The 144179-nt window shown below is 39.2% G+C and overlaps 8 protein-coding genes and 1 pseudogene across 15 annotated transcripts; 5 read left to right on the forward strand and 4 right to left on the reverse strand.

The window, feature by feature from the left end:
* Positions 1 to 30523: 30523 nt before the first annotated feature.
* On the reverse strand, positions 30524 to 31301 carry LOC121987619 (heavy metal-associated isoprenylated plant protein 45-like). Its single transcript, XM_042541369.1, has 3 exons — positions 31122 to 31301; positions 30980 to 31055; positions 30524 to 30884 (listed from the first exon to the last, which is right to left on the reverse strand). Exons 1-3 carry the CDS (start codon positions 31173 to 31175, stop codon positions 30559 to 30561), a joined length of 456 nt encoding a protein of 151 aa, XP_042397303.1. The 5' UTR covers positions 31176 to 31301; the 3' UTR covers positions 30524 to 30558.
* Positions 31302 to 33573: 2272 nt separating this feature from the next.
* On the reverse strand, positions 33574 to 34221 carry LOC121987620 (annotated as a pseudogene).
* Positions 34222 to 43962: 9741 nt separating this feature from the next.
* LOC121984971 (mediator of RNA polymerase II transcription subunit 31-like) lies at positions 43963 to 50254 on the forward strand. 3 transcript variants are annotated; one of them, XM_042538174.1, is made up of 8 exons: positions 43963 to 44215; positions 44415 to 44731; positions 44831 to 44928; positions 45512 to 45608; positions 45763 to 45841; positions 47663 to 47991; positions 49520 to 49576; positions 49971 to 50254. In XM_042538174.1, exons 2-7 carry the CDS (start codon positions 44682 to 44684, stop codon positions 49530 to 49532), a joined length of 666 nt encoding a protein of 221 aa, XP_042394108.1. In that variant the 5' UTR covers positions 43963 to 44215; positions 44415 to 44681; the 3' UTR covers positions 49533 to 49576; positions 49971 to 50254. The 3 variants fall into 3 exon arrangements, with proteins under 3 accessions (XP_042394108.1, XP_042394107.1, XP_042394106.1); XM_042538173.1 differs by having other exon boundaries at positions 43964 to 44215; positions 49984 to 50254; XM_042538172.1 differs by having other exon boundaries at positions 43964 to 44211; positions 49984 to 50254.
* A 1609-nt stretch (positions 50255 to 51863) lies between these two features.
* Positions 51864 to 55193, forward strand: LOC121984972 (glutamate dehydrogenase 2, mitochondrial). The gene is made up of 9 exons (XM_042538175.1): positions 51864 to 52132; positions 52258 to 52371; positions 53159 to 53380; positions 53507 to 53581; positions 53674 to 53790; positions 54016 to 54266; positions 54469 to 54544; positions 54623 to 54709; positions 54796 to 55193. The coding sequence occupies exons 1-9, from the start codon at positions 52025 to 52027 to the stop codon at positions 54979 to 54981; spliced, it is 1236 nt and encodes a 411-aa protein (XP_042394109.1). The 5' UTR covers positions 51864 to 52024; the 3' UTR covers positions 54982 to 55193.
* A 12158-nt stretch (positions 55194 to 67351) lies between these two features.
* On the forward strand, positions 67352 to 68264 carry LOC121987621 (uncharacterized protein At1g08160-like). Its single transcript, XM_042541371.1, has one exon. The coding sequence runs from the start codon at positions 67387 to 67389 to the stop codon at positions 67984 to 67986; it is 600 nt and encodes a 199-aa protein (XP_042397305.1). The 5' UTR covers positions 67352 to 67386; the 3' UTR covers positions 67987 to 68264.
* A 20026-nt stretch (positions 68265 to 88290) lies between these two features.
* Positions 88291 to 98838, forward strand: LOC121984974 (E3 ubiquitin-protein ligase RFWD3-like). 5 transcript variants are annotated; one of them, XM_042538176.1, is made up of 14 exons: positions 88291 to 88813; positions 89639 to 89717; positions 89824 to 89913; positions 89988 to 90032; positions 91063 to 91098; positions 91296 to 91331; positions 93456 to 93549; positions 93668 to 93726; positions 96306 to 96416; positions 96529 to 96659; positions 96746 to 96785; positions 97383 to 97445; positions 97542 to 97729; positions 98149 to 98838. In XM_042538176.1, the coding sequence occupies exons 1-14, from the start codon at positions 88410 to 88412 to the stop codon at positions 98636 to 98638; spliced, it is 1866 nt and encodes a 621-aa protein (XP_042394110.1). In that variant the 5' UTR covers positions 88291 to 88409; the 3' UTR covers positions 98639 to 98838. The 5 variants fall into 5 exon arrangements, 4 of the variants coding, with proteins under 4 accessions (XP_042394110.1, XP_042394111.1, XP_042394112.1 ...); XM_042538177.1 differs by having other exon boundaries at positions 97548 to 97729; XR_006113031.1 differs by having other exon boundaries at positions 88292 to 88813; positions 97510 to 97729; positions 98149 to 98286.
* Positions 98839 to 99421: 583 nt separating this feature from the next.
* LOC121984975 (vacuolar protein sorting-associated protein 24 homolog 1-like) lies at positions 99422 to 102541 on the forward strand. Its single transcript, XM_042538181.1, has 6 exons — positions 99422 to 99634; positions 99699 to 99775; positions 100411 to 100513; positions 101410 to 101531; positions 102017 to 102208; positions 102279 to 102541. The coding sequence occupies exons 1-6, from the start codon at positions 99523 to 99525 to the stop codon at positions 102354 to 102356; spliced, it is 684 nt and encodes a 227-aa protein (XP_042394115.1). The 5' UTR covers positions 99422 to 99522; the 3' UTR covers positions 102357 to 102541.
* Positions 102542 to 103176: 635 nt separating this feature from the next.
* LOC121984976 (deSI-like protein At4g17486) lies at positions 103177 to 105542 on the reverse strand. Of its 2 annotated transcripts, none has more exons than XM_042538183.1 (4): positions 105206 to 105542; positions 104289 to 104576; positions 104142 to 104210; positions 103177 to 103497 (listed from the first exon to the last, which is right to left on the reverse strand). In XM_042538183.1, exons 1-4 carry the CDS (start codon positions 105369 to 105371, stop codon positions 103373 to 103375), a joined length of 648 nt encoding a protein of 215 aa, XP_042394117.1. In that variant the 5' UTR covers positions 105372 to 105542; the 3' UTR covers positions 103177 to 103372. The 2 variants fall into 2 exon arrangements, with proteins under 2 accessions (XP_042394117.1, XP_042394116.1); XM_042538182.1 differs by having other exon boundaries at positions 103177 to 103500.
* A 147-nt stretch (positions 105543 to 105689) lies between these two features.
* Positions 105690 to 106694, reverse strand: LOC121984977. The gene is made up of 3 exons (XM_042538184.1): positions 106488 to 106694; positions 106210 to 106415; positions 105690 to 106115 (listed from the first exon to the last, which is right to left on the reverse strand). Exons 1-3 carry the CDS (start codon positions 106575 to 106577, stop codon positions 105854 to 105856), a joined length of 558 nt encoding a protein of 185 aa, XP_042394118.1. The 5' UTR covers positions 106578 to 106694; the 3' UTR covers positions 105690 to 105853.
* Between the last annotated feature and the right edge of the window lie 37485 nt (positions 106695 to 144179).

Below are 144179 nucleotides of genomic sequence, written 5' to 3' on the forward strand. Positions count from 1 at the left end.
TTCATGATTGGTTAATAAAAAGGAAATTTTATAAATTAAAATCTTTCTTTTAAACATGTAGATAATTTCCAAAAAGGAAAGTTATCTCTAAAAATTAAAATCTCTTTTCAATCTACAAATAAGGAAAGATATCAAATCTTTTCTTAATCCATTGTAGAAACTAATAAAAGAGAATTTTTAATTTTTAAACTTTCTTTTAAATCATGAACATGATTAAAAAGGAAAGTTTTTAACAAAATTAAAATCAACCTTTTAATCTACAAATAAGGAAAGAAATTTAGCTCTTCTCTTAATCTTTTGTAGAATCTTATAAAAGGAAATTTTTAAATTTTTAAACTCTCTTTTAAATCATGTTATCCACATAAGAAAAATTTTAAAAAATAAAAAATCCTTTTATTTTAATTTGGGCCGGCCACACCAAGCTTGAACCCAAGCTAGGGCCGGCCACCTTGAAGCACCCATGAACCATACTTTGGCCGGCCCTAGCTTGGTCTCCAAGCTAGCTTGGCTGGCCCCTATGGGATGGGTAAGAAGGTGGGTATAGGTGGGTATAGTACTCTATAATTAAGAGGCTACGATAGGGACCGAGAGGAGGAATTGGTTTTGGTCTCTCGATAAAATTAAGCATCCCGTGTTCGCCCCGAACACACAACTTAATTTTATCAATAATAATTCATTCCACTAGAGAACTATTATTGAACTACCGCACCAATCCCAAATTACATTTTGGGCTCCTTCTTATTATGAGTGTGTTAGTCTCCCTGTGTTTAAGATGTCGAATGTCCACTAATTAAGTAAGTTACTGACAACTCACTTAATTAATATCTAGCTCCAAGAGTAGTATCACTCAACTTCATCATCATGTCGGACTAAGTCCACCTGCAGGGTTTAACATGACAATCCTTATGAGCTCCTCTTGGGGACATTCTCAACCTAGATCACTAGGACAGAGTTTCCTTCTATAATCAACAACACACACTATAAGTGATATCATTTCCCAACTTATCAGGCTTATTGATTTATCGAACTAAATCTCACCCATTGATAAATTAAAGAAATAAATATCAAATATATGTGCTTGTTATTATATTAGGATTAAGAGCACACACTTCCATAATAACTGAGGTCTTTGTTCCTTTATAAAGTCAGTATAAAAGAAACGACCTCAAATGATCCTACTCAATACACTCTAAGTGTACCAGTGTAATTATATAGTTAAGATAAACTAATACCTAATTACACTACGACCTTCCAATGGTTTGTTCCTTTCCATCTTGGTCGTGAGCTACTGTTTATAATTTATAAGGAACCGATAACATGATCTTCTGTGTGTGACACCACACCATGTTATCTACAATATAAATTAATTGAACAATTACATTTATCATAAATGTAGACATTTGACCAATGTGATTCTTATTTCTAGATAAATGTTTATACCAAAAGCTAGGCTTTTAGTATACATCAGAAGGGTTACTACCACACCAAATGCCCCAAAAAGCGGGAGATCAAGAAGCTTGCACATTTGAAGAAGTGGGAAGAGAAGAAGAGAAGCAAAAGTTAAGGGAGAGCTTCAAAGGTAAGGGAGGTATACCCTAACTTGAATTGCAATTATAATTCTTATACTCCCATACATGCTAGAAATAATTTTCATTATTTACGCATGTAAAATTTTAGATTTAAATATCATGATAGAAATAGGGTAAATGTAGATCATAACCTTAGGAGATCTATGCATGATAAACCTAGAAATGGTAGACATAAGGAAAACCAAGACATTAATCCCAAGAAGGGGAGACACATGCCTAGAATGGGTAGGTCTAGGAATGCCCAAGGTGTACATGTTGATTCTAGGGTTAGGAACGTAGAAAGGAAAAAATCAAGCTTTGAAGGCAAAGCTTGATCAATTGGAGAAACCCCTAGATAGATTCAATGTTAGATCTAGAGGGTTAAGTATGATGTTAGGTAGCTAAAAACCCAATAATGATAGATCGGGTTTGGGATACCGATCTAGTGTCTCCAAGGTTAAGGGAAAGTCTTATGCTAGGGTTGCATATGACTATAGCAAGGAGAAGTCAATAAATGACAAGGGAAAGTCATTTAAAGGTAAGGAGAAATTAACCAAGGACAAGGTGTCCAATGCTAAGAAAGTTAGGTTTGTAGGCCAAGTGTCACCAGAGGTGCACCGATATGGCCTAGCAATTGTGGATGAGTCACCTAGGGAGGTGGCTAAAGTTAAGAGCTCTAGGGGGAGCTCTAAGAGTCAATTTGAGACCCATGGCAAATGGATCTCAAGTGAGTTTTACTTGGAGTCTAGATTGGGTCATGAAATGTGCCAAAAGGTTTGGAGACGGATTTGAGTCTCAACCTTAGGGAATTGGCACACATGGTTTGTGGTTTATGCTTAGAAATATGACATTAGGGTCATATAACATAATAATTCGTTTTGGATATATAGATGTCATTTAAACCAATGCTAGGGATGCATTGTGGGTTAGTATGGGCAAATACATCAAGAGAAAGCCAAAACTAGGACTTTAGGTCAAGGTTCAATTGAACCATTTAGCTAATTTTATGTTGTGTCAATCGTGGGATTGGTGATAGATACATTTTGAATGTATTTTCCCAAGTAGACATGGGTAAAACAGACCTCTCCACAAAATTTGAGAATTTTTGGATGTCTGTGGAAGTTTTTATGCATTTTTGAAATTGGATTCAGAATGTTGTTTGGGCTGAAATTAGGGTGTCAGTCGACTGGTACAGTTACCAATCGACTAGTAACAGTGTTTATCGAACACAGATGGTTCTGTGAGTTTGTTTCGATAAGGGCAGTCGACTAGTGATTTTGGCAGTCGACTGATACCAGTCTGAAATTATTTTTAGCACTAGATTTTGACCGGGTCAACTCACTTAGATGTATGAGATTCATGGGGGATAAATAAATGAATTTAGGGTCAATTTGATGATCAAGTTTTCAAAAATTAGGATATTATTGGAGCTTTTTGATATTAGGAAAAGGGGGAGAGGTAGGTTTAGTTGGGAAAACTTTAAATACCTTTGCATGAAATTTCTAGCTCAATGGGGAGCATAGGTGTAGGGGGAGCCTTAGGATATGTTCCAATACATGTTTGTATTTTTGATTCGGCGGTGTAGGTCCAAGTATGTAGCCTTGGCAGCGTAAGTCCATTCGACGGTGTAAGTCCAAGCGAAGAAGGGGTCAAGGTAGAGAAAGATATGAAAGATATATAGTTGGTTGATTGAAGGACAAGCGAGCACCATTTACACTTATATAAGATTTTTAGTATGTTACCGGCCGACCGAAGGCCGAGTGAGCACCCATGTGCTCATATACGCTCGGACGGGCAAAGCCCACCCGAGCGTAAAAGCATTTAGCCTTATATAAGATTCTCAACATGTTACCAGCCGACCGAAGACCGAGTGAGTATCCATGTGCTCATATACACTCGGGCAGGCAAAGCCCGCCCGAGCGTAAATGCATTTAGCCTTATATAAGATTCGTGGTCAAGTGTCAGTCTGCATTGATCCTTTTTTCTCATTATCAGCAAATATACAAATAGTTAAAGTTATCACATACCTAAATTTACATCAAGTAATATGCCAAGAAATCTTAACATAACTGGTGCATTCAGACAATGATAAATGGACGGTTACTATCACAACACTCCTTTAAGTTTCATGGTGGTGGAAATTTAGAAGTAATTCAGTTTTCATTTGTTCTTTTTCCTTTCTTGATTTGATTCTTGTTAATTTTGAATGGCAATTTGGATGTTCATTATCCACTAGTTGAAATGTCTAGCAGATCCAAGCTCAACTGGGTCAAGGTGTCATCCATGTATGTATCTTGAAAATCTCACATCTTTTATGTAGGTATCGCCCACTTGGATTACTTATATCTTGAAGGTATCGTCGATAATGTTTTAACAATTTTACTTTTTTTCTTAATTTGATTATAAATGGTTACTTTTTTCACTGGTTGAACTTTTAATGGTTGGATATGATTATTTAGTTTTTTGGTGAATTGTGATGTTTATTTTAAAAAATACATATGAATAGGTCTTTATACCTATTTACAATGATTCAATCATAATTGCTTATTTGAAAAAATGCATATGAATGGGTTGTTATACCTATTTACAATGGTTCAATCATGCATGGGTGTACATGTTGGGATATAATAAGGTTTTTGTGTGTTTTGAATGACTCTTCCAATGATTCAATATGTAATGCATGAGAATGTATATTCAATTAATTAACGTGTGTTATTATTTTTTGTTTTGTAGGACATCATTATATGTTTTTTTAGTGAGTATGCTCGATGCACGGATAGATGCCTTTTGGGGGATTACTTAATTTAGTCGACCACATGTACATTGCCATTTGTTGGCTTTTTGTAGATGCGTAGTTGCCTTTTTGGGGGATTCATGAAGATATTAATTGATGGATTTTAGTTGATTATATATACTTTTAGAAGCCATTTGTTGGCTTTTTGTAAAATTATTAAGGAGAATACATAGTGTGGTACCATTTTTGAAATACAATGATCATATTTTGGATAATTTATTTTGTACAATTGTATTTGATTGGATTGTAAAATTGCATTATCAATAATAAATATTGGTGAAAAAAAATAAGTGTTACTATTAATGGGGAAAATGTTACCTTTTAAAAAATAAAATACAAATATAAGTGTTGCATATGTGTCAATAAGTGATATATTTAAGAGGTAAAAAATTTAATAAAAAGTGATGCATTTAATAAAAAAAAGTGTTGCATTATTAGATTAAAAAAATATAAAAAGTGTTGCTATTAATAGTAAAAAGTGTTGCAATTGCTCAAGAGTAACAAAAAAAAAAGTGTTGCGGGAAGAAAAAGTGTTGCATATAGAGAAGAGTTGCATTTGTTATATATCGCAACAATTGGAGAAAGTGTTGTGTAAAATGACAAAAGTGTTGCATTACATTTAACACGACAAGACTTTATAAGATAGAGTCAAAAGTGTTACTTTAGGCATAAAGCGATATTTATAGGGCCAACAACAACACTTTTGTGATGGCATCCTTTCCCTTTTTATTTGTAATATATTTAAGATATCTCAATTGGGCAAATTCAAACCAATTTCATTTTCATTTGTTCCTTTCGATGAATACTCCAAAACCTACTTTAAGTAACGAATCAAGTTTCGAGACCAAAAAACTTACATTAATTCTTTCGAAACGAAACCTTTTACTGTATAATCAGAAAAAGGGTATCAATTAGGCTCATTTTGTAGTAGTCAATGTTAGCACTATTCCAATCTAATCCACCAAATCGAGATAAACATAATTAATATTGATTGATTTTAATTGCCCGAGTTAATCCAATTGCATTGACCTATAAACATGAATTAATCAATCTAAATAATCAACCAATTAACCTCAATTTCATTCACAGTCGTTACCTTCCATTTCAAATCTCAATTCTTGAGGTTAACACCCCCAATTAGCTTGTTAATCTAATAAACACTTAATTGATCCAACAATAAACTGAATGAATGTTCAGATTACAGCTGTAGGTAGCCGGCCATGGACTAGTGTGGTAGTCGTACAAACAGGAGAAGGGGCATCTATTCTGCTGGAACAGTGGCGACGACAAAGGCTCGAGTGACTGTGAGCATTGAGATATGCTTGCGGTGGCGACATAGAAGCGAGCACGACAACGTTTCGTGCCTGTGGTGGTTGTTGGAATGTATACTAAAAGCCTAGTTTTTTGTATAAACATTTACTTAGAAATAAGAATCATATTGATCAAATATCTACATTTATAAGTTAAGTGTAGTTGTTCGATTAATTTATATTGTAGATAATATGGTGTGCGATGTCACACACAGAAGATCATGTTATCAATTCCTTATAAATTATAAACAGTAGTTCACGACTAAGATGGAAAGGAACAAACTATTGAAATAGTTATAGTGTAATTAGGTATTAGTTTATCTTGACTGATAAATTATACTAGTACACTCTGAGTGTATTGAGCAGAACCATTTAAGGTAAGTTCTTTTTATACTGACTTAATAAAAGAATAAGACCTTAGTTATTATGGAAGTGTGTGCTCTTAATCCTAATATAATAACAAGCACATATATTTAGTATTTATTTCTTTGACTTATCAAAGGGTGAGATTTAGCTCGATAAATCAATAGGCCCGATAAGTTGAGAAATGATATTAATTATAGTGTGTGTTGTTGATTATAGAAGGAAACTGTGTCCTAATAATCTAGGTTGATAATGTCCCCAAGAGGAGCTCATAAGGATTGTCATGTTAAACCCTATAGGTGGACTTAGTCCGACACGATAATAAGGTTGAGTGGTACTACTCTTGAACTAAGATATTAATTAAAGTGAGTTGTCAGTAACTCAATTAATTAGTGGGTATCCGACATCTTAAACACAGGGAGATTAACACACTCATGAAAAGAAGGAGCCCAAAATGTAATTTGGGATTGGTGTGGTAGTTCAATAATAATTCTTTAGTGAAATGAATTATTATTGATGAAATTAAGTTGGGTGTTCGTGTAACGCCCCGGCTCGGGCGGGCCCCACCCGAACCGAACCGGGAATGCTACCAGAATTGCCCATTGGGTTGACGACTAGCTCCACAGACCACCGGAGGTCCTTTCAGCGTGCTTTGTCCTCACTCGCACGCACCTTGGAAAACTTCCCAAGAGGTCACCCATCCTCAGATTTCTCCAAGCCAAGCACGCTTAACTTTGGAGTTCTTTGAGTTTGGGCTTCCGAAAAGGAAGGTGCACCTTGGTGATATGGATAGTACCATCTAACCTTTTAAGCCATACTTAACCAGAATCTCAGAACCGGGGTATTACAATCACCCCCACTTAAAGACACAACGTCCTCGTTGTGTAACCACAAATCACACCACAGATAAATCCCAAAATCTCCCTCGCTAGGTGGTGCCCTGGGTGCTCCTGCCACAGGCGCACTCACGGTCGCAAGGTCGCTCTGATACCATCATGCTATCGAACGAGGTAAAGAAGTACTCTCTCTCCAAACACCTCAAGGAAATCACTAAGTGATGACCTGATCTCCAAGAACATTCTCTGCTTCTTCCTTCACGTGGCACCGGGTCACGTAAAGGTTAAGCAGCTAACTTCAACTCTCCTACACCAGTACAAATCATATATCCAAATGTACTCTCCAACTCATACACCCTAGTAATGGATGTATCTCATAAGTGTTAAGCAGGTAGCTTTACACTTTTCCACACCGTACGGTATCCTATCTGAATGTACCTTCTAAGTCATCTTACCAGGTACAAACAGTCTAGGGTCAAAGTCCCCATGGAATCGGATACGACAATCCTCTACAGACTGACCAAGCCAAAAATGGTATACGACTAATTCAGTCTTCTCTATAATGGTACAAGTCATGCACTCAAATGTGTATCCCAAAATATCTAACCAAGCACAAGTAACCCCAAAGATCAGAATATCTAAAATAGAGTATGATGGTATCCTAATCGAACGACCAAAATGAATCGATCATCAACTAACTGATCTACTAAGGGTAAATCAGTCCTCTATAAACGAAACCAGAAAGAATCTAAATTAACCCTCTACTGATCGAACCAAAAAGAGCACGAAACCAACTAAGATAAGTCAAACCCCAACTGTCCAAGTCAACAAGGGTAATAAGTCAAACCATAACTGCACAAGTCAACCAAGTAAATCAATCCTCAACAGGAGTAAACCAGTACTCTACTAACTGAGTCAACATGGGTATACAGATATCATCCACTACACAACTAATGATAACCGAGACTGGTATACGACTCTAACTCTCAACCAACTAGTACTAACAGACACTAAAACTACTGGTAGTATGATATGGCAAATCCCTTGAGACTGTAAATCCTTGATCTCCATTAGGTTTATGGACCATGCACTATCTTTTCTATTACCCGCTGAGTTACCTATACTCACCACCGCATGTATACATTTATGTTTTCAGGTAGCCTGTAGATGGTTGGTGTCGCTCAGAGTATCCTGTCTGCCGGGTCCTACGTCACATCCGAAGATCATGATTGTTTTCTTTTGTATATTCTTTTCTTATTTTCGGCATTGTATTTGTGTATAGCCATGTGGCTATCTTATAGTTTTGGTGTTGTATTTGTTGTATAAAGCCTAGCCGGCTAGCAGTGTGTTGATTGTGTTGTATTGGGCTTTCTGTTTTCGTTTTTCCGCTGTGTTGGTTTTTAGTACAGCCGTGTGGGCTGTTTTATATATAACTGCGTGGTTGTGATTGTTTCATTCCAGCCGTGTGGGCTGTTATTATAACTACGTGGTTGTGTATATAAATATTCCAGCCGCATGTGGCTGATGTATATTTTGTTTGTAGTGATGCTTCATATTGTCACCCGTACAGGGGAGATGCTGCCGGATTTTTGTCTGGCAGAGACTCTTTTGGGGCGTGACAATTTAGTGGTATCAGAGCGGGTACGATACCTGTTTTGTTTTGTGTTCTGTTTTTCGAGATTTATCTGATACCAATTTTTGGTATCAGAGCAGGTACGGTGCCTGTTATTCGTGTTTTCGGATTTTGTGTTTCGATTTTCTTGATGTGACTTTTCGAGTTTTGGGACCAGGCAGCAGCAGGACATCTCCAGGCTATAGGAGGTATGTTTGCATATTGTTATCATACATTTCTGTTGGTGTATGTATTGTTGCCCATATAGTTATGATGTGTGTTAGTATTCTCTTGTTAGTACTTGCCTATTTGTTTGTAGTATGCATTGCATGTGTTGGGTCAATCACTGACCATGGTTGACCTAATGGAGATCAAGGATTTTAGAGGTGTTTGATTTATCCACAGTTAGCTAGATTGCAGAGTGGGAGTAGCGGTAGTAGGGTGAGTTCATAGCTCACAGAGTTGTCGCTAGTCACTTGGAGGAGGATTATCATGTTTGGAGATATGTTTATGATACTAGGGTTGGAGATTTGTTTATGATACTTGGATGAGTGGCATATGAGTATGTTGATTGGTAGTTATCTTGGAGGAGGGTCCCTGAGTTGACCAGTAAATTTGGGGACCAAATTTTTATTAGTGGGGGAGAATGTAAAATACCATAAAATTAAATAATAATTATTATTGGATGAAAAATCTTATTGGATTTTTCTGGAATTTTTAGAAATTTTTCGGGATTTAAACGGAGTCCGTATGACCCGTTTTGAGGGGATGGATTTGGGGTACAGTGAAAGCCTGTTTGGAATACTCATTTAAATGGGAATTGATTTGGGAATAAACTTAGACTTTAATTAGTCTAACCTAGGTTTAAATCTAATTTCCCTAATTTCTTTTCCCCGATTCTTATTCTTTCTCCCCGATAACCCCTCTACCCGAGCTTTCCCCTCTCCGGCGATTTCTCCTCTCCGCCTTTTGGTGTCGCCGGCGCAAGCAACGACCGGAGCTTTGAAAGGGAAACGAGTGGCTGGTTTTTCTTCCTCACCTCTCGGTTTCCTCTCTCTCGATTGCTTCCTCTCCCTCTCGATTTCTCTCTCACGGGCGATCCGACGCACTCGACGGCGATGGAGGGCAACTTGTTTCCCCGATAGTCTCGGGCTCACCGCGCCGCCTGACGACCGTCGCCGGAATCTTGAAGGTACTAAAGATGTCCAAGCCATCTCTGGAGGTGTGATCGCTTCCTCGGTTGGTTCTTTTCCCCTTCCAGGAGATCCGATTAGGGTTCAATGAGGGGCATGGATCCGCGTCGTCTCAAGCCAATTGAACTTCTCATTCATCCTCTTCAATTCGTTTGCTGGAGAGTGATCGGTTGCTCTTCATCAACCGGATTGAAGTAGGCGACGCCACCTGGAAGTGACCGAATCAAGGTAAGCTTCATCCGAAATTGTGTGATTTCAAAGACCTTACCTCTTGGTGATGTTCTTCTTGATCTGGACTCTAATAGATTCAAGGGTTTTGCTGTTTTGTGATGTTGTTCCTGTTCTGGATTGGAGGAAGGCATCGGATCAAGGTATTGGTGGATTTCTCTCCTGCCGATCACTGCTTCTCCACTTCTTGAAGTTGTGGAGGTCACGGGTGAGGAGGTAAGGGACTATTGAGGTGAGTTTTGTATTGTGAATTGGGGTTTCAGCAAATCGCTTGCTATATGAATGGATTATGGATTGATTCTTGGAAGGATAGGCGTGTGTGTGCTCTTGTAGCTTATGGACAGGGATCATGGTGTTGTGAGCTACTGGATTGGCTGCTTTATCTCAAGGTAAACATTTTTTCCAGTGTATACTTTTGATTTCTGAGTAGTAAGCTATTTGATTAGCGTTGCTAGCGAGTTGTAGGGTTTTGTTCTTGCTTAGGTTTATCGGTAAGTATTGTTGTATCCCATATTGATATTAGATTAGGGATTTTGGATTGGAAACTATGGATTGATTAGGGTTTGTATTGGGTTGGAATTTGTGGATATGGTGATTGGTTGTTGTGGATTGTTATGTGATCATTCTTAGGATCATTGGATTGATTGATGGATTGACTTATCGGGTGTGATGATTTGGTTAGTAGTCGATGATGATGTTAGATTGTTGTAGACTTATGATGGAGATTTGATTTCATGATAGGTTATTATGGTTTAATATCATTGTGGCGGATTGGTAACGAAGAGATAAATCTATTATTGGATTAAAGGATGTGTTGATTTGGAGGACTAGTCAGGGATCAGATTTGATTAGAGTGATCTACTGGGTTAGAGATTTTATTTAGCTATTTAATTCAATATGAATTTAGCTAAATAAAATATAAACATATTGATTGCTGCAGGACTTGGATTCGGGACGAGCGTCTCGACGTGGGATTACTTGGCACGATCTACATCTTAAGGCGGGTATTTCTTCCTTAACCTCTTTATAGTTTCTTTGAAACTTAGTGCATGATTATTATTGGATGAATTAGGCTACTTTACCTTATATCATGATCGGTTGCTGTTTTTCCTGCATGATACTTATGCTTGACCCTTGTGATGATCTATTTAATTCTGATACAGTCTCCACTCTTTATATCTACTCTGTTGTGATTACACGTGTAGAGTATGTCTTGTAGGGATTGTCGGGTTGTTGGTATTCCCATGCTGATTGGGTATATGACGTGGATCGTATATAGGTGGGTATGTGTTATAGGAGTCATCTTATTGACCGTGCATTTGCATATTTTATGTACACACGTATTTGTCATGTACTTTTGGAGGAGTTGTGTTGATTGTATGTTTGGGGTATACACACATGTCTGTTGTGTTTTTACTGGAGGATACAGGTTGATTGTACTTATATTTTGTGTACATGTGTCTGGTGGGATTATTGGAGATGTTTGGTTGATTATACATGTGTAGTGTGTACATATGTTTGGTGGGATACATGGAGGTATCATGACGATTATACTCATGTTGGAGGTATTTATGAGGTTTGGGGTGTTGCATGGATGATGATTATATATATATATATCATGTTCATCATTCATTGCATCTGATGACTATTGTCTCCCTTGTGGTTGAGAGAGTCATCGGTTTGGTTTAGCGCCGTACACTCGGCCACTCATGCGTAGTGGTGTCTGGAGCAGTTGCCGCTCGTCCTGTCGTGCCACCCGGTCACGAGGTTTAGTGAGATCCGGCGTTGTGAGCAGTCAGGGACCCTGATGCTATGTAGCTATATAGCTACTAGTGGACTGTCCGCCTCGACCACTATATAGTGGGCTGGAGGGTAGTACAGTCGTCACAGACCCAAGCCTCTCGGCCATACAAGGGTCGTGGTGTCTGGAGAGGTGGCGGGGGTGACCATGGAGCATGCATACGCAGTTATTATTCTTGCATTTGATGCGCGGTGCATCTGCATTTGCATACATGCCTAGTAGATACTAGTTGCATGTGATTGTCGTTGTTGCACTTGATTGAGATATGGTTGTTGCATTTGGTTGTCATGCTGCATACATGTCATTTATTTTACATGTATATGCAGTCGTATTTATATTGCACAGGTGTCACGGGTATATCTGTTGCAGATCTAGTGAGTTTACTGATCATTGTACCATGTGTCGATTCCAGATTGGGTATGTATCTGTCATTATGTTAGTTGTGGTTTGTACAGTTTATATGTCAGGTTATTATGTCAGATATGTTTAGGTGCATTGATTATGATAGTATGATCATGTTCTTTATTCCCTACTGAGACTGTAAATCCTTGATCTCCATTAGGTCAACCGTGGTCAGTGATTGACACAACACATGCAATGCATACTACAAACAAATAGGCAAGTACTAACAAGAGAATACTAACACACATCATAACTATATGGGCAACAATACATACACCAACAGAAATGTATGATAACAATATGCAAACATACCTCCTATAGCCTGGAGATGTCCTGCTGCTGCCTGGTCCCAAAACCCGAAAAGTCACATCAAGAAAATCGAAACACAAAATCCGAAAACACGAATAACAGGCACCGTACCTGCTCTGATACCAAAAATTGGTATCAGATAAATCTCGAAAAACAGAACACAAAACAAAACAGGTATCGTACCCGCTCTGATACCATCTGTAACGCCCCGACTCGGGCGGGCCCCACCCGAACCGAACCGGGAATGCTACCAGAATTGCCCATTGGGTTGACGACTAGCTCCACAGACCACCGGAGGTCCTTTCAGCGTGCTTTGTCCTCACTCGCACGCACCTTGGAAAACTTCCCAGGAGGTCACCCATCCTCAGATTTCTCCAAGCCAAGCACGCTTAACTTTGGAGTTCTTTGAGTTTGGGCTTCCGAAAAGGAAGGTGCACCTTGGTGATATGGATAGTACCATCTAACCTTTTAAGCCATACTTAACCAGAATCTCAGAACCGGGGTATTACAGTTCGGGACGAACACGGGAAGCTTAATTTCATCGGGAGACCAAAACCAATTCCTCCTTTCGGTCCCTAACGTAGCCTCTTATTAATAAAGTATTATACCCACTTTATACCCATCCTAAGGTGACCGGCCAAGCAAATAGGATGAGCCAAGTTGTATGGCCGACCCTAGCTTGAATCCAAGCTTAGTGTGGCCGGTCACATTAAATTAAAAAGGATTTTATTTTTTAAATCTTTCTTATGTGGATACCATGGTTTTAAAAGAGAGTTTAAAATTTAAATCTTTCCTTTTATATCTTTCTACAAAAGATTAAGTAAAAGATTTGATATCTTTCCTTATTTGTAGTTAAAAGGAAGATTTTAATTTTTGATAAAACTTTCCTTTTATGAAACCATCCTCATAATTTTAAAAGAGAGTTTTAAAATTAAATCTTTCCTTTTATAGTTTCTATAAAAGATTAAGAAAAGATTTGATATCTTTCCTTATTTGTAGATTAAAAGGAAGATTTTAATTTTTGATAAAACTTTCCTTTTATGAAACCATGTTCATGATTTTAAAAGAGAGTTTTAAAATTAAATTTTTCCTATTATAGTTTCTACAAAAGATTAAGAAAAGATTTGATATCTTTCTTTATTTATAGATTGAGAAGAAGATTTTAATTTTAAAGATAACTTTCCTTTTTGGAAATCATCCACATATTTTAATAGAGAGATTTTAATTTATAAAATGTCCTTTTATAACCAACCATGAAGGGAAAAATTAATAGAGAAATTTTTATTTTAAAATTTTCCGAAAACAAATTAGGAAGTTTTAATTCTTGTGATTAAAACTTTCTTTACTTGGAGAATTAGAGGTGGTCGGCCACTTTAATAAAAGAAAATGAAATTATTTTTTATCAATTAAATTTTCCTTTTCATGGCAAATAAAATAAGGAAGTTTTTATTAAAACTTTCTTTATTTGCCAAGACCAAGGATTATAAAAGAGAGGGAGGGGGTGCCTTCACAAAGTGAACTCTCTTCTATTCCTCTCCTCTCTTCCTTGGTGTGGCCGACCCTCTTATTCTCCCTTTTCTTTTTTCTTTCTTCTCCTTGGCCGAACCTCATCATCTCTTGGAGCTTGGAAGGTGACCGGATCTTGCTAGGAGAAGAAGGAGGAAAAGGAGACTTTGTTTCTAGCATCCCTTGGAGCTTGATGGTGGTGGCCGAGACTTGCTATCTCTTGGAGAAATTTGCTTGGCCGAAACTTGGAAGAAGGAAGAACTTCGGCTTGGGTGGTTCTCGTCTTGGAAGATCATCGCCCACACGACGTCTGAGATAAGAAGAGGAATACGGTAGAAGATCAAGAGGTTGTTGCATACAAAGAAAGGTATAACTAGTAATTATTTTCCGCATCATACTAATTTTTCTTTGTATGAATTTCAAACACAAGAGGCTAGAGATTCTAGATGTTCGGATTTGTTTCGAATTTGTGTTTCTTTTATTTTTTGATCTTGTGATTCGATTGTTCTTTTTGGTTAAACCTAGAGTTATATAAGGAAATTAAATATTGAATTTCGTTAAGAAGCTTTGTCGAGGCAGTGGTGGATGTTCCCATACCCATGAAGGCCAAGTGTCTTGCCATGTTTGACCTGGGAGCCGATTTTCGAAATAAATATTTAATTGAATTTGTAACATAGGTGGATTTGGATCTTCAATGTTAAGTATCGTTTGCGATCCAAGTCTAAACCTCTAAGAACAGATAAGTTAAATTTGGAATCAATAATGTTAAGTTCCATTTGTGATTCCGAATTTAATTTTTAAAGAACACAATAGGTTGTTAGGAAAGGTTCAGGACTTGTACAAAATTTTTGTACAAGGGAACCGATATGATATTCCTAGGACCAACCAACAATTGGTATAAGAGCTAGGGTTTGCCTCTGTGTGTTTGGTTTTCAGTTTAATTATGCACATGTCATACATAATTTAGGCAGGATAATAGTAGGATGTGCTAACTCTGTGGTTGCAGACTCCAACTATTATGACTTATAGATATTGTGTGTGTTTGGACCCTTGGACATGTCAAGGGCATTTTATTATGTGTGCATGATTGTATTTAACTAATACAGCAAGAGCTGTATTAGCCATAGGATTTTACATTTATGTTCGATCTAGAATTGATGTACATTCCCTTATGGAATATAGGATCGATGTATGTAAAATTTTATTTTTTCTGTCGTGGATCGTATCCTTGTGAGGTGTGGTGCTATTAGAGGACCAGAAGCGTAGCGGAAAAGGAAGCTCGATGGACCCGACGGCATGAACCCTAGGGTTGGCAGCACGCGAAGGATAGCGATGGAAGAAGCCATAATAGTTGGAAAATTAATTTCCATATTTATTGCTTTTATTTAGTGTGATGTGGGTGTGCATGTGATGTGTACTTGCTAGGTTAAAATTCCTCACCTTAAATAACTAAGTGGGAGAGGGATTAGTAGATAAATTTCACGGTCTCCATTACTGGTTTGTAAGTGATGCGACAAACTTTTATGTTGACTCTGAGTGCCTCCCTCCCTATCGGATGAGTTTGTTTGCAGATCACTAGATCAAACTTCCTTTATGGATGGTTATAGGAAATTGATTAGGAGCATGTGATCTTCCCCATCGGAAGGGGCACAATCTTATTTAATGGACTAAGTATCAAGTAATGGTATACACTTAGACACATTTAATAGTATCCTCCCCATCGGAGTCACTGCTATTATTTGTTGTGACCGAAGGAAAACCAACTATTAATTTGTCATAAAGAAAGGTTGACAAGATAATAAAATTAAAACCCCCTCTTACAAATGTATGATTTTGTATACGTCCACACTATCGTGACATACAAAATTCACGGTGTTTGAGGTAATTTTATTTGTCAGGTTGACAAGATAATAAAATTAATGGGTAAAACCCCTCTTATAAATGATTGGATTTGTATACGTCCACACTATCGTGGCATACAAAATTCATGGTGTTTGAGATAATTTTAGTTGTCATAAAGAGAGATTGATAAGATAATTAATGGGTAAAACCCTTCTCTAACAAATGTTTGAATTTGTATACGTCCACACTATCGTGGCATGCAAAATTCATGGTATTGGTGAATTTAAATGATATTGTTTTGAGGAATCAATATTATTTTAACTTCAAAGTTTTGACTAAATATTTGATCAGAGAAAGACCGACTATTAATTTTATTTGTCATAAAGTTTGGTTGACAAGATAATAAAATTAATGGATAAATCACTAGGATTTTGAGGTGTTGGTCTTGACCAAATATTTTTGAGATTATTAGGATGTTTGTCAATCCCCTAGCTGTTATACTATAGAATAGACTTAGAAGTCCCAATAATGATTGGAAACAAAACTTGGACACTAAGGTGGACTGTCCTCTCAAAACTGAGAACAATAAAGGTGTTTTTTTTAGTTGTTGAAATATGTTTGGTGGTGTTATCTACCAGTACCTGATGTATAGATACGGGAACCACTGATCATGTCTGCAATTCATTGTAGGGATTCCAGGAAACCCGACAACTATATGAAGAAAAAATCACCGTCTACATGGGCAATACTACAAATATAACAATTGTTGCAGTGGGAGATGTTTATTCTCTGATAGGAATAAAACATGGATTTTGAGAAATTGTCTTTACGTACCAAGTTTAGAAAGAACTAGATTTTAGTCTCTAAACTATTTAAAGAACTTGATATTCTGTCTCTTTTGATAACAAAGTTGTTATCAAGAAAAAGAGGAAAGTTATTTGTTCTGATACGTTGGTTGGCAATTTATATAAATCCAATAAATTCCACGATGCAACAAATGGAAATTAATAACACATCTTATAACTCTAATAAGAGAAAGTAACCTTCGGAAATGAACCAATCATATCTTTGGCATCTAAGGCTAGGTCATATTAACTTGAGTAGGATGAACTTTTGGGTTCATTGGTGGTGGAAAACTTTCCAACCTGTAAGTCTTGCTTGGAAGGAAAAATGACCGAGAGGCCTTTTAAGTCTAAGGGGTATAGAGCCAAAGACGTGTTGGAATTGGTTCATTCTGATTTGTGAGGACCTATGACTATCCAGGCAAGAGGTGGTTTTAAATATTTCATCTCTTTTATATACGACTATTCGAGATACGGGTACATTTACTTGACGCACTGCAAGTCTAAGTACTTTGATAAGTTCAAAGAGTACAGGGTTGATGCGGAGAAACGTGAAGGTAAAAGTATCAAGACACTACGGTGAGATCGTAGTGGCAAGTACCTCTTAGGAGAGTTTAGGAGACACTTATCAGAAGTCGGGATTAAATCCCAACTGACTGCACCTGGTACACCCCAATAGAATAGTGTAGCAGAAAGAAGGTATATGACTCTTATGGAAATAATTAGATCGATGATGAATTATTCAGAATTACCAAATTCTTTTTGAGGATATACTCTGGAAACGGAAGTGAACATAGTACCTTCTAAATCAGAACCCTCTACTCTCATAGAATTGTAGAATGGGCGTAAGCCTAGTCTAAAGCATATTCGGATTTGGGGTAGTCCAGCACATGTGCTGAAGGGAGACACTGATAAGTTGGAATTAAGAACAAGAGTTCACTTATTTATGAGTTATCCTACATAAACGAAAGGAGGTTTATAGTCCTAAAAATTAGAAGATCATTGTTAGCATCAATGCTCGATTTTAGAAGAGGACTATGTAATGAACCACATGCCCATAAGTAAATTTGTTCTTAAGGAAATAATAAAAGGCACGTCTAATCTAGTACCAACAGTACAAGATGAGATACCACAAGAAACTGCAACACGTGTCACAAATAATGCACAATTACAAACAGTGTCTCATCGTAGTGGGAGGGTTGTTAGGTAACCTGAAAGATTCATATTTTGGGAGAGTCTTTGGACTTAATCCCTGGTGAACATGAACTTGATCCTCGGACATATGACGAAGCGCTCCAAGATAAAGATGCAGCATCTTGGCAAAGAGCAATGAATACTGAAATAGAATCTACGTATTCTAATAAAGTCTGGGAACTTGTAGAACCACCAAATGGTGTAAAAGTCATTGGGTGTAAATAGGTCTACAATAGGAAAAGAGGGATAGACGGGAAGGTGGAAACTTTCAAAGCAAGGCTTGTTGAAAAAGGAAACTTTTTCACCGGTAGTCATGCTTAAGTCTATTCGGATTCTTTTATCGATTGCTGATCACATGGATTATGAGATTTGACAAATGGATGTCAAGACAAGTTTCCTTAATGGAAGTCTTGAAGAAAACATCCATATGAAGCAACCAGAGGGGTTCATTGTGAAGGGCAAAGAACATCTAGTATGTAAGCTTAATCGGTCTATTTATGGACTGAAGCAAAGCTTCAAGGTCTTGGAACATCCGATTTAATGAAGTAATTCAGACCTATGGATTTATTCAGTGTCCGAATGAGTCTTGTGTATACAAGAAGTGTGATAGAAACGTGGTAGTATTTTCTTGTACTATACGTAGATGATATATTTGGTAGTTGGAAATAATATCAAAGTGTTGTCGGAAGTAAGGGTATGGTTGTCCAAACAATTCGATATGAAGGCCTTGGGAGAATGCACATATTCTTGGAATCAAAGTAATAAGGGATCACAAGAAAAGAATATTATGATTATCCCAAGCTTCATAAATCGATACGATCCTAGCTCGTTTTAGCATGCAAGACTCAAGGAAAGGTTTTCTACCTTTTAGACATGGAGCAACTTTATCTAAAGAGATGTCTCCGAAGACATCAAAGGAGATAGAGGACATGAAGGCAGTTCCTTATGCTTCGACTATCGAAAGCCTAATGTATGTTATGCACGAGACCGGACATCTGCTTTGTCGTGGGCATGGTTAGCAGATATCAAAAGTAACCCTGGACAGGGACATTGGGTAGCTGTTAAGCATATATTAAAGTACTTGAGAAGGACTAGAGATTATATGCTGGTTTATCAAGCAGATAATTTGCTCCCTAAAGGTTACATAGATTTTGACTTCTAATCAGATAGAGACAATAGTAAGTCGACCTCGGGGTTTTGTGTTTACTTTAGGAAGTGAAGCCATAACAATGGAAGAGTGTTAAGCATATATGCTTTTCGGATTCCACCATAGAAGCTGAATGGCTCAGAAACTTCATGATGGACTTAGACATGATTTCTGGTTTGCCCAAAAATTATTACAATTTATTGTAATAATAGTGGTGCAGTAGCAAACTCGAAGAAACCATAAGTCCATAAGGCAAGTAAACACAATAGAGCGCAAGTACCACCCAATACGAGATATCGTATAACGAGGAGAAGTTGTTGTGGCCTAGATTGCATTAGGTGATCCTTTCACTAAGTCCCTTAAGGCAAGAACTTTTGATGGGCATGTTGAAGGGATGAGAATCAGATATATGGCAGGATATATGACAGCATAGTCTTTTAGTATAAGTGGGAGATTATTGGAATGTATACTAAAAGTCTAACTTTTGTATAAACATTTACTTAGAAATAAGAATCATATTGGTCAAATATCTACATTTATAAGTTAAGTGTAGTTGTTCGATTAATTTATATTGTAGATAACATGACGTGTGATGTCACACACAGAAGATCATGTTATCAATTCCTTATAAATTATAAACAGTAGCTCACGACTGAGATGGAAAGGAACAAACCATTGGAATATGTTAAAGTGTATACTAAAAACCTAGCTTTTTGTAAACATTTATATTTGAAATAAAAAGAATCACATTGGTAAATATCTACATTTATATGCTAAGTGTAGTTGTTCAATTGATTTATATTATAGATAACATGGTGTGTGGTGTTACACACAGAAAATCATGTTATCAATTCCTTATAAATTATAAACAGTAGTTCACGACTATGATGGAAAGGAACAAACCATTGGAATAGTCATAGTGTAATTAGGTATTAGTTTATTTTGACTAATAAATTACACTAGTACACTCTGAGTGTATTGAGTAGGACCATTTAGGTAAGTTCTTTTTATACTGACTTAATAAAAGAACTAGACCTTAGTTATTATGGAAGTGTGTGCACTTAATCCTAATATAATAACAAGCATATATATTTAGTATTTATTTCTTTAACTTATCCAAGGGTGAGATTTAGCTCGATAAATCAATAGGCCCGATAAGTTGGGAAATGATATTACTTATAGTGCGTGTTGTTGATTATAGAAGGAAACTGTGTCATAGTTATCTAGGTTGAGAATGCCCCCAAGAGGAGCTCATAGGGATTGTCATGTTAAACCCTGCAGGTGGACTTAGTCTGACATGACAATAAGGTTGAGTGGTACTACTCTTGGACTAAGACATTAATTAAAATGAGTTGTCAGTAACTCAATTAATTAGTGGACATTCGATATCTTAAACACAGGGAGACTAACACACTCATGATTAGAAGGAGCCCATAATATAATTTGGGATTGGTGCGGTAGTGCAATAATAATTCTCTAGTGGAATGAGTTATTATTGATGAACTTGAGTTGTGTGTTCGGGGTGAACACGGGATACTTAAGCTTGTCGGAAGGCCAAAACCAATTTCTCCTCTAGGTCCTTGTCGTAGCCTCATTAAAGCCTCAAGTCCATTCATATAAAAGCCCATCTTGGTGTCCAAGAAGGGGGACGGCCCAAGGCTTGGTGACCAAGCCAAGGGTCGACCACCATCTCCTCAAGAGGGTCGGCCCTATGCTTGGTGCCCAAGCAAAGGAGGGGTCGGCCACTATATTTCAAATTAGGAGGGGTGTTTTAAATTTTTAAAATCTTCTCTTTGTAGATAACTACAAGTTTAAAAGAAGGATTTTAAATTTACAAAACTTTCCTTATTTGAATTAGGTCACATGGTTTTAAAAAAAAAAGTTTAAAAGTTTTTAAACTTTCCTTTTTTAACCATCCTCATGGTTGTTGAAAAAAAAGGAAAGGAGTTTTAAATTTGAAACTTTCTATTTTTGTAACCATGTTAAAAAAGAAAATTTTAGAAGAGGAGTTTTAAATTTTAAAACTTGGTTTTAATTTTTAAAACTTTTCTTTTTTAACATCCACATTAAGAAATTAAAAGAGAGCTTGTAAAATTTTATAAGAGCTTTCCTTCTTTGCTTATAAAATTTTTACAAAGTTTTTTATTCCTCTTTAAGTGGCCGACCACCCTTGCTTGGTGCTCAAGCAAGGGGCCGGCCAATCAATTAACCAATCAAAGATTGATGATTGAATCAATCAAGAGGAAAAAAAGGAAAAATAAAAGGGGAAAAGGAAAAACAAGAGGAAGATTTTAATTTTTGTAAAAAGTCTTTTCTTATTTGCCTTGGGCAAGTAATATAAAAGAAGGGGAGGAGAGGCCTCATGAATCAATGCTATTATTTTCTCTCTTCTCTTTAGTCTTCTCCTAAGGGCCGACCCTTGCTTCTCTTCATGCTAGGGTCGGCCACCTCTTGTGGATACTTTGTGTGGCCGGATACAAAGAGAAGGAGAAGAAGAAGAGAAGTAAGGATTGCATCTATTCTTATTCTATTGCTTGTGTGGCCGGATCTCTCCTCTTTCCTTTCCCCTTGCTCTCTTTGGTTCCTTGGTGGTGGTGGTGGCCGAATACTAGAGAAGGAGGAGAAGCTTTTGGGTGGTGTTCATCTTGGAGGATCGTCGCCCACACGACGTCCAAGAGGAGGCGAGGAATACGGCAGAAGATTTCGAGGTTATTATCATACAAAGAAAAGGTACAACTAGTAATTGTTATCCGCATCATGCTAGTTATTTTTCTTTGTAAAAAATTCCAAACATAAGAGGCATTAGATTCTAGTTTTCGAATTTGTAATTCGAGTTGTGTTTTTTTGTTTTTCAAATTTGTGATTCGATTATTCTTTTCAGTTAAACCTAATGTTATTTTAGGAAATTAAATATTGAATTTCTATTAAAGGCTTTGTCGAGGCAGTGGTGGATGATCTCATACCCAAGAAGGCATAGTGCCTCGCCATGTTTGACCTGGGAGCCGATTTTAGAAATAAATATTTAATTAACTTTATAACATAGGTTGATTTGGATCAATAGTGTTAAGTTTCACTTGCGATCCAAATCTAAACCATTAAGAACAGATAAGTTAAATTTGGAATCAATAATGTTAAGTTTCGTTTGCGATTCCTAATTTAACTTCTAAAGAACACAATAGGTTGTTTAGGAAATGTTCGACACTTGTACAAAATCTTTATACAGTGGAACCGGTACGATCTTCCTAGGACCAACCAACAGAATAGTCGTAGTGTAATTAGGTATTAGTTTATCTTGACTGATAAATTATACTAGTACACTCTGAGTGTATTGAGCAGGACCATTTAAGGTAAGTTCTTTTTATACTAACTTAATAAAAGAATAAGACCTTAGTTATTATGAAAGTGTGTGCTCTTAATCCTAATATAATAACAAGCACATATATTTAGTATTTATTTCTTTGACTTATCAAAGGGTGAGATTTAGCTCGATAAATCAATAGGCCCGATAAGTTGAGAAATGATATTACTTATAGTGTGTGTTGTTGATTATAGAAGGAAACTGTGTCCTAATAATCTAGGTTGATAATGTCCCCAAGAGGAGCTCATAAGGATTGTCATGTTAAACCCTGTAGGTGGGCTTAGTCCGACACGACAATAAGGTTGAGTGGTACTACTCTTGGACTAAGATATTAATTAAAGTGAGTTGTCAGTAACTCAATTAATTAGTGGGTATCCGACATCTTAAACACAGGGAGATTAACACACTCATGATAAGAAGGAGCCCAAAATATAATTTGGGATTGGTGCGGTAGTTCAATAATAATTCTTTAGTGAAATAAATTATTATTGATGAAATTAAGTTGGGTGTTCGGGACGAACACGGGAAGCTTAATTTCATCGGGAGACCAAAATCAATTCCTCCTTTCGGTCCCTATCGTAGCCTTTTATTAATAAAATATTATACCCACCTTTATACCCATCCTAAGGTGGCCGGCAAGCAAGCTTGGAACCCAAGCATGGGTCGGCCAAGCAAATAGGATGAGCCAAGTTGTATGGCCGGCCTTAGCTTGAATCCAAGCTTGGTGTGGCCGGTCACATGAAATTAAAAAGGATTTTATTTTTTAAATCTTTCTTACGTGGATACCATGGTTTTAAAAGAGAGTTTAAAATTTAAATCTTTCCTTTTATAGTTTTCTACAAAAGATTAAGTGAAAGATTTGATATCTTTCCTTATTTGTAGTTAAAAGGAAGATTTTAATTTTTTGATAAAACTTTCCTTTTATGAAACCATCCTCATGATTTTAAAAAAGAGTTTTAAAATTAAATCTTTCCTTTTATAGTTTCTACAAAAGATTAAGAAAAGATTTGATATCTTTCCTTATTTGTATATTAAAAGGAAGATTTTAATTTTTGATAAAACTTTCATTTTATGAAACCATGTTCATGATTTTAAAAGAGAGTTTTAAAATTAAAATTTTCCTATTATAGTGATTAAGAAAAGATTTGATATCTTTCTTTATTTATAGATTGAGAGGAAGATTTTAATTTCAAAGATAACTTTCCTTTTTGGAAATCATCAACATGTTTTAATAGAGATTTTAATTTATAAAATTTCCTTTTATAACCAACCATGAAAGGAAAAATTAATAGAGAAATTTTTATTTTAAAAATTTCCAGAAACAAATTAGGAAGTTTTAATTCTTGTGATTAAAACTTTCCTTACTTGGAGAATTAGAGGTGGTCGGACACTTTAATAAAAGAAAAGGAAATTATTTTTTATCAATTAAATTTTCCTTTTCATGGCAAAGAAAATAAGGAAGTTTTTATTAAAACTTTCCTTATTTGTCAAGACCAAGGATTATAAAAGAGAGGGAGGGGGGTGCCTTCACAAAGTGAACTCTCTTCTATTCCTCTCCTCTCTTCCTTGGTGTGGTCGGCCCTCTTATTCTCCCTTTTCTTTTTTCTTTCTTCTCCTTAGCCGAACCTCATCATCTCTTGGAGCTTGGAAGGTGGTCAGATCTTGCTAGGAGAAGAAGGAGGAAAAGGAGACTTTGTTTCTAGCATCCCTTGGAGCTTGGTGGTAGTGGCCGAGACTTGCTATCTCTTGGAGAAATTTGCTTGGCCGAAACTTGGAAGAAGAAAGAACTTCGGCTTGGGTGGTTCTCGTCTTGGAAGATCGTCGCCCACACGACGTCTGAGATAAGAAGAGGAATACGGTAGAAAATCAAGAGGTTGTTGCATACAAAGAAAGGTATAACTAGTAATTATTTTCTGCATCATACTAATTTTTCTTTGTATGAATTACAAACACAAGAGGCTAGAGATTCTAGATGTTCGAATTTGTTTCGAATTTGTGTTTCTTTTATTTTTCAATCTTGTGATTCGATTGTTCTTTTTGGTTAAACCTAGTGTTATATAAGGAAAATAAATATTGAATTTCGTTAAGAGGCTTTGTCGAGGCAGTGGTGGATGTTCCCATATCCAAGAAGGCCAAGTGTCTTGTCATGTTTGACCTGGGAGCCGATTTTCGAAATAAATATTTAATTAAATTTGTAATATAGGTGGATTTGGATCTATAATCACTACAACAAAAACTGCAAACGACAACACCCCTACGACAACGGTTTTAAGAGAAAGCGTTGCATATTTGCTCAAAGACAACGGTTTTTGCCAAAATCGTTGTCTTTGAACTCCCCATTAAATATAAAAGACAACGGTTTTAGCAAAACTGTTGTAATTGAGCGACTTTTTTTTAAAACGACAACACTTTTTACAACAGTTTTATATACCGTTGTCTTTATCCGCGTTTTTAGCGGCTACGACAACAGTTTTGAAAAAACCGTTGTAATTGAATTTGGTCATTTCCCCCCTTCGCTGTTTTCCTTTCCCTCGCTGTTTTCTTTTCGGCGCCATGTTTTCACGCTCCCAAACCTAAGCCGCCATTTATCTTTCCCTCTCCTCATACGACGTTGTGCTCCTTCTTGTTTCCTGGTGAGCGGCGGCGTTCTCCAATGGGTTGCCGAAGATCCAGACGCACGGGAGGGAGAAATCGGAGAACGGGATCTGCCACGACGACAGCGCACCGGCGGTGAAGGCGAAGACCCTCGACGACTGCACTCCCTGCAGAAGAAGAGGTCGGCGCCGACCACCCCCATCAAGGATGGCGCACAGCAGGCCAACGCTGCCTTCACCACCATCTCAGAGAAGGAGCGCCAGAAGCTCCAGCTCCAATCCTTAATCTCCATCTTCTTGAGAACAAGAAGGTGGAATCCAATCTTTCTCCCGCGTTTCTTGTAATGAAATCGTGCTGTGCGCGGTGATTCATTGGCGTCGCTGACGAGGGAGACAGGGCCGAAGGTGGTGAGGGGTGATCCGGCCAGGAAGGCGGAGGTGACCAAGGTCGCCGCCGAGCACCACCACTACTTGACGCTGGCCATCAGCGTCAGCGACAGCGCCCTCAAGTTTACCCATGTCCTCTACAACCTCTCCCCGCCTGGTATCTGCTCTCATCTCCTCTTCATCACTCAAATCATCACATTTCATTCTCATTGAAAGAATCACGAATTCCTTGTAGAACTCTATGAGCAAGCCATAAGACATGAACATGGATCATTCATAACATCGACTGGAGCCTTGGCTACCTTGTCCGACACGAAGACTGGTCGTTCGCCGAGGGACAAGCGCGTCGTCAAGGATGAAACCACTGCCAATGAGCTTTGGTGGGGAAAGTAAGTCCACACAACTAATTCATGATCCTTCCATTGATGGTTCCTTCTCAAAATGTATGTGCACTATTCACGCAAAGGCTCACCGAACATAGAGATGGATGAGCACACCTTCCTGGTGAACAGGGAGAGGCTTGTCGATTACCTCAACTCTTTGGATAAGGTACACATGCACATCAAGTGTTTGATGTAATTCCTCATAGATCCTAATATGTCATCTGAATGATACAAGGTATTTGTGAATGACCAATTCCTCAACTGGGATCCCGAGCATCGAATCAAAGTTCAAATTGTCTTTGCAAGGGCCTATCATTCCCTGTTCATGCACAACATGTAAGTGAAAAATACTACTAATAAGAATGTAAAGATGCTCTTCAATTCTACAGTTCGACAGTTATCCAGATAAGTCATCTTTGTGTTGGTTCTGTTGATCTCTAGTAGTGAATCATAGTTGTGTTAGTAGCAGGCTGGATCATACATATGCATATATTAGTGTTAGTGAGCTAACTAGCTCCTCTTTGTCTCCTTAATGCCAAGGGAAAACATGTAAACTAGAAGAAGAAAAACTCTCTTTTGCATGAAATAATTGGAAGGATCGCAGGTGCATCCATCCTACGCCTGAAGAACTGGAGGATTTCAGTACTCTGGACTTCACAATTTACAATGCTAGCCAGTTTCCATGTAATCGATACACACACTACATGACTACCTCCACTAGCATTGATCTTAATCTTGATAGGAAAGAAATGGTCATCCTTGGCACACAGTATGCCGGGGAGATGAAGAAGGGTTTGTTCGGTGTGATGCACTATCTAATGCCTAATAGAAGCATTCTCTCCCTGCACTCTAGCAACAATATGGGCAAAGATGGTGATGTTGCCCTCTTCTTTGGACTATCAGGTAAGTGTTGGTCGGACGAGATTCTGGCGCATCACCTGCCCATTGATGGATTGCCGAAGTCACAGATTTAGGTGAATCTTTCATCTGACTGAATATGTTATGGGCAATTGCATTTTCTGCCGATTTGTGACAACTCTCCTAGAATTGTTCTGACTGCAGGAAAATATAAAAAAGTTTCGTAGATGCTTCATGGTTTCTCATGCAACTGTGAGAGCCCTTCATTTTGGGCAAAGATGGTGATGTTGCCCTCTTCTTTGGACTATCAGGTAAGTGTTGGTCGGACGAGATTCTGGCGCATCACCTGCCCATTGATGGATTGCCGAAGTCACAGATTTAGGTGAATCTTTCATCTGACTGAATATGTCATGGGCAATTGCATTTTCTGCCGATTTGTGACAACTCTCCTAGAATTGTTCTGACTGCAAGAAAATATAAAAAAGTTTCGTAGATGCTTCATGGTTTCTCATGCAACTGTGAGAGCCCTTCATTTTGGTTAGAAGTTGAGCCATTCAGATTTGACTCTTGCATTACTGCACATTTGTTTTTTTTCTCATATGATATCTTGCAAGGAAAAGAAAAGGAAAATATGAGTGAGGTTAGATAGGAGGATATTGAAAGGCATGGTACACTCCTAGTCCTACAATTGGGCAACCTACTTATCCAAGCAAACAAAGAAACAAGTTTGGGATGAGAGGAAAAAAAGGTAGATAGGAAAGGTAAGATGCTCCCGACTCGTTCAGTGAGTTCAAGCTGCTGTTTTCGGGTTGTTGAATTGGTTGGTTGGTCCGGTTCACAACAACTTTGGTATGCACAATCTTGGGAACAAAAGAATCAGTCTTTAAGCTTGTGACTTGCTAAACATGTTTTTGCGTTCTCTTTATTTATTTATTTTCCTTGAGTTATTGCGATGCTGCTTTGAAACAGTTCAAATTTGCCTTCCTGGAGAATGTCTTTAATGACTTGCTCTTTGGATCTCCAAGCTGATTAACTTGTTTGCATCCACTGATCAACCTCGGTTTTTTTTTAACTTTCAAAATGATCTCAATTATAAAAATAGGATTTTTCTTTAATTTGTCTTTTCCTCAGATGGAGTTAAATGAGTACAATGGCATGAGAAAGGTTCCGCCTCTTCAGAGCATCTAAACTGACACAGTGTGCGCGGTGGAGTCCAAGTTGTATTGGGAGGCATGCCCGCCCTTTGAGCCAAGTGTTCTCTCACCACCTCCATGAGCTCTAACTCAAGCCACTTTGCTCCATCTGACAGCAGCACTCTTTAACCATGGTTAAGAGTTGAACAAATCCATCCATTTATGAGTTGTCACTGTAAATCCATGGTCAAGCTGAAACCCCCCCCCCCCCCCCCCCCCCTTCCTCTCCTATATATGCACTCACAAACATCCTCCTTCAATTATTTCACTTATGCTTTTGTGATGGGTCTATTTATTGCAGATCAATTTGCAGCTCCTGGAAACTTGTTACTTGCAAAATGGAAAAGCATATTGTGCCTACCAGGTCTCAAAGGTAATGCAGTCTGGAAAATGGCACAGAAAATTGCATGAATATTTTATTTCAAGATGTTAATGGATGTAATGCGCTTTGCATGGATTCTATTGATCTTGGATGATAGTTCACTTAAATAATGTTAGCTGCATGCAGTGCTAATTATTTAATAAACTATGCTAAGCTAGTATCACTGCTCCTAGTAGATTCCATGTACTGGTATTCTCTAATAAACACCTCTTTTTGTTTCCTTCATTTAGTTTGTTTTTGCCTTCTATGCACTACAGATTGGTTAATTACATTCTTATTTTGGAATTCTAGAATTTGATAAGTTTTGTTAAATTTTCTCTTGCAGGTCGGGCAATTCGTGAGGCTTGAGTTTTTTTGATGCAAGAAGTGAGCTTTATTAGGATGTAGCTTGCCTTGCTAATTTGTAAATTAAAAGCCATATGGAGAACAGCAAATGGAAAACATGTGATTTAATGTATATGGAGAGTAATGGAAAACATGTGTATTTTGATGAATAACAACTCATTTTGTATATTTTTGTATATGTGGCTACAAGATGAATTATATATGGATATTTATTTTGGATTTAATGTAGTAAATATTTAGTTTTGTATTGGTGGTTTGCTTAGTAAAATAAGATTGGTTGTTTGGTATTAATGAACATTAAAGACAACAGTTAAAAATGTTGTAAAAACTAGGTAAACCACAACGAAATTTTTTTATAAAAAGTGATAAAAGACAACGGTTTTATCCGTTGTAAAATATATTAAAACTGTTGTAAAAAAAATAAAACGTGTCAAATATTATCTACCACAACAGTTTATATCTGTTGTAAAAAATGTCTACAACAACGGTTTATTTCTATTGTTGAAATTATCTACCACAACGGTTTTAAAACGTTGTCGTATCCTTCGTAGCCAAATTTTGGGCATATAAACAACAACGGATAAAAACCGTTGTCAAATGTCTACAAAGAGAACAGATTCAAAACCGTTGTCGTAGGGCAATACATTCTACAACACCCTCAGTTACAACGGTTTTTTGACTCTACAACAGTTTTTGTTGTAGTGAATGTTAAGTATCGTTTGCGATCCAAGTCTAAACCTCTAAGAACAGATAAGTTAAATTTAGAATCAATAATGTTAAGTTTCGTTTGTGATTCCGAATTTAAGTTCTAAAGAACATAATAGGTTGTTAGGAAAGGTTCAGGACTTGTACAAAATTTTTGTACAAGGAAACCGATACGATATTCCTATGACCAACCAACAGTGGTTGCGATGGTAGAGACGCTCGGACAAGAGGGGCAGCATATCCGCAAGAGAGAGTGGTCAGCTCCGATGGATTGGGAGGCTAGGGTTTGGAGTAAAGTGGAAGAGATAGGACGGCGGTGGTTCTCACTAGGCCGGCGACAAGAGGTCGATTTGAGAGGGAAGCAACGGTGATGAATCATGGAAAGAGAAAGAGGAATCAAGAAAATGGAAAGAAATCCAGAGAGGGGAGAAACCAAACTTAGGATTTTAATTATAACATATATATTTATATTACACCACTTTTAAGAAGTATTGCTTTTTCTAATAACAAGTGCAGCACTTCTTAAAAAAAATGTGTTACGTTTTAGTTATAATGCAATATTTATCTGAAAATGTTGTATGTTTTTTTTTAAAATTTGATAATACTTAGTGAAGTGTTACTTACAAAGGAATCTTAGGCGCATTTTATAGTAGTGCCTAATTAAACATGTCATTCCATTTGTCCTACGTACTACTTCACGATGAGCATCTTGATCAACTAACCCAAACTGCTAACTTATCCATCAGATATATATTCCCTCCCCCCTTTGGCCTCACAAAATCCAATGCCACAATCTTTCTACAAGTAGGCGTCCAATCCATGATCGGCGGCATGCAGCAGCACCATGCATGCGAATAATATTATTCATTATTCATTTCTGCGACTCGAGGCCTGAAAGGGCGCGCATGAGATTCTCCCGAGTTCAGCACTGAACCGCAGAAAACTAGATCATTGGATCGAGCGTGTTGCTGTTTCATTCTCCACCATCCTAATTATCCGTCTGCATGCATGCAGTAAGTGGCATGCAGCTACTTGTGTGTGCCTCCCCCAAGTAGCTCTCCAAGCCACGGCCTGCATCCTGCCACGCAAGGCATCGGCTAGCTGCATGCACTTGCATGCAAAGCCAACGGACGAAGGAGGTTAAGTTCATGCGCAGCAGCATATGCGCTCGCAAATTGCAGCTAGCGAGTGATGAAGGAGCAGCAACGATCGCAGCAGCGACGACGACAGACCCCCGACTTAAAGACAGTCGATTCGACCGGTATCCAACCGGCCGAAAGTACTAGATCGTGATTACTCGATCTCGGACTGGATCATCATTGTAAAACTATTAATTATTTCATATATGAGGAATAATGTTAATTAATTATTTTCCATCATACATGCACCATCACTGATTTTATCATTTACATGACGACACACGCATGGACATTCTCGTCGTTGAAAAGGGCGAGGGCATGGTCATCGACAAGCACGGAGTGAGCCGGGTCGGGAAAGTAGCCGTGCACAGCGGAAGTGTGGCCGTGGCGATAGTAATTGTGGTTGCCCATCAAGGTGAAATCATCCTCCAAGTACTGCAGCGCGAACGGATAATACTCAGAATCGTACGGGTACGGCCAGAACTCCGCCTTCCTCCCCGTCCGCCGCACTGCCTTGATCACCTTCTTCTCCTCCACGTACCCCGTCACCGTCACCTTTTGCTTATCCATGTCAATGTCCACACTGTGCACCCCTACAAATTAATGTAATAATTAATTAATTAACATGCATTAATATCTAATCTAGCAAGCTAGACTCGCATAGAGTAATTAAAGTTTAATTTGTTACCGTTGAGCTTGCGAATGGCTCGATGAACTCTACGTTGGCAACCATCGCAGTCCATATGAACCATGAGCTCTACAATCTTAATTAAGAGGATGTTAATTACACATGAAGCTATTATGAATGATATATAGTCGATGATACTTACCGACATAGCGTTCGATACCGACGACGACTTTTTTTGTAGGAAATTGATGAACATGATCGCTTAGTTAGTTATAAATCGATGATAAGATAATCGATCGATGAGAGGCAAGCGTATAGGAGGAGGAGGTCTTGTATTTATAAGCAGATGCAGGGATAGAGAGTAGTGTTGGTTTTATTTTAATTTGAGATAAGAGAGATGTAATTTAAGCTAAGCAATGGGTGATGCAAATTATAAAGGGTGGTGGAGTCAACTAATAAGCATATGCTCACTGTAAAGGCAAAATTCCCCAGACATATTCTTTAGGGCTATTTGGTGCATGAGTTGAGAACTGACATGCAAATTGATATTTATAGAAAAAAAACATAAGTATATATTTGTTTTTTAAAAAAAAAATCCTTGGATGAGATCTAAGATTATATTGAAATTTATCAAATTGAAGAAATAAAAATTAAAATATAGTATAGAAAAATTATTTTTAGAGAAATATTTCCAAATAAAAAATTATTTATCTTTTCATTGAAAATATCATACTTTTCTTCTCTCTAAAAAACTTAAAAGTGTATTATTTCCTTTTCTTTCCTTTGGTTCGCGATAAATCATAAGGGTAGTGATATGAGCATCCTTTAGTTGTGCACTTATTATTATGGTGCCTAAGTGAAAATTTAGATATTTTATTATAGTCCTAAGGACTAATAAAATCATAAGGGTATTAGCATGGGCATCCTTTAGTTATGCACTTTATTACTGCATGTGCCTGAGTGACAATCTGAATGTCCTATATATCATTGTATCATATATAATCTCCGGGGATAATGAAATTTTTTAATTAAATCTTTTTAAAAAATGATAAATCTAGTTAGCTTTAGAGTAACCGGTCCGACCCTACGGAAGTTTCTCATCGGGCACCAGGGTAAATCGGAAAACGCGTGCGGTGGCGAACTCAGAAGCTCCCATAACTGGGGATCGAACCACGAATGTCTTGGTAGCAATCTGAATATCCTATCACGATACCATAGTCCCGGAACTTAATGAAATCTTTTTAATTGTAGCAAAAGGTGGAATCCGCCACCCAGCGGCCCTATACGGTCGACCCCACGACCATCTATGAGGAGGTAAATCGGAAAGCTGTAGTTGGTTAGTGCAGAAGAGGGTTTTTTCTCGGCTTTGCCGAGATTTGAACCCTTGTCCTATTGTAGCAACTCTACACTGTACTATCCAACTTAACCTTATCCCGGGAGCTTAATGAAATCTTTTTTTAAAAAAATGATAATCACAGTTAGCATCACTGACTATCTCTGGGGTGATTGGTCCAGCCCCACGGAAGTTTTCCCATCGGTCATCAGGGTAAATCGAAATGCACACGCAGCGAGTAGTCCAGAAGTCCAGCATCATTTAGTTACACCCCTCATTTGGAGGAAAAATTCCTGCAAATACGTTGTAGCTACGGTTTGAACCGCGAGTGCTTGAGTGACAACCTGAATGCCCTACCACGGCACCATGGCCCCAGGGACTTAATGAAATCTTTTTAAAAAGATAGATCCGCTACCTTAGCGGCCCCCTAGTGCAGGCTCCACGGATATAGAGGGAGGTACATGCAGGTACACAGGCCATAGGCGTATGGTAAAATAAATCCTAGATCATCAGTTCCTGAAAATCGACCCCTAATCATTACGTCAGAGATGTCATGCGTCCACTGTCTACGCTACGTCTTGGGACTTAATGAAATCTTTTAAATTGTGACAAAAAGGCGAATACGCTCGCCCTCAGCACTCCCGCCAACCCGTCCGAAGGTCAACACAGAGGAGGTAAATCACGAGCGGCTACTAGCTTTTGGAATAGTGACTAGCACATAAGGGAGGTATTTACCTCAGCTTTGTCGAGATTCGAACCTCAGACTTCATTATGACAACACCTCATGTGCTAGTCACTAGACCCATTCGAGTAGACTAATGAAATCTTAAAAAAAAAAATTGATGATCCCATTAGTCTCTTTAAAGAATCTATATATATATATATATATATATATATATATATATATATATATAGTGTCATACATGTATATATTAGATAATAATTGACACCCGTAAATTTATGATAGAAAATAAAAAATATATCATTCTTTTAAAATAGATTAAATCAACACTTTACTCATAGTTTAATATTTAAAATACTTTTTAATACTTCATTTGAAAACCAATTTTGATCACAGTTACATGCGATTTTGATCAACTTTAATGCAACTTTAGCTAAAGTTACTTTAAGATGGTAGCTTTTTTATCAACTTAATTCAAGTAGAGTATAAAAGCAATTTTGAATCAAATTATAAGTAAAATATTATTTTGATAAATTTTAAAAGAAGGGCTTATTTTCCGTTTAGATTTATTGAAGAACAAATTTTGTCCCAAAACCAAAACAGAGCTAGCATTTTTGCTTTATACACAGCTTCGTTTAACTACATGACGCTGCACGCATTGACATTGTCGTCGTTGAACATGTTACTGACACGGTCGTCTCCCCGGTGGGCGCCGGAGCATGGCCATGGTTGTCCGGCCCGTTGTAGCCGTGCCTCAAGTAGTTGTAGCTCTCGCGGAACGCCTCCTCATCGTAGAAGTAATTCTTCGCCGTCGTGAAGTAGAGCGGCTGGTCAGGGTTCGGCCAGAACTCCGCCATCTTCCCACTTCGCCGGACCTTCTTCAGCACCTTGCCCCGGTCCACGTACCCCCTCACCGTCACCTTCTCCAGCCCCAGCTCCACCTCCACCGAGTCCACCCCTGTTCCAAAAACAGCTAGCACGCTGAAATGCTCTTCTCCCTTTTCCTCACACCTCTCCAACTCCGATCCGACCGCGTACCTGGAAGTTTAAGCAGAGCTCGCTTCACGACCCTCTCGCAGCCGGCGCAGCACATCCGCACCTTGAGCTCCACCGTCTGCAATCGAGCAGAGAACAGCAACAGCTTTAGGAGGAAGAAGAAACAAGGGGGAAAAAGTAATGGAAGAATTCAAGAGGAAATTAACCTGCAGAGAAAGAGGCTTTGGTCCCTTGGTCATCTTCCTAGCGACTAAGCTCGCGTGCTCGCTGTGGAAGCTGCTGCGACGTCGATGGCCGCCGAAATGGAAGCTCATGACGGAGAAGAAGAAGCTCAAGGCTCTGCCCATGGCCAGCTCGCGGGGGGAGAGGAGGATGAGAGCCAAGATTGAACACCTAATGCAGAGAAGATTTATGAAGTGACAAATTAAAGCGGATGACATATTCTTAGAAGCATGATTTTGTGTGTCAATCTTTTTCAAGCACCATCAGACTTGTGCCTTTTGTCTACTAATTTGCTTGGAGACTTATCAGTTAGTTAATCTCGACATCTGTTATTGTTTTTCTTATACATATTTAGAGAGGTCTACAATATTTGTTTGATAATCCATTATATACAAGAGTAATTGGGATGCTTACGGGGAAACTCAGAAAAGTCAAGAATGATCGTATACTTATGAGTAAGTCCGGAATAAATCAAGAGTGATCGGATATTTATGAAGAGACCTAGAGCATATCAAGAGTGACCTGGTGTTTGTGGAGAAATCCAGAACAATCAAGAGTGATCGAATATTTACAGGGAGGTCCGAAGCAGTTCAAGAGTAACTAGATGCTTATAGGAAAATCCGAACCATGAGAATAATAATGGTTCTTCTTTTGAGAGGAAGATGGTGGGAAATACAATCAAAGTCTCATGTTAAAAAAGACATGAAAAAAATTATAGATTTAAAATGAATCAAGATATCTTTAATGGTACGAAACCTTTTGGGTATAGCTAAAAAAATAAAACCATTAGGGTTTAAATTTAAAGTGAAAAATGTCATACCATTATGGAGATATAGGAATTCTTTTAATTATATATATATATATATATATATGTCGTGCGACCCTGCGGACCATGGGCGCTTGGATTCAATCCAGGCGCCCTAGATTCAATCATAATATTTTTTTGTTTTTTATTTATATTTTTGGATATGTTATATGTATTTATAGTTTAAAATTTTAGGATTTAAAAGCTGAGTTATAATGAGTTTAAGTTAATAAGATTTTCTCTTTAAGGTTCATGCTTCCCTTTTGAATTATAGTATTTAAAATTAAAAATTTTAGATGTTATAATAAATTGATTCAATAAGATTTTAGTTCAAGCTTTCCTCTTGGTTTATAATATTTAAGATTAAAAATTTTCGAACCTCACGGTATAATATTTCTCTTTAAGAAAATATTAATTAAAAAAAATTAAATCGCATGTGTGTGTGTATATATATATATATATATATATATACACGCGCGCTTTGTGTGCGACCGTGAGCGACACGCAGACGTGGCGTTGCCCGCTAGATTTCTTTGCAAAAAAATATTTCATTTATTCTCTCTCCCCTTCGGCCTTCTTTTCAAAACATCAAGGAGCAAAATTTCCCAATTTCTAAATTTCCCTCGCCGCTCTCTCTCTCTCTCCTTCCTTCTCCGTCGTTTGTCAGATCTCGCTCTCCTATCGGGAAAGTAAAACAAAGGCGCTGCAAGCTACTTGGCTCGCTGCTCTCTATCTTATCACACTCTCTCTCTCGCTCTCGTCTCTTCCTACACCGGCAACGCCATGTCTGACAGCTGTTGTTGTGCTTATCACCTCTCTCCATTCTCAATCATAAGGACGACATCTTTAATTCCTTCCATTTCATACCCAATGGTAATTCGTTTCGTTTTAATTTGTTACTCCCCACCGTGATTCGAACATATATTAGAAGGATTAATATTATAACGTGCAAGGACGATGCCTGCTACAAACGCCTGCAGGCTGTAGCCACCTGGAAAGGTAGCTACTACACGTTGTAGCAGCTGCTTCGACAATTAACTGCTACACCTTGTAGCAACTAACTGTCCATGTAGTTGTTACAATATGTAGCAGCTATTTGGTAAGTCGTTTTTGTAGCAACTACATTTTTTAGCAGATATTACCCCTAAAAATATTTAAGTTGATGAATATTAACTTGGTAAAAAATTATTTGAAATTATTTTTGCTAATGCAGCGCCTTTGCTTTACTGCTAAACGTTGCAGCAGCTACTTCGCAGCTAACTGTCCATATAGCTGCTACAACTTGTAACATCTAACTTGAAATGGTGGTCATAGAAGGAAGGAAGGATTTATCTTACGATGTGCAAGACCGACGCCTACTACAAACACCTGCAGCCACTTGGACATCGAATGCTGCTATAAGTTTACCACCCAAGACATCCTATAAAGATATTCATAGATAAACAATATATAATATGAATAGAGGAGAGGAAATTACAATTTAAAATGAAACGACTTACGTAAGAGCTATTACAACGTTGTAGCAGCTACTTAGACAGTTAGCTGCTACACGTTGTAGTAGTTACATGGATAGTTAGCTGCTACAAGGTGTAGCAGTTAAATGTCGAAGTAGCTGTTACAACGTGTAGCTAACTATCGAGACGCCCTATAAAGATATTCATAGATAAACGGTATATAATATGAATAGAGGAGAGGAAATTAAAATTTAAAATAAAATGACTTACGTAAGAGCTGCTACAACGTTATAGAAACTACTTAGATAGTTAGCTGCTACACGTTTGTTGGAGTAATCTGGGTACCCTAGGTTTTGATGTTTGGGCAAATGTTTAAGTTAGGTTTATTGTTGTATTTGATATGCATTGTGAGTGTGCAGGATACAGGTACAACAAGGAAAGTCCAAGGGTGATCTTGGCAAAAGAGGAAAGTCCAAGGATGAGTCTTGGCAGTGTAAGTCCAAGCATGTAGTCTTGGCAACGTAAGTCCAAGTGTGACTTGACAATGGATGAAGTCCCAGAGGCGCGACCTCTTGGCAAAGGAAAGCCCGACAATAAAGACAAGGCCGATGGAAGCTCCAGAAGGCAAAACGTGAAGGATGGGGAGGCATCCGAGGGACGCAAGGCTGATGGAAGAGGCTAGAAGGCTAGGTCTAGGTTGGTCGGGTGAGGACGAGTGTTGAGTGAATGTACTCGGGGGTTAAATCTTAGGATTAAGGTTTTACTGCAGTAGTACTATAGCAGTATTGTAGCAGTCGACTGGTGTTTTCATCAGTCGACTGGTGCGATCGACTGAGCAGTCGACTGGAAGTGAATAGAATACTTCTGTTTATTCGGTTAGTATGAACCAGTCGACTGATGGAAGTATCTGTCAACTGGTATCGAGTCGTTGGGTTGTAACGGTCGAATCTCCACAAAGGGCAATCGACTGATGATTTTGGCAGTCGATTGGTAGGCGGGGTTTTCCAACTCATGGCCTATATAACCAAGCATGGGAAGCTTGGTTAAGGTTGACAAAATAGAGGTGGTTAACCTCTATTAGTAGTCTTCCAAAGCTTCAAGCTCTTCTTGTGATCTAAGAGTGTTTGTATCAAGGTTGTGATGAGGTTTCTCCATCGAGAAGGAGATTTGAGCTAGTCGGAGTTTTCTGGGGAGTCATCCACCGACGGATTGGGATTGTCCACCTTACGGACAGCCGTGGAGTAGGAACCCTAATCTCCGAACCAGTTTGAGCTAGTCGGAGGTTTCCGGGGAGTCATCCATCGACGGATCGGGGTCGTCCACCTTACGGGCAGTCATGAAGTAAGAGCCCTAATCTCCGAACCATGTAAACGCCTTGTGTTACAGTTTGTTTTGGTTTATTTTCCTTCCTTATTGTTTATAGGGTTTAGCTTTCTTCTTGTTAGTTTGTATTTTGTTTTTCACTGCGTATTAACAAGTGTAGGAAGTGCCATTTTGGGTGAGACACTATTCACCCCCCTCTAGTGGACGTCAAGGTCCTAACAAGTGGTATCAGAGCTAAGTGAGCTTTTGTTGGACTAATCGTAAGGGAGCGGCTAGAGGAAGAAGATGGAGTCGAAGGGACCTCTCAGATGGGACATCCGAATCCCACCTCCATACGAGCGCGAGGACTTCGACTATTGGAGGAAGCGCATAGAGATGTGGTTCCGAATGAATTGAAACCAATGGATTGCGTTGGAGGAACTGTTTAAAGCTCCAACGGACAAGAAGGGAAAGTGTCTCCGACCTCGATATTGGACCGAGGAGCAAAGAGAGCAATCGGAGACGGACAAGGAGATAACTAGAATTTTAATTAATTTATTACCTCCTAATGAGATATTAAATGTAGGTGAATACGAGAACGCAAGTGACCTTTGGAAAAAAGTAATTGCGCTTCATGAGAGTCCTACATAAATCCAAGAAGAGAAGAAGCCCAAGGAGAAGTGCTCATTGGTCCAAGAAGAGAAGAACCAATCGGATGTTGACATGAGTTCAACATCCGAGGAGGAGAAGGAAGATGAGGAGGTATCATCCACATCATCAAGGGAGGAAGAAGTAGAACCGTCCACATCTTCAAGTGAAGAGGAAGAAGAGTAATCCAAGGAAGAGGAGATCTTGGAAGCTAAACCCTCCACCTCAATTACCTAGAAGAGTACAAAGGACCACATCAAATGCTTTGAGTGTGGTTAGATGGGGCACTACAAAAGTAGGTGTCTAATGCTCCAAAAGGTAAGGGAGGTAAAGCCTAAACTCAACAAGGTTGATTTAACTAATGTGAGTTGTAGGAAGGAGAAGAAGCACATTAGGTGTTTCACGTGTGGTGAGTGGGGACACTACCACACAAAGTGCTTAAGGAGAGGAGAGCTCAAGAAATTGGCGCACTTGAAGAAGTGGGAAAAGAAAAGGGTTTCAAGGGTAAGGGAGGTAAACCCTAATTTGAATTCAAGTTCAAATTTAAATTCTTTCATGCATTCTAGAAATAATTTTTATTATTTACCCAAGCATAATCATGGATTTAGATATAATGATAGGAATAGGGTTAATCTAGGTGATAACCCTAGGAAATTATTTTCAAATGATAGACCTAAAAGAAAACAACCTATCTTGCCTAAGGAGAAGAAGGTAGTTGAAAACATAGGCATTAATCCCAAGAAGGGGAGACACATGCCTAGAAATGGTAGGTTTAGGAATGCCCATGATGGACATGTTGATTTTAAGGTTAGAACCCTAGAATTGGAAAATCAAGCCTTGAAGGCAAAACTTGAGGAAATGGAGAAAGTCCTAGAGAGGTTCATTGTTGGACCTTAAGGACTTGACATGTATTTGGGTGGTTAAAGATCCAAAAATATCAAATTGGGTCCCTCCAAGACCAAAAGGAGGTCAAGTGCTAAGGTGACACATGACATTGATAAGGAAGGAGTGACCAAGGACAAGGGAAAGTCATTCAAGGCCAATAAAAAGGAATATACTAGGGTGACATATAATTATGGCAAGAATGAGGTGTCCAAGGTTAAAGACAAGAAGAAATTAACCAAAGACAAGGTGTCTAAGGTTAAGAAGGTGAGTTTTGTAGGCCAAGTGTCACCCGAGGTGCACCGAAGTGGCCTAGCCATAGTGGATGAGTCACCTAGAGAGGTGGCTAAGACTAAGAGCTCTAGGGGGAGCTCAAAGAGTCTTTGGGATATATGGTAAATGAATCTCAAGCAGACCATGCTTGGGACTCAAAATGGGTCATCAATATGTGCCAATGGGATTAGAGATGGATTTGAGTATCTATTATAGTTGGTTGGCACAATTGGGTTAAGTTTCGTGCATGAAAATATGACATTAGGGTCATATTGTATGAAAATTAGTTTTTATTGTATATATGACATATAAATTGATGCTAGAGATGCATTATGGTTTACTATAGGAGATACATAAAGAGAAAGCCAAAACTAGGACTTTAGGTCAAGATTCAATTGAACTATTTAGCTAGTTTTGAATTTTATGTAAATCTTGGGATATGTGATAAATATATTTTTATATATATTTTTCCAAGTAGATACGGATAAAATAGACCTCTTTATAAAATTTAGGATTTTTTGGAGGTTTGTGGAATTTTTGGCGCATTTCTGAAAGTAGGTCAGAAAGGTTGATTTTTGCCAACATAGAGTACCAGTCGACTAATAACTGTACCAGTCGACTGGTAACAGTAATTTTGAGCACATAATGTCTCTGTAAGCTCATTTTGACGATGGTAGTCGACTGAGACTTATGGCAGTTGACTGATATGGTCTGAAAATATTTTTTTCAGCATTAGAAAATGACCAAAAGAGTGGTGAACATGTATGTAATCTTATGGGGGATTAATATATGATGTTTATGGTCATTAGAGGTTAAAGAGTCCAATAATTGGGATATTGTTGGAGCTCTTTTCGATGTATGACAAAGGGGGAGAAGTTTAGATTTAAGTGGGAAACCTACACATCTTTGCAAGAAATCCTAGCTCAAGGGGAGCTTAGGTGAAGGGGGAGCGATTCTCATTTATTAGCAAAGGGTGAGAAGGTTATCTTTGTAAGAAATCCTAGCTCAAGGAGGAGCTTAGGTAAAGGGGGAGCATAGGGATTTAGGTTATATTATTTATACATGAGTTGATTTGCATATTTATTTGCATATGTATTGCTATATTGTTTCCCTAACTTAAACGGGTTACCAAACATCAAAAAAAGGGAGATTGTTGGAGCAATCTGGGTACCCTAGGTTTTGATGTTTGGGCAAAGGTTTAAGTTAGGTTTATTGTTGTATTTGATATGCATTATGAGTATTCAAGATACAGGTACAATAAGGAAAGTCCAAGGGTGATCTTGGCAAAGGAGGAAAGTCCAAGGATGAGTCTTGGCGGTGTAAGTCCAAGCATATAGTCTTGGCAACGTAAGTCCAAGTGTGACTTGGCAATGGATGAAGTCCCGGAGGTACGACCTCTTGGCAAAGGAAAATTCGACAACAATGATAAGGCCGATGGAAGCTCCAAAAGGCAAGACATGAAGGATAGGGAGGCATCCAAGGGGTGTAAGGCTGATGGAGGAGGCTATAAAGCTAGGTCTAGGTTGGTTGGGCGAGGACGAGTGCTGAGTGAATGTACTCGGGGGTTAAATCCTAGGATTAGGGTTTTACTGTAGCAGTACTGTAGCAGTCGACTAGTGTTTTCATCAGTCGACTAGTGCGGTCGATCGAGCAGTCGACTGGGAGCGAATAGAATGCTTCTGTTCATTCGGTTAGTATGAACCAGTCGACTGATGGAAGTATCAGTCGACTGGTATCGAGCAGTTGGGTTGTAATGGTCGAATCTCCACAAAGGGCAGCCGACTGATGATTTTGGCAGTCGACTGGTAGGCGGGGGTTTTCCAACTCGTGACCTATATAACCAAGCATGAGAATCTTGGTTAAGGTTGACGAAATAGAGGTGGTTAACCCCTATTAGTAATCTTCCAAAGCTTCAAGCTCTTCTTGTGATCTAAGAGTGTTTGGATCAAGGTTGTGGTGAGGTTTCTCCACCGAGAAGGAGCTTTGAGCTAGCCGGAGGTTTCCAAGGAGTCATCCACCGACAGATCGGGATCGTCCACCTTACAAACAACCGTGGAGTAGGAGCCCTAATCTCCGAACCACGTAAACGCCTCGTGTTATGGTTTGTTTTGGTTTATTTTTCCTTCCTTATTGTTTATAGGGTTTGCTTTCTTTTTGTTAGTTTGTATTTTGTTTTCCGTTGTGTACTAACAAGTGTAGGAAGTGACATTTTGGGTGAGACGCTATTCATCCCCCTCTAGCGGATGTTAAGGTCCTAACAGTAGTATCTACATGAACAGTTAGCTGCTATAAGGTATAGCAGTTAACTATCGAAGTAGCTGCTACAACGTATAGCTAACCATCGAGTTAGCTGCTACATCATTGTAGCAACTATCGTTCCAAGTAGCTACTACAACGTTGTAGTAGCTAACATTCCAAGTAATTGCTACAATGCTGTAGTAGTTATCTCGACGGTTAGCTGCTACACCGTTATAGCAGCTAACCGTCGAGTTAGCTGCTACAGCGTTGTAACAGCTATCATTCCAAGTAGCTGCTACAATGTTTTGAAAAATGAAATGACTTACCAAGTAGCTGCTACAAAGTGAAATATTTTCTTCTGATAATACAAAAAACTATATAAGCAAGTTACCTATAAATTATATAAGCAAAAAACTTATAGCATAGCAGCTAGGGTTTGTGCTTGGTAGGATATATATATATGGTGAAAAAAAAATATACAGAGATGAAAAACAAATAGTGGAAGGGAAAGACTTACCAAGTAGCTGCTACAATATTGTAGCAACTAACCATCGAGTTAACTACTACAGAGTTATAGCAACTATCATTCCGAGTAGTTGCTACAGTATTGTAGCAGCTAGCTGTGAAATTAATTAACAGTTTAACGTCCGAGACGTTGAATAAGGATATTCACATATAAATGGTATATAATAGGAATAGAGGAGAGGAAATTATAACTTAAAATGAAACGATTTAGCTGTTACAACATTGTAGCTGCTACAAGGTATAGCAGTTAATTATCGAAGTTGCTGCTACAACGTGTAGCTAACCATCGAGTTAGCTGCTATAGCAGCTATCATTCCAAGTAGCTGCTACAACGTTGCAGTAGCTAGCATTCCAAGTAATTGCTACAATGCTGTAGCAGCTACCTCGACGGTTAGCTGCTACACCGTTGTAGCAGTTAGTCGTCAAGTTAGCTGCTTAGCTGCTACAGCATTGTAGTGGCTATCATTTTAAGTAGCTGCTACAATATTTTAAAAAATGAAATGGCTTACCAAGTAGCTGTTACAAAGTGAAATATATTCTTCTAATAATACAAAAAATTATATAAGCAAGTTATATAAGCAAAAAACTGGTAGTATAGCAGTTAGAGCTTGCGCTTGGTAGGATATATATATGGTGTAAAAAAAGAAAGTGTACAGAGTTGAAAAATAGACAGTGGAGGGGAAAGACTTACGATTGAGAATAGAGAAAGGGGAGCTTTTACACCCGGGTCGCCTTTGTGTTTGACGCGCAGTTTCAGGAGCTTCAATCAGCTGTGACGAAAGACGGCAATGACGGAGAAGGAAGGAGCGAGAGAAAGAGATCGGCGATGGAAATTTAGAAATTGGAAAATTTCGCTCGATGATGTTTTAAAAATAAGACAGAAGAGGAGAGAGAATAAATGAAATATTTTTTTAAAAAGAAATCACATTCACCATACATTAACTCTAAAATCTATTATAACAAATCTCTCTTATATATATCATATGTATGTATATACTTTAATATATATACAGTTGATATATATATATATATATATATATATATATATATATATATATATATATATATATATATATATATATATATATATATATATATATATATATATATATATATTTTGCACCATGTTGACTAGATTAAGTTATATAGATATTACTGATAATATATATATATAGAGAGAGAGAAGTGATATGCTGTGGACAAAGCCGTGCGGATCGCTGCGGACATGCCTTCCTGATCGGTCACCAGTCCGATCAGGAAACCTCCTGATCGGTCTCTGGACCGATCAGGGAATCGATCAAGTCTCGCAGGATATCACTGATCGGTCCAGAGACCGATCAGGATATGTCCTGATCGGTCCACAGACCGATCAGAAGTCTCCCAGACCGATCAGGATATGTCCTGATCGGTCCAGAGGACATGCCGCGTCGACGTCGCGCACAGTCGCACATCTTAAGTCCCGCCGAATATCAATTTTATATATATATATATATATATTTTGCACCGTGTGGATGACTAAGTTAATCCAGACAGTTGTTATATAGATATAGCGCACTTGTGGCTCGCACGTAGTTGAAGTGATGTTATAAGTTTTAGTTTGATAATTTTGAAATATAAGGGTGTTTTAAATAGAAAGTAAAATTTTATGGGCGAAATGAAAATTTTCAAAAGTAAAGGCTAGGTTTCTTCAGCGCCTCCCCCCTCCCGTCGTGTAGCCGCGCCAGTCACCTCTCCCTTGCGAGACGCTGCCCACCTCTTCTCCTCTCCCCCGGACTCCGGCACCGGCGACGGCATAGTAGTCTTACTGCCTGATTTCTTCTCCGCAAAGCGAATCGAAGAACTGCCTGCGTCCACATCTGCTATTTCTTACAGCCGCAGGGTCGCTGGTGACTCTCTCCTCCTCTTCGGAAACGACGCGGCGGCGCATTACAGGCGAGTAGGGGACCCTTATTCTCCCTCCAGTTGGTTTCGAGTTGGGATCTTACGTTCTGAACTCAACTCATGCTATTAGTATTTTCAGGATAGCCTGTTCTTGCTTTTGCTACTGTTATATGTTTATGCGATTTTATGTAAATTGCCTTGCTTTTGCTTTTGCTTTTACTGCCTCTTCATTCATTATGGGATGCTTATTGCAGAAATCAACTCTACGTGGTGGAGCAATACTTGTGCTTGTTTGTGTTATATCTTCCTGCAATTTTGTGCGAAGTGCTTGGTATCCCCAAGCCGATATCTTTGAAATCCTTTAGTATTATCCTTCTGTTAGGTCAGACCACCAAAGTGCAAAGGAGCAGAGATGGGTTTGTAACGAGCTTGGCCTGGTAACAATCCATTTTAGACAACAAGACTGCTTCCTAGATTCCTAATTCTTCCAGCTATAGGCTTCTTATCTGGGCTCAAAAGCAATGACTTCCAGCAAAGATGATGTTGATCAACCTACTGATTCCTATTCTCTGCAAGTGTTTTCTTCCCAGTTTTCTGTGATTCAGGGTTTTGATTTCTATTTTTTTTTTTTTTGGTGCGTGCACGTGTGCTAAACAATATTTTTCTACAGACTTAAGAATCCTTACAAGGATCCTGATGATGGTCGGCAGCGATTTCTTCTTGAGTTGGAGTTTGTTCAATGCCTTGCCAATCCAACTTATATCCACTGTGAGTTACTGCTTGACTGAGAACTATAAATTCTTTGTTTCATTGTTTTGGAGTCCACAAAACTTCTGTATAGTCCACAAATTTTCTGTATGAAGTTATACTTCAATATTGACTAGACTTTCATGTGGATTTTGTGAAGTGGTTATCTTTCCTTCATTCTTGATCGAATGGAAAAAAAAAATGCTACAGTTGTTTCTATCTCATAAGTATTCAAATATTTGGTCATCTGCATTTTTTCTTCAATATTCTTCTTGAAGCTCTCAGTGCATTCAATTAGGAGAAAAATACCTTTGAATATCAACGAAAATTATTCATATTAGGTTCAGTCCTTTCATTGTAATTTTTGTTGAATTTTTTCTTGATAACTTTGTAATTGTCTCCTGAAAATTGTGTGCAAAGTTGAATATTGGATTCTGAAACATATTAGGTTCAATCCTTTCATTGTATTTTTTTTTTTGGTTAAATTTTCTCTTGATTACTTCATAATTGTTTTTCTCTTAAAAATTGTGTATGAAGCTGAATATTGAATCTTGGAACATATTGCTAGTCTTTTGGATTACTCTGATGAATGTTTTTTCTTTAGATCTTGCTCAGAATCGCTATTTCGAGGATGAGGCATTCATTGGTTACTTGAAGTATCTTCAGTATTGGCAAAGGCCTGAGTACATAAAGTTCATAATGTGAGTTAAGTTTAAAAGTCATGATATATCTAGGCTATAAATCTTTCTTCTGCACATAAACTGATATCACATTGAAAGTTAACTACATGAAACAAGTTTTGTTGCTATGCATGCTATAACTGGTTGACATTTTAAGTTTATTGCTTGGTGACAGGTATCCCCATTGCCTATTCTTTCTTGAGCTTCTCCAAAATGCTAATTTTCGCAATGCAATGGCACATCCTGGAAGCAAGGTGATTCCACCTAGATCCTAACCATGATATAGATAAATATTTCTTCTCCTTTTCCCTCCTGATATGGTTAATGAGGAGTCTACATTTTAATATTAATCTTTTGTAGTAGATGGTGGTGTGCATGAATAGTTAAAGTTCTTGTTTGTATCTTTAGTTTCTACTGTATTCATTTAATTGATTGGGAATGCATCTGATTAGTGACTTCAAGTTAACTTCTTTCGTGTAGGTTATCTGTGATGATATATATTTTAAGACTATTCTGCTTTTCAAAACTCTAATGATTGAACGGGAAGATGAGCAATGCATAGAATTAATGGATCTTTAGTCTGATGGTTTCTAGTTGGAACCAATGTGCCTTGCAAGTAAATAGGCTACTTCTAGCAATGCAAAGATGGTTATCTCTCTAGTTGTGAAAGTTAGGGTTTAGGGTTTAGGGTTTAGGCTACTTCTAGCTACTTCAGTTGCTCAGATCCAAACTCCTGGTGGTAAAAATAGTTGTGTTTCTATTGTACTATATGTTCTAAACATGACAATATTCCTTTACCTTTTCTACTAGATGAAAATCAAACAGGATTCTATGCAATTGTTCCATAAACAATCAGAATACATACTTTCCTTAATAACTGTCTCATGCTCCAGGTGAGCTCATCTTAATTGTGCGCATTTCAATTTTTACGGCCTTATTCCAGTTATTGGACTATGTAGTGGTGACTCTAGATAATACTCGCAATACGTCTTCATATAGTGTTGTCAGTAAATAGAGATTATTATTGCACATGCACAGTAACAACAACAATACAATATGCAAAATTGTAAAAGTATATTCAAGCCCTAAATGAAACCTCATTATATGAAGTACAAAGTGAATTACAAAATACTGAAAGCTAAAAGCGTGGTTCAAAACTCCAATTTGAATAATAGTGATGTCTCATAGCAACAATAGCAATAGATCAATAGTTCACATGACAACCCACTTTAGGATAGTCTAGGGATATTAGCCAAGAATGAGAATAAGCTAAAGATTGTCAATATCACTCATAGAAGGGCCTTTTGTTAGCGAACAAAGAATAATGATAACGATAATAAAAGAAAAAAGATGAGTGCAATGTATCATCTCCCAAGTCTATATATCTCTATTTTTGTATAAAATTTTCCATCATCTAATCTTTATACCTTGCACATATCAAGACATGCTCAATATATACAGGTGCTGGAACACCCAAAACTACTTAAAAACTGCCTCAACATAAAATTCAAACTCTATGGTCATTCTCCAAAGCCAACAAGCTTTACTGTCACAGATCCTCAGTGCTGTCAGTCATGAATTTTCTAGCTAGGTAATATTTAACCATTATAGACCCACACATTTCCAAGGTCATATAGTCTCAAGTTAGGTATTAGCGAATATGACCTCAACACACCCTGCTAGTCTTGAAGTCATTAGTGATGTGATCCTCAGTTAGACATAAACGACCCTAATTATATCATGTGCACTATAATATCCCTGAAGATAAGAGTAATAATTTTTCATATACCAGTAAAATTTTCAAGTATGATAAGTGAAATAAACATGCTCTAACATCTACAATTATACCTAGTTTTGCTTCGAAAAAAAATCACAGTACAATATTTGTATAGCTGTATTGTGGTTTATATTTTTAGCATGTTGTCTATGTATATGGTGGATTTTATATGTCGTTCTAACTCTGATATAACCAGCTACCATTTTCACTATATTTTAAATTAATAAGAAAGATGCTATTCACGTATTCGAAGAAGTTTTGGTGTAACACCAACCATTTTCTGCAATATCTCATGTAGGAATTGGCTCATCGGCAACAGTACTACTTCTGGAAAAATTACAGGAACAACCGATTGAAGCACATTCTACCCCGTCCTCTTCCTGAACCTCCTGCTGGTCCAGCACCAGCTCCTCTTCCAACTGCAGCACCAGTTCCAACTTCAGCCCCAGTTCCAAATGCAGCTCCAAGTTTAACTCCGATTTCTGCTCCATTGCTTGCGTCAATGCCACCTATGAGTTCTGGCCCTGTACACTCTCCCATGCAGTTTGTGGGACAACCTGGGTCTGCTGCCTCTGCTATTTCAAAGAGTGACATGAGAAACGCAATGGGAGATCGTCGGAAGAGAAAGTATATTTCCTACTCCCTGCATTTCCTTTTAATTATATTATCTATTCTGCCAGTTCCATTGTATATTTCTTTATTCCGTGTTCTCACTTCTCACCATCAAGTTTATGTTTTCAATTGTTTATTACAATTATTTTGAGGTACATTAAGTAACGGGCCCATGGTGTTTAAAACTGTCATAAATAAAAAAAATACTAAGATGTTAATGATAAAAATGGAACCGTCAACACGAAACTCCTGCTAATGTGGGTCCTGAAGAACGGTCAGACCATATTGGGTCTATTGTGTGCACTTTATCATGCATTGCAAAAGACTATTTCCACGACTCGAATCCATGACCACAAGGTCACATGAGAGCAACTTGACAGTTGATAAAGAATTATTATTGAAACTAGAATGGCTCTTGAACTGTTTTGGTAATTGAATTGGTTTGGCCACTTTGGTGAATTGTAATGTGAAGATGAGATAGTAATTTATTTTGATCTATTGCAAAGCGACACATACTAGAAAAGTTATAAGAAATAACTATTTGTAACCAATTTGATATTTTAGTATGTAACGGTCAAATATCGAGTAACTCTTCAAATTAGTTGAACTGACTAGCAGTTTGATCTAGTATTCATAATATTGAAGAGAAAAAATAACATTAATTCAATTGATTTTCGATGAATTAATACCGATTATCATTACACTCAAACACATGCACCCTTCTACATGATTTATTAAAGCATTATTTATCTAAGAATTTCTTGTTCAGTACTGCAATCTAGTCATCAATCTTTATTCAGTAAAAATCTCTTGTGACATTATTTGTAATGGCAATTAGTGCAACTACTTATTTGGCACATTCCAATAGATAATGATATGATTTTTTTTCTTCTCAATTACTTTGTAAGTGTTAATTCCTTTGTGAGAAAAGTCATTGTTCATACCCATGTTATTTGTTCAAGCCTCAGCGTTGATTCTCATGTATCAATAAACACATAGGAAATAACATAGATGGTTTAGTTATGATAAATGGGGCAAATTTAGCAATTTAAAATAAATGCTTACATTACTCGTGGAACCTAGTAGGGGCAATTGCTCCAACAGACGCTACATTAATTTTCCTATTGGTTGATCCTTACCAAGATTCTTCGGCTGGTGCTATGGTCTAGAGTCATATTGGCATGGTAGAGTTATCATGCTGTTCCAATTAGAAGATTCAACTTGTCTGTGGTGCTGTTAATTTGTAAGATAGACAAACATCCATTTTTCACTACTACTTTATGTCTCATGATAAGTAGATCTTATACAACTAGTTGGTTAAGATATTTGCATCTTCTGCTTGGTAGTGAGATTCTGAAAGCCCTTGCAAGTTGCAACTAAAATATATGAATTACCTGGTAGTGCACAACTTGCGGATGCATGCATAAACATCCTCCGACCTGCAATTTGAGATGTTATTGCTTACCATACCAAGCATATGAGAATATCTACATCCATAAAAATGGTTGTGGCACAAGTAGTCACAGATTCTTTCAAATTGCAGGAAAGAAGATTGAAGGGGCTAAACTACTTACAGAAGAAGAATGACCCATATGACATGGTATTATCTGTTTAATGCATTGTTTTCAGAATTCAGCTATTTTTTTTTCATGCACATACTAAAAGAGACTTTCTAAAATATCAAATATATATTGCAATGGGACTACATGCCTTACATTAAGTCAACTGCATAACCAAAATTTCTTTCATTATATGGATTAAGATGGAAAATTAAAGAGAACATTAAACTCATATTCTATGTATTATATATGCAACATAATTCTTGTGGAGCCTCCGTCTTAGCTATATATCCAAATAAAATTTTCATGTTATTAATCTACCCAAGCTCATCACAAATGAGTAATGATTGGGAGGGCATTTGCCATCAACTGGTTGAAAATTATAGTTTGGTTTTGGTTTGCATATGTTCTACAGATGTTATTTGGCATAACTAGAATGAGTTTGCAGGCTCTGTGCATCATCTAATCGACAACTTTTTGGATTTGGGATGAACAATGATCTTGATATCGGCATCTCCATTTCGGCAACTTGCTGAAAAAACATGCCTGCTTGGTATCCAAACATGCCAAATATACTTGCTATTTAAAGGGCCAAAATTACTCAAGTCAACTTGTCGTTGCATCTTTTCTTCTGAAATAGTTGAAACATATTTACTGCTAATTTCAAGCCTGTTAACAGATATTATCTTAGATTTCAAGCCTGCTAACTTTTATTATTAGAGTGTTTAATTATGTCATTTTATATATTATGATATAATTATTAAAGCTAGTACAGCAGGAAAGGCAAAGTCATGGAAGTATAGAAGTCGATAGGGTTGGGCCATCTGGTTTGGGTCATGTCCAATACTACCCAGTAAACTTAACTTGGTCTGTAGGTTCGGGCCGTTCGGCCGGGGCAGGGGTGGCTAAGCTGGGGTGTAAATTGTGCCGAGCCTAGCTCGGTCTCGGGCCGTGTTGAGCCTGGCCCAGTCTCAGGCCTAATAAGCTAAAATGTTCGGTCAAAGCTTTGACATCTTTAAGTGGAAGTAGTTGTGATAAAATTATATTTTGCCCCCTCAATTTTCAGTCACTGAAAATTTGACAATTGTCACTTTCCCCTTTTTTAAAAAATTGTTGTCATCCCTTCAGATGAAATTTCATTTATTCTGTGGTTATTTAATTTCTCAATCTTGATAGACACACGTTTGAAATAATGTTTACAGTTTAACACGTTGAATTGGTGGAAGATGACAAGATATTCAATTAAGAACATAATTAATTTAAAATTACTTGTGATACAAGGGCGCATAATATAATGGAAGGAAATGTCAAGAAACAAGTCTAAATGGTTGAAATTGATACGGTTTAACAATAAAAATTGATAACCACAAGCTGTCTTTGTCATCCATAACTTTTCAAGTTCTCTCTCTCTTTTTTCCAAAAAAAAAGTACAACTATTTTACGCATCAACAATTCTCGTATTTTTAAAATTTATTTTTATTTCAAGCATTAATTAGCATGACTGTATCCAATTAAACCAGATCCAATAAATTTAAAAACTTACCTAAAAACTAGTAACTTTCCCTTTGAATTCACGTCAGAAAATTAATATTGTATTGTGATCTTCCTTAAATTTCTTTTCTAAAAAGAGACTCATGAATAGCCTTTCACTATAAATTGTAAGGGAGTGCTTGGTTGGATGGAATGAAAGTGAGGGATAGAAATGAGATTGAAAATTGATGTTTAATTTGGGATATTAATGATGGATTTAACGGATTTAAACTGTTAAATATAGGATTAGATCATTACCAAGTAAAATAAGAAAAATAGGAATCAAATTGAAACCCTCCATTTTCATTCATCTCATTCTTTTTCTCAAACCAAGTGTCCCCTAAATCTGTCTTTCCTAAAAACATAGAAAATGAAAACAGCGCACGATTAAAGCGCCCTCCGTGGATAATCAACAACCCGTCCCAGCTGACGTCAGCGAGGACGCGGAGACTCGACTGTGCTTATCCGGTGCAGGCGGCTACAGCTCATCGCGGCCGCCTTCATCCACCCACGTCAGCGCCAGCTCCTCAGTTACCGGCTGGGCGGCGCGCCAAACGCGACGGCCCGTCCGTCCGCCCGCCCCCGCGTCCCCAGGCTGCGTCACATCCGAAAATTTCACCTACCTCCTTGAAAATGTAAATTTGGCATTTCACTCCATTATAGAAACCTTACTACTACTATTATTATTATTATTAAATATGAAATATAATTAAATTGGACTGTTTTATTAATCGAAACGGCTCTGTGTTTTTTTCTTTTTTTTTTTTCCTTCCAATTTTCTTGCGTCCCTTTCTTTCCTTCTTACTTCGTTAGAACTTGGAACCTTCAATTTTTTTAATCCCCAATCTCGATCCATTGCTCCCTTTAAATACGCTGCTCTTCCTCTTCCCCAATCGCCCATCTCCACCACGACCGCCTCAGCCTCAAGCTTGGATTTCGATCTTGCCGTGGTCGTCGCCATGAGCGCTCTCGCCGCCACCAGTCGCAACTTCCGCCAGGCCGCTAGGATCCTCGGCCTCGACTCCAAGCTCGAGAAGAGCCTCCTGATCCCCTTCCGGGAGATCAAGGTCTGGTTCGGGGATCCTCGATCCTTCCCTTATTTATTATTATATTTTATTTTATTTTTTCTGTTTCGTGGTGCGATTTTTACTCACTCTCTAGGGTGCTCCGGGGTTTGGGTGCGGTTTTGCAGGTGGAGTGTACGATCCCGAGGGACGACGGGTCCCTGGCGTCGTACGTTGGGTTCAGAGTTCAGCACGACAATGCCCGCGGGCCGATGAAAGGAGGGATCCGGTACCACCATGAGGTGAGTAAAATTTCCCCAGATTAGGCGTCTCTGGTGATGCCGTTTTCGATTTATCGAATGGCTACCGTGGCACTGTCAAATAGTTGTTTTGATCTTGTTGAATATGCGAGTTCAAAATGAACTTCAAATTTTTTTATGTTCTTTTATTTTAAGAGTAGCTAAGATCAATGAAGTTAATTGTTGCTCGTCCAAAGAGATGATTTCCCTAAGGTAGTATATGGAAAGTTGCATGGATCCAACGCTCCTACAGTGGAGAAAATCCAAGGATTAAGGAGGTTAGATTCTTGGCTGCATACTTGTTTGGAACTACTCTTCATGTGAATTGTCTCTTAGCAAAAGGACGCTACTGGTGGTGCAAAGCTAAACCCTTGCAGAATATGATCTGTCAGAAGAACCATTCTTCTACAATTTTGTGCTTGAAAATTGGCTTTTGTTACTATCAAAAAGAAATCAATCCTCAATTCGATATGATACAGCTAGCCTGTTTTTTTGGATAATTCTACTGTTAATTTTTACTGGAGTGCCATTCTGGTTGAATAACTTTTAAGATGAGAACCCCTCAACATGAAATTCAATTCTTGGTTTAAAGATATTTTTATCTCCCTACTATTAATGGACAACATATGATTCCATATGTAGCTTCAGCCATCTAATGATGATATGGTAGGTTCTGCAATGAGTATAGATGCATTATTGCACAATGAATCATTTCCTCAGAATTTATGCTAAATACATCATTGTTTAAGGTGTTTATTCACTAGTTGAAAGACTCTTTTGGCTATGGTAGGTTGACCTTGATGAGGTGAATGCTTTAGCTCAACTGATGACATGGAAGACGGCTGTAGCAAACATACCATACGGTGGAGCAAAGGGTGGCATTGGATGCTCTCCAGGTGACCTAAGTAACAGTGAGCTGGAACGACTAACACGAGTATTCACACAAAAAATTCATGACCTCATTGGGATTCATACGGATGTTCCAGCACCTGACATGGGAACAAATGCCCAGGTGATCATTTCATACACTCAGAAATTTTCCTTTAATTTAAAAGTATATATAATTTATATTGTCAAAAATGTTAGCTTAAAGTTTGTACCTTTGCTGCAAGATGTTGATGTTCTTTAATTTGGGCAGACCATGGCTTGGATCTTAGATGAGTACTCCAAATTTCATGGCCACTCACCAGCAATTGTAACAGGAAAACCAATAGTAAGTGAAGCTAATTTATGCAAGCCTCAGGTATTTAATGAAAATTTTCTCTCTAAGCTGAAGTTACATCCATTTCGGTGTACCATTTGTAGGATCTTGGTGGCTCGTTAGGTAGGGAAGCTGCTACAGGACGTGGTGTCGTATACGCAACCAAAGCTTTACTGGCTGAACATGAGAAGTCTATTTCAGGATCGACTTTCGTAATCCAGGTGAATCCAACGCTTTATATTTGCTGCATTTATTATGAGTAAGAGTTAGTAAGGAAGAATATGATCAAGATGAATATGAATATGAGCATGATTGTTAAGTTAACCAGGATCAAGCTAGATAAATGTAGGAATGGCTATATGCTCATCTGGATTTTGAAGAGAAACTCTGATACTTCAGAAACAAGTTAATGGGACTTTACATTCTGATGTTTCTGTCATGTGCAGGGATTTGGAAATGTTGGTTCATGGGCTGCGCAAATCCTTCATCAGGAAGGGGGCAAGGTTATTGCCATTGGAGATGTAGCAGGTGCCATCAAGAACCCTAATGGCATTGACATTCCTGCCCTGATTAAGCATAAAAACGAGGGCCATGCTCTGAAGGACTTCAAAGGGGCAGATCCATTGGAAAAGGATGAATTACTCCTGCATGAATGTGATGTTCTTATCCCTTCTGCCTTGGGCGGTGTACTGCACAGGTCCTAACTTTTTTCCTCTTCTGATTTCTTTCCTTGTGAATCTTTCATGCTGTTTACTTTCTTATCTAACGGTTGACCAAATTATTAGAGCAATCCCTAAAACATTCTTAACCCAATTCAACCCACCCTTCTTTCTTAATATGTGAATAAAGTGGTCTGTTAACAGTTCACTGCTTTGTTTAAAAATTTCTATGATTGCCAGGGGAAATGCTGCTGATGTGAAGGCCAAGTACATTGTGGAAGCAGCCAATAATCCAACTGATCCTGAAGCCGACGAGGTAGAGTGCCTTCAGCATTATAGCCGAGTCACAGGCAATTATGAAAAGGTCACACTTCATGCTATGTTTTGAACACAGATACTATCTAAAAAGGGCGTGAAGATACTTCCCGACATATATGCAAATTCTGGTGGTGTTGTTGTCAGTTACTTCGAGTGGGTTCAGGTACTTCATAATAACACATTCCCTTTTGCTTCAAAGTCTACTTGAAGATTCACTTAAGCATATTGTCGTCATGTGGAATTTCGTAGAACATCCAAGGATTCATGTGGAACGAAGAGAAGGTGAATCATGAGCTAAAGGAGTACATGAAGAGTGCTTTCAATAACATCAAGACAATGTGCCAGACCCATGACTGCAACCTCCGCATGGGCGCGATCACCTTGGGAGTCAACAGGGTTGCCCGTGCAACTCTCTTGAGGGGTTGGGAAGCATAAGAAGAAGAATGCATTTCGATTACTTCTCTGCTATACATTATATATATATATATATATATATAAAAAGAAGGAGATTATGAAAGACTCTAATTTATCTATCTTAGCAATTTAGCATGTGAAGAGCTCTTCTGTATTGCAGAGGAAAATTTACCCAGTATCTTTTTTAATCTATCAATGAAAATTCTTCGGCAGCAATATCTTTTATTTTGCAACAAGATGGTAAGAATTTTCTAATGATATGATGATGTATTGATCCTGTCCGAAAGTCGAAGAGACGAAAAGTTGGAGATGTGACACTCAAGCTGATCTTCTGTGGACTTCGCCGAACCAGGGAAGAGGTCCCCGACGTTGGCCCTCCGACGCTCAAGTCAATCACCAGCGATGAAGAATAAGGCGGAGCAACAAAAAGACTGTAGCACAAACAGTGAATATCGCATACCTCTGTCGATACTTGGACCCTCTTTATATAGAGCTCCGGTTGTGCGCGTTCACACTTCCCAAGGTGGACATGCTTCTTAAAGCTTTCCTTGAAAAGACTTGTCAATAAAGTGTCACTGACACAGTACCTTAACGGGCCGAGCATATCTCTGAAGTGACAGTGGAAGCTTTCGCCGTACGATCTTCTGGTTATCCATGCCCGGTGTCGGCGACACCAACTCCCAAAAGGATATCGATAGATATCAGCGTACTGTACTGCTGGGCCGAGCGGTATGGCCGCTCGGTCGGAGTTTTACCGCTTTGGTGCCACTTCCGGTCGACCAAAATCTTGCTACTCTCGTGTGTGTCCACTCGACCAAATTTCCACTCTGCCACTGCTGAGACTTGCTGCCAGGCCGAGCGAGGTAGCCGCTCGGCCGAAGTTGCACTCTGTCAATGATACGTTCTGTTGTCTGGTCAAGCGAGGTAGCCGCTCGACCGAAGCTCTGTCTGCCAATATCGAATCCTGGTGACTCGTCGAGCGGGGTAGCCGCTCGGCCGAAGCTCCGTCTGCCAATGCTGAATCCTAGTGCCTTGTTGAGCGGGGTAGTCGCTCGGCCGACTTCCGCACATTGTCTTCACTGAGCGTCGGTCGTTTGACTTCTCCCTGTGTCGAAGGCGGCGGTAGATCGGGGGTCTTCTCCCCCGATCGGGGAATGTTCCGTCTGACCGGCCGATGTCATCTACGCGTTGACTGCCTTAACTTTGATCTCCTTTGACCTCTACCGTGGCAGCGAGGTGGGGCCCCTTATCATCACCGCATCACAAGCCTCCCCCTCAAGTCTAGTCGAATGAGGCTGCAAATCCGACTGACTGGACAGTTGTCTGAGCATATTTCCTCCCGATCGGCCTTCGGCTTCTGATCAGGACGTGACCGCTCCATGCCGGTCGGCCCGTTAAAACTTATCGTTCGTTCATAGGGTTGCTCCCTTAAGCCGATCAGCACAATGAGCATCTTTACTTGTGAAATCTTTTCTCGACTGTCTTAGGCGCGCTCCCGGCTGATGTCACCCAGATTTCTGGGAAATCGTGCAAATCTCTTCGTATTAAGGCTGAGCCCGCTATGCCTTCATTAAATGTCAACCCGTGGTGATGCGCCACGTGTCCTGTCCAGTGCCGTCGCACACCTGGCGGTTCAAATTCAACGGTGAGATCTTGGCCTGGGTTTCCGCAACCTAGATCGAACGGCTCCGATCGGCCGACCCCCAGGCTTATAAGCCCGTGTGTGTCGCCGCATTTGCGCACTTGAAGTGAATTCTTCGACGATGCTCCTGTTCTCTGGCGACATCCTTCTTTTTCGCTCCTCCAGCGACATTTCCAGTAAACTTTCTCCCCATCGCCCCTTGTTTTCTCGTCTCTCGACATCTGTCCTTCCCTGTCTTCCGAGTTTTTCGGTGTCTTAGTGTTTCGACAATAATCCCTCCAGTAGGTTTTCTGTCCTTTGAATCTCCACCTTGTTTTGAGATGGCTAGTTTTTCACAGCCTCCCGCCGGCATCCCTGGGCTATGGTACACTTTTACCGAGTCCTGGTTTGACGTCAACGATGCTGAGAGTCTGAAAGCCGCTTTCGAGCTTCCTCCCGAGTACGAAGTTATCCTTCCTTCTCCTTTCGATCGGCCAAATTCTCCACCTCCCGGCTATATTTGCTTCTTTAAGGACCATTTCACCATCGGTCTGCGGTTCCCCATCTACTCCTTCTTTTTCGCCGTGTGTAAATATTTTTGAGTCTCCCTTCATCAACTAGTGTCTAACTCCTTTCGGCTTCTGTGTGGGGTGATGGTTCTTTTTCGCCTGCACGGCATTCCCCTTACTCCCCGACTCTTTCATTACTTTTATTATCCTAAGTGATCCGAGCCGGGGATCTTTTTTTTCCAAGCCCGAGTGGACTTGGTTTTCTTTGATAAAATGTCGACCTCCAACAAACACTGGAAGGAGTATTTCTTTTTTGTGCGCTTTCCAGAGCGGCCGAACTTCCCAACAAACTAGCAACTCGACGTGGCGACTCAGCCTCCATTAAAGAAGTACAAGAGCTGATTGGACTACCTCAACGCAACCTTAATGTTGGCCGGTCATAAATACAACATCCACAAGCTGTTGTTGGAGGGTGTATTATATATCTTCGGCTTGAGTCCGATCCGCACCCGACTTCCGTTCAGCCTAGGTATGCGACCACTTTACTCCTTTCTTTGATTCTAGCTGATTTTTCTTCCTTTCGTGCAACCGAAGTCATGCTACGCGTGCGTCTGATTGGCAAGGCGAAGCTCGTGGATGTCACGATCAACGCAGCCGTTGTGGAAGAACTGGGGAGTCGCGGCCCGCAGCCAATCGGCTCACAAGAGGAGCCGCAGGACAAGAGCGAGGCGGCTCCTATTTTGGCCAGTGGCGGGGCGACTGGTGGCTCACAACCTTCTAAACGACAGTTGGTCGTTGAAGTTGAGGGGGCTTCGGGCTCAGCCTCCTCAGCCAAGCCATTGATCAAGCGCAAGAGGCGCCGGGCAGAACCTTCATCCCGTCCCACCACTTCTGGAGTGCGGTCCGCTGAACGGGTGGAGACGTCGACCCCTGCTCCCGTCCAAGAGTTCATTGTCCCTGAGTTGTTGGATGGGGCGCCCTCCCTATCCGATCTACTTTAGGGGACGGTCTGCGCGTCGCCAGTGGCCTTCTTGCCACCAAAATTAAAGACAAAGAAGTCGGGCATCCGATCGGCCTCTTCATCACGACCGTATGGATGGGCCACTTCTGCGCAGTCAGCCTCGAGCGGCCAATGCCACATTACGACGTTTTGGCATATGCCAACTGAGTAGTGGCACGAATCTAGCACCGAGTGTCGAGCTCCCGAACATCAGATCATCATCCAAGGGTCACTCGCCAAAATATGGAAAGCTGCTTGGGCCCATGCGGCGATGATGCCTCCTGGGGCACTCGCGGACATCCACACCCAGATGTCTACTGGAGTAAGTTTTGCATTTGCATTGTTTACTTTCGATTGATGCTTATATTCTCTTTATTTTGTAGTACTAGGTGGAAAGTCTGGCCATGTACCAAAGGCTCACCATTTTGGAGGAAGAAGTGAAGAAAATAAAGGCGTCGAGTGACCAATCCTCTGCCGCTCAAGAACAAACAAACGTCGAGGTGGCTAAACTTTGAGCCGATCTGGCGAAGAGCAACAAACTGCTCGAGGACAAACGGGAAAAGAGCTTTAGGCAGGCCACTCTTCTGGCTCGGCTCAATAAGCAGGTCACCACCTTCGACAATAAAATTGAGTCGACCAATGGGCGGAAGAATTAGACCATCGAAGACCTCGAGCTGAAGAATAAGGACGCCCGGGCCCTTCCCCTAAAACTCAAGGAAACTGAGGACTTCCTGGTCGTCGAGCGGAACAGTCGGTCGGCCAAAGAAATAGCCCTTCACGGCCAACTCGCCTCCAAAGATACTACGCTGGCACCGCCAAGGACGAGCTGGAGGCCTCCTGAGCGACCTTGAAGACCTACAAAGAAGTCGAGCTTAGCCGTTTCGAGGCTATGAAGAAGAACTACCTCCGCTCAGATGTTTTCAACAAGAAGGTCGTCGACCGAGCTCTACGCCTCTTCTATCTGGCCATCGATGGGGCGATTGACCAGCTCAGAGAGGGTGGCTACTTGCCAGCAGCTCTGACCAGCAGCAGCATCAGTCGGGATAAATTTACTGCAGCGATGCCTGATGACGTTTTGGACTACCTTGAGTGAGGCCGAGAGCCCCTGTAAAATTTCTATAAAATTTTTGAAGTCTTAATGAATGCTCATCCGTTCGAACGAGTTTTACCTCCTTGAATGTTTTTTCGATTCCCCTTCTCTTTAAGTATTGCACGAACTCGTGGCCTCGTGATTCCGATTGTCCGTAATTAGTCTATCCAACCGACGGATCCCTTTTATATTTAGTGTCATCATGTTTTTATGAACCTCTGATCAGTCCCGGGGATGTCTTGAAGAATAGTGTCGAACAGTCACTATATTTTGAAGACTTAGGCTTTTGAGTAGTCGACGCTTACCCTCTCATTGAGCCAAGGGTTTAAGGTCGTCGCTCGACCGTTGAGGAAGATTAGGCGAACACTGGGGTTTAAGGTCGTCACTCAACCGCTGATGGAGACAAGCGTTTAAGGTCGCCGCTCGACCGCTGATGGAGACAAGCGTTTAAGGTCGTCGCTCGACCGCTGATAGAGACAAGCGTTTAAGATCGTCGCTCGACTGTTGATGGAGACAAGTATTTAAGGTCGTCGCTCGACCGTTGTTGTTAACCAGGATTTAAGGTCGTCGCTCGATCGTTGATGGAAACACATTTCAAGAGGCCTTCACTTTTTATTCAGATTTTACCCTGCGTTCGGGAGTCAAACAAAAAATACATAGTATTCACTCATGCACCTCTCATCCAGCCCTGTAGGGTTGTAGATGATTCGCGCTCCATGACCTTTCGACCTGCCTTCCCTCTCCATCCTCCAGATAGTAGGCGCACAATCGGAGCTTCTGCACGATCTTGAAAGGTCCTGCCCATGGGGCCTCGAGTTTGGTGACATCGCTGATTGGCTTTTCTTTCTTCCAGATGAGATCGCCGACCTAGAAGGACCTCGGGATTACCCGCCGGTTGTAGTTCTGTTTCATCCGTTACCGGTACGCCGTTAGCCGAACCGTTGCTTTCGTCGGCGTTTCGTCCACCAAGTCGAGCTCCATGAGTCTCCGTTCGGTGTTTCCTTCGTCGTAGTGTTGCACCCAATCAGATTCTACTCCGACCTCCACGAGGACAACTGCTTCACCGCCATATACCAGATGGAAGGGGGTTATGTCAGTCGCCTCATTGGAAGTCGTGTGAAGGACCCACAACACGCTGGGGAGCTCGTCAACCTAGCTGCCTCCGACGTGGTCGAGCCGAGCGCATAAAACTCTAAGAATCTCCCGATTGGTAACTTTGGCTTGCCCGTTACCCTAAGGGTAGGCCACAGAGGTGAAGGCTTGTTGGTTGTCATAGCCCTCGCACCACTCCTTGAGCCTCTGACTAGCGAATTGCCTCCTATTGTTTGACACGAGTTAGCGTGGGATGCCAAACCGACAAATGATATTTTACCAAACAAATTTAATGACCATCTGCTTAGTTATTCTTGAGAACAGCTTGGCTTCCACCCATTTTGAGAAGTAGTCGACCGCGACAAGCAGAAATTTTCTCTAACCGGTCGCCATTGGGAATGGCCCAACGATATCCATGCCCCATTGATCGAATGGGCAGGTTACTGTGGACGCCTTCATTTCCTCGGTTGGTCGGTGAGGAAGGTTGTGATACTTCTAGCAGGATAAGCAAGTCGCCACCGTCCAAGCGGCATCTTCTTGGAAGGTCGACCAAAAATACCCGGCTAGGAGTATCTTTCGGGCTAATGCAAGGCCGCCCGGATGGCCTCCGCAGAAGCCTCAGTGCACCTCCCGCAGAATGTACGCGATGTCTTCCGATCCGACACATTTGAGTAAGGGCCTTGCGAAGGCTCACTTATAAAGCCGGTCCCCCACCAAGGTGAACCGCCCGACCCGCTTCTTCAGCAGGAGAGCTTCTTCCAGATCAAAAGGTGTTACTTCCGAACGCAGAAACTCTATTAGGGATGTCCTCCAGTCGCTCAGGAAGGTAATTCCTTCCATTCGGTCAATGTGCATCACAAGCGAGGCTTGTTCGATCGACTGCCCTATGATGATCGGCATCAACGAGTTGGCCAATTTTGCCAACTCATCCGCTGTCTGGTTCTCCGATCGGGAGATCTTCTGTATAATGACCTCCTGGAAGTTGGTTTTTAGCCTTTCGAAGGCCTTCGCGTAGAGCCTGAGTCGAGCATTGCTTATCTCAAAAGTCCCGGATAGTTGTTGAGCGGTCAACTGAGAGTCCAAGTGGATGAGGACTTTAGCGGCTCCCACATGCCGGGCCGCCTGCAGGCCGACTATTAATGCCTCAAACTCTGCTTCATTATTGGTGGCTCTGTAATCCAGTCGAACGGAGAGCTGCATCCTGTTTCCCCGTGGTGAGATAAGCAGTATGTCAATTCCGCTGCCTTGCTGAGTGGATAAGTCGTCCACATATATCTTCCATGTTGCCTCTAGCTCGACACTCTGGACCTCGATGACGAAATCCGCCAAGGCCAGAGCCTTGATTGTCGCTCGGGGTTGATATTGGATGTCGAATTCACTTAGCTCGGTCATCCACTTAATTAGCCTTCCTGATACTTTGGGGTTGAGAATGACTCGTCCCAGGGCACTGTTAGTTAGCACAATGAGGGTGTGCGCTAGGAAGTATGGACGAAGCCTCCGAGCGGCGAAAATCAAAGCATAAGCTAATTTTTCAAGACCGGTGTAGCGACACTCTGCATTCTTCAATATATGGCTCAAAAATATACAGGCTGCTGCTTTTGGCCGTTCTGCCTAACCAGAGCCGATCCAACGGCATGTTCGTTGGATGACAGATAAATCCAAAGTGGCTCACCAACAACCGGTTTGGCCAATACAGGCAAGGAGTTCAGATATTCCTTGAGCTCTTTTAATGTCTGATCGCACTCAGCATCCCACTAGAATTTTATGGCTCGGTGAAGCACCTTGAAGAATGGTAGCCTCCGGTCGAATGACTTGGATATGAATCTGGACAGCGCCGTGATCCGATCGATCAGCCGTTGAGCTTCCTTCAAATTCTGAGGCGGTGGCATGTCTTGCAATGCTTTAACTTTATTAAGGTTGGCTTCAATGCCCCGCTTGGTGACAATGTAACCCAGGAAGCAACCACTCTTCGCGCTGAACAGACACTTGCTCGGGTTCAACTTTATTCCGTAGGTCCTCAGCGTTCGGCAGGTCTCGTTGATATCTGCGCATTGGTCAGCAGCTTGGAGGGATTTAATTAATATGTCGTCGACGTATACCTCCATATTACGGTCGATCTACCGTCAGAACACCTTGTTCATCAGCCTCTGGTAAGTGGCTCCGACATTCTTGAGTCCGAACGACATGACGTTGTAGCAATACATTCCGTCGCCCGTAATGAAGCTGACCTTCTCCTGGTCTTCGCGGGCGAGCGGCACTTGGTGATACCCTTGGTAAGCGTCGAACATGCAGATCAGCTCGCAGCCTGCCATTGAGTCCACCATCTGGTCTATCCTGGGCAATGGATAGAAGTCCTTTGGACATGCATTGTTCAAATCACGGAAGTCGATGCAGACCCACCATTTATTGACCGGCTTGGAGACCAACACGAAATTAGCAAGCCAGCTCAAGAATTGAACTTCCCTAATATGGTCGGCCTCCAGCAACTTCTCTATCTCCGCCCGGATGATCACATTTTGCTCCATGCTGAAGTCCCTCTTTCTTTGCTTCACTGGCCGAGCGTCCGATCGAACATAAAGCTCATGCTGAGCCACGCTCGAGGAGATACTGAGAAGCTCGTGTGTCGACCAAGCGAACACATCATGATTTTGTTTAAGACAGACGACCAATTCTGCCTTCTTCTCTACCTCCAAGTCGGTGGCAATGAAGGTTGTTGCCTCCGCTCGATTGGGGTGGATCTGAACCTCCTCCTTTTCTTCGTATACCAAGGTAGGGGTTTTTCATTGATCAAGTTTACCTCCAAGCGCGGGTTCTTCCGAGCACTTCTCACCTCAGACTTGACTATCTCGAAGTAGCATCGCCGAGCAGCCAGTTGATCGCCTTTGACTTCGCCCACTCGGTCATCTACTAAGAACTTGAGTTTTTGGCAGTAAGTATATACTACCGCCTGGAACTCGTTGAGGGTCGGTCGGCCCAATATGACATTGTAGGTCAACGGCGCGTCCACCACGATGAAGTTGGTGGTCCTGGTTCTCCTCAGTGGCTCCTCTCCGAGTGAGATGGCTAGACGGGCTTCTCCGAGCGTCAGTACTTTATTGCCCGTGAAGCCGTAGAGAGGGGTCATCATGGGCAACAACTCGCTCCGATCAATTTGTAATTGATCGAATGCCTTTTTGAAGATGATATTCACTGAACTCCCTATATCAACAAAAGTTCGGTGAATAGTGTAATTAGAGATTACCTCCCGGTTGATCAGTGCATCGTCGTGAGGGATCTCCACTCCCTCCAAGTTGCTGGGGTCGAAGCTTATTTCTGGTCCTTCGGTCTTCTCCTTGCTACATCCCACTATGTGGATCTCCAGCTGCCGAGCGTATGACTTCCTGGCTCTATTGGAGTCGTCGTCGGTCGGCCCTCCAGCGATCATGCATATCCCTCCTCGGGATGCGTTGTTCCTGTTTTCTTCTTCCCGAGCAAATGGTCTATTTCGCTCAGCCGGGTCTCGGGAGGGATCAGTGTCATCCCTCTGTTGATGTTGATGGTGCCGCTCAGACACCCTTCTTTCGTCCTCCTGTCGCCCAGCAGATCGATGTCTTTGTCGTTGATCGAGAGAAGGAGATCGGCGGCGGTATCCTCTTGGAGCCAATTGACTGACGATCGGTGTCAGACCGCTGTAATCCCGCATGTTGTGAGTCGTCGACTGGCGGAAAGAGTAGAACATCGGCGTCTATGTTTTGCCCTTCGACGCCTTGCTGACCAGATACCACATGTTGTACGGCATGTGCCCTGATCTCTTGGTGTGGTCGCACTCCTTCGGTCCTTGGCCCCTTGGGCAGCTATGGCTGCTTGATGGTTGGCGCCGAAGGTTCGGTCTACGCATCTTTTCTTCTGGCCGCCTGGGTTTCTTCCAGATTGATATATTCGTTGGCCTTTTTGAGCATGTGGTCAAAGTCCCTAGGCGGCTTCCTGATGAATGATCAGAAGAAATCTCCCTCGACAAGCCCCTAAGTAAAGGCGTTCATCATTGTCTCAGACGAGACCGAGGGGATGCCCATGGCTACTTGATTGAAACATTGTATGTACACTCGGAGCGCTTCCTTAAACCCTTGCTTTAGGGCGAAAAAGCTGACGCTCGTCTTCTAATAGCGTCGGCTGCTGGCGAAGTGGTGTTGGAACGCGGCTCGGAAGTCTTTGAAGCTCTGTATTGAGTTGTTCGGCAGTATTCGAAACCAACGTTGTGCCGATCCAGAGAGGGTAGTGAGGAAGACTCAGTACTTCACTCCATCTATATATTGGTGTAGCATGGCCTCATTATCGAACCTATCCAGATGATCATCTGGATCGGTCGATCCGTTGTATGTCCCGATCGCCAGGGGGTATAATGTCTCAGCAAAGGGTCTTGTAAGATCCCTTCTGAGAACTTCCGGTTGATCCGTTCGAGCGACGAGCTGCTTCGGGGTGCCTTGTCCTTTCGTGCGTCTTGAGTGGGAGCATCATCTAAAGATGATCCCCTTTCTTGATTCGACTGGGCTATCTCCGAAGGGGTTTGGAACAAGGCACGATGAAAGGGGATCGACGTGAGTGGCGCTTCCCCCTGTGTGTCGATCGGCCTTCTGTTCTGCCCCCATACGGAGACTTGCTCCACTCGGTCTTCTTCCCCGCTCATCTCCCTACTGCCGATGATGCAGGTTGCGGTGCTTGCTGATCGACTAACGCCTGTTGTTGTTGCTGCTCGATCATCTTCGCCGCTCAGGCTTGAACGAGCATCTCGGGCTCTTCCTGGGTGAGCATCACGGTGATGAGTCGCCCAACGTCCTCCATCTTCTCGGCTCAGATGCAAGTGACGTTCCCACAGACGGCGCCAAATATGATCCTATCCGAAAGTTGAAGAGACGGAAAGATGGGGATGTGGTGCTCACGCTGACCTCTTGTGGACTCCACTCTGAGCTGCAACACAAACTACGTCAGTGCCGAGCCAGGGAAGGGGTCCCCGGCGTTGGCCCTCCGATACTCAAGTCAGTTACCGGTGATGAAGAATAAGGCGGAGCAACAAGAAGACCGTAGCACAAACAATGAATATCGCATACCTTCGCCGATACTTGGACCCCCTTTATATAAAGCTCCGGTTGTGCGCATGCACGCTTCCTAAGGTGAGTATGTTTCTCAAAGTTTTTCCTGGAAAGACTTGTCAGTAAAGTGTCTCCGACACAGTACTTTAATGGACCGAGCATATCTTTGAAGTGACAATGGAAGCTTCCGTCGTACGATCTTTTGGCTATCCATGCTCGGTGTTGGTGGCACTAACTCCCAAAAAGATGTCGATGGATATCAGCATAATGTACTGCTGGGCCGAGCGGTATGGCCGCTCAACCGGAGTTTTACCACTCTTGTGCCACTTCCGGTCGGCCAGAACCTTACTACTCCCGTGTGTGTCCACTCGACCGAAGTTCCACTCTGCCACTACTGAGACTTGCTGCCAGGCTGAGCGAGGTAGCCGCTCGATCGAAGTTGCACTCTGTCAATGATAAGCTCTCCTGTCTGGTCGAGCGGGGTAGCCGCTCGGCCAAAGCTCCGTCTGCCAATACCGAATCTCGGTGACTCGCCGATCGGGGTAGCCGCTCGATCGAAGCTCCGTCTGCCAATGCCGAATCCTAGTGCCTTGCTGAGCGGGGTAGCCGCTCAGCCGGCTTCCACACATTGTCTTCACTCAGCGCCGGTCGTTTGACTTTTCCCTGTGTCGAAGGCGATGGTGGATCGGGGTCTTCTCTCCCGGTCAGAGAATGCTCCGCCTGACCGACCAATGTCATCTACATGTTAACTATCTTGATTTTGATCTCTTTTAACCTCCATCATAATAATAGGATAGGACCCCTCATCATCATCTATGACATTCAAAGAGAAAATATAGTTTAGATTTTATTTTTATAAATATCCATTTATTCAATTTCAATTATACTTGTTTTCTCATACTTCATAGGCAGTAATTGTTTGATATGATATCAACAATCTAATTTTTAATAAGGAAATGATATATTTATCATCTAAATCTCAAATCTATCCTTCTCAATTTTCTTTTAATGTTTAAAAAATCATAATTCAAATCTATTTTTCTCACTCTACTTAATCTCACGTGTAAAATTATCTAAATTCCGTATAATATTGTCGTTTAAGATAAAGGTAAAATTATTACCGTGTGACTTGGCAGTTATCAGTATAAGTCAGTGAAAATAACTTTTGTGTATAATAAATTGATCTCATCGTCCATTGTACCTCCGATATCTGCCTTTGGTTTTTCCCACACTTAAGATATCATGATAAAATAATTAAATTATCATTCAAATATTCACAATTTAATCTCAGTTATAATATATTTATAATTTTTTTTTTAAATATGGGACGCAATCAAAGAATATTAGATTAATCGTCACGTGCGATTTTCGATTTATCCTGATAATCGATAGAAAATTTTTATATGACTAAATTGATCATCCTAAAAATAATGAACGGGGATAGCTGAGATTATTATTATTATTATTCCTATATCTGCCCCCTTTGTTGTTGTTTAATTTATCATTATATCAGGGCCTACGCCAAGGGAACAACTTGTGCTTCAAGGCAAAAGGAAAAAAAAAACAAAAACAAAAAGGAAAATAACACTTGGAACTGATGTGAGATAAAGGATCACTTATAGCACAATCCACCAAGCAACTCAATTAATCCCCACTCCTACTTGGTTGTTTCACTTAATTAGTTATAATTAAACCTAATTAGCTCTTTCAAGTGCATTTAGTAGATTTTAAGGTGGCAATTAACATTGCTTCTTGCATTGCATAACCTTTGTTCTTAGAGTAGGCACTAAGTATTCCAAAGCAAAAGCAAATAAAATACTTGCAATTAGAGAAATTCATTATCTCAAAGAAAATATATTAAACAAATAAAATATATTAATAATTATATTATTTTTAATAATAATAAAATATCTCACATTCAATATTAGAATAAACTAAATTCCAATTTCGGGTTTAAGTTAAGGTTAAATCGGCCTTTCTCTTCAATTGCCTCGTTTCCGCGTCTATAAATAATCCACCGCAATTAGTGTTATACGAATCCAAAGCCCATGGCCGGTCCGGCAACCGCGCAGCCGTCGTCGCGGCCCAGCGTCCTCCGTTGCTTGGTCGTCGCCGTCCTCTTAATCGTCGTCCTCCTCGGCATCGCCGTCCTCGTCTTCTGGCTCGCCGTCCGACCCAAGCCCCTGGAGTTCACCGTCGACGGTGCCCGCGTGCGCGGCTTCAACGTCTCCGGCCACGCGCTCGACGCCGCCTTCGACCTCACCCTGAGCGCCCACAACCGCAACCGCCGCGTGTCGGTGTACTACGACTCCCTGGAGGTGTCCGTGTGGCTCGACGAGCAGTCGGTGGCGGCGGCGGAGGCGGCGCCGTTCCACCAACCGCGTCGGAACGTGACGACGCTGGTGGTGGCCCCCGCTGCCCGCGGCGCGCCCCTGCTCGCGGCTGTGGAGAAGAGCCTGAAGAGGGAGCGGTCCGGCGGCTGGCTGGGGCTCGAGGTGCGAGTGCGCGCCCGGATCAGGCTCAAGGTGGGCGCCATCAAGACGCGCCACTACGTCCTCTGGGCCTACTGCCCGTCGGTGATCGTGCGGTTCGCCGCGCCGTCGCCGGCGCAGGAATTCAACAAGGTTTACTGCGACGTCGATATCTGATGACCCAATCATTGCCTCGACGAGTGACCGCGCGCCGTCAATTTCCATCGTGTTCGTGTGCTAAATTATTGCGACATTGCCCTGCCATGATTGATTTTGTGTGTATGCTTTTTATCGTGTGTGTATATATGCTTATTAAGACCTGTTATTGACCTAGGGACGGGTTGACGGGGGCGTTGGGGGCTAAAGATTTCACCTTTTGCCACATTATTAAGACCTGTTGTTAAGGATATATAAATTTCATTTTTCACATTGCTCCCTGATATTTTATAAAATAAAATAAGTGAAAAAAAGTCATAGGAGTTTTTTTTTAATCATCAAGGTGGCGCGTGTTGGAAAAATAATTTGTTGGAGATATTTGGGAATTAGTCGAATTTAAATTATACTGAATTAAATTCAATTTATCTGTCGAGATGACCTAAGTAGATAATCTCAAGCTGCCAGCAGAGGCTGATTTTGTCAAATGTGGATCGCGGAGTGGCTGAGCAAGCAGAGTGTCCGAGCAGCAAAATCCAAGCGGCCGAGTCCGTACGGATGAGAAGCTAGGCGAGCGAGTCTGAGAAGACGAGTGTCGAGCGGGCAAGTGGACGAATCGACCGAGCGGCCTAATGTCCCGGGTGATTGACAGATCGAGCAATGGAGACTACCGAGCATCGAATATCAGTGGATGAGTGGAGTAGAGCGACTGGGCGGACTAAAAGGTCGGGTGGGCAACTAGTAGATTGGCCGACCAGAAAGAGTGGTTGGGCAGGCAACCAGTAAATTGGTCGGTCGGGAAGAGTGATCGACCGGGTAGATCAGCCAAGCGGCAGGGCTAGTAGAGCGGTCGAGTCACCTATCAAACCGAGTGACCGACTAGGCAGAGCAGCCGAAGGCAAAATGGTCGAGCGTTTGTAGGGCCAGACAGGCGTGCAACCAAGCAGACGAAGAGGTAGAGCCAGTGTGTAGCCGGACGGACGTGCAGCCGAGCGGACTAAGAGGCTGAGCGAGTGTGCGGCCAGATGGATGTGCAGCCAAGCGGACGAAGAGGCCGAGTGAGTGTGCAGTCGGATGGGCGTGCAGCTGAGCAGATGAAGAGGCTAAGAAGATGAGCAAATGGGCGGTTGGGCGGGCAGAGAAGCCGAGCGGCCGAGTGATAACCATGATTTTATTACACTATTTTGATTCATACATGCATGATTTGATGTCTTGTTCATAGATGAAACTCATATTTACATCACATTTTCATGCATTACATTTATTCTTAGACTTAATTGTAAATTATTTTATTATTATATTATTTGATACTAATATTTGATTGTTATTTTGTAGGCATCAAAGAATCTTGGACTCAAATTAATTTGAACCAAATTTGTGCTCGAATCGGAGTTCAAACAAGATGATCAAACTTTAAAGCAATTTGGGCCATCCATCCAAGATCAAGAGAGATATGAGCTTTACATCAAAGATCTGCTCCATCCGAGCCATGTGGAAGTAGATCACAACTATTGATGAAGATCCAGATCATTTGATCCAAATCTGAGATGTTTAGACCGTTAATCAAGATGGAAGAATTATGGACCGTCCGATCAGATTAGAAGTTTATTTAAAAGGCGTGAGAAGCTACAGTGATCTTGGAGCTTGGGCATTTACTCTTCTCACGATTTTTCTAGTGTTCACCTTCTTCCCCGTTGCTCCTGTTCACCATTTCAGATCCCAGAGCAAGTCTTCTCCACCGACAGCGATCTCTGAGCTGCTGGCATTCATCATTCGAGGTCAGAGAGCAACAGAGGGAGGTTCCCCAGTCCTCTAGTTGGAGTTCTGTTCACTGCCACATTCCAGATCGAGGGAGGTTCCTGATCTGCGATTTTCGCCATCCAACGAAGCTTGAAGGGAGGTACCCAGGAGTTTCTGATGTCATTCCAATCCTCATTCTGCAGCGATACCTAGATCGATCCGATAAATCAATCAGGTTAAGCAATTCCAGAATTCAACCTCTGTTCTTCAGGCGATGTGATTACCAATCGATTGGAGCTTGAAGGGAGGTATCCAGGAGCCGTGAGCATCTTCTGATAATAGCTATGAGCTTGGTCATTCGTCGTCAGATGCTTAAAGGGAGGTACCCAGGAGCATTTCTGTGTTACAGCAGAATGAGTAGAGTTTGATCTCAGGTTTGGGATGTGGAATGTGTTTGTTTTTGTTTACTTTGATTCTAATACCCTTGCTCAGATTTGATGATCTGATTAGTTTAGTCTGCATTGTTTCTTTTTGTTTTGAATTTGCTATTCCATTTACTGTAATTTGTTTAGCTTCGGTATCTGAGTTTAACAAACCCCTGTTCTGTTCTATGTAATTGATCCGTTATGATTGGAGAATTGATTGAAGTTTATGTATCTACAATTACCATTGGAATCCCGATGCTAATACTTTTTGCTTGACTACTGAATTTGAATGGATACTTAGGTATTGAATTATTCTGATTTCAATTCTGAATTGGATGATAACCTAAATTGAAAAACTTAAAATTTAGAAGATAAGTGATTAGGTAGCTTCCTATTAATTGAATCTAGAATACACACATTTATTAGTTATCCTTGGAAAAAAAATATGACTTGAAACTCCTTACTACAACTCTTATCTTTAGTTTCAATGGGTTCCAATCTTTATTAATTTTGAAGTGCCTAGTGACATGCAAAATGGACCACATCACCGAGTGGCCGACTGAGTGAGTGAGCGGTCGACCGGGTAGAGAGGCCGAGTGGGTGGATGGACCAAGGCCTGTGATGGTCACAGTTTCCCATGATACAAGGGTTAACCTTGATGCGCACCAAGCACAGGTGGTCACGACAAACTAAGAGGTACCTGACTGCTACCACATGTAATCCATCGAGCAAGAGATGCACGACAAGGAGGAAAGAAACAGAGGTGGAGAGCTTCTGCTTTTTGTGTGTGTAACCTTCTTTGCTAATGATCACAGTCTCCTTATATAAGAACTCAGAGCAACGGGCAACGTCAATGATCAATCAATGATCATTACTAGCCAAGTTGTGAAACACCATATTCGGTCGTTCAAATTCTGCATTAATCTTAATTTAATGCATCCATTACACACTTAAATAAGTAACAAAAAGATTTACGTGGTAAAATATTGGTTCCACTTGGGCAAACTTTGCCTCGACCGGTTTGACATTCGGTGCACGTAAGTCGTATTCGCACATGAGTCAACTTGTTTCAGTGTAATCCGGACCCTGGATTTGCACCCCCTTGCACCCACGCGTGAGAGAAAGTCTCTCTCTATGCATTTGTTCACATTATCAATGTTGGAGCAATCTGGATACCTTAGGTTTTGATATTTGGGCAAAAGTTTAAGATATATTTATTATTTATTTGATATGCATTGTGAGTGTGTAGGATACATGTATAACAAGGAGAGTCTAAGTGTGATTTTGGTAAAGGAGAAAAGTCCAAGGGTGAGCCTTGGCGGTGCAAGTCCAAGCATGTAGTCTTGGCAACGTAAGTGCAAGTGGACTTGGCAATTGATGAAGTCCCGGAGGCACGACCTCTTAGCAAAGGAAGACACGACAACAATGACAAGACCGATGGAAGCTCTAGAAGACATGGCATGAAGGATGGGAAGGCATCCGAGAGACGCGAGACTGATGGAGGAGGCTAGAATGCTACATCCAGGTTATGCGGGGCAAAGATGAGTGCATAAGAGACTATACTCAGGGTAAAATTTCAGGTTACTGTAGTATTATTGTTGCGTTACTGTAGTAGTCGACTAGTAGTCGACCGTTGGCTTGTAATAGTCAAATTTCACTTAGGACCAGTCGACTGGTGGCGAAAAAATAACTCAGTATTTTCCTCTCAAGCTCTATTTAATAGAGCTCGGGGTGCTTGAGTATTGTTGACGAAATTAGTGGTGGTCAACCCTAATTAAAGTCTCTAAGTGTTCAAGTGATCTAGTGTGGTCTTTATGTGAGTTGTGGTGAGGTTTCTCCACCAACAAGGAGTTACGTACGCGAGCTAACCGAAAGCTCTCAGGGGAATCATCCACCGACGGATTAGGATTGTCCACCTTGTGGACAGTCGTGGAGTAAGAGTAAGTGATCTCCGAACCACGTTACATAAATGTGTTAGAGGTTTAATTGTCTTAGTTATTGCCTCTAGGTTTAGTTTTCTATTTGTTTATTTTGTTTTGTATTTCTGCTGTGCATTAACAAGCATAGGAAGCGACGATTTGGGTGATGAGCTATTCACCTTCTCTAGGAACGTCAATGTCCCAACAAGTGGTATCAAAGCTTGGTCGCTTTTTGTTGGACTAATCGTCAAAGGAGCAACTGCTAGAGAAGAAGATGGAGTCGGAGGGACCTCTCGAATGGGACATCTAGATCCCACCTCCATTTGAGTGCGAAGACTTCGGCTATAGGAAGTCGATCTTGGAGGCATGGTTCCAAATGGATTGGAATCATTAGACGACATTGGAGGATCTATTCAAGACTCCAACTGACAAAAATAGAAAACGCCTCCGCCCTTGGTATTGGACCGAGGAGGAAAGGGAGTAATCGGAGGCGGGCAAAGAGGTAACTATAATTTTAATTAATTTATTACCTCCTAATGTGGTATTGAATGTAGGTGAGTATAAGAGTGCTCATGCACTTTGGAGCAAGGTGATTGCGCTCCATGAAGATACTACACAACTCCAAGGAGTGGAGGAACCTAAGGAGAAGGGTTCATTGGCCCAAGGGAAGGACCAATCAGATGTTGACACGTCAATATCTGAGGAGGAGAAGGGAGATAAGGAGGTATCATCCACATCTTCAAGGGAGGAAAAAGTGAAACCATTCACGTCTTCAAGTGAAGAGGAAAAAGAGCAATCCAAAGAAGAGGAGATCTTGGAAACTCAACCCTCCACCTCAAACTACTAAGAAGAGCACAAAGGACCACATCAAATGCTTTAAGTGTGGTAAAATGGGGCATTACAAGAGTAGGTATCCTTTACTTAAAAAGATAAAAGAGGTAATCCTTAAACCCAGTAAAGTTGCTTTAAAAACTAACATGGGTTGTAGGGATGGAGTCAAGGAAAAAAAATACATTAGGTGTTTCACATGTGGTGAGTGAGGACACTACCACACGAAGTGCCTAAGGAGAGGAGAGCTCAAAAAAATAACGCACTTGAAGAAATGGGAAAAGAAGATGAGCTCAAGTTAAGTAGGAACTTCAAAGGTAAAAGGGAAGGTAATTCCTATTTTGAAGTTTAATCCAAATTCAAATTCTTTCATGCTTGTTAGGAATATTAAAAATTATGTACCCATGCATAATTATGAATTTAGGTATAATGATAGGAATTGGGTTAACACGATAGATAACCCCAGGAAATCATGTACTAAGGTTAGACCTAATAAGACCAAAATCACTTTGCCTAAGGAAAGGAAAGTGAGTGAAAACCTAGACATTAGTCCCAAGAAGGGGAGACACATGCCTAGGAAGGGTAGGTCTAGGAATGCTAATGATGGACATGTTGATTCTAGGGTTAAAAATCTAGAATTGGAAAATCAAGCTTTAAGGGAAAAGCTTGATAGGTTATAGAAAGTTCTAAATAGGTTCATTATTGGATCTAAAGGACTTGCATGTGTTTGGGTGGTCAAAAATAAAAAAAAAAAATCAAATTGGATTCCTCCAAGTGTTGGTTGCTACTCGGAAAACCTATAGGTTCCACTGTACAAAAATTTTGTACAAAGGTCTAAACCTTTTCCTAGCTACCATGTGTTCTTTTAAATTAAATTTTGGATCGCCTGCGGAACTTAACACGTTTGATCCAAAACTTAATCTATTTGTTCTTTTAGGTTTTGACTTGGATCTCCTGCGGAACTTAACACGTTCGACCCAAGTCTCCTTAAGTTATTAATTCCATTAAATATTAATTTCCATAAAAGGTTCCCAGTACTGACGTGGCGAGGCACATGGCCTTCTTGGATATGGGAGCAACCACCACCGACTAGACAAAACCTTTAATAGAAAGCTAATATTTAATTTCCTAAAATAACTTTAGGTTAACCAAAAAGAACAATCAAATCACAAGGAAAAGAAAGAAACAAAAGAACACAACTTCGAAAAAACATATTCGAAATTCTAGAACGTAAGCCTCTTGTATTTGGTATTATTTCCATAAATAACTAGCATGATCGGAAATAAAATTTACTAGTTATACCTTGTAGAAAAACCTCTTGATCTTCTACCGTATTCCTCTTCTAACATCGGACGTTGTGTGGGCAACGATCCGAGACGAGAAACCACCAATCACCTTCTTCTCCTCCTAGCTAGGTTCGGCCAACAAAGAGGAAGCTTCACCAAGGAAGAAAACAAAATACTAACCAAGCTCCAAGAGATGCTAGCTTTCTCTCCTTCTTCTTCTTCTTCTCGAGTAGTATCCGGCCACCACTAGAGCTCCAATAGAAGGGAGGGTTCGGCCACCACAAGAGGAAGGAGAGGATGGTTGGCCACACCAAGGAACAAAAGAGGGAGAGGAATAATAGATGTTGTGTCTTGTGAAGGCACCCTCACCCTTCTTTTATATTCCTTGGCCTAGGCAAATTAGGAAATTTAATTACAATAAATTTTCCTTAATTTCCTTGACATGATTTAATTGAGAGAAATAAAATAAAATTTCCCCAATTAATTTCAAGTGGCCGGCCACATTATTGGAAAACAAAAGAGGATAAGTTTTAATCAACAATTAAAACTTCCTAATTTGTTTCCGGAAATTTTAAAAAATAAAATTTCTCTTTAAAATCTCTTCATGGTTGATAAAAGGAAATTTATATAATTTTAATTTTATCAACATGTGAATAATTTTTAAAGAGAAAATAAAACATCTCTCCAATCTACAAATAAGGAAAGAGATCTAATCTCTTTCTTTAATCTTTTGTAGATCTTTTATAAGAGAGATATTTTAATTTTAATTCTCTTTAAATTATATCTTCCACATAATAATAAAAATTAAAATTAAATTTCTTTTTTAATTTAATTTGGCCGGCCCTACTAGCTTGGGTTCAAGCTAGGGCCGGCCACCCAATAATATACCTAGGCCGACCCCTAGCTTGGTTCCCAAGCTAGCTTGGCCGGCCCCTTATTGATGGGTATAGAAGGTGGGTATAGGTGGGTATAGAACTCTACAAATAAGAGGCTACGATAGGGACCGAGAGGAGGAATTGGTTTTGGTCTCCCGATAAAATTAAGCATCCCGTGTTCGCCCCGAACACACAACTTAATTTTATCAATGATAATTCATTCCACTAGAGAACTATCATTGAACTACCGCACCAATCCCAAATTACATTTTTGGGCTCCTTCTTATTATGAGTGTGTTAGTCTCCCTGTGTTTAAGATATCGAATGTCCACTAATTAAGTGAGTTACTGACAACTCATTTAATTAATGTCTAAGTCCAAGAGTAGTACCACTCAACCTTATCGTCATGTCGGACTAAGTCCACCTGCAGGGTTTAACATGACAATCCTTATGAGCTCCTCTTGGGGACATTATCAACCTAGTATCTCTAGGACACAGTTTCCTTCTATAATCAACAACACACACTATAAGTGATACAATTTCCCAACTTATCGGGTTTATTGATTCAACGAACTAAATCTCACCCATTGATAAATTAAAGAAATAAATATCAAATATATGTGCTTGTTATTACATTAGGATTAAGAGCACACACTTCCATAATAACCGAGGTCTTTGTTTCTTTATAAAGTCAGTATAAAAGAAACGACCTCAAATGGTCCTACTCAATACACTCTGAGTGTACTAGTGTAATTATATAGTCAAGATAAACTAATACCTAATTACACTACGACCTTCCAATGGTTTATTCCTTTTCATCATGGTCGTGAGCTACTGTTTATAATTTATAAGGTACTGATAACATGATCTTCTGTGTGTGACACCACACACCATGTTATCTACAATATAAATTAATTGAACAACTACATTTATCATAAATGTAGACATTTGACCAATGTGATTCTTATTTCTAGATAAATGTTTATACCAAAAGCTAGGCTTTTAGTATACACTCTAACAATCTCCCACTTATACTAAAAGACTAAGCTGCCATATCTGCTGCCATACATCTGATTCCTAACCCTTCAACATGCCCATCAAAAGCTCTTGCCTTAAGGACCTTAGTGAAAGGATCTATAGGTCATCACCTGATGCAATCTAGGCAGCAACAACTTCTCCTCGTTTATACGATTTCTCGTATTGGGTGGTACTTGCGCTCTATTGTGTTTACTTGCCTTATAGACTTATGGTTTCTTCGAGTTTGCTACTGCACCAACATTATTACAATAAATTGTAACAATCTTTGGACAAACCAGAAATCATATCTAAGTCTATCTTGAGGTTATTGAGTCATTCAGCTTTTATGGCTACCTCAGAGGCTTGCCATATACTAAGCTTCTATGGTGGAGTCCAGAAAAACACCTATGCTTATCACTCTTCCATAGTTATGACTTTACCTCCTAAAGTAAACACAAAACCCCGAGGTTGACTTATTATTGTTCCTATCCGATTGGAAGTCAAAATCCATACAACCCATAGGAACCAAATTAACCGCCTTGTAAGCTAGCATATAATCTTTAGTGCCTCTAAGGTACTTTAATATATACTTTACTGCAGTCCAATGTCCTTGTCTAGGGTTACTTTGATATCTGCTAACTATGCTCTTAGCAAAACAGATTTCTAATCTCGTGCATAGCATACATTAGGTTGTCTAACTGCCGAAGCATAAAGAACTGCCTACATGTCCTCAATCTCCTTTAATGTCATCGGAGACATCTCTTTAGATAAAGACACTCCATGCTTAAAAGGTAAGAAACATTTTGAGGAGTTTTGCATGCTTAAAACGAGCAAGGATTTTTTCGATGTATCAAGCTTGGAATAAATATATTTTTTCTTGTGATCCCTTATTACTTTGATCTTAAAAATATATACATTCTCCCAAGTCCTTTATATCGAATTATTTGGACAACCATACCCTTACTTTTGACAACATTTTGATATTGTTTCCAACTACCAAAAATGTTATCTACGTATAGTACAAGAAATACCACCACGTTTCCATCACATCTTTTGTATACACAAAACTTTATCCGTTTACTCAATAAATCCATAGGTGTGGATTACTTTGATAAACTGGATGTTCCAAGACCTTGAAGCTTTGTATCAGTCCATAGACTGATTGAGCTTGCACACAAGATGCTCTTAGCACTTTGCAATGAACCCTTCTGGTTGCTTTATATGGATGCTTTCTTCAAGACTTCTATTAAGGAATGCTGTCTTGACATCCACTTGCCAAATAGATAAAAGAATCCGGATAGACTTAAGCATGGCTACCAGTGAAAAAGGTTTCCTTTTTCATCAAGCCTTGCTTTGAAGGTTTCTACCTTCCTGTCTATCCCTCTTTTTCTATTATAGACCTTTTACACCCAAAGGCTTTTACACCACTTGGTGGTTCTACAAGCTTCCAGATTTTATTAGAATACATATATTCTAATTCTATTATTCATTACTCTTTGCCAAGATGCTTCATATTTATCTTGGAGTGCTTCATCATATGTCCGGAGATCAGGTTCATGTCCTTGAGGATCGAGTTCAAAACTCTCCCAAAACATGAATCTTTTAAGGTTGCTTAACAACCCTCCCACTACGACAAGGCATTTTCTGTAATTGTGTATCATTTGTGATACGTGTTGCGATTTTCTTGTGGTATCTCATCTTGTACAATTGGTACTAGATTAGACATGTCTTTTATTATTTTCTTAAGAACAAATTTACTTATGAGCACGTGGTTCATTATATAGTCCTTTTCTAAAATCAGTCATTGATGTTATCAATGACCTTCTGATTTTAAGACTATAAACCTACTTTTGTTTATCTAGGATAACTTACAAACAAGTGAACTCCTATCCAACTTATCATTATCTCTCTTTAACATATATGTTGGATTACGAATCGAATATGCTTCAAAATAGGCTTACGCCTATTCAACAATATGAGTAGAGAGTTATGACATGGAAGACACTATGTTCACTTTCATTTTCAGAGTTTATCCTTAAAACAAATTTGGTAATTTTCTGAATAACTCATCATCTATCTAATTATTCCATAAGAGTTCTTTACCTTCTTTCTACTACACCATTCTGTTGGGGTGTACCAGATGCGGTTAGTTGGGATTGAAATCAACTTCTGATAAGTGACTCCTAAAATCTCTCAAGAGGTACTTGCCACTACGATCTTCCATAGTGACTTTTTACTTTATTCCTCCACATCAACCTTGTACTCTTTGAACTAATCAAAGTACTTAGTCTTGCGGTACATTAAGTAAATTTATTTGTATCTTGAATAGTTGTCTATAAATTAGACAAAATATTCAATACTACCTCTTATCTGGATAGTCATAGTATCACATAAATCAGAATGAACCGATTTCAACATATCTTTGACTCCATACCCCTTGGACTTAAAAGCTTCTTGGTTATTTTTCTTCCAAGTAAGACTCGCAGGTTGGAAAGATTTCCACTACTAATGAACCCAAAAGTTCATCAGCTACCAATGAATCCTACTCAAGTATAACCTAGCTTTATATGCCAAATATATAATTGGTTCATTTCCGAAGGTTGCTTTCTCTTAAAATTAGAAGATGTGTTACTAATTTCCATTTGTTGCATCGTGGGAGTTATTGGATTATAAATTGTCAACCATCATACCAGAATAGATAACTTTCCTATTTTTCTTGATAACAACTTTGTTATCAAAATAGACACAATATCTATAATAGTTTAGAAACTGAAATCAGGTTCTTTCTAAACTTGGTACGTAAAGACAATTACTTAAAATCCATATTTTATTCTTATCAAAGGATAAACATCTCCCACTGCAACAGCTACCACTTTTACAGTAGTGCCCATGTGGACGGTGATTTACCTTTCATTTAGTTGTCGGGTTTCCTGGAACCCTGCAATGAATTGCAGACATGATTAATGGCATCTTGTATCTACACTCCAGGTTCTGGTAGATAACACCACTAGACATGTTTCAACTAATGAATTAAATACACCTAAATTGTTCTTAGTTCTAAGAAGACAGTCTACCTTAATGTCCAAGTCCTATTTCCAATCATTACAATTGGGACTACTAAGTCTTTTTCTATAGTATGACTACTAGGGATTGACAAACATCCTAAGAATCACAAAAATATTTGGTCAAGATCAACTTCTTAAAATCTCCATAAATTTTGCGTATACAAAATTGAAGAGGAGATTTCATTAATTTTATTATCTCGTCAACTTTACTTTATGACGAATAAAATTAATAGTTGGTTTATCTTTAATCAAATATTTGGTCAAGACTCTAAATTTAAAATAATATTGATTCCTCTAACAATACTATTTAAATTTACCAACACCTCAAAACACCGTGAATTTTGCATGCCACGTTAGTGTGGGTGTATACAAAATCAACATTTGTAAGAGGAAGGTTTTACCCATTAATTATCTTGTCAACGTAACTTTATGACAAATAAAATTATCTCAAACACCGTTAATTTTGTATGCCACGTTAGTGTGGACGTATACAAAATCAATCATTTGTAAGAGGGGTTTTAACCCTTTAATTTTATTATCTTGTCAACCTAGTTTTATGACAAATTAATAGTTGGTTTCATTTGGTCACACAAATAATAGCAGTGACTCCGATGGGGAGGATACTATTAGATGTGTCTAAGTGTATACCATTACTTGACACTAAGTCCATTAATAAGATTATGCCCCTTCCGTTGGGGAAGATCACACGCTCTTAATTAACTTCCTATAGTCATCCAAAAATGGAAGTCTGTTCTAGTGATCCACAAACAAGCTCATCCGTTATGGAGGAAGGCACTCAGAGCCAACGCGCAAGCTTGTTTGCATCACTTACAAACCAGTAATGGAGACCATGGGATTTACTTAAAAATCCCTCTCCCACTTAGTTATTTATAAATGAGGAATTTTAACTATGCTAGCCTACTAAACTTGTAAACTAACATGCACACACAGCATAATATAAAAGCAATAAATAGAAAAATCTAATTTTCAACTATTATGGCTTTTATCTCTGGTTATCCTCCGTGTGTTGTCATCCCAAGCTGCTGCCATATTTTGCCACCACCACCGGGTCTAGCTGTCGCATCCATCTTGCTACTAGTTCCGCTGCGCCTCTGGTCCTTAGAAGGTTCCACGCTTTGCAAGATTCGATCCGCGACATACATAGAATTTTACATTTTGATCCTATATTCCATAAAAGGAATGTACATGTATCTAGATCAAAAATAAAATCCTAATAAAACTAAATACAGCTCCTGCTGTATTTTAATACAATCATGCACACACATATAAAATGTCCTTGACATGTCAAAGGGTCCAATCACACACATAATAACTATAAGCCATAATAGTTGGATCCTGCATCCACAAAGTTAGCACATCCTACTATTAACCTGCCTAAATTATGTATGACATGTGCATAATTAAACTAAATACCAAATACACAGAGGCAAAACCCTCGCTCTGATACCAATTGTTGGTTGCTACTCGGAAAACCTATAGGTTCCACTGTACAAAAATTTTGTACAAAGGTCTAAACCTTTTCCTAGCTACCATGTGTTCTTTTAAATTAAATTTTGGATCGCCTGCGGAACTTAACACGTTTGATCCAAAATTTAATCTATTTGTTCTTTTAGGTTTTGACTTGGATCTCCTGCGGAACTTAACACGTTCGACCCAAGTCTCCTTAAGTTATTAATTCCATTAAATATTAATTTCCATAAAAGATTCCCAGTACTGACGTGGCGAGGCACATGGCCTTCTTGGATATGGGAGCAACCACCACCGACTAGACAAAACCTTTAATAGAAAGCTAATATTTAATTTCCTAAAATAACTTTAGGTTAACCAAAAAGAACAATCAAATCACAAGGAAAAGAAAGAAACAAAAGAACACAACTTCGAAAAAACATATTCGAAATTCTAGAACGTAAGCCTCTTGTATTTGGTATTATTTCCATAAATAACTAGCATGATGCGGAAATAAAATTTACTAGTTATACCTTGTAGAAAAACCTCTTGATCTTCTACCGTATTCCTCTTCTAACATCGGACGTTGTGTGGGCAACGATCTTCCGAGACGAGAAACCACCAATCACCTTCTTCTCCTCCTAGCTAGGTTCGGCCAACAAAGAGGAAGCTTCACCAAGGAAGAAAAACAAAATACTAACCAAGCTCCAAGAGATGCTAGCTTTCTCTCCTTCTTCTTCTTCTCCGAGTAGTATCCGGCCACCACTAGAGCTCCAATAGAAGGGTAGGGTTCGGCCACCACAAGAGGAAGAGAGGGAGAGGTTGGCCGGCCACACCAAGGAACAAAAGAGGGAGAGGAATAATAGATGTTGTGTCTTGTGAAGGCACCCTCACCCCTTCTTTTATATTCCTTGGCCTAGGCAAATTAGGAAATTTAATTACAATAAATTTTCCTTAATTTCCTTGACATGATTTAATTGAGAGAAATAAAATAAAATTTCCCCAATTAATTTCAAGTGGCCGGCCACATTATTGGAAAACAAAAGAGGATAAGTTTTAATCAACAATTAAAACTTCCTAATTTGTTTCCGGAAATTTTAAAAAATAAAATTTCTCTTTAAAATCTCTTCATGGTTGATAAAAGGAAATTTCTATAATTTTAATTTTATCAACATGTGAATAATTTTAAAGAAAAATAAAACATCTCTCCAATCTATAAATAAGGAAAGAGATCTAATCTCTTTCTTTAATCTTTGTAGATCTTTTACAAGAGATATTTTAATTTTAATTCTCTTTAAAATATATCTTCCACATAATAATAAAAATTAAAATTAAATTTCTTTTTAATTTATTTTGGCCGGCCCTACTAGCTTGAAGCTAGGGCCGGCCACCCAATCTATACCTAGGCCGGCCCTAGCTTGGTTCCCAAGCTAGCTTGGCCGACCCTTATTGGTGGGTATAGAAGGTGGGTATAGGTGGGTATAGAACTCTATAAATAAGAGGCTACGATAGGGACCGAGAGGAGGAATTGGTTTTGGTCTCCCGATAAAATTAAGCATCCCGTGTTCGTCCCGAACACACAACTTAATTTTATCAATGATAATTCATTCCACTAGAGAACTATCATTGAACTACCGCACCAATCCCAAATTACATTTTTGGGCTCCTTCTTATTATGAGTGTGTTAGTCTCCCTGTATTTAAGATATCGAATGTCCACTAATTAAGTGAGTTACTGACAACTCATTTAATTAATGTCTAAGTCCAAGAGTAGTACCACTCAACCTTATCGTCATGTCGGACTAAGTCCACCTGCAGGGTTTAACATGACAATCCTTATGAGCTCCTCTTGGGGACATTATCAACCTAGTATCTCTAGGACACAGTTTCCTTCTATAATCAACAACACACACTATAAGTGATACCATTTCCCAACTTATCGGGTTTATTGATTCAACGAACTAAATCTCACCCATTGATAAATTAAAGAAATAAATATCAAATATATGTGCTTGTTATTACATTAGGATTAAGAGCACACACTTCCATAATAACCGAGGTCTTTGTTTCTTTATAAAGTCAGTATAAAAGAAACGACCTCAAATGGTCCTACTCAATACACTCTGAGTGTACTAGTGTAATTATATAGTCAAGATAAACTAATACCTAATTACACTACGACCTTCCAATGGTTTATTCCTTTTCATCATGGTCGTGAGCTACTGTTTATAATTTATAAGGTACTGATAACATGATCTTCTGTGTGTGACACCACACACCATGTCATCTACAATATAAATTAATTGAACAACTACATTTATCATAAATGTAGACATTTGACCAATGTGATTCTTATTTCTAGATAAATGTTTATACCAAAAGCTAGGCTTTTAGTATACACTCCAACACCAAGACCAAGGAGAAATCATATACTAGGGTGGCAAATGATAATGGCAAGGGAGAGTCATCTAAGGCCAATAAGAATGAATATACTAGGGTGTCAAATAATTATAGCAAGAATGAAGTGTCCAAGGTTAAAAACAAGAAAAAATTAATTAAAAACAAGGTGTCTAAGGTTAAGAAGGTAAAGTTTGTAGGTCAAGTGTCACCCGAGGTGCACCAAAGTGACTTAGCCATAGTCGATGAGTCACCTAAGGAGATGGCTAAAGCTAAGAGCTCTAGGGAGAGCTCAAAGAGTCTTTGGGGCATATGGTAAATGGATCTAAAGTGGGTATTACTTGAGATTCTAGAAGAGCTATGGAATGTGCCAAGGGTTTTGGAGATAGACTTAAGTCTCAAACATAAGGAATTGACATAATTGGTTTGAGTTTCATGAATGAAAATATGATTTGGATTTATATTGCATGAAAATTAATTTTTGATGTATAGATGTCATATAAACTAATGTTAGGGATGCATTATTGTTTAGTATGGGTAGATACATTAAGAGGAAGCCAAAATTAGGACTTTAGTTCAAGATTCAATTAAATCATTTAGCTAGTTTTAGATTTTATGTCAATCTTGGAATCTGTGATAAATATAATTTTTATATATTTTTTCCAAGTAGACATTGGTACAATAGACATCTCCACAAAATTTAGAAATTTTTGAAGGTCTATGAAATTTCTTGTGCATTTCTGAAGTTGAGTCAGAAATATTGTTTTTGGCTAAAATAGTGTACCAATAGACTGATACAATTAACAATCGACTGATAACACTGTTCATGAGCACAGAATGACTCTGTGAGCTCATTTTGAAGAGGGCAGTCAATTGAAGTTAATGTCAGTCGACTAATACACTTTGAAAATGTGTTTTAGCAATAGAAAATTATCAAAAAGATTGTGAACATGTATGTAATCTTATGGTGGATTAATACATAATGTTTATGGTCATTAGAGGTTAAAGAGTATAATAATTGAAATATTATTGGAGCTCTTTTTGATATATGGCAAAGGGGGGAGAAGTGTTGGGTTTAAGTGGGAAACCTACGCACCCTTGTAAGAAAACCTAGCTTAAGGGGGAGCTTAGGTGAAGGGGGAGCAATTGCTCACTTGTTGGCAAAGGGGGAGAAGTTTCACTTTACGGAAAATTCTAGCTCAAGGGAGAGTTTAGGTGAAAGGGGAGTCTAGGGTTAGGTTTCATGATTTATGCATGAGTATATATGCATGTTTATTTGCATTGTTATTACATTTATGTTTCCCTAACTTAAACGGATTGTCTAACATCAAAAAAGGAGAGATTATTGGAGCAATCTGAGTATCCTGAGTTTTAATGTTTGGGCAAAAGTTTAAATTATGCTTATTGTTATATTTGATATGCATTGTGAGTGTACAGGATACAGGTACAACAATGAGAGTCCAAGTGTGATCTTGACAAAGGAAGAAAGTCCAAGGGCGAGTCTTGACGGTGTAAGTCCAAGCATGTAGTCTTGGTAATGTAAGCCCAAGTATGACTTGACAATGGATGAAGTCCTGAGGCTCAGCCTCTTCGAAAAGGAAGACCCGACAACAATGACAAGACCAATGGAAGCTCCAGAAGGCAAGACATGAATGATGGGGAGACCTCCGAGGGACGTGATACTGATGGAGGAGGCTAAAATACTAGGTTTAGGTTGTGCGGGCAAGGACTAGTGCATGAGAGACTGTACTCAAGATAAAATTCCAGGTTGCTGTAGCATTACTATAGCACTACTATAGCAGTCGACTGGTAGCCGACCATTGGCTTGTAATGATCGAATTTCACTTAGGACCAGTCGACTGATAGTTGTACCAATCGATTGGTGGCGGGAAAAATAGCTTGATATTTTCCTCCCGAGCTCTATTTAATAGAGCTCGGGGTGCTTAGTCATTGTTGATGAAATTAGTGGTAGTTAACCCTAATTAGAGTCTCCAAGTGCTCAAATGATCTAATGTTGTCATGTGAGAGTTGTAGTGAAGTTTCTCCACCCATAAGGAGTTACGCGAGCTAGCTAAAAGTTCTTTGGGGAATCATCCACAGACGGATTGGGATCGTTCACCTTATAGACAGTCGGTGGAGTAAGAGTAGGTGATCTCCAAACCACGTTACATAAACATGTTAAAGTTTTGATTGTCTTAGTTATTGTCTCTAGGTTTGGTTTTCTATTTGTTATTTTTGTTTTGTATTTTCGCTATGCACTAACAAGCATAGGAAGCGACGATTTGGATGACGAGCTATTTACCTCCCTTTAGCGACGTCAAAGTCCCAATAATAATGCATGTGAAATTAATATAAACTAACTAATATACCTTGAAACTCCCAATGTAAAATTAAATTCTCATTCACAATGGAGAGATTCTTTCTTTTCCACCTCTTCTCCAATCATATATATCCAACAGCGCGTTCGTTTTTCCATTTTTTTTATTAAATTAAATTGACTAGTCATTTATATGGATAAGAAAAATTTACATTTTAACAGTTACTATTTCGTAATTGCTATATAATAATTACAAAGTGATGGAGCCAAAATTATAATCTACTTGTGTTGTTGATCGATTAATTTGATTTGAGGATTTAGAACCTCCGGACTGATTAGAATTTGATTTGGCGATTTAAGACTATTCATATATGATAGATCGATTTAAGCGATAAAGGGGGGGGGGGGTGAATATCGCACGTTTAAAACTATTCTTTAACCTTTTGAAACCAAAGTAGTGCAGCGGAAATAAGAAAAGAGACAAGGTATTTTACTTCGTTCGGAGCATAACTCGACTCTTACTCGAAGGCCCGCGGTCCTTGACCGCACCGATGGGCAAAGCACTAAAGCTTTTCTTTCCGAGATCATCGAAAAGAAGCAGATCGTACAAATGAGCAAGATAGTAACAACCCTACTATCTTGCTTAAGTGAATTACAATGCAAACTTATATAAAAATATACCGACAAGTAAATGCAGTTGAAGCTTTGGTCGGCACTTCCGGATAGTGTGGATTGCTGAGCTGATGAAGGCTTGTAGCACGGTTTGCTTGCAGAACAGAACTTGAGTTGATCAGAGAAGAGTTGTTGAGCCTCAGACCTCGAGCTCCTTTTATAAGTGTCATTGTTGTTCGGTCGACCGATCCCTCTGTTCGGTCGACCGAACCCTGCTCCATTCCTTCCTCGCCGAAAACAGAAGCTGGCTCGATCTTTTGTAGTAAATGCTCATAAATGATTCGATTGACCGGACCTATTTTTTGGTCGACCGAACAGTCTATTTCCCTGTTCGAATAGACTGTTCGTCGAAATCAGCCGAGATCTTCATTAATGCTGCAATTAATTCTGATTGGATCGGTCGACCAGTTTGCCGGTTCGGTCGATCGATCAGCCCTTTTTCCCTTTTCTGCTGATCGCTGCTGATGAGCTGTCCAGTGCTGAGTCTCCATGGTTCGGTCGACCGATCAAGCTTTGACCGAACTGAACTCTGTTTTGCCTGATCTGAACTAATCTATGGTCTGAGTCAAGCTGGTTCGGTCGACCGATCCTCCTGTTCAGTCGACCGATCAGGCCAAACTTGCAAAACAGAGTTAAACAATATTCCTGCAAAACAAAGGTTAAAACAGTAATATATTATGCATGAGTAATATTAGACAGTAGAACTGTCTTGATCTCAACTTGAAAACCTTTCCGGTTTCTTCAGTTGGATCAACGACCTTAGGTTGTTCCCTTCGGGAACTCGACCTCACTGTCGCTCCTCCAGTTGCTTACCTCAACTTACCTGCCAAACATAGTCCTCCAGACCTGTTTGGACTTTTACCTGCTCAGTGTCTGATCGCCCGATCGACTAAGACTTTTCCTGCAATACTACATTAGCCAACCGTAATAATAGTAATACAGAATACAATGATAAACCTAAACCTAGATTTACCGAGATCCGCTGGTCCGGTCGACCGTGCACGATCGATCGGAAACCATCCGATCAACCTTGCTTGGAGTTCACTCCTCCAAGACTTCTCGTTACCTAAGGTTACCACCCCCTAGGGTTTTCTCCACTTGGCTTCACTCACCAAGACTCAGTATTTGGCTACCCAGGGATCAAGTCCTCCAGACCTATCCACCTGGCTTCCACGACATACCGAGATTTCCCTTACCTAGCCTACAACTAGGACTCAGTATTCGACTACCCAGGGATCAAGTCCTCCAGACCTATCCACCTGGCTTCCACGATATACCAAGATTTCTCTCTCCTTGCCTAGCCTACAACTAGGACTTCCCTTGATCAAGCTCCATACTTAAACAACTTAAGCATACTTAAACATATTTGTTTGACATTAAAACTTTGGAGGTCAATTGCACCAACAATATATAGTTGTTATTTGTTAATGTCTTACTTGATATGTGAAAAGTGAAATGATGGCATGGAGATAGTCCTTAGCACTCAGTAAATAATGGTCCAGCATAACAATCTCTCTCTCTCTCATATATATATATATATATATATATATATATATATATATATATATATATATATATATATATATATATATGAGAGAGAGAGAGAGTATTGTTAACTTGGGTGACGTGTGTGGGCGTCGCTCGTGGGTGCCTCTCACACACGAAGGTGGCTCAAATGATCGGAGGCGTCTCCCCGTGTGAGAGGCGCCCATCTTTGTGTGTGTGAGAGAGAGATAGACACCCCCTATACGTGCCTAGCTTATCTACGTGGGACTTTTTCCTCAATCGCACAAGTAGAATGAGCATGAGAGTCATCCAGTATAATAAATCCCTCTCTATATATAAAATGAACCTAAGATTAAAGCCTAAATAGGTTAATATCTCTTTCCATCTTTAAGCTATAGTGTTATAGTTTCATAGTTACTATAATATAAATATCTATGAATTATAATATAAATATCTATGAATTATAGTGTTATAATTTAATAGTTTCTATATATGATGTTCAATAGTATTTAATTGTTATGAAATTATAATTGTCATAGCTGGTAATAACTAAAAAAAAAATGGCTACGGTAATAACTAAAAGAAAATATAGCTACTGTAATATTATAAGAATTACCATTTCATAGCTGCAATATGAATTTATTTGTTTATATAAGAAAACCTATCAGTTTAGAATTTCGCAGGTCTGTAGGCGAATATAAACTAATGCCAACTCAGTTAAGCTACGGTGAAAAAGCGGCTCGACTACAAACGTTAGCCTTGCGAACGCAGTGACTCACGTGATCTGTGGGGGATCTCTTGCACAGTTCGCATAAATCCCGCTAGAAAAACCTACTCGGCTGCTGCGGTGTGTTTCACTTTAATGATCCATGGTTCATGGCGTCGGATCTGCATCATTGAAGCTTCGAAGGGGGAGCAGTTGACGTAGCATCAGATGGAGGTGGAGGAGGCGGCGGGGGAATCCTCCATTGCGCGGAATATCGATCTGGGAGAGGACGAACCGTTGCTCCACAACTCGGGGGTGGAAGATCGAGTGGCGCGACAGGAGGTTGATAGTCGCGCCTTCTCGGAGGTTACGGAGGATGCGCGAGAGAGGATGCATGACGGTGAGCGCGAGGTGATTTCGCTGGGAGAATCCGACGGAGAGGACGATGCCGACGGGCAGAGCGGGAGAGAGGAGCCAGCAGAGGAAGAAGGAGCGGAGGAGGGGAACGAACGGGGTGGGGCGGAAGGCGAGAGTTTGGGCAAGACGGAGACCGTCGAGTTGGACGCTTCCTCGTCCCCAAATTGTCCCGTTTGCTTCGAGCCGTGGAAAGGCGAGGGACTTCACCGTGTTTGGTAAGGAAAAATTTGAGTTTGTTTCATTTGTTGTTGTTGTTATTGATATCTTCTCATTTCAATTCCTTTTCTGTTACATTGCTGATTAGCATGTTGGCCAAAAAATTTTGTGTGCTTAGGGTTGTCTGTAAGAACCATCTTCCACCTAGTTTGCTACTTTGCATGTTAGTGTCTCAAATTCGAGTTAAGACCATGCACAATGTAAGTGGTCCAGCAGTGGCAACACGATGATTGTGACGGAATTAATGGCGGTGGTAGAAAGTTTGTGATGCAAGGTAGTTTGTGCTGGTGGTCTAGGGGTAACTGACTCCCTATCTAGTAAGAAATCAGATTGCATGACACTCAAAGTAATGTGGGTTTCTTGAGCTATTGTTTTTAATATGTTTAACAATTTGAAGTACATGTTTCACAGAGAGCCACTGGTGTCTAAAACTCAACTGCATGTCAATATTTTGTGACTGTTCATGAGCATTAGTGTTGTAGTAACGTTTATATCTTACAATTTTTAACCTAGACTTGTATATATGATTACTAGAAGATCAAGATTCACACTTTAGTCTGTCTTGCTATATTACTCTAAATGATCAACACGTCAAATTCATTGAACTAGAATGCATACCTTTCATCTTAAATCATTTTGTTTGGAGATGCTGATATATTACTAAATTGTTTTTTTGGCTGTACTGGGTAGTATTAAATTTAATCATAATTTTCAAGCAACAATTTTGTGGCTCTGGCTGAAATATATGTGATTTTTTTTCCCAAAATTTTGTAGCTTAAGAATTACTTTTACTTTTCTGTTTTTGTCTGTTGTTACAATTACAGCTGTGTACCCTGTGGGCATGTTTATGGTAGATCCTGCCTTGAGCGATGGCTAAAACAATGTGGAAAGAATGTTGGAAAGGTACTTCTCTAACTTCTGGAACTAGAATCTGATTTCCAATTAAATTATGCATTTTTTTTTTTTATAATGTATCTGTTTGTTAATTCTTATTGGCACAATTTGGCAGTGTCCTCAATGTAGTAAGAAGTTTAGGCGAAAAGAAATTGTTAATCTTTATGCACCAGTGATTGCTGTACCTAATGCTGATCTAGAAAAGGTTGCATCTCTTTCTACACTACAGGATCTATTTATTCATGCTGTCTAAATGTTGAATAATTTGGTCATCTTCAGGAAGTGCAATGTTTAAAGAAGGAAAACATGTCTCTTAAAATAGAGGTAAGATTAGAGGACTCATTGTTCTCTATGGCTGTATTTTGTGTATTTTTTACTCTTTTTTTTTTTTTTATTTGTAACCATTGGATATTGATATCGTAACTTTTTTTTTCCCTTTATCTTATCCAGTGCGTTTTATAAACTGCTCAACATTCTCTTTTTCAGTTTTTATATAAAAACATCAATCATGTATCTTGCATGTGAACTCAACAAACAATTTCATTGGGTAAAATGAACATTGCAAGACTATTATACCTTGTGATTAGTACAAGCCATTATATAATTGGTAGATGATTCGAGTATCAATTTATCTGGAACATGTGTATGCAAATGTTCCTACAAAGAAAAATCCAGTTGCTTATGCACTATTTAACGTTATTAACTTGATCTATAGCTCTTTCCTTAGGAATGAAACCTTTGGATGCCAATAGGAATGAATAAAGTAACTGCATTGTTCCAATGAGCGAGGAGCTTTTAGCATTTGACCATAAAAAGTATTTTACATGTTAAAAAAATTCCCAGTTTGTTAAAGTCTAAGTCTGCTGGCTAGGAATTTTGTTGACATATTAAATCCTTTATGTGTCATATGCTATAAAGCTCCTCACTCCATAAGCCTATGAAGCCATGTTAAACAGTTTATGTGGATGCATTTTATAACAATGATGGTTATCATTAGGGCCTTATGTTGCATTTTTTTTGCTGGAATAGGCAAATTATCTCTTTTAGTCATGGGCGTATTATGGTTGCTTTAGCATAAACCCATTAATTTAACTTAGTCTGGGTCAACTAATTGAATTAAATCAATATATGCTGAAATGCATTGTTTGACTTGCATGTATCTGATTTGACTGACCCTTAGGAATCTTGCATTCACATGGATGCATGTGCTTCTCTTTATAATATATTTTCTGAGGGATATTTTGAATGAACATTAGGATATTTGAGAATGTGAAGAATTATCATATATGTAATTTGAAAGAATTTACCCAGTGTATTTTCTTATTATTTTTTATGTTTTTTATTTTTTGTGCAGAAAAATGTATTGCTCGAGGAGATTAATAAGCAAAAGGTGATTTCATCATGCAGTTAGTTGCATGTAGCATCTTCTTATCATTTTTCATCATTGGAGAGTCATCCTAAGAAATTGTAGTAACATGACTAGCAAAATGTCATGTCATTGGCTATTTTGTTATAAGTTTTCCTGCAAATTTATTGAGCGTTAGTCTTACTTTTCCTTTTTAACTTGTTCATGTGTTTTGTTATCAGAAGCGTGCAAAAGATATGGAATGTTTCTTAATAAATGTAAGAGATTATATTCCTTTTTTTTAATTAACCATATACATCAGATTTTATTATTTTTATTTTTATTTATAAGTGTCAATGTTAAAATTACTTGTTTAGTACCTGTATCAAGAACTTTTGTAATCATAAATGGCAGCTTATGCAATATCAAATGCCTCTTTTAGTAATAAACGATTACTAGGCGGCTTACCTAGAGGAAGAACATTGAGGAGGAAAATGAAGTGGCCGAGGGAATGAGAGGAACTTTCTTACCAGGAGGAAGAATGTAGCCACATCTCCACTTTCTTTGTTCCACTTCATGTCTTTACTGAGCTAGAGGAAGAAAATGAGGCAGAACATAGAGCTAGAGGCTTAACGAGGAGGAAGGAGACTTAAATTTGGAGCTAGATGTATTTCGTGTTTCCATCCGTTCCACATGTTGGTTGGTTGGTTGGTCAGTCAGTGGGAAAAAAGTCTTACAGCCCTATTGATTGGCCTAGCATGGTATTTTAGACCAGGTTTTAAATTTCACTTTGTGTCAATTGGCACTAGTGTAACATATTGTTATAATAACTAATCTACACATGAGAAGCTTTGAGACCTCCGGTACATGTTGCATTGTGACCTTCTTCCATGAGAAACTACAAACCATTTGTCATAAGGAGCTCCAAATCAAAATCTCATCCATCATCTTGTCACGAGAAGCTCAAATTGTTCCTTCGTTGCAAGAAGCTTTATGCCTGACTCCCCCAAACAGCAACCACTCAAGCCTCATGCAAGACTTCCTTGAGGCTTTTTAGGGTATGCAATGATGGCCCAACTCCTCCTCTGCCTAGTTCCTACAAAGTGAAAGTGCCACATCAACACGAGGCAAGGCAAGGCTTCTGATCATTTGATGACACATTGACACTCCAAATAGGTACATAATCCTCTTCTGCCTAGTTCTCCTCCTCCACATTGGGTTTGTTTCTCCTCTGTCACCCACAATCCTCTTCCATTTAGTTCTCCTCCTATGTGTTGGATTTTCTCCTCCTCCACATACACTTTGTTCTTGGCACAATCACCGACATCAGCCATGGTGGTCAGCACATCTTGTTCCAGTCAGAGACTGTAACCCCGGCTTGGAATGAGATTTTAAATCTTGTTTCATACCATGAAAATAGACCTTTGTACATTATGCATATACAGATAACTCCTAAACAGAGGCAACTACTTCTGTTTGCAGGTTCATGATTGGATGTTTCGTTGTCTGTTGGCCGGTAGAAAAGAAAGGTGTCCCAGCATCGTGGGAGTGGAGGGCAGATTTGGTTTTGCTAATGTAAGGGATATAAGGTTAGATGAGTCATGGGTTGAGTTTACAACTTGGCTGATGTCTTCCGGTTTAATAATGAAGAAAAAGTGTTGTTGCCATGACAAGTAACAAAATTATTGTGTGAAATGGCAGCACAGGTGTTGGCAATGACAGAGGTGAGTATGGGTACTTTCAGCTGGTGTTTGAGATAGACCAACAATTGTTGGAGAAGGTGCCCCTCTGGAATTGGAGATGGAACTTCAAGTGGAGATGTCAAAGAGAATTCTTCCTAAAGACAGTGTTTGAGGATCTCTGAAAGGGGCAGCATCTAGACTTGGTTTGAACATTTGAATTGGATCGTTCCTGGCCAAAAGAAGAAAGAGAAGAAGATGAAGGGAAAGGGGGAACTGAAGGTGGTAGAGAGAAGAGGAGACACTGGCAGGAGAAAGAAGGAAAAAGGAAGGAGAGGAGATAGAGCATAAAGAGAGTGAGAAGGGGAGAGAAGGAGAAGAGTGCATAAGGGTAGTGAGAGCAGGCCGAACAGGGAGCGATGAAATTGGGAAGGAGGAAGAGGAGAGGAAGAAAATGAGGAGGAAGAGAGAGGGAAATATCTGTTTCTGCTGGTACAAAACTGATGCTAGAGGGAGGAATGATGGAGAAGTTCCATGAGTTAGAAATTAACTATAACCCCAAGATTATGTGCTTTCAAACACTATGCAAGAAGCTACCCTACAATGCACCTATTACTAAAATGAACTCTTGATGGTAAATGGAATTTTATTGCATCATGCTGTCTGATATTTAAGACATTGTTATTAGCAAAATCTACTAAGTTTGTCCTGAATTCTGTGTAGAAAATGGCTTGTGTAGAGCACACGTTATCAGGTTCGAGGGGACAGTTTGAATTCTTTGATAAAGCAAGGACTTCGGCATCTCAGTCATTTTACGGTAACCATTGATATCATATATATGTTGTCGAATTATAGTATTTCAAAAAGCACCTATTTTTCCAAGTTAATTTTATCATAGTGTTTTCTCATGACATCTTTTTCTGGTATATTGGCAGGCAAAAGCTTTGTGTCTCAATTTGATAATGTGCTTCCACGCTGCTGCTTCACCTTGCAGGTTCTCTATCTAAATTTGATGCATTATTCTAATTTTGTTGATTGGAGTTTAGGAATATTCTGTCTGATGTGTGACAACGTATGTGTTTTGTAAATTTGTTTTATATTATTCCATCAAAGGGGATATAATTTGTATTTGTATCAATATTTCATTTGGCTTTTCTTGTTTCGTTAGTTGTTTATGTGGTAATTACTAATTGCAAAATTAAATGAAGGAATTCCTGTACAGTACAAATGCATATAAGGTATACATCGCCTAATGCTGTGCATAAATCATTTAAATATTTATTTTGACTCCTCATATGATAAATATCATTGCAACTTGAGAAGGATATAGTGAAAATCAAGGCTTTATTTGTTTAAGGAAAAACTTTTATGTTTTTATTTTTTGGTTTTTAGAAACTAAAACTTAGAGCTATCTGGATTTGAGAGTTTTAAGTATTTAGGATCGATGGAGTGATTGAAAGAGATGTCTAACATATAATACAAGTAGGGCGATTGAAATGGAGGAGAGCGTTGAGTGTTTGATGTAACCGTTAAAACTTAAAGGGAAGTTTTACAAAACGGCGGATAGGCCTCTTATGTTATATGACGCTGAATGTAAGGCTATGGTTGGAGCACATGAGCAGAAGATGAGAGTTGCAAGATGAAAATGTTAAGGTAGATATGTGGATATACGAGCATGGACAGAATAAGAAATGAGAGCATTAGAGAAAAAAAAAAATCAGAGTTGCATCTATTGAAGGAAAACTGCGAAAGACATATTTAAGATGGTACGACCATGTACTTAAACGACCAATAAATATTCTAGTTAGGCGATGTGAAATTATAACAAATATGCACATCAAACGAGGAAGAGAATGACCAAAAAAGACTTAGTTAACAATAATAAAATAAGATAAATTTTATTTAAGTATTGATGATGCTATAGTAGGGAATAGATCTCAAGACGTAGAATGATCCATATAATCGACCCTAGTTAGTGGGATAATGCTTGGTTATTGTTGTTGTTGTTGTGATATTCAACATAGATTTTTTTTGGCATGTTTAAATTTATTAGAGGTGAATGATGCAATAATTTTATTCTTTCTAACTTTCAATGGCTTTCTTTTATTTTCTAAAAATTGTAAGTTGAAAATATAAAAAATTCACCAACCAAACAGTGTCAAATTGTTTCTAGAACCATCTTGGTTAATTGTTGACAACATAAAAAAAAGGGAATATGAATATTATAGTTATGAGAATAAAGTTATGTAGTCTTTGCCAATTAAAAGATATCATAATTGTATTTGTATCATCTTTTTTTATTGGCTTTGAATATTGTGTCAAGGGGCTATATATCTGGGTTCTGCATGACTCGTGAGTTGAGCATGATCCAAGTTTAACTGGGCAAGGTTGTGCCCTCCGTGTCTTAATTAGATCATGACATGCTAGTCCAAAAGCTGCTAAACTTAGGCCTAGTCCAAGCATGCGCCCGAGGGAATTAGATCATGCCTAGTTCATTGGATTTTTTATTTTAAATCTAGAAAGTAAAAATAATAATAATTACATTAATGAAAAGTTTTAGTTTTGTCTATTAAAATTTTAAATAGTACTAGATTTTTTAAAAGGAAAATTTCAAAGTATAAAAATTAGAAGAGATGAGGGATTAGAGAAAGTTAATCAGTAAGAGTGTATGGAGAGAATGAGAGCTTGTCTGACTAAGATTGGGTTTGAATGAAGTATGATGGTGGGTGGGTACTATTGTAAGGAAATTTTAACCAGTTTTATTTTCTTTTTCCTTTTCTAATTGTGTTAGAATTCAGGATTAGGTGGTGGTTGGGGGGATATTTATAGACTAAATATTAAGTGTATTTTAGTCATTTACATGAATTTAATTTTTTTTTCTGCTAGTTGTGAAGCATAAATGCATACTGGTTTTAGATGAGAAAAACCTTCCAATGTTAAATAGTCATATTAGTAGAAAAATCAGAAGTGTTGAATTTATGGTCTATCGTTTCACATAAATTATTTTCTTAGAAAATATTTTCTTTATTTTTAAGCTTTTGTTTTCATTGCATCGTTTTTGCACTTGATATATGTATAACATATGTTCTTATGTTTATAGTTCTGAAATTTTAGCATTATAAAAATTTCATTTAACTCTTCAAGATGTATGAATCCCAGCTGTGTATATGAATTGTGTGCATTCCGTAGTTGTTAAGGGTTATGTTAGATATTTTCTTGCCTATTTTATGAATAGGATATTCTGCAGAGTTGGAACCAAAGCCTGTCTAAATTTGTCTTGACTTATTTGATTATGATTTTTTCCCCATTATTTGCACCTAGAAATATTTCTGTAATTTGTACCCACAACTCCTACATGGATCCATATCTAAATAGGATTTGGATGCATATGACTTTTATTATGTGAAATATAATTGACTTAATGTGTATACCAAATTTCTCTTGTTTGTGATAAGCTGCTTTTCCAACATGAGTGTATTATCTTTGTAATTTGGAGTCAATTCCAATTATTTCAAAATAAAAAAAAAAAAAATCAAGGATGGATCTATATTTCTTTTATCTGCATATTTACAGAATGAGCTAGAGCTACATGAAGCACGGGTAATGGGAATAGATGGATCCAGTCACATTGTAATCGTCTCAGGAAAGTCCCCTGGAATTGAACGAGAGCATGTCCTTAACAAGGTAAATCTTCACTCTCAGAGCACTCATGTTGAAACTTAAAAAAATTGCTAGTTCCTTTATTTTGGCTAGGGTCATTTGATACTCGTGTAATGTTCTATTTTATTCTGTGCAGATTAGCTTGCTAAGTCAACATGTAAGTAAAATAGAGCTTCCTCCCAACACTAGCGCTATTAAGGATCTTCGTATCCTTCCAAATGGACTTACACTTCTTGCATCATTGGGCAAGAAATTATTACTTTACAGGTTAGTGTGTTTTCTTTTGGACAAATATCATCTTGCAAAACTCAGAAAATGTCCTTGTTTGACCTAACTGATCACTTTGTATTCAGTATGGGGAGTAACAACCTTGCACTTAAGTATGACTTACCGGTAATTCTTTGATCTCAGTGGTACTATTTTTTCAAAAAATTTCATTTCTGTTTATTTGGTTTAGTTCTCTTGACATACAATGCTTGCTGGATGTATTTAGTTATATTTTACATGTTGCCAAATTTCAAGTCTGCACTAGTTTATTTCCCTTCCACAAAGCAAATTGGCTTTTATTTTTTTTAAATACGTGTTAGGAATCCTAGCTCTGGTTTGATTTCCTTTTTCTATTTGTATATTAGACAATTTTGACTTCGGTGGTCACGAGTTCGAGTCGTGGAACCAGTCTCTTGCAATGGTAAGGTTGCGGAAGCTTCGTGCACCGTGTACCATGCACCAAGCTTCCGCACCAAGGCTGCGGAAGATGGCAATCCTATAGTTCCCTGAAAGATTGGAAATATTTTGTCAATCAAACTTCAACCAAAAGTCGACAAGTTTTTAATTGTTTTGTTTCTCATATCTGGATGAGAAAAGCTTTCCCTGACAGATTGGAAATATTTTGTCAAGCTTCAACCAAAAGTTGACAAGTTTTCAATTGTTTCTCATATCTGGATGTAAAAAGCTTCCTCTTAGTCTCTTGAGCAAGTATAATATTTGCAGGCTCCTGCTTGGTCATGCTGTGGAGATAAAAGCAATTCACATAATGTGTATGCTGGATTGCAGGTCTGCTTATCTGCTCTTTACAAATGCAATTGCTAGCTAGTGTTAATCATTTGTATTCATGCAGAGAAGGTTTCGTAACACAATTTTCCGTCATAGTCACAGAATGGCATGCTCTTGGTCTTTGATATCCGCCAGACCTCAGAACCCATGCAATTAATAGAGGGCTTAACTAGCCACCCAGTCCATTCTGTTGATTCTGTCGTGCTAAATGATGGTAGCGGTAGGGTTTTCAGTGCTTCTTCTTCAGGTCCTTGTGTCTGGGAAGTCGGCTTTAACTGTCGAAGGTATGGCTGGGACATCATACTTTGAAGAATTTATGGTTCTTTTCAGTTTGTTACAATTTAATCTCGAGTGTGATTCGTCTTAATGTGTTTGAACATGGTTTATGGGACTAATTCTCGTGGTGTATATCAGCTCTAAATTTCCAAACTTGCACTAAACATGTTTCCTGAAACCCTTGTCCAAGGAATTATTTTCAAATTTATCTGCACATTCATTCTCATTATTGACTAAAACATGAGGGTCGTGCTTTACATTCATTCTCGGTGTGAGCTTTATTTTGTTCCTCGTTTCAGTTGGATTGTAATCATCATATTCATAAATACAGAAATATTTCATGATAGATTGACAAGGTTGCTGGTATTTTGTCATAGTGATATCATATTATTTCTGGATTGATGACATATCTTCCCCTTTATTGCAGACCATTTTTGATACCAGAAATGCAAAATCGAGGTGTTTGCATCTCGCTTGCCTGTTGCGGTTCATCCGATACTGCAGTAGCTACCTTTCGACCAAAATTTGGACTGCTCGATGATATCACGCCTTCTCAACTTTCATCTTCACCTGTTCTTGTTCCTCCTTCCGGAAAGGTAGGTTCTCATGTTCTCATCGAGGGGATCAACGATTTAGATTTTGAGAGTCGCCAGATCGGTACTAGCGCTGTCAGCAATATTCGAATGCCTAAGTCTGCAATCTGCTCCACGAGGGGCGACTTATTATTCACTTGTGGGGATGAAACGACCAACGGAGTGCACATTTGGCAGCTGCCGTTCTTCAACAGTCGCGTCGAACTGAAGCCACATCCGCATCCTATTCTCGATGTGAGGTATGATCAACGACCTGACGGCGATGGCTTACTAGGTTGTACAAGTGACAATAGACTACAAGTGTTTAACTGCTGCTCCACTTAGTTGCTTCACTTTGTTAAAGGCATGTCGATTATGCGTAAACTTAGTGGTAAATTTACCGAAATGTTAATGTCTTAAGGTAATGACTTGTGACAACACTTAACCTTTTGTGCGGTTGTACTCTTGCTCGAGGTCATCGACCGATAGTCTTGTAGTTTCGTTTGGTCGGAATGACATTTTTTGAGAGCTTGTCACATTGTTTATGTTCTAAAATGTGGCCTCGCTGTTTATAATTTGAGTCGGGATGGGTAGTCGGAGGTTATCCAGAGATGGTTGGCGGTAAGCAAGTAGTCAGGTTATCAGGCATCGTGTGGGGGGCGATCTTTGGTTATATGTTTCAATTCAAATTATAATCTAGAGAGGACGGTAATTTTAAAGAGGGATCATAATTAATTATGATTGGATCATGATCATAGTTATAATTTAGAGAGAGAGGACGGTAATTCTAAAGAATGATCATAATTAATTATGATTGGATTATGATCATAGTTATAATTTAGAGAGAGAGGACGGTAATTCTAAAGAATGATCATAATTAATTATGATCGGGTCATAATTTGATTCTAATCCTAAGTGATTCATCTTTAATCCATAATTGTAGATTTCTTTATCTGGCCTCGTCAAAAACAAGAGGTAAAATTATTAAATTCATCAAAATATTTTAATAACTCGTCCCCAACTTTAATTTATGAAGATGGGAGATAGAATGAATTCTCAAAATGTTCGAGGAGGTTATTCGAAAGCTAGGAACTCTTTGGGGGTAAAATGAAAGTTCTTTATAAAAATAAATTAGCAATTTCTGGAACGGATGTGTGCGCCAGGAATTATCGAGGGCATAGAGGTCGTCGTCCGATCGAAACCGCGGAGGATCTTCGGGCTGTGAGCAGATGGAGTCGGTGAAGAATCTGCTGCGACCTAAGCCCAATCCCCAACAGCAGCTCCGCGAATGGCAGCGTCGCCTCCGCCAGGAGGGTCGCAACATCGAGCGCCAGATTCGAGGTGTGCATGCTTCCTGACCCGATCTTTCTGGTTGGCGCTGAGATTTGGTTGGTTGGTGTTGCAGATGTACAGAGGGAGGAGAAGAACGTGCAGAAAGCGATCAAAGAAGCCGCAAAAAGGAACGACATGGCCTCAGCGAAGGTTAGGTCAACTCCGATCTTCATTCTTTTGTTATAGTCTTTTCGGATCCTTTTGAGGAGTTGTTTGCTGGATAATAACCATGCACGTATCAGCAGATTGTCTGGTCTTTGTGTGCGAAAAGGAAATTAACTTTAAATGCGAGAAGAAGAATCAGGGAGCAGAATCATCCTAACAGATATGATAGCATTTCTGAGTTGGTGTTTGTATTCAGCTTCTAATTCTATGTAGCCTTGTGCATGAAACTGCTATAGGATACCCGTCCTCAGGATACATGTTAAGTTAGATAGATCTAGATTTTCTAGCTATTTATTTTGCAAAATCTGGCAAATATGCGAAGCTTTTAAATTTTCAGCATTCGTAGTTTCTAACACTTTTTATGTCATCGCCTGTGCAGAATTCTTAATGTATAATTAATTGTTAGCTTGTACATCAATATTTTGGTTTTAATTTGAATTTTCAATGTCTTGTTTACGATCTGTTTACTAATTCTTCTTATGATAAATCTAGATGAAATTATTAAATCTCAGTTAAACCATGTTTATGTTTTGACTTGCTGACTTCGTTATGGAGTTACTTTGGATTTTTAGGAGCTAAATTATTAAAACACTCATCGGTGTTCCTTCATGTGTATGTAGTCTCTTGCTAAGGAAATTGTCAGATCAAGAAGAGCTGTCAACCGTCTTTACGAGAACAAGGCACAACTGAATTCTGTTTCGATGCATCTTGGTGAATTAGTTGGTATGGACTATGAATAACACTAACCTCTTGACACATCTGTGAATGAGTCAGATTATCTGCATTTAACCTGTTGCTGCTTTTATCTGATTCTGTAGCCACAAAACCGTGGCATTCCTCGTATAAAATATTGATAAAGATGAATGATATTAATATCAAGTTCAGTTTTTAACTACTGGTATTCTGATATCCAAACTTCTGGGATAATGGTTGAGTTAAAAAATAACTTCTTTTTTAGTATACTATATATAATGCTATGGGTAAGTTCGAAATATAATATACAGAAACTATTATACCATTTCTTCTATTAACATAGATAAGAATTCATTTTATTCTTTTTCAATATATTAGAATAATTTCATTTTTCTGCGTGCCTTAGAGCATATATGAATAGAAAGTTTGGACTTCAAAATTATTCGTCCTAGTTGTATGTCAAACTAATTTACAACTACATGATCTTCTCAACCTTTTCTTCCCTATTTATTCTGACTTGTTGGTTGGCCTCATAGCAATTTTTTGCCAAACATTTCCAGATACTGTGTTGTCTGAAACCTTGTTGTTTTGGATCAGTCTTCTTTAGATGTTACTTTTCCTGTTTTTGAGGAGGATTGGATGTCATATGTAATTTTGAATTCTTTTTTATAACCTGCTAGTATCCCATTTATTTTTTAACTTTTTGTGTAACTTTATTATGCCGCCTTCAAGGTTAGTACACTATCCCTGCTAGTGAGTTTTCCAACTTTTCCCAATGAAAGTAGTCTGTTAATTTTTCTTTTTGAAATTTTCAAGGATGCCTGCTCAACATATTTGTTGGAGAAAATATTATTTTCTTTCCTTATGTATCTTCTACTTTACGGTTAATGATGGCTAATCAGATGAATGCTGATTTTTATTTTCAGCAACGGCCAGAACTGTGGGTCATCTGTCCAAAAGTGCTGAGGTTATGAAGCTCGTCAATAATCTAATGAAAGCTCCTGAAGTTGCTGCTACCATGCAAGAGTTTAGTAAAGAAATGACAAAGGTATTGCTCATCGATTACTGTTTTTGTTATTCTTCCTGAAATAATTCTTTCATCCAAGCAAGCATGAGTTTTTATTAGAACATGAGAATTCTTTTCGTTTATGAGTTAACAAGCATTTAATCATTAACTTATCAGAACCAACCCCTGGCTTATAAATCCCTATTATTAGTCGCAATAGGACATGGGGCTAAATTATCACAATCTCCACCCTTAATGTCGTCACCATGATTCAAATTTCAAATCATAGTTTAGAATCAATCGTTCTTGATCGGCAATTAGATACACTCTGACACCAATTACTACATTTTCCGATTCATTCAAATTAGAAAACTTATCTATTAACTCGTCAAAATCAAGCACAAGCTCAAAATGTTCAACTCAAATTAATAGTAGCTCAACCTATCTAAGATTATAAACTCCCTTTCATCAGCAAACCAGTTTACCAGTGCAATGAATGATCCACTTTGCATCCTTTTGGTATTTAGGCTGGAGTGATGGAAGAAATGGTGAATGATGCTGTCGATACAGCTTTAGACTCTGAAGACATTGAGGAAGAAATAGAAGAGGAAGTGGACAAAGTGCTCGCTGCAATAGCCGGCGAAACGATATCGGAGTTACCAGATGCTACTAGCAAGCAGAAGATAAAACAACCATCAACCAGCATCAAGATTCAAGCGGTACAAATCACTGAAGTAATTTCTTAAATACTATTTGCCATTCCTGATCTTTTCGCGGTGTCTATTACAGCAAGAAGCCGTCACCGAAGGTGCAGATAATGAAGACCTGGATGAGATACGGGAACGGCTAGCCAGGGTAAGATCATAGCTTGTCTCCATTTTGCAAGCACTAGTGCTTGGTCGAGACACAAAGATGCTGAGTAATTGTTGCTATATGTTGCCGCGAATCTAATTCTAAATGTTGTATTTACTTGAGGGGAGCTCCAACACAGAAACTATCTTGATGGCCGTCTATCTATTTTGTGCTTAGTGGAAGAACCCTAATTCTTTGCATATAAAGGAAATTTGTGAAGGTGAGTGTTTCTACTTTGCTGCAAACTTAAGAGGCTCATAAATTTCTGAATCATTCCCTTTTAACTCGATGAATAGATGTTTAAGATAGAAAAGTTAACTTGAACTAAAGCATAGTTTCTAATTAATACAATGAAAAAAAACAATAGAATTTAATGAGGGGATAAAATTACAACGATAAATGATCATAATGTTCATATACAGTATGGATAAAATGTTTGTTTGATATAAAATAAACAAAAGATTGGTCAATAATAAAACTTTATGACATGAATAAATTTATTTAAATTTGAATGTATAAAAAATACAATGAGCATGCATATTGTAATATGTTATATGTAAATATCATATCTTATGAATTTGATCAATTATAGTACTTTTAACGATCTATAACATGCTAGAAACAAATAACGATATAAAATATATTAATTAGTGTGATAATTTATAGATTTTTATACTCCCGTATGAAATTATGCACTTCATCTCACGTAATACTACAAATATGACTTGAAAATGAAAATCTAATTTCGATCAAAGTTTTTATAAACAACACTCCTCCACACGAAAACAAATTAGTCGATCCACTTGCATAAAAATAATTGCATTTTCCTTTCGTATATAGTTGGCAAACAGCAGATGAATTATCATCAAACTCCTATTTAGGAACCAGCTACAAATTCGATGTTGACACTAGAAAAACACAACCAATCACACGGTATGCACCAAATCCCAACAGATCGCTCGGAGTGATATTTTTACATGCCAAGTTAGGTGGTTAAATCAGAATAATAAGGCAACAGGCCAAGAGAAAAATCACACGACACCTCTAGCGATCCCGGACGAATCATCATTTGAATGCACAGTTTCACCAGCTGGTTTGCTTAGAAGGTGCTGATCTGCATCTTCTTCATCACTCGAGCTGCATGATTCTGACCCATCTTCTAAAATATATTTGTTTAGAGGAGGACATTTCATAGGAAAGTTTAAGAGGTTGTAGTTCATGTGGTTGGTTTCTCAGAAATCAAATTCAAGGCTCTGTTCTAACTCCATCATATTCAACTATCCATTTGAACAATTGCCTCATATCATTACAGACTTGGTTGTTGTATATGATTTGCTTGTCAGAACATTACAGAAGCAGTATAACAATTTCATCAAACAAGAATGAGACTTGACTGCTCTACGAAATTGATGTTTTGATCGCTTTTAGCGCTGACACTATATGCTCTACATAATAAGTCAAATAGCACTACTCGAGAAGAGGAAAGGGCACTCATGTAAGTTGGTAGAAGTTCCTGCTACTTAATATTGGACAAAGTAAAATCAACAAATTCAACTAGCTACGCTACAACTGAAAGAAGAAGATGATAAAAGATGAGTTTGACAAGAAACAGGAACTCCCCTAGGTTTTAGGTTGTGTAATGTGCGATACCTGAATGGTGGCATTCAGATAGCAGACTCTAAATGGATGAATGCCACCATTGTTATTAGACTGGTCTCAAGATCTTGGTGGCTCTAGCAACTGCAATTGCAAGAGCACGAAAAACAAACTAAGGAAATCTGCAAATATCGACACACTCACCAAGATAAACGGACTGAGAAGGTCCAACAGTCATCATGTTTTCTGGGAGAATACAACTGCAATGTGATCCTGAAACATCGCAATCTCTGAATGAGTTGATACTACAAATTTTTAGATCCGAAAAAACCTTACCCAACATGTGCTTACCCAGTCGCGCAAGTCTATTCACCCATCCAGGTATAGGCTTCCCGGTCAGACGCGTGCAAACTTCATCGGTGAAATGGTTGCAATTCTTGATGATCAAATGATAGGCGTCGCCATGATATCTTCCAGCAAGTTCTTCGATCAATATGCAGACTTCTCCACGAGACATAGTTGTAGTGCCTAGCCACACAGCGCGTCTGAAGATAAACCCAGGACAACTTTTCGGTTCCACCTCAAACACTCCACTAGTCGCATAATCGTGTGCTCCAAAACTATACTCCATTCCATGAACTGCAAGCACAAATTTGGTATGTCACACAAGGCATAGAATCGAAATGCAATCGAAAGAGAGCCTTGACCCAACAAAAAGCTGCGGCAAGATAAGCATAAGGTATGAATTCTGAAATATAGGGAACTAAAGTTGTTTTGTGGATTGTGAAATGGAATCTCGACCAAACAAAACAAGCTAAAGCTACCAGCCTCGTATTGTTAATGATAAATTTATCTATGAGCAACACTGAATCTACAACAGAATTCAACTTCCTGTCGACAAAGTTGATCTGGAATCTGCGCGGGATCATTTGTAGTAAATGAAATGTCAGTGTAAAAACATCATACAGAGAACTTGAGTGAGCAAAAATAAACGGGCAAGTAGAACTTCCCTAGTGCTGAGAAAAGAACTTGGCAATCAGTAATCTTCACTATCAAAAGGTTTCTTGTAATCGGAAAAAAAAAAACTATCAATAGAAAACTGCATTCGGATTAGTTTAGTAAAGTTGCCAGAATTCATTGTCCAAGAACGATCTGCTAAACCATGAATCCTATCGGAAATTTCGAAGAAGCGAAATGAAGCAGAGAAAAATCGAATTTCCAGATGGAAATCGTTGGAGATTTGATGAGTAGAATGAACCATAACGCACCTTCGATCCCAGAATGGAAGACGCCGATCCCGAACCAGTAGAGGTAGTTGTTCGCTGGCGTCAGATCGTAGACGTTCAAGTAGAGGCGCGTGCTTCCGCCCGCCTCGCCGCCTTCTTCATTGCTCAGCACCTTCTCGGAGAGAGATCTCGGAAAGATCGAGCTCATGTCAACCCAAGCCTGCAGGGTTCAAGTAGAATCCCTAATTCCGCATCTGTTCCCCCCAACTCCGATCCCTAAATTAGAAGCCAGGACGAAGAATCGGCGACCGGATCGAATTGGGGTAACTGACGGTGGGCATTATCAAAGTGGGGGCGGAATTTGAACTGAATTTTTTTTAAAAAAAAATTAATATGTTTTACTGTTGGTCAAAATTGATCTAAAGAAATATAAATTCTAATTTCGCGTGGAAAATATCTGTGGTCACGTGCGATCTTGCTTGATCTGCACGCAGTTTCTTCGCATTTTTGTCCAGGTCCAGTGACAGCAGTAAACCAAGCATATCATACATAAGATCAATTAATCAGGTTCAGATCATCCAAATAATAACTATGGCTACCAGTGATGGATGAACAAACAACCAATAGGGATACAAAAAGGGAACGATCGAAGTTTTTTGTTTGGCAGTGATTGAGGATGAGAAGTGAGATCTACTTGTAGGTGCCCATGCCGACGGCAGGTCCGCCGTAGGGCGGCGGGCCGGCGTCGCGTGTTGCCTTGCTGAAGGTGATGTAGAAGAACTCGGAGAGGATGGCGGTGAAGAAGACGAAGGCAGCGCCCGCGGCGAAGACGCCCTTCCGCAGCGTCTCGCACGAGGGATTCCCGTCGAAGAACATGTTCCGGTAGCGGGTGTGCTGCGCGTTCCGCACCGACCCGGCGAGCAGGCACGCCTCCGCGATCAGGAATGTCAGCCTGGGGAGGAAAATCAGAATCGTAAAAATCGGGTTTCGCGCTTATCGGAAATGGCGGAAGGGGGAGATCTAGCCCATCAGGATCGAGTGTGTACCAGGAGAGGAGGAAGAAGAGGAGGGCGCAGGCGCGGGAGCCGCTGGGGTTGATTCCACGGCCGCAGCAGAAGCACTTGCTGACGGCCATGAGGACGACCTGGCTGAGGAGGAGGAAGAGGAGGGCGCCGACGCCGAAGCCGGTGGCGATGTCGGAATCGTAGACACAGTAAGTGTAGTCGCCCTCCGAGTCTCTTTGGAATCTCGCCTGCGAGAAGAGATCGGCGAGCCGAGTCAGATCTTCCAGATCTGGTTTTACAGGGGAGGAAATAGGACTCACCGTGCTGCGGCGCTGCTCGGCGGCGACGGCCAGGGCGAACGCAATGAGATCGAAGACGAAGACGAGGGCGATGACGAGCTTGGACGCCATGGAAGGAAGGAAGCGAACGCTCGATCTCTCTGTGGCGATCCCGGTTGGAGTCGGTGGGCGAAGTATAATAGAGGAGGCGTTCGGTAGTGTGTCAGTAAATGCTAAATAAGAGACGCCAACTACTGCAACAAGCACTGTGAGCAGTTGGGCTGTTGGTGTCGGTGTAAGTTTTTAACTTGCCCTCCGGACTTTATCTTTTTTAAAATTACTCCTGACAATAAAATTTCATAAAAAATAATACTAAAACGGGCCGGGCCATAACGGCCCAAGTGACGCTGGAACATTGAATCCGAAACTTGCTTGCCGACGACTGACGAGCCGCTATTTTTTCAGAAAAGTTGACGCGCATACCCCATGCGTTTTGCTTACCTGTCATATCCAACCGTTAAAATGTCCTTACTTTTCCATTGGGCGGCTGGATTTCGTGTTGGGCAAATGAGACAATTTGATTTGTGGTCTTTTATTAATGGTCGAAGGTAGTGATGTAAACAAACCAATTGCCTAACCAAGTTTAGTGTTGTCCTGTTGGGTAAGATAATCAAATCTAGCTTAAGAAAATTAATTAAGCTGTTAAAATAATTATTCAAATTTGATTAGATTTTTTTTGAGTTTAAACTTGATCAAATTTTTGTAGGATCGAACGTGATAGAGGGGGAAGTGAATATCATGCTTTTAAAAACTTTTCTTTTACTCGTTCAAAATAAAAGCGTGCAGCGGAAAAATAGAGAACATGTTCGGTTATTTTGTTTAGAGACTAGGTCGATTCCTACTCCAAGGCCTGCAATCCTTGATCGCACCGATGGACAAATCACTAAAACTCTTCTTTCCGAAAACCTCGGAAAGAAACAGTGCATACAAGAAAATGAGTAAGATAGTAACAATCTATTATCTTACTTGAGTTAAGTACAATGCAAGTAATAAAATAAAAGTATACCGATAGTATATTAAAGTTGAAGCTTGGTCGGCAGTTGAATGATGTAGTTGCTTGAGAGTTGTAGTAGCAGTAACACAAGCAGCTTTCACAGAGATGATCTTCGAATCAACCAGAATCAGTGTGTCAGTCTTGGACCTCGAGCTCTCTTTTATAAGAGTCGTCTTCGGTCGACCGATCCTCAGGTTTTGCTGACTGAACCAGCTCCCTTCCATCTTCACTGAGATTTGACATTGATTCGATCTTCGGCGTTTACTATCATTAAAGTGTTCGGTCGACTGATCACTTTTCTCGATCGACCGAACAGAGAGTTTCCCTGTTCGTCGAGATTCTCACTTAATGCTGCATTGATAAGGTATTGTTCGGTCAACCGATCTGCTGATTCTGTTGACCAATCAGCTTGGCTTCCTTCTCTACTTCTGATTGAACTAATCTGTGCAACATCGTCAGGGTTCAGTAGACCGATCCTTTGGTTCAGTCGACCGATCAAACTCTGATCGAATTTCGCTCTGGTTTGGTCTGAACTTGTGTCTATTCTGAGTTAGTCTGGTTCGGTCGACCAATCCTCCTGTTCGGTCAACCGATTAAGCTGAACCTGCAAAACAGAGTTAAACAGTATATTTTTGCAAAATAGATATTAGCACAGTAATGTATAAAATGCATGAGTAAAAATAATAGATAGTTCAACTATCTTGATATCAACTTGGAAACCTTTCCAATTTTCTCAGTTGGATCAGCGACCTTAGGTTGTTCCCTTCAGGAACACGATCTCACTGTTGCTTCTCCAGTTGTTTACCTCAACCTACCTATCAAACTTTGATCCTCCAGATCTGTTTGGACTTTTCACTTAACCTTGATCGGCTCGCCCAGACTTTCTCTCGATCTTCGATCCTCTAGACCTCTCTATTTCACTGTCGAGTGTCAGGTCCTCTCAACCCACTTGGTCTTTCCACCTAGGTTCCACGATCTGCTAAGACTTTTCCTGCCTATCCTCCAACTAGGTCTTTCTCGGTTGAGTAAACAACTTGTACACTTAGTCAACTTGTTAGATCACAACAAGACTTAACTTGAACCTTTGACAACATCAAAACTTAGGTTTGATTCTGGTGCAACTTGCACCAACAATCTCTCCTTTTTTTTATGTTTGACAACTAAGGTTCAAAGTTAAGTTAAAATATGCAAAAATAAATAATCAAACACTTTAACTCTCCCTCTGAGTTAAACATCTTCCCCTGAATTCACTATCTCTTCCCCTTCGACACACATCAAAAATAGGGGAAACAATCACACATAAGTAAAGCTTGATTTTGAAAATTTATAAAGGCAAAAAAAATAAGAGAAAAAATATTTTAAATACATTTGAAATTTTAGCAAAGTAAAGTTTTCAAAATAACGAACAATTGTGAGTATTTGAAAAGATTAAGTAAAGGTAAGACTTGAAAAAAAATTCGTAAAGTAAACCTTTAATGAAGTAGTTAAAAATATGCAATGTTTAGGAAAGTGTAAATTTTGAAAAATTTCAACAAGGTTAAAACTTAAAAGTTTTTTTTATTGAAAATTATAAAGTAAATAAAAAAGTTTAGAAAAGATAAAAGATTGAAAAATAATTGTTAGGAAGAAATTATGAAAAATAATAGTATAGGGAAAGTTTTGAGAAATTATATTGAAAAATTACTAAGGAAAAATTTGAAAAAAAAACTGGAAAAAAAATAATTTGAAAACTATAGATAAAATTTTGAAAAAAATTAGAAGTAAATAAATTTCAAAATATTTTGTTAAAAGAAAAGGAAGGGGTTTTGAAAGTTTAGTGTGAAGCTCCCCCTAAAATCGATAATTTCCTAAAAGTCCAAGTATGGTTTAAAAACTAAAAAAAATGTTCTTATAATGAAATGTCCAACCTTTGTACAAAGCTAACTACCACAAGATAGTAGCTATTGACTCGGGTTGGTCAATTTGAGCATTTGTGACTAACTAGGTTGTTACTGGCTAGAAAACTCAAATTGATCAATGTATGTTGTTTAAAGCTCAGATTTATGGTGATGCACTAATATAAGCATCTGAAATCTTAGGCTAAGTCCTAAGCATCTCACTCATTCTAAGTTGTACAAGCAAGGGATTCTAATGTGCTTGTGAGATGCTGGCTGCTAAAACTATAGGATCATGCAATTATATGAGAAAGATCTAAACTACTCCAGAAAAATAAAATATTTTGAAAAGTTTTGAAAACAAAGTTTTGAAGGGAGAAATTTTACAAAAATAATTTTGAAAAAACTACTAAGTAATATTTTCAAAAACATGTTAAAAGAAAACTATTCTACAAAACACATTCCTAAATGTCTTCTTAAGTTTCTAAATTCAGCTTCAGATAAACGTTTTGTGAATAAGTCGGCTAGGTTAGATTTTGAGTGAATATAGTTCAGTTCAATATTTTCTTTAGAGACATGATCCCTAACGAAATGATGTTTAACTTCGATGTGTTTAGTTCTAGAGTGATGGATTGAATTTTTAGTTAGATTTATAGAACTTATGTTATCAATATAGGTTTTCACATTTTTATAATCTAGATTAAAGTCTTTTAAGGTATGGGACATCCATAGCAATCGAGCTACACATTCACCCATTGCTATGTATTCGGCTTCAGTAGTAGATAAGGCAACACAATGTTGCTTTCTACTAAATCAACTAACCAAAGAAGATCCTAGCAGTTGACATCATCCACTTGTACTTTTTCTATTTAACTTACATCCGGCATAATCCGAATCAGAATAGCCAACTAATTCAAAATGTGAAGATCTAGGGTACCACATTCCTACATTAATAGTTCCTTTTAGATGTTTCATTATTCTTTTAACACATGATAGATGGGACTCTTTGACACATGTTTGATAGCGAGTACACATACTTACTACAAATAATATGTCTGATCTACTTACAGTTAAGTATAATAAGCTATCTATCATGCTTCTATAATATCTTAAATCAACTAATTTACCATTTGGGTCACTATCTAGATTAATGTTATTAGCCATAGGTGTTTTTAAAGCTTTTGAGTTTTCCAAACCAAATTTTCTAAATAGATCTTTTGTATATTTAGTTTGATGCACATAGTTGCCTTATTTAGTTTGTTTAATTTGAAGTCCTAGAAAATAATTTAACTCTCCAAGTAAACTCATTTCAAATTCAGTTTCCATTAAAGTTATAAATTCTTTGAAGAATTTTGAATTTATTGATCCAAACACTATGTCATCGACATAAACCTGGGCTATGAAAATATCAGAATTAAGGGATTTTATAGGGGCAATTTGACCCTCCTTAAACCCTTTTGAATTTAGAAAGCTAGACAACCTTTCATACCAAGCCCTAGGTGCTTGTTTTAATCCGTAAAGTGTCTTTTTGAGCTTAAAGACATAGTTAGGGTTTTCTAGATTTTCAAAACCTGGTGGTTAACTTACATAGACTTCTTCTTTAATTTGTCAATTTAGGAATGCGGATTTAATATCCATTTGAAATAATTTGAATCCTTTGTATGCTGCATAGGCTAGCAACATCCTAATTGATTCAAGTCTAGCTACCGAGGCATAAGTCTCATCGTAATCTAGTCTTTCAACTTGACTAAATCCTTTGGCAACTAGTCGGGCTTTATTCCTTATGATTTCTCCTTGATTGTCTAACTTATTCCTAAATACCCATTTTGTGTCAATAATTGTTTTTCCTTTTGGTGGAGGTACTAGATCCCAAACCTGATTTCTTTCAAACTGACTTAACTCTTCTTGCATTGCAATTATCCAGTCGGGCTTTGAAAATGCATTAATTATAGTTTTAGGTTCAATTTTAGATATTAGTGCTATTTGACTTAAATTCCTAAAGGTTGATCTTGTTTGAACCCTTAATTCAGGATAACCTATGATTTATTCAATTGGATGATTAGGGTTTGATTTCATTGTACGTGAGTTAGATTTTTCAGACTGCTTAGTTTGTGTTATTTCTTCTTCTTCTTGATTTATAGAACTATGTTGTTTATTAGTTGTGATATTATCTATATTTTCATCAAAGGTTACATTTGTGGTTTCTTCAATTGTTAAGGTAAATTGATTGTAAACTTTATAGGCTCTACTTGTAGATGAATAACCAATAAAAATTCCTTATTGAGTTTTTGAGGTGAATTTACCTAAGTAGTCTTTAAGATTTAAAATATGTGCATTACATCCAAATACTTTAAAATATTTTATGTTTGGAATTTTATTAAAATAGATCTCATAAGATGTTTTATTCAGAAATTTATTGATTATTGTTCTATTTTGGACATAAAAAGTTGTATTAATAGCTTCAACCCAAAAATATTTAGATAAATCATATTCATTTAACATTGTTCTTGCATCTTCTTGTAAAGTTCTATTTTTATGTTCTACTAGACCATTTTATTGTGGAGTCTTTGGGCATGAAAATTCATGATGATAACTATTTTCTAAGCAAAAGTTTGTAAAATTGTGATTCTTGAATTCTCCTCCATTATCACTTCTAATTTTCTTAATTTTTATTTCTTTTTCGTTGTTTATTTGTTTGCAGAAATTAGTAAATATTTCAAAAGTTTCATATTTATGAGTTAAGAATTTAACCCAGTATATTTAAAATAGTCATCTATTATTACTTTCATTTAATGATTTTATTCCATGAGAGTCGAATAAGTCTAAATGTAATAATTCGAGCATTTTATTAGTTTTATTTTGATTAGTTAGTTTATGGGTTGATTTAATTTGTTTTCCTTGTTGACAATGATTACATAATTTATTTTCAGGATTTCCTAATTTCGATAGTCTTTTAACTAATCCATTTTTGTTTAATTTTAGTAAATTCCTAATATGGGTGTGAGCTAGTCTTTTATGTCATAACGAAGTTTCTTCATGATGAGTTGGAAAACACTTGGGTAATGTTTTTGGTAGATTAATTGAATAAATATTTTTATCCCTGAACTCTTTTAGCAATATATTAGTTGATTCAGTGTAACTTATCAGACATTCAAAATATAAGAACTTTACTTTGAATCCAGAATCGCATAGTTGACTTATACTAAGCAAGTTATAATTAAAATGTTCAACAAGCAAAACCTTTTTAATTGATATATTTAATTGTAATTGAATTTTACCTGTACCAATTACCTTTAGCTTGTCGTTGTTTCCAAAAGCAACTGGTCCAAGGTTTTTGAACTCGATATTTGTGAATTTGTGTTGATCCCCAGTCATATGTCTAGAGCAGCCGCTGCCCTAGATCCATTTATCTAGAGCTTTGGATTCCTACACATAACGTAGGATTTGAACCAAAGTTTGGTTAAAGGATGTTCAAATTTATGAGTTTAGTTGTTATGTAGTATTTTAAGGTAATGTTAATTAAGTTAAAAAAAATTATGAAATTTTTAATTAAATTTTAATAATTTTAATTAAGCTTTAAAATAAATTTAATCAAGTTTTAACATAATTTAATTAAGTTTTGAAATAATTTTAATTAAGTTTTAAAATAATTTTAATTAAGTTTTAAAAATAATTTAATTAAGTTTTAAAATAATTTAATTAAGTTTTAAAATAATAATTATAATTAAGTTTTAAAATAATTTAATTAAGTTTTAAAATAATTTTAATTAAGTTTTTAAATAATTTTAATTAAGTTTTTAAATAATTTTAATTAAGTTTTAAAAATAATTTTAATTAAGTTTTAAAATAATTTTAATTAAGTTTTTAAAAATAATTTTAATTAAGTTTTAAAATAATTTAATTAAGTTTTAAAATAATTTAATTAAGTTTTAAAATAATTTTAATTAAGTTTTAAAAAATAATTAAATGCTAAATTATTTTTAATATCGATTTTTTATTTAAATTTTATTATTATTATTATTTTAATTAAAGTTAAATTTTAATTTAAGTTTTTAATTTAATTTGAAAAAAAAAGTTATTAAACGCATGCTAGATTAAAATTTAGCTTTGGGTTAATCAAGCATGCTTCCTAAAGATAAGTTTTCAGTTCAGTGGCGAGACATATGACCTTCTTGTGCATCAACGGTGGATCACTTGCTGAATACTTCCCAAAATAGTCCTGCCCAAAAAACTTGATACTGGGTTTTGGTCTAACTAGCCCATGTTTGACTAGGGTAGCTTCGATTAGATCCACTAAGTCTAGTGCACCAGGTAGAATACACAAGATTCAGCCTAGACATGCCTTCAACAAAGCTTCCTTGACGTACTATCATCCCAATCTATTCTGGTGCTATGTTATAGGGTTTGGTAAACCTTTTTAACTAATCGTTCTAAACTAGGTAGAGAAACTAAACCTACTCCTAATCATGCATAGTAGATTGATCAAGTTGGTTGAACCATTTTTCTAATTGCTCCCCTGAGTTATCATAGCTTAGATATGATCTATCTAAGTATTGAATCTAACTCTTAGGGATCAAATAGAGATTTTGTTTAGTTGATTTGGTTAAATGTTTTATTGGAACCCATGCTTGGACTTGACTTTTAACATTTTGACTACATAATGACAAATATAATTTGTTTGTTCGATTTGGTTTATAGCCAAGTCCTGATTTGTTGTACACAGCTCGTTACGATCCAAGTACCATATTTAGACACTTGGATCCCGGTTTGAACTTTTCTAACATTTTCTTGAGTCGCTCGACTTGACCTTTCAAGTTGGAATTTTCTTCCTCAAGTTTTGCAACTTGAGTTGAAGTTCTGACTTGAACTTGGTTAGTCGAGTCACTCAAGTTAACTTGATTCTTAAGGTGATCTATTTCCTTAAGTAGCAAGTTATTTTGTTTTTCAAATTTTAATAATTTGTTAAATAAACATTTAACTACTTTAAGCAAATTTGACTTTAAATAAATCGTTACCATATTTGGACCTTCGGAGACGGATGCAGATCCGTGGTTTCTCTCGGACTCGACGTCGATCTCAGATTAGGTGTTAGTTTTGGACTCGTATTCTTCCTCAGATTCGGAGTCTTCGTTTCTTGCCATAAATGCAAGATGGCTCGAGTACTTCGATTTTTTCGTATTAGATTTGTTGGAGGATGTCTCGTCCCACGTCGCTTGGAGGGCTTTCTTCTTTCTTGTCGACTTGGGCCTTTCTTCCTTCCGGTTTGGGCATTCATTTTTGAAATGCCCCTTGTTGCATCCATAACAAATCATTTCTGATTTGTTTTGCGTTTGGTTCATTCGTGTCCTTCTTGAGCTTCTTTTGAATTTCTTCTTTGTTAGCAATCTCCGGACCATATTAACCAATTTTTCTTCATTTGTTGAATTAGAATCTGACTCACTTTTTGATTCGATCTTTGTTCTTTATTTGATTTCCTTGCTTGGACCTGCATACAAGGAAACTCCTTTCTCGACTTGGCTCACGTTAGATTGTTCGTGTAATTCTAATTCGTAGAATAACTCATCTAGTTTAAGAATTGAAAGATCTTTAGAAACTTTGTAAGCATCTACTATTAATGCCCACAAAGTATTCCGTAGAAAGACATTTAGTGTGTACCGTATTTTATCGCGTTTCTCCAGGTTGTGTCCGATCAGATGGAGGTTGTTGAGGATGTCCTTTAGTCGAGCGTGTAGTTGTGAAGCCGTTTCTCTGGGAAGCATTTTAATATTAAATAAGTTATTTAAAAGTAAGTATGTTTTATTTACCTTGGATTCATCGGTCCCTTCGTGTAGCTTTACCAGGTAATCCCACAGTTCTTTAGCGTTGTCGTAAGGGCCGACTCGATTCAACTCCTCCATTGTGAGTCCACATTGAATAGTGTTGATCACCTTGTAGTTTAGTTGTGCCTTCTTGATCATTGGGGGACTCCAGTCTTCTGGTTCTAGTGGCACTCTATCTTTGTTAGCGGTGTGTAGCCTTTCAGTATTGTGAACCAAAGCTCGATGTCGGACTTCATATAACATTCCATTCTGTTCTTCCAATAGTTGAAGTTCTCTCCTTTAAATAGTGGAGGTCGAACGGTACTATACCCTTCTTGGTAAGAGTTCGACATCCTTGTATAAAAAAAATAAAACAAGTAAATTTCCAAAACTCTCATCTTGGGATTAGTAGTGTTGGAAAAAGAATTAAAAAAAATAAGGGGAAAGAAAAATTTTTAAAGGTGCTCGAAAAACGATTAAGTACTTTCAGAGCTACAGGGCTCTAATACCAATTGTAGGATCGAACGAGTGCAATAGAGGGAGGGGGATATCGCGCTTTTAAAAACTTTTCTTTTACTTGTTTAAAACAAAGTCGTGTAGCGGAAAAATAGAGAACATGTTTGGTTACTTGGTTCGGAACATAGGTCGACTTCTACTCCAAGGCCCACGATCCTTGATCGTACCGATGGGCAAATCACTAAAACTCTTCTTTCTGAAAACCTCGGAAAGAAGCAGTGTGTACAAGAAAATGAGTAAAATAGTAACAATCTACAATCTTACTTGAGTTAAGTACAATGCAAGCAACAAAATAAAAGTATACCGACAGTATGTTAAAGTTGAAGCTCGGTCGACAGTTGAATGATGTAGTTGCTTGCGAGTTGTAGTAGCAGTAATATGAGCAGCTTTCACAGAGATGATCTTCGAATCAACCAGAATCAGTGTGTCAGCCTCGGACCTTGAACTCTCTTTTATAAGAGTCGTCGACGTTCGATCGACCGATCCCCAGATTTGATTGACCGAACCAGCTCTCTTCCATCTTCGATGAGATCTGACGCTGATTTGATCTACAGCATTTACTGTCATTAAAGTGTTCGGTCGACCGATCACCTTTTTCGGTCGACCCAACAGAGAGTTTCCTTGTTCGTCGAGATTCTCATTTAATGCTGCATTGATGAGGTATTGTTCGGTCGGCTGATCAGATTAGCTTCCTTCTCTGCTTCTAACCGAACTGATCTATGCCACATCGTCAAGGTTCGATCTATGCTGCAATATATAAAATGCATGAGTAAAATAATAGACAGTTCAACTCTCTTGATTGTTGGTTGGTCCTAGGAAGATCGTACCGGTTCCACTGTACAAAAATTTTGTACAAGTGTCGAACCTTTCCTAAACAACCTATTGTGTTCTTTAGAAATTAAATTAGGAATCGCAAACGGAACTTAACATTATTGATTCCAAATTTAACTTAACTGTTCTTAATGGTTTAGATTTGGATTGCAAGCGGAACCTAACACTATTGATCCAAATCCACCTATGTTATAAAGTTGATTAAATATTTATTTCTAAAATCGGTTCCCAGGTCAAACATGGCGAGACACTAGGCCTTCTTGGGTATGGGATCATCCACCACTGCCTCGACAAAGCCTTTAATAGAAATTTAATATTTAATTTCCTAAAATAACATTAGGTTTAACCTAAAAGAACAAAAGAATCACAAATTCGAAAAAAAAAAAAACATGAACTCGAATCATAAATTTGAAACTCTAGAATCATATGTCTCTTGTGTTTGGAATTCATACAAAGAAAAACTAGCATGATGCGGAAAATAATTACTAGTTATACCTTTCTTTGTATGCAACGACCTCTTGATCTTCTACCGTATTCCTCTTCTTATCTCGGACGTCGTGTGGGCGACGATCTACCGAGACGAGAACCACCCAAGCTCCTTCTTCTCCAAGCTAGTTTCGGCCACCACAAAAAACTCCAAGAGATGTGAGGTTCGGCCATCACCACCAAGCTCCAAGGGATGCTAGAAACAAAGCCTCCTTTCTCTCCTTCTTCTCCAAGCAATATCCGGCCACCTTCCAAGCTCCAAAGGATGAAGAGTTTCGGCCAAGGAGAAGACAGAAAAAAGGAGAAGGGAAAACTTAGAAGGGTCGACCACACCACCAAGGAAGAGAGGGAGGAAAAATAGAATAGAGTTGTTAGCCATGAAGACACCCCTACCCTCTCTTTTATAATCCTTGGTCTTGACAAATTAGAAAATTTAAATAAAACCTTCCTTAATTTCTTTGCCATGAAAAGGAAAATTTAATTAATTAAAATCAAATTCCTTTTCTTAAATCATATGGTCGGCCACCTCATAATCCCAATCAAGGAGACTTTTAACAAGAATTAAAACTTTAAACTCTCTTTTTAAATCATGAACATGGTTATAAAAAAAGAAAGTTTTATCAAAATTAAAATCTTCCTTTCAATCTACAAATAAGGAAAGATATCAAATCTTTTCTTAATCTTTTGTAGAAAGCTATAAAAGGAAAGATTTAAATTTTAAACTCTCTTTTAAAACCATGGAATTCACATAAGAAAAATTTTAAAAAATAAAATCCTTTTAATTTTATTGTGGTCGGCCACCTAAACTTAGACTCAAGCTAGGGCCGGGCCGGCCACCACTTGGTTCATCCAAGGATTAACTTGGTCGGCCCCTTGCTTGGGCTCCAAGCAAGGCTTGGCCGACCACCTTAGGATGAGTAAAAAGGTGGGTATAATACTTTATAAATAAGAGGCTACGATAGGGGCCGAGAGGAGAATTGGTTTTGGTCTTCCGAAGAAATTAAGCTTCCCGTGTTCGCTCCGAACACCTAACTTAATTTCATCAATAATAATTCATTCTACTAAAGAATTATTACTGAACTACCGCACCAATCCCAAATTACATTTTGGGCTTCTTCTTATTATGAGTGTGTTAGTCTCCCTGTGTTTAAGATGTCGGATGCTCACTAATTAATTGAGTTACTGACAACTCATTTTAATTAATGTCTTAGTCCAAGAGTAGTACCACTCAACCTTATCGTCATGTCGGACTAAGTCCACCTGCAAGGTTTAACATGACAATCCTTATGAGCTCCTCTTGGGGACATTATCAACTTAGATTACTAGGATACAGTTTCCTTTTATAATCAACAACACATACTATAAGTAATATCATTTCCCAACTTATCGGGCCTTTTGATTTATCGAGCTAAATCTCACCCTTTGATAAGTCAAAGAAATAAATACTAAATATATGTGTTTGTTATTATATTAGGATTAAGAGCACACACTTCTATAATAACTAAGGTCTTGTTCTTTTATTAAGTCAGTATAAAAAGAACTTACCTTAAATGGTCCTACTCAATACACTTAGAGTGTACTAGTGTAATTTATTAGTCAAGATAAACTAATATCTAATTACACTACGACTATTCCAATGGTTTGTTTCTTTCCATCTTGTCGTGAGCAACTGTTTATAATTTATAAAGAACTGATAACATGATCTTCTGTGTGTGACACCACACACTATGTTATCTATAATATAAATTAATCGAACAACTACACTAATCATGTAGACATTTGACCAATGTGATTCTTATTTCTAAGTAAATGTTTACAAAAAGCTAGGCTTTTAGTATACATTCCAACATTGATCTCAACTTGGAAAATTTTTCAGTTTCTTCAGTTGGATCAGCGACCCTAGGTTGTTTCTGTTGAGATCTTAGATGGCTAGAGGGGGGGGGGTGAATAGCCTCTTAAAAATAAAAACAAAATTTCTACACAGAGATTTGTTAGCACAGCGGAAATAATCAAAACAAACACTTATGCAAAGAAGAAAACACACTACCACTAACACAATGATGTACGAGGTTCGGGGATAACTTGCCCCTACTCATCGGCGTGTCCGTAAGGTGGACGATCCCTTGATCTTTCGGTAGATCAACCCCCGGACAGATTCCGGCTAAGTATTTCTCCTTCTCGGTGGAGAAACCTCCCACAAAGTCTCAAAATAGATTTAGAATGAAGCACAAGACTTAGACTTACAGAATTTTGTGGCTACAATGAATGCACAATCAACTTACAGCCACAATGAATGCAGAGAGTGAAGAAGAAGTAGATTCACAGCCAAAAGCTTCACAGAACACCCTTGCTTGAACGTCGACAGAGAGTTTGCTACAAAAGAAAGAATTCTTCCCAAACCTCTCTTCTACCTCCTTCTTATTTCTCTGCTCTCTTGCTGTCTTCAGCCAGAGCCAAACCACTGCATCGAATCACGTCAACCAGTAGCGTATCACTGTCGCCGAACCAGGCGTCGCCAATCACGCTTCTTCCTCATCTGATTATCTGAGCTCACACCAATACCATCCTTGGTCTTCACTGGTGTCTCTGAGCTCGAACCAATAAGGAAGAGTCAAGCTGATTGCAGCCAGTGAGCCAACTGAAAAAGCCAGTGAACGTTGACGCTTCTTTTGCACAATTTGCAGCGATAACCAGTGGAAAAACCATTTTGTTTTATTCCTTTGATAGTCATTGATTTGAATTCAAGCATCACCATGGTACCTGCAACCTGTTACTCAAAAAGCTCACAAGCAGATGTTAGATCAGACGCATCAGAAACGAATCAGAAATCAACAGAAAATGACAGTGTGTGCAGACAGTGTGGTGGATCGGTCAGTGGACCTATCCACACCTTTGGATTGATGTCTGATCGGTCGTGAAGACCGATCAGGGTATGGCCTGATCGGTCTGCAGACCGATCAGGGCTTAATGAGTGCGGTTCCTCGCACTCCTGAGATCGTCACCTGATCGGTCTCAAGACCGATCAGGATATGACCTGATCGGTCCTACAGACCGATCAGGGTTCATATGGATCGGTCCACGGACCGATCCACTGCCTTTTTCCTTCTCGCGACATCATCTCCTGATCGGTCTACAGACCGATCAGATTACACTCAGTAGGCTACTGAGTGTTTCCTGATCGGTCTCCAGACCGATCAGCAAACATAGTTTCACCAGATCGGTCTGTGCACCGATCAGGCAATCAAAATCCCACTGGATCGGTCTGTTGACCTATCCAACGCCCATGTGATATTAGGATTGGTCTTGAGAACGAGCTACCGAGCCCTCTCTGACCACTCCGTGCCAAGTCTCCATACTTGGACTTTTCCCATGCCAAGCTCCCTGCTTGGACTTTTCACCAGGTGTCTGGTCAACCTTGACCCATCTGGATTTCCCTTGCCTGACTTCACTCACCAGGACTTTCCCTCCCAACGGATCAACCTCGATCAGTAGTCAGTCTGAGTTTGATTAATATCTGATACAAACTTAAATCAGTGTCAACATCAAAACAACAGTTGTATCAACAATCTCCCCCTTTTTGTTGTTTGACAACACGATTTAAGTTTAGATCAGAATTGTTCAAATTTTCATAATTTTAGGGGAATCAAGATCCTCCCCCTAAGACGGATACTACACTGTATGAGGGTCTTCAAATTTTCATTCATCTAAACTTAGTTATCTTCTCCCCCTTGTCAAACACCGAAAAGGTGCGAATGAGGTAAGATAACTTAAAGAGCTCCCCCTTAACCCTTACTGTCTGTTTCGTAAAGCACTTAGAATGCCCTCTAAGTGTATTATAAGACAGTAATAAAGAATAAGAGACATACAAAACAAGGCATATGAAGAGTATAGTAACAACCAAGAAAAGAACAGCAAATATATAAAGAAGAATGAGTAGCGTAACAGTAAGTAGCATACAACCAGGTCAGACATAAGTATCTAGCAACCATCATCCAAAACATACAATCAATATGATATCATAGAACAGTGTGTCTCAGTCAGCCTCCTCATCATGAGGAGCATCAGCAATATCAGCGGGAGGAAAGGATCCCTGAGGTGGCAAGCCGCTGCTCGAAGGTGGATAGCCCGGGAAATCCTACGGAGGTGGATATCTAGCCATCCAGTCCATAATCGTCTGACGGGTCGCCAGCTGCTGACTGCGCAAATCATCGTAGCGCTGGTCAATCCGGACGCGTAGCCCATCGAACTCAGCAGCCATCATCTCCTCGTGGCGATCAAATCGGCTCTCCAACTCAGCGATCTGCCAGCGCAGATCTGGATCCGCCTCGCCATATGCAGCAGTAGCAGCAACCTGTCGTCGAGGTAACTCACCTAGTGCCCTCCCATCCTTCCACCTAACCGCCCCAGCCTGTCCTAAGATTCCAGACTTGGAAAACGCACGTTTCCCAAGTCGATAATCCTGCCTAACCATCTTTACTATCCTCCCCTTAGAGACATCAATACCCAGGGTCTCAAGCCAGTCAGTAATTACATGCCCATAAGGCATATAGATGGTGTAACCGCTTGGCTCGCTATGGGATATGATAGAAGTATAGACACTCGACATGATATCAAAGTCAAGACGCCTACGCAACCCATAAAGCATCAGACAATGATACGGTTGAATCTCTGCCAATGGTTTAGAGGTAATAGGTAGAAGACAGTTTGTGACAATTTTGAAAAGAATGTAATCAGGAGCAGAAAGGCCAAGGGCTGCAAATGTAGGAAAATCGACATCTAACTCATCTAATCCATCCGGTCTCGGATGTCCAAAGAAGTACTCATAAATCGAGTCAGATGAGACATCAAGAGGATGAGGCACGGGTTCAGGCAAAGCAGGATAGAATGAGAACACCGTCCCCGAACACATACGACAGCCTAAATAACCAAAGAAAGCAATTAAGCTGAAATCAACGTTTTGCTTAGCCACTCTTGATCTATAACTACCATCAATAGTCTGATGAAGGTTGTTATAGAATTCAGAAACTAAGTCAAGGTTGATATCCCTCTCTAAATATACCAAGGAATCAAGTTTATAGTAGGCTATGGTCTCCGTAATCGCTGGACAAAACTCATTCATGTAGTTTTTATCGACTGATCTACATGGGAGCAACTTGAAGGTCCTTTCCTTAAAGGATTTTTCAAACTGTTGGTTGGGGAATCTCCCCGAACTGGACGGTTGAGGTCGAGAGGGAGCAGGAGCTTTGGATTTATCTTTGGACTTGGAAGTACCCTCACCTACTGGTTTCTTTCTAATGGGACACAATGGGAAAAAGAAGAGCACAGAAGCCACCCGAAACACAAAGCCACAGATATGTGAGAAATGAAATCGAAATGCCAAAGTTCTAGAGAAATAGGAGTTACCTTGGTGCCATTGAACTCTTGGCTAGAGCTTCGGAGGGCTAGAACTGCGACTAGTGTTCCGGCGTGCAAAGAGAAGAGAAAGGGTGAGCTGGTGGGAAGAGTCGGCTAGGGTTTCGCGTGAATGAGGAAAAGAAGGGATCGGGAGGTTTTAAGGGTTTAGATGGGTGTACAGTGAAGAAATGATCGGACGCTTGTCCGATCAAAAGGTATCGAAGCCTCCTGATCGGTCCCTGGACCGATCCAGGAACATCCTGATCGGTCCACGGACCGATCAGGAGACGATCAGTGGCTTTTATGCCGAATTGATCTGATCGGTCTCCGGACCGATCAGGGAACTCTCTGATCGGTCTGTAGACCGATCAGAAAGGGATCAGTAGCGGGCTCGAGCGTTCCAGGCTGACCTGATCGGTCCGTAGACCGATCAGTGTCTGATACTAGTATCGCCCGTAATTTCAGTAACTAAAAATAGTAATTTCAGTAACTCGTGTTCGATAATTCGTGGAAGTTTCTCTAGGAAAACTTCCAAGTTCAGAGCCTAGAACATGGAGGATCTACAAGCATAACTCTTAGCTAAAAGTTATGGTCTGAACTTGTTTATAGCCTTAAGGTTGCAGACATTAGAAAACAAACAACTTAAGGCCTAAAAATTGAAAATTTTCACTTTGTTATGTACAGTTTCAAGTTTGTCAAAATATATTCAAAATGCTAGAATTACTTCAATAGCCTGTCTTATTTTTCATTCAAAATCATGAACAGCCATATCAAACAACCCATTAATCAAAATCAGATCAAAACTAGGCAAAGGCCCAACCAAGTTTCCTTGGTTGGAATATATGAGTAAGATCTAGGAACCAATTACACATGAATTATGTAATGGTGTTCCCCATACTCAATTAATGTCTCTTCAACCTAATTATTCAAGAGATGCATGATACATTTTGAATAATTTGGTTGTTCCTAGCATCTCACCCCATTTCTAGCAAACAAAAATATTTTGTTAAACCTTATAGTTTGTGTGAGATGTTCCCAAGTTGCCCAAATTATTGTCCCAATTACTCTTGTCATTTTACTAGTCCTTATTGATCATGGTGAAGTTCTAATGACCTAAGGAGCCAAACACATTCCCAACTCCCTCCTTAAATGACTAAATTCATTCTCCGGAAGGGGTTTGGTGAAAATATCAGCTAGGTTTGACTTTGACTCAACATATGTGAGTGCAATGTCTCCCCTAGCTATGTGATCTCTTATGAAGTGATGACGCACTTCAATGTGTTTGGTCCTCAAATGATGGACTGGATTTTTAGTTAGGTTGATCGTGCTAATGTTGTCACATAGCACTTGTACACCCTTATAAGATAGTCCATAATCCTCTAGGGTATGTATCATCCACAACAACTGTGATACACTCTCTCCCATGGCAATATATTCGGCCTCGGTCGTGGAGAGAGCAACACAATGTTGCTTCCGACTTGACCAACTAACTAATGATGAACCTAAGAATTGGCAACCCCCACTAGTGCTTTTCTGATCCAATTTGCACCCAGCATAATCGGAATCTGTATAGCCTATCAAGTCAAAAGACTCTGTACGAGGGTACCATAGACCTACTCGAATTGTGCCCTTAAGGTATCTCAATATTCTCTTAACTGCAATTAAATGAGATTCCTTGGCACAGACTTGATACCTAGCGCACATGCCCATAGCAAAGAGTATGTCCGGTCGACTAGCTGTGAGATATAGAAGACTACCAATCATGCTTCTATATTGCGTTAGATCAATTGGTTTTCCACTCTCATCATTGTCAAGGTGAGTGTTTGTCGCCATTGGAGTGGACACTTCCTTAGAGTCACTCATATTGAATTTTCTAAGCATCTCTTGAGTGTATTTTGTCTGATGGACATAAATTCCTTCTCGAGTTTGTTTGATTTCAAGTCCGAGGAAGAATGTCAACTCTCCTACTAGACTCATCTCAAACTCACTTTCCATGTGAGAAATGAATTCATTCAAATAGCCCTTGTTATTTGAGCCACAAATTATGTCATCGACATATACTTGGGCTACAAAAATGTTTTCACCATCTCTACGTAGAAATAGTGTTGGGTCTATTTGACCTCTTACAAATCCCTTCTCTAGTAAATACTTTCGTACCAAGCTCGAGGTGCTTGTTTAAGCCCATAAAGAGCTTTCTTGAGCTTGTATACGTGGTTTGGAGCTTCGGTACTCACAAACCCCGGTGGTTGCTCAACATAGACCTCTTCTTTGATGAGACCGCTTAAGAAAGCCGATTTAACGTCCATTTGATAGAGCTTGAAACCTCTATGTGCAGCAAAAGCTAGCATCAGGCGAATGGACTCTAATCGGGCCACGGGAGTATAAGTCTCATCATAATCGAGACCTTCGACTTGACTATAGCCCTTGGCTACAAGTCTTGCCTTGTTTCTTACAACTTCTCCCTTTTGATTTAACTTATTTTTGAAGACCCATTTAGTTCCAATAATGGTGGTCTTTTTCGGTCTAGGAACCAAGTCCCACACTTGGCTCCTTTCAAATTGACCTAATTCGTCTTGCATAGCTATGATCCAATCAGGATCGTGCAATGCTTCATCAACTAATCTTGGTTCAATCTCTGAAATCAATGCGACTTCATTAGACTCATTTCTAAAGAATGACCTAGTCCTAACCCCTTGTTGGATATCTCCCACAATTTGGTCTTGGGGATGACTAGTGGTTATCCTAGATTGTCTTGGTGTTGGTGGTGCCTCATGAATGGTCTCACTAGGCACAGGCAAGGACTCAATATCAGGCAAGGGATCAACCGGAGCCCTTTGTTGCCTTTGCTCATCGTCATCAGAGTCAACCTCGACTCTTTCTTCATTTTGATCATTCAAACTTAGATTTCTAAGTTCAAATTGAATTTCTCCTACATCCCTTGATTGATCATTTGAGTTGGGGATTTCTTCAAACGCTACATCTGAGGACTCTTCAATCAATTTAGTCATATTGTTGTAGACTCGATAGACTTTGCTGGTGAGAGAGTACCCGACCAGTATCCCTTCATCAGCCTTAGCCGTGAACTTCCCAAGATGATCCTTTGTGTTCAAGATAAACACCTTACAACCAAACACTGTAAGATGTTTAATTGTAGGGGGTCTCCCAAACCAAAGTTCATGGGGGGTCTTTCCTAAAAACCTATGTATCAATATTCAGTTTTGCACATAGCACGTTGTATTTACAGCTTCAGCCCACAAGTAACTCGGTAGTGAGTACTCATTAAGCATGCTTCGTGCAGCCTCTTGCAAGACTCGGTTCTTTCTCTCCACAACCCTATTTTGCTGTGGGGTCCTTGGAGTTGAGAACTCATGTCTATACCCTTTTGCTTGACAAAATTCTAAGAACCTATGGTTTTGAAATTCACCACCATGATCACTTCTAATGGTTTTAATTGTTGTTGATTTTTCATTTTCAGTTCTTCTACAAAAAGAAATAAAAATATCTATGGTTTGATCCTTAGTTTTCAAAAAGAAAGTCCATGTGTATCTAGTAAAATCAACAATAATTACTAAACAATATCTACTACCATTCAATGAAATAACATTGTTACAGTCAAACAAGTCCATATGTAATAAGTCTAAGGCAGTAGATGTACTCACAGTGCTTTTACCTTTATGAGGTGCTTTTGTTTGCTTACCCATTTGACATGCATCACATAGTTTGTTCTTTTGGTACTTGATGCTTGGTAAGCCTCGTACTAGTCCTTTGTTGGCCAACTTCCGAATGTTCTTCATGTTTACATGTGCCAACCTTCTATGCCAAAGCCAAGACTCTTCTTCTTTTGACATGAAACACTTAATCAAAGCATTAATAGCACTTTTAAATGATACTTGATAAATATTATCAACCCTTGTGCCTACTAGTACCGTGTCAAGTGTGTCAATGTATTTAACCAAACATTGACTTGAATGAAATTCAATTGTGTAACCCGTATCACACAATTGATTGACACTTAGGAGATTAAAAGTCACCCCTTGACTAGAAGGACATTCTTGATATGGAGACATTCGGATATATGAATGTCTCCAACTCCTACAACCTTAAGGCTACCATTATTACCAAAAGACACATTACCTCTACTTTTGTTTTGAATGGTTGTAAACAGTGATTTGTTCCCAGTCATGTGCTTGGAGCATCCACTATCAACAAACCAAGTTGATAAATGCTCCCCCTCGACCAATGCCTACAAGACACAGAAGATAGAGGTTTTAGGTACCCAAATCTTGGGACCTAATGCTTCTACAACGAAAGACCTAGGAATCCATGCCTTGGTCATACCTTTCCTAGTTCCATGAGCCCTAGAAACATGTAATCTACTATCTTGAGTTCTAGACATTAGAGAAATGAAACTCGACTCCTTGGGTTGATACCCTAGCCCGGCCTTGTTGTAGACTGTCCTTTGGGCATTTAGAATCATGTCTAGAGTCTTAGAGCTAGTTGAGAACTTCTCAAGCATTTTCTTGAGTTTCTCAACCTCACCCTTTAAAGCCTTGTTCTCATCCTCAAGGACTTCTAGATGTAGGTCATCGACCTCATCTTCCCTAAGGGTCCTTAATGTTTTTACTTCTTCTTTTAACAATTTATTTTCTGTTTTTGACTTTTTAAGCAATGTAGATAAATGAGTGATAGTCTTATAACACTTTTCTATATGAGAAGAGGTTACCTCTTCATCATCCGACGATGATGAAGCCGCGGTTGAGGCGTCGCTCGAATCTCCCTCACTTCCGGAGTCCGAAACCTCCCTTGCCATGAGTGCTAATTGTCGTGTGCTCTTTTCCATCTTCTCTTCTTCCTCCGATGAGCTTGATGAGGACTCATCCCAAGTGGCCTTGAGAGCCTTCTTCTTCTTGGCTCTTTCCTCCTTCTTTTTGGCTCGTTCCTCCTTCTTCTTAAGTTTTGGACACTCACTGATAGTGTCCTTTTGCTGCACTCATAACATGTAACATTAGTTTTGTCAATATTTTGTTCACTAGGTTTACCTTTTCCTTTGTATCTCCTGCTCCTTCTCATGATTCTTCTTACGAAATTCGCCATCTCACTTGATGATGATCCACTTTCATCATCGGATTCTGAGGAAGAGGTGGATGAGGAAATCTCCTTTTCTTTCTTCTTTTCCTTCTTCCTTCTTCCATCCTTGCTCTTTGGTCCTGCAAACAAAGCAATACCCTTCTCTTTTTGACCTTTGTTAGCAAGCTCATGAAGTTCCATCTCACAGAAAAATTCATCTAATTTAACAATGGAAAGATCCTTGGATACCTTGTAGGCATCTACCATAGATGACCACAAGGCATTCCTAGGAAAAGCTTTTAGAGCATACCTTACTAGATCGCGATTCTCCACTCGTTCGTCCACAGAGTGTAGACCGTTGATGATCTCCTTGAATCTCCCATGAAGTTCACTTACCGTTTCACTGTCCTTCATGGTTAGATTTTGAAGCTGATTCAAGAATAGGTCCCTCTTGGCAATCCGAGAATCTCGAGTTCCCTCTTGGAGCTCGATGAGTTTGTTCCATAGGTCTCTTGCACTCGAGAACGGACCTACCTTGACGAGTTGGTCCTTGGCGATTCCACATTGCAAGGTGACCATAGCCTTGGCATCGGCTTGTGCTTTGCGGAGTTGTTCGGTAGACCACCTTGACGAATCAAGTTCCTTACCTTCTTAATCATTTGGTGGTGTAAAACCCTCCTTGACGGAAAACCACATGGAGATATCGGTTTTGAGGTAATACTCCATGCGGCTTTTCCAGTATTGGAAATCTGCTCCCTTGAAATAGGGTGGACGGTTGGTGCTGAATCCCTCCTTCATGGCCATTGTTTAGCTCTTTGGGTTGTTAAGCCGAAATGAAGAGCACCAGGCTCTGATACCACTTGTTGGGATCTTAGATGGCTAGAGGGGGGGTGAATAGCCTCTTAAAAACAAAAACAAAATTTCTACACAGAGATTTGTTAGCACAGCGGAAATAATCAAAACAAACACTTATGCAAAGAAGAAAACACACCACCACTAACACAATGATGTACGAGGTTCGGGGATAACTTGCCCCTACTCATCGGCGTGCCCGTAAGGTGGACGATCCCTTGATCTTTCGGTAGATCAACCCCCGGACAGATTCCGGCTAAGTATTTCTCCTTCTCGGTGGAGAAACCTCCCACAAAGTCTCAAAACAGATTTAGAATGAAGCACAAGACTTAGACTTACAGAATTTTGTGGCTACAATGAATGCACAATCAACTTACAGCCACAATGAATGCAGAGAGTGAAGAAGAAGTAGATTCACAGCCAAAAGCTTCACAGAACACCCTTGCTTGAACGTTGACATAGAGTTTGCTACAAAAGAAAGAATTCTTCCCAAACCTCTCTTCTACCTCCTTCTTATTTCTCTGCTCTCTTGCTGTCTTCAGCCAGAGCCAAACCACTGCATCGAATCACGTCAACCAGTAGCGTATCACTGTCGCCGAACCAAGCGTCGCCAATCACGCTTCTTCCTCATCTGATTATCTGAGCTCACACCAATACCATCCTTGGTCTTCACTGGTGTCTCTGAGCTCGAACCAATAAGGAAGAGTCAAGCTGATTGCAGCCAGTGAGCCAACTGAACAAGCCAGTGAACGTTGACGCTTCTTTTGCACAATTTGCAGCGATAACTAGTGGAAAAACCATTTTGTTTTATTCCTTTGATAGTCATTGATTTGAATTCAAGCATCACCATGGTACCTGCAACCTGTTACTCAAAAAGCTCACAAGCAGATGTTAGATCAGACGCATCAGAAACGAATCAGAAATCAGCAGAAACTGACAGTGTGTGCAGACAATGTGGTGGATCGGTCAGTGGACCGATCCACACCTTTGGATCGTGAAGACCGATCAGGGTATGGCCTGATCGGTCTGCAGACCGATCAGGGCTTAATGAGTGCGGTTCCTCGCACTCCTGAGATCGTCACCTGATCGGTCTCAAGACCGATCAGGATATGACCTGATCGGTCCTACAGATCGATCAGGGTTCATATGGATCGGTCCACGGACCGATCCACTGCCTTTTTCCTTCTCGCGACATCATCTCCTGATCGGTCTACAGACCGATCAGATTACACTCAGTAGGCTACTGAGTGTTTCCTGATCGGTCTACAGACCGATCAGATTACACTCAGTGTGCTACTGAGTGTTTCCTGATCGGTCGCCAGACCGATCAGCAAACATAGTTTCACCAGATCGGTCTGTGCACCGATCAGGCAATCAAAATCCCACTGGATCGGTCTGTTGACCGATCCAACGCCCATGTGATATTAGGATTGGTCTTAAGAACGAGCTACCGAGCCCTCTCTGACTTCGTCCGGTCCAGAGAACGAGCTACCGAGCCCTCTCTGACCACTCCGTGCCAAGTCTCCATACTTGGACTTTTCCCATGCCAAGCTCCCTGCTTGGACTTTTCACCAGTTGTCTGGTCAACCTTGACCCATCTGGATTTCCCTTGCCTGGCTTCACTCACCAGGACTTTCCCTCCCAACGGATCACCTCGATCAGTAGTCAGTCTGAGTTTGATTAATATCTGATACAAACTTAAATCAGTGTCAACATCAAAACAACAGCCAGGTCAGATTGTATCAACAGTTTCCTTCAGGAACATGACCTCACTGTCGCTCCTCCAGTTGTTAACCTCAACCTACCTGTCAAACTTTAATCCTCCAGATCTGTTTGGACTTTTTTTGTCACGCCCCGGAGGAGTCCCTGTCCGAGAAAATTTCGGCAGCATCTCCCCTGTACGACGGACAATCTGAAACTTTTCTACATCCTCATATATCTCAACCACATGCGGCTGGAATAATAACATGTAAATAAACCATCACCACGCAGTTTATATAAATATAAGTAAACCAAAGCAGTAATACCATGACTCAAAATCAACCATACTCAACTACACTCGTAAAGCTCAAATCCGATGAACTCACCTCTTCTGCCGTCCAAGTAGGCATGTAGTAGAATAAATCCAAATCATACCAAAAATCCATCAAACGATAAGAATCCATACAATATCCATAAGTAAAACAATACAAGACTAAAAACAAAGTCTGATAGAGAAACTAAGATAAAATAACAACTCAAAACCAGCAGAGGACTAGCACTACGTGCAGATGGGGACTAGCGACTGGAACTGCTCCAGACAGCCTCAACCTGAAAATATAACGACAATGGAGGCGGGGTGAGTCCAACACTCAGCAGGTACAACTGATATGCAAAATAAAGTAAATAACAGACAACACTAATCATGCGTACAGTCTCCTGAATACGAGAAGGATAAATGCAACTGAAATCAGTGGGTCCACCAGGGTTAGTTCCTTAACCCAAATCAACACAACCATCGAACATAATTTATCTACAACAAAAATGATCATACTAACTAATATCAAATTCGAAACATGACTATAATTTATCATGTATTATAACATAACATACCTAAATCACCCTATAACCAAATTAGGTACGTATCAATTCATACCTAAAACATGTGTCAAAATCCTACATTTTCACCTCAAATCACAGCGGGAGAAGATTCGTTGTTGTAGCACAGTAGGTGAAGTTGCTGCCAATAATCCTATCCGGAGCGAGGTGGAGCCGTTGCCTAGCAAGTCAACCCTTCCAAATCAGCACCTAGACAAAACAAATGTCTAATTCACAGTGTGTACATACTCAACCATGCAAGACCAAATCAAGGCTCACCTTGTGGTCTGATCACCTTACTCACTGTCGGCAACTTCACAGCAACCCGAGGCTGAGAATCCAGCGCTGGTCTTGAGGCTAGATTGGCGACTTCTTTCGCTTGGCCACATATCAGCCCGTGGAAGGCAATGTGTCACAAAGGGGACAGTGGCACAGAGAACCCGTGTAGGCAGATTGGTTGGCTGTCGGCGCTAGGGCAGCAAAAAGGTGATCGGCAGAGGAGAAGAAGAGAAGAAAAAGTGGCGGCGGCGTGGGGATCTCCGCAGCAAAGGGAAGACGAGCGCCGATGGCCAGCTAGTGCTGAGCACAGAAGAGGGGAATACAGCCGTGAAGACGGCTAGAACTCGCGGTGGCCGGTGGAAAAAACCTAGGGCACAACAACTGGGGGTGGCAGTGTGCAGCGGTGAAGAGGCTGGGGCAGAGGTGGCCGACGGTGACTCGTCGGACCAGAGGAGGGGAGAAAAAGATGAAGTAGAAGAAGTGTCGGCACAAGTTTTGTGCACTTGGGGAAGAAGGAAACCGCCGTGTGTGCAGTTAGGGCACGGCGTCGGGCGGGGGAAGAAGTGAGGCTCGGTGCGCGAGGGAGAGGGAAAAAGGAATGGCGAAAAACAAGAAAAAGAAAAAGGAAAAAGGGAAAAGAAATTAAAACTTTTCCTCATTAAAATAGGGTAGCCTAAACAGGCTTTTCCGGGGCCCCGTTTTTTTTTCCCCGTAAACTCGTCCATACGAGCTTCGAAAAATTTCCAAAAATTCCGAAAAATTCCCTTATTAATATTCGCCCATTTTCCGATATTTTACATTCTCCCCCACTAATAAAAATTTGGTCCCCAAATTTCATTATCTACCATCAGCAGTACTAACAACAGACATAAAGTATAAATGCTGAACGGTAAACTAAATCACATACCTCAAGTAAAAAGATGGGGATAACGAGCTCGGATCGTATCCTCAAGCTCCCAAGTAGCCTCCTCATCCGAATGCTGCTGCCATCCAACTTTAGCCAGCCGAATAGTCTTGTTCCACAACTGACACTCTTTCCGGTCGAGAATCCGTACCGGAACCTCCTCATAAGTGACGTCAGGCTGAACTGGAACTGAAATATCTGCCAGCACATGCGTCGGGTCGGACACGTATCTCCGCATCATAGATACGTGGAATACATCGTGGACGCCTGCCAGGGACGGTGGTAGTGCCAGCCGGTAAGCTACCGCTCTGATCCTCTCTAAGATCTCGAAAGGACCAATGTACCGCGGAGCTAGCTTACCTCTGAGGCCAAATCTCTTCACCCCTTTCGTGGGTGAAACTCGCAGAAATACATGGTCGCCAATAGAGAACTCTAGTGGTCTGCGTCTCCGATCAGCATAACTCTTCTGGCGGTCCTGCGTCTCTGACATCCTCCATCTGATAGTACGGACCAACTCTGCATCCTGCTAAACTCTATGAGGTCCCAACAACTGGGCCTCTCCAACCTCATCCCAGAGGACGGGTGTCCGACAAGGTCTACCATACAACGCCTCAAACGGTGCCATCTGGATAGCCGAATGGAAGCTGTTGTTGTAAGCAAACTCTACTAACGGCAGATGGTCCTCCCAACTGCCTCTGAAATCCATAACACATGACCTCAGCAGGTCCTCTAAAGTCTGAATAGTCCGCTCTGACTGTCCATCTGTCTGTGGATGGAAAGTTGTACTGAAACGGAGCTGTGTGCCCAAGGCCTGCTGCAGACTCTGCCAGAAACGAGACGTGAACCGTGGATCTCTATCCGAAATGATACTCAACGAAACACCATGTAGTCTGATGATCTCCCGGCAATACAGATCTGCCAATCGATCCAGGGGATCAGTCCTCCAGATCGCTAAGAAATGCGCGGATTTGGTTAATCGATCAATGATTACCCAAATCGCGTCATGGCCTCGTCGTGTCCTCGGTAAACCTACCACAAAGTCCATAGTAATGTGATCCCACTTCCACTCAGGAATAGGAATCCGCTGAAGTAACCCGGCAGGTCGCTAATGCTCAGCCTTCACCTGCTGACAGACAAGACATCTAGCTACAAAATCCGCGATGTCTTTCTTCATACCGTTCCACCAATAGTAACGCCTCAAGTCTCGATACATATGGGTCCCGCCTGGATGGATCGCAAATCGAGAGCGATGAGCCTCCTGAAGTAGCTCCTGTAAGACCGGATAAGACTGAGGTATGCATAATCTGCCTCGGAAGTATATAATACCCTCCTCGTCTCGTGTAAACTCGGTCTGCTGCCCGGAAGCTATCTGACTACTAATGAACTGCAAATGCTGATCACCAGCCTGTGCCTCTCGGATCCTCGTCCTGATCGACGACTGAGCAACCATGGTAACCAGAATACCCTGCTCTGTCGGTCCCTACTCCTCAAGATCTAACTCAGAGAAACTTGAACCAAGTCTGTAACTGAAACTTGGTGGCAAGCCAAAGTCCCTCTGGACTTCCTGCTGAGTGCATCTGCAACCACATTAGCTTTCCCCGGGTGGTAGCTAATGGTACAATCGTAGTCCTTCAGGAACTCCATCCATCTCCTCTGTCGGAGATTAAGCTCCTTCTGGGTAAAAATGTATTTGAGACTCTTATGATCAATGAGAATCTCAAATGTATTGTCGTACAGATGATGACACCAAATCTTCAAAGCACAAATAATGGCGACTTGCCCAGATCATGTACAAGGTAGATCTTCTCATGCTCCTTCAACCGACGAGAAGCATAGGAGACTACCATATCGTGCTGCATCAGAACAGCGCTCAAACCCTGAATAGATGCGTCGGTGCAGAGGACATATTCGTCCTCTCCAGAAGGTAAAAATTCAAAATCGAAGCCGACACTAGTCTCCGCTTCAGCTCCTAGAAGCTGGTCTTGTCATCCTCAGTCCAAGTGAACTTCATGCCTTTCCAGGTCAGGCGTGTCAGTGACATAGCTATCCGAGAGAAACCCTCAACGTATCTCCGGAAATATCGAGCCAAACAAAGAAAGTTGCGAGCCTCTTCTATAGACTCCGTCTACTTCCAACGGTAAGTACCTCGATCTCTTGTGGAACCACGGTATACTCCTACTGGTGACCGTGTGTCTCAAACATCTCACAGAAGACAATCAAAATACGCACTACTGATCTTCACATCTAAATGTTTCCATCGAAACATCTCTAGAACTATGCAAAGATGATGTGCGTGATACACCTCAGATCAGGAATAAAACACCACGTCGTCAATAACGATAACGAGTTCTGATCCAATATCCTAGGGATACCCAAATCATCTAGTCCATGAAAACATCTAAGGCTCCGCAAGCCCTAATGGTAAAACCAATACACATAATGTCCGTATCACAGACATTCCCAATCCATAAGATCCTCGACAATAAACAGATCTGATCACCAACGATATAAATCACAAAAAAATAAATCCTCCAGTGTGAGAGCAACGCTCCATCACACGAAATACCACATGTGTGGGAGCAACGCTCTACCACAAACAATCCGTAATAGGTGGGAGTAACGCCTCACCACAACAATCCAAAATATGTAAGAGCAACGCTCTATCACAAACCAACTATAATATGTGGGTCCATAAGCATCCAAGGCACCTTACTATCTAACTAGAGGCTGCACGAGATCACTCAAACACATTACATTTACTCTCACAAACCATTAGAAATCAACATATCACAATATCTGATCTCAAAATATCCCTCAACCTCAAACCATTCTCAACAATGATCAAACTTGATAACTCCCCAATGACCAATTTTCATCGTATCGGGTACCTTAATATCCAAAAGATATGAGTATAAAAACTCTACTGCTAAGTCAACAGGAATATGTAGGTATCATCCATTAGCCAGCTAACAATAGCAGAGACTGGTATGTGCCTCCATCTCCTACTAGTAGTAACAGAATCTAAAACTACAGATGGTATGATATGAAAAATCACCATAGACTATAATCCTTGATCTCTATTAAGGTCAACCATGCTCAATGGTTATCCCATCACATGTAATATGTGTTACAACAACCAGACAGGTACTAAAGATAAAGTGCTAATACATGTCATAACTATCAAATTAAACATCATACCTATATACCGTCTGGAGATGTTCCGTCGCTGTACAGTCCCCAACTTCTGACCTCAAAATTCCGAACATGAAAATCACCGAAAATCCATATAAATCCGAAACAAAAGTCCAAAACATATACGTAATGGAAAATCCGCACAACCAAAATAACTACCCAGTTTGACTCGCAAACTTGGGTTAGCACAATATATCCAGAATAGTAAAAACAGGTATCACACCCTGCTCTGATACCAATAAATTGGTATCAGATAAATCTCGAAAATCCAACACACGGAAACCAAACAAGTATCGCCAGACTTTGGCGCTCTGATACCAAATAATTTGGTATCAGGTTATCCCAAATATCCCAAAATACGAAAACAAAGATCGTAAAACTTAAGCTCTGATACCACTAAATTGTCACGCCCCGGAGGAGTCCCTGTCCGAGAAAATTTCGGCAGCATCTCCCCTGTACGACGGACAATCGGAAACTTTTCTACATTCTCATATACCTCAGCCACATGCGGCTGGAATAATAACATGTAAATAAACCATCACCACGCAGTTTATATAAATATAAGCAAACCAAAGCAGTAATACCATGACTCAAAATCAACCCTACTCAACTACACTCGTAAAGCTCAAATCCGATGAACTCACCTCTTCTGCCGTCCAGGCAGACATGTAGTAGAATAAATCCAAATCATACCAAAAATCCATCAAACGATAAGAATCCATACAATATCCATAAGTAAAACAATACAAGACTAAAAACAAAGTCTGATAGAGAAACTAAGATAAAATAACAACTCAAAACCAGCAGAGGACTAGCACTACGTGCAGATGGGGACTAGCAACTGGAACTGCTCCGGACAGCCTCAACCTGAAAATATAACAACAATGTGTTAGAATGTATACTAAAAGCCTAGCTTTTGGTATAAAACATTTATCTAGAAATAAGAATCACATTGGTCAAATGTCTACATTTGTGATAAATGTAGTTGTTCAATTAATTTATATTGTAGATAACATGGTGTGTGGTGTCACACATAGAAGATCATGTTATCAGTACCTTATAAATTATAAACAGTAGCTCACGACCATGATGGAAAGGACAAACCATTGGAAGGTCGTAGTGTAATTAGGTGTTAGTTTATCTTAACTATATAATTACACTAGTACACTAAGAGTGTATTGAGTAGGACCATTAGAGGTCGTTTCTTTTATACTGACTATATAAAGGAACAAAGACCTAAGTTATTATGGAAGTGTGTGCTCTTAATCTTAATATAATAACAAGCACATATATTTGATATTTATTTCTTTAATTTATCAATGGGTGAGATTTAGTTCGATGAATCAATAAGCTTGATAAATTGGGAAATGATATCACTTATAGTGTGTGTTGTTGATTATAGAAGGAAACTGTGTCCTAGTAATCTAGGTTGAGAATGTCCCCAAGAGGAGCTCATAAGGATTGTCATGTTAAACCCTGCAGGTGGACTTAGTCCGACATGACGATGAAGTTGAGTGGTACTACTCTTGGAGCTAGATATTAATTAAGTGAGTTGTCAGTAACTTACTTAATTAGTGGACATTTGTTATCTTAAACACAGGGAGACTAACACACTCATGATAAGAAGGAGCCAAAAATGTAATTTGGGATTGGTGCGGTAGTTCAATAATAGTTCTCTAGTGGAATGAATTATTATTGATAAAATTAAGTTGTGTGTTCGGGGCGAGCACGGGACGTTTAATTTTATCGGGAGACCAAAACCAATTCCTCCTCTCAGTCCCTATCGTAGCCTCTTGTATATAGAGATTTATATCCACCGCATACCCACCTTTTTACCCATCCAATGGGGCCGGCCAAGCTAGCTTAGAACCCAAGCTAGGGCCGACCAAGACCAAGTGGATGAGCCATGTAGGTGGTCGGCCAAAGCTTGGGTCCCAAGCTTAGGTGGCCGGCCACTAGAATATTAAAAAGGATTTTTTATTAAAATTATTTCTTATGTGGATATCGTGATTTTAAAAGAGAGTTTAAAAATTAAAAATTTCCTTTTATAGCTTTCTACAAAAGATTAAGAGAAGAGATTAATCTCTTTCCTTATTTGTAGTTTTAAAGGATGGTTTTAATTTTTGGTAAAAACTTTCCTTATTTGTAAATCATCTATATGTTTAAAAGAGAGTTTAAAATTTGAAATCTTTCCTTATTTGTTGATTAAAGGAGGATTTTAAATTTTAAGAAAACTTTCCTTTTTAACCATGTTCATGATTTAAAAGAGAGTTTAAAATTAAATATTCTCTTTTATAAGTTTCTACAAAAGATTAAGAAAAGATTTGATATCTTTCCTTATTTGTAGATTAAAAGATATTTTAATTTATAGAGATAACTTTCTTTTTATCCACATGTTTAAAAGAAAGATTTTAATTTATTAAATTTCCTTTTTATAAACCAATCATGAAGGGAAAAATTATTGGACAAATTTTTTATAAATTTCTGGAAGCAAATAAGGAAGTTTTAATTGGTGTTTAAAATTTTATTTGTTTGGAGATTTTATGGTGTGGCCGGCCATTGCAAAATTGAAAAGAAAAATTGTTTTTAATTAAATAAATTTTCCTTTTCAATGGAAAAAGAATTAAGGAAGTTTTTATTAAATTTTCCTTATTTGCCAAGACCAAGGATTATAAAAGAGGGGGTAGAGGAGGCTTCAAGGCTAATGACTCTATTCTATTTTCTCCCTCTTTTCCTTGGTGTGGTGGCCGACACTTCCCTTTCTCTTCTCTCCTCTTGTTGTGGCCGAAATCTATCATCTCTTGGAGCTTGGAGGATGTGGCCGGATCAAGGAAGGAGAAGAAGGAGAGAAAGCATGCATCCCTTGGAGCTTGGTTGGTGGAAAATTCTTCATCCTTTGGAAGTTCTTGTGCTTGGCCGAAACTTGAAGGAAGAAGGAAGAAGGTGCCTAGGTGGTTCTCATCTTGGAAGATCGTTGCCCACACAACGTCCGAGGTTAGAAGAGGAATACGGTAGAAGATCAAGAGGTCTTTCTAAAAGGTATAACTAGTAATTTTTCTTTCCGCATCATACTAGTTATTTTTGGAAATAATAATAAATACAAGAGGCATACGATTCTAGTATTTCGAATTTGTTTTCGATATAGTGTTCTTTTGTTTTTCTTTTCCTTGTGATTTGATTGTTCTTTTCGGTTGACCTAAAGTTATTTTAGGAAATTAAATATTAGCTTTCCTTAAAAGGTTTTGTCTAGTCGGTGGTGGTTGCTCCCATATCCAAGAAGGCCATGTGCCTCGCCACGTCAGTACTGGGAACCAATTTTGGAAATTAATATTTACTGGAATTAATAACTTAGGTGATTTGGATCAAACGTGTTAAGTTCCGCAGGAGATCCAAGTCAAAACCTAAAAGAACAAATAGATTAAGTTTTGGATCAAACGTGTTAAGTTCCGCAGGCGATCCAAAATTTAATTTAAAAGAACACATGGTAGCTAGGAAAAGGTTCAGACCTTTGTACAAAATTTATGTACAGTGGAACCTCTAGGTTTTCCGAGTAGCAACCAACAAAATGGAGGCAGGGTGAGTCCAACACTCAGCAGGTACAACTGATATGCAAAATAAAGTAAATAACAGATAACACTAATCATGCGTACAGTCTCCTGAATACGAGAAGGATAAATGCAACTGAAACAAAAACAGGAGAAAACTGTACTAACCAGGATCAAGGTAAAAAGGTAACAGGTCGTCAGACCGAAGGTGTCATAATCCTGTATGCATGTCAATCAAATGCATTCATATAAATGCAGCAAACACAAACAATAAATGCATCATGCATATGATGCCAATGACATGGTCACCCCTGACGCCAGGCAGCCATCTCACACACAATGGTGAGTCTGAGTGGGTAGAGCTATGACAACCGTGCACTCTGACATCACTGCCCCTGATGAGTGACCGAGTGGACGGGATGCTGTCGGAGTACACACATACTCCTACCCCAGAATAATAAATGGGGGAGCGCAATGCTCTCATCTCCCGGTACACGATGACGGGGAGGACTCTCTGCCGGCAACTACGCTGAGTCACACTACCCATGAGCGGACTAACGGAGCCAAACAAAGTGCAACTGCCTGCCGGCTACAACGCTGCTACACTAAACCAACGGAGCCAAACAGAGCGGAATTGTCTGCCGAACACACCTGTCTGATATACCACTAACCCATGAGTGGTGGTGTGTACAGATACATGTAACTGACGATGCACTCACAATAATGGAGCAGACAACCGCACAGCATGCAATCATGCAAGATGATGCATGACTCTAAACATGGTAATATCATGAATAGCATAGCAAGATCCATACATAAATAAAAGGTGTACCACAAGTCAATGTAGCAGATGGAAGGTACACAAACAGATAGGGTATCAAATAAACCCTAGGTCCTGAACATAATGTATCATATGGTTGGGTCACTACCTAAAGCATGTATGGTCAGATAAATAATAACATGTAGTGCATAATAAGTAAACAAGCAACATGTAACAGATCATGTAGTGACCAACCGAAACAAATGAAAAACACAATCATTGCTATATGTTAAACACTTTATTATGCATATCAAAAGACATAAGTCAAAGTACCCTCCTCCGACAAAAGAAAGGTCCAATTTCGACCCCGAGATACTCGTCTCGCGTCAAAGTCCTATAATACCAAACATACATTTTTATTTAGCTACAAATTAAACGAATAGCCAAATAAAAATCTTTAAGAACAATTTTAGAGAAACCCCCTAAACCATAAATCTCAATCTACCTAAAACAAATCCAACTAATCAACACAACACAATTAACGAACCCTAATTAAATAAAATCAGTGGGTCCACCAGGGTTAGTTCCTTAACCCAAATCAACACAACCATCGAACACAATTTATCTACAACAAAAATGATCATACCTAACTAATATCAAATTCGAAACATGACTATAATTTATCATGTATTATAATATAACATACCTAAATCACCCTATAACCAAATTAGGTACGTATCAATTCATACCTAAAACATGTGTCAAAATCCTACATTTTCACCTCAAATCACAGCTGGAGAAGATTCGCTGTTGCAGCACAGTAGGCGAAGTTGCTGCCAATAATCCTATCCGGAGCGAGGTGGAGCCGTTGCCTAGCAAGTCAACCCTTCCAAATCAGCACCTAGAGAAAACAAATGTCTAATTCACAGTGTGTACATACTCAACCATGCAAGACCAAATCAAGGCTCACCTTGTGGTCTGATCACCTTACTCACTGTCGGCAACTTCATAGCAACCCGAGGCTGAGAATCCAGCGCTGGTCTTGAGGCTAGATTGGCGACTTCTTTCGCTTGGCCACAGATCAGCCCGTGGAAGGCAGCTAGTGCTGAGCACAAAAGAGGGGAATACAACCATGAAGACGGCTAGAACTCGCAGTGGCCGGCGGCAAAAACCTAGGGCACAGCAACTGGGGGCGGCAGTGTGCAGCGGTGAAGAGGCTAGGGTAGAGGTGGCCGGCGATGACTCGTCGGACCAGAGGAGGGGGGAAAAAGATGAAGTAGAAGAAGTGTCAGCACAAGTTTTGTGCACTTGGGGAAGAAGGAAACCGCCGTGTGTGCAGTTAGGGCACGACGTCGGGCGGGGGAAGAAGTGCGGCTCGGTGCGCAAGGGAGAGGGAAAAAGGAACGGCGAAAAACAAGAAAAAGAAAAAGATAAAAGGGAAAAGAAATTAAAACTTTTCTTCATTAAAACAGGGTAGCCTAAACAGGTTTTTCCCGAGCCCCGTTTTTTTTCCCCCGTAAACTCGTCCATACGAGTTTCAAAAAATTCCCGAAAAATTTCCAAAAATTCTGAAAAATTCCCTTATTAATATTCGTCCATTTTCCGGTATTTTACATTTTTACTTAGCCTTGATTGATCGACTTGCTAGGACTTTCTTTCGATCTTCGGTCTTCCAAACCTCTCAATCTCACTGCAAGTGTCGGGTCCTCTTGACCCACTTGGTCTTTCCACCTGGGTTCCACGATCTGCTAAGACTTTTCCTGCTTAGCCTCCAACTAGGTCTTTTTCGGTTGAGTAAATAACTTGCACACTTAGTCAACTTGTTAGATCACAACAAGACTTAACTTGAACTTTTAACAATATCAAAACTTATGTTTGATTCTGGTGCAACTTGCACCAATAATTTTATTTAAGCTTGGTTCGTTTCTAACTTCCAATTAAGTTTATTTGATTGATTATTGAACATGATAATACAGACTTATTTATTATTATTTTTTATTTATTTAGTATGATGGACATGATTCATAAATATTATTTATGGATATTATTCATAAATATTGTCAACAAATATTAAAGTGATAAATACATATGTATTTAAATTTATTTATTTAATTTAATAAATTATTTAATATTATTTATTTAATTAAGCTTGTATTGAACAAATATTAAAAAGCCGAGAACAAACTTGCTGAACGTTGGATTCATTTCAGTCTCGAATGATACTTTAGTAATGACATAGTTGAGTTTAGTGAATAGTTTTTTTTTTTTTTTTGTTTTTTTTTACTTTAACTTAAGTCAATATATACTTTTAACATTACATTTATAAAAAGGAAATAGTGTTACATGATAATAATTCAACAAAAGTTAAGTATGATATTTAATTAAAAAATGAATTTGTTCCTATGGAAAAGCTTGCAAGTGCTTTAGTATACGTCCAACATCTGAATTTTATAAAATATGTATATATATATTTCTAATTAAATGTTACCGTCTTGGTTTCAAGCAAGTTCCTTTGGATGTAGGAAAATGTCTTAAGAGAATTATTCAGATATTTCATCTAATTTGACTGTGAAAATTGATAAAAAAAAAAAAAAAAAAGTTGAATATAACTTTGTGTCTACCATGCCACATAAACTTGAATGTAGTAGTAAAATAGAGCCGTTGCATCTCTTACTGGGAAACAATTTGCGGAAGAATTTGATAATGAAGATAGTGTGATAAATTTAATTTATGTATTCAATATTCTATAATTTCCAAATTTACTGACTTAAGTACCGTAGGCCGTAGTTGATGGATAAAAGGATAATGAGCAAGATAAACTTCCAGAGAAGTATGTTTTATTGTATTATATAATTCTATCTTTTTTCTTAATTCAACGCTGATTTGAACGTGGTTACAACTATCATATTTTGGCTGAACGCTTTAACCGACTAGATTATTGCTATAAGGTTGATTGAGTTGTGAAAGTTGTTGTCTACTTTTGGAAACATTCCTCGTATAGAGATTTTGACAAAAATGTATTAGGAATAAGATATTTTTTTTAATGAAGTGTGTTCTTGGTCTTTAAATTAATTTTAGTTTTGCAGAAAGTTTCTAAATAGATATTTTTTACTTTTGGTTTTGCTCTTGCTCAAATGATTTCTATTTTGCTGAAAGCATTAAGAATAGGAAGATACTCGTTCGACAAGAAAACTTAGTGGTTGTTCCAGATATTAATATTACTCTACTAAATTATATTGTGGAAGATAATTTGCATACCAATAAATAAGTATCCATCCTTTTACACGAAGCACTTTCAAATTTTTTATCACCCATCTTTTTCAAGATGATTTTTAATAAATCCTGCCCAATCTACACTATCTAAAATGCCTTTTGTTATTTTGAAAGTTATTCAATAATTTTTTTTAAAAAAAATTACTCATGTTAATTTTTTTGAGCATTATAGTCTAAATATTTTATATATTAGATTTTTTTACTAACATGATTAAAAGTGTAAAATATCAAAAATTTTAATATATCATGCACACTATATCAATATATACCAAATATAAGGATATTAAAGATATACTAAAATTAATTTTTAGTATGATATAAAATTTAATATGATACAATGTATACTGCTCATATCAAAATTTCAATATGAATAATATAATGTTTTTACCATATTAAAGATTTTATATATTAAAATTTTAATATATCAAATTTTTTATACATTATTGATTTATATTTTCTTTATATTAAAATTTTAATTTTTCTATAATAAAATAAACAAAATATTTTATTTATTGTTGGTTGACTTGGAGGTATAAGTTTGACCAACTTTTAATATTTATTTAAGATTTTAGATGATATTAAAATAGTTTTTAATCCTGTCCGAACATTGAGTCGACAGACGCTAGGGACGTGACACTCTCCGCTATCTCCGACTGGTGGTGTAGATCTCCGGCGAACCTGCAAAAAAATCGAGCCGGGAGGGGTTTCCCGGCGACGACCCTCCGACGCTCAAGTCAGACAACGAAGAAGCAGAGTAACGTTACTATGGCTACAGTGATCAAGATTACATACCTCCGTCGAAGTCTTGGGGTCCTTATATAGAACCCCAGGGAGGTGCGGGCACGCTTCTTGATGCGTGCACGCTTCCTCAAACATACCTCAGTAGGGTTGTGTCAGAAAAGTACGCCTGACGTCATTCCGCAATCGTCCGAGCATATTCCGGATGTGACGGTGGAAGCTTCTACCGTACGATATTCTGTTCGCTCTAGCCGCCGACCATGTTGTTTGTCGGCGGCAGGTGTCTTGAGGATGAAACTATCAGCTGTCCTTTTTGTCTCCTAACGCTCTTTTCTGTTCCCGGGCCGAGCGGAACGGCTGCTCGGCGCTCATGTTCTCCAAGAAGCCCTATTCACGTGCTCGGCTGGGATTGCGGATTACTGTCCTGCAGCTCGGCCGAGCGTCCTAGCTGCTCTATACCTTGAGCGTCGGAAACCCGCCCCATGGTCGGGTTGTCTTTTGTCCGATCGCCTGGGAGACCTGGACCGGGCGCTCGGTCGGCCGGATCGGAGACCCGGACCTTGGTGTTGACCCTCTTGACCCTTGACCTCCACG

The sequence above is a fragment of the Zingiber officinale genome, chromosome 5B, assembly GCF_018446385.1.
Source record: "Zingiber officinale cultivar Zhangliang chromosome 5B, Zo_v1.1, whole genome shotgun sequence".
Taxonomy (NCBI): domain Eukaryota; kingdom Viridiplantae; phylum Streptophyta; class Magnoliopsida; order Zingiberales; family Zingiberaceae; genus Zingiber; species Zingiber officinale.

Excerpts from the sequence above, each read along its gene's own strand:
- LOC121984971 (XM_042538174.1), top strand. The coding sequence starts at position 44,682 with ATGACTTCCAGCAAAGATGATGTTGATCAACCTACTGATTCCTATTCT. Across the intron at positions 44,929-45,511 it reads CAATCCAACTTATATCCACT|ATCTTGCTCAGAATCGCTAT; the intron begins GTGAGTTACTGC and ends TTTTTTCTTTAG. Across the intron at positions 45,609-45,762 it reads GAGTACATAAAGTTCATAAT|GTATCCCCATTGCCTATTCT; the intron begins GTGAGTTAAGTT and ends GCTTGGTGACAG.
- LOC121987621 (XM_042541371.1), top strand. The coding sequence starts at position 67,387 with ATGGCCGGTCCGGCAACCGCGCAGCCGTCGTCGCGGCCCAGCGTCCTC.
- LOC121984975 (XM_042538181.1), top strand. The coding sequence starts at position 99,523 with ATGGAGTCGGTGAAGAATCTGCTGCGACCTAAGCCCAATCCCCAACAG. Across the intron at positions 99,635-99,698 it reads CATCGAGCGCCAGATTCGAG|ATGTACAGAGGGAGGAGAAG; the intron begins GTGTGCATGCTT and ends TTGGTGTTGCAG. Across the intron at positions 100,514-101,409 it reads GCATCTTGGTGAATTAGTTG|CAACGGCCAGAACTGTGGGT; the intron begins GTATGGACTATG and ends TTTTATTTTCAG.
- LOC121984974 (XM_042538176.1), top strand. The coding sequence starts at position 88,410 with ATGGAGGTGGAGGAGGCGGCGGGGGAATCCTCCATTGCGCGGAATATC. Across the intron at positions 88,814-89,638 it reads GAGGGACTTCACCGTGTTTG|CTGTGTACCCTGTGGGCATG; the intron begins GTAAGGAAAAAT and ends TTACAATTACAG. Across the intron at positions 93,550-93,667 it reads GGCATCTCAGTCATTTTACG|GCAAAAGCTTTGTGTCTCAA; the intron begins GTAACCATTGAT and ends GTATATTGGCAG.
- LOC121984976 (XM_042538182.1), bottom strand. The coding sequence starts at position 105,371 with ATGAGCTCGATCTTTCCGAGATCTCTCTCCGAGAAGGTGCTGAGCAAT. Across the intron at positions 104,577-105,205 it reads CTTCCATTCTGGGATCGAAG|TTCATGGAATGGAGTATAGT; the intron begins GTGCGTTATGGT and ends TTGTGCTTGCAG. Across the intron at positions 103,501-104,141 it reads TTCTCAGTCCGTTTATCTTG|AAGATGGGTCAGAATCATGC; the intron begins GTGAGTGTGTCG and ends AATATATTTTAG.
- LOC121984977 (XM_042538184.1), bottom strand. The coding sequence starts at position 106,577 with ATGGCGTCCAAGCTCGTCATCGCCCTCGTCTTCGTCTTCGATCTCATT. Across the intron at positions 106,416-106,487 it reads CCGAGCAGCGCCGCAGCACG|GCGAGATTCCAAAGAGACTC; the intron begins GTGAGTCCTATT and ends CTCTTCTCGCAG. Across the intron at positions 106,116-106,209 it reads CTCTTCTTCCTCCTCTCCTG|GCTGACATTCCTGATCGCGG; the intron begins GTACACACTCGA and ends TTTCCTCCCCAG.
- LOC121984972 (XM_042538175.1), top strand. The coding sequence starts at position 52,025 with ATGAGCGCTCTCGCCGCCACCAGTCGCAACTTCCGCCAGGCCGCTAGG. Across the intron at positions 53,582-53,673 it reads TTGTAACAGGAAAACCAATA|GATCTTGGTGGCTCGTTAGG; the intron begins GTAAGTGAAGCT and ends TACCATTTGTAG. Across the intron at positions 54,545-54,622 it reads CTGATCCTGAAGCCGACGAG|ATACTATCTAAAAAGGGCGT; the intron begins GTAGAGTGCCTT and ends TTTTGAACACAG.
- LOC121987619 (XM_042541369.1), bottom strand. The coding sequence starts at position 31,175 with ATGTTCATCAATTTCCTACAAAAAAAGTCGTCGTCGGTATCGAACGCT. Across the intron at positions 31,056-31,121 it reads CGGTATCGAACGCTATGTCG|ATTGTAGAGCTCATGGTTCA; the intron begins GTAAGTATCATC and ends CTCTTAATTAAG. Across the intron at positions 30,885-30,979 it reads AGCCATTCGCAAGCTCAACG|GGGTGCACAGTGTGGACATT; the intron begins GTAACAAATTAA and ends ATTAATTTGTAG.